The sequence below is a fragment of the Arachis hypogaea genome, chromosome 18 (assembly GCF_003086295.3).
Source record: "Arachis hypogaea cultivar Tifrunner chromosome 18, arahy.Tifrunner.gnm2.J5K5, whole genome shotgun sequence".
NCBI classification, from domain to species: domain Eukaryota; kingdom Viridiplantae; phylum Streptophyta; class Magnoliopsida; order Fabales; family Fabaceae; genus Arachis; species Arachis hypogaea.
The window spans coordinates 19,633,487-19,777,665 of NC_092053.1; the positions used below are offsets into that span (position 1 = coordinate 19,633,487).

The following is a 144,179-nucleotide window of genomic DNA, read 5'->3' on the forward strand; positions in this document are numbered from 1 at the left end:
TTGATCAATCTTTTTTTGGAATAGCATTTCTTGATTGAATATTCGCGTAAAATGTTAGTAGGTTAATTGATATTTCTCACATAATCCCTATACTAGGATGGTTAGAAACAGAATAATACCATTATAAATCTCCTGTACATGAGGAACACTACATGACACATCGAATTAGATAGATTGAGGTTGTTATGCAACCATTTCTCTTAATTTTGGCTTTTTCAAACCAATGTAAAACATACACTAGTAAAGACAAACTGAAAGAAAAAACACTAGGAATTAACCAGTGTCATAACAGTTCTGGGGATTTCATTAACAAAAAAAAACATAATTAACATCAACCAGAATACAAAACATAGAGTTTCAACCAAGTTCCACAATACATGTAGTCGGAGTAGATCTAAATGTCAATTATTTCTAGACAGGAAACATCCCTACAAAATACTTGAGTGTAGACCTTACTGTGATCGGGTGTGGCATTTCTGGGTATTGCCATGCTCTCCTCACCAATAGATTTCTAGTGCCATGTTTGATGTCATATTCTGTTAACACAAGCTCTCTGTACCTGTAATTGACGAGTAACTCTCTTTCCTTTGAATTGTTCACCAACAAAAGTAGGTTATTATCCACGAATAGTATTGGATTTTCTCTGATGCTTTGACTCGCAAACCTGCAGTATTGCTCTAATATTCTGTTTCCACCGGCATCTTCATTCAAGTGCCAAATTGCTACGACATAACCAAATTCATTGTGTGTATGAGCGAGGAGTGCAACTTTTTCCTTGTGGGTTAGTAAATTGTGAACGGTATATATTGCACCTACTGGAATAGACACCTCGCTAAATGATTCATCTTCAACACTGTAACATAAAACAGACTTGGGTGTAGCATAGCTATCTCCCGTACCAGTTATCCAATACGCATGACCATTATTAAAAACAGAGTTAGGGTCAATTTTTTCTACACCAGGGAGACAATCAACGTAGTGAAACCATGTAGAACGCCTTGAACAATATCTAGAGAAAAAAAACGTAGGCATCAGCTATGTCCCTTTTGCACATATGTATGATTGTGTATGCATCTGAGTTTGGTACATGACCGAAACCATATACTGGGAAATACGATCTACTGTGGTCCCTGTGGGGGTCGTAAATTTCTCTAGAGTATTGTGTTGTCGGATTCCATACCAAAAGTCTTGTGTCGTCTTGTTCACGGGAGAACTTGAAACATATGTTCCCGTTTGACACTCCCACAATACGAAACCACCCATGGATGCCAACTCCGAAAGGTTGCTGAACATGCACTTCTTCTCCAGAAGCAGCATTCACTATATATAGTGAATATGAACCCATTAACAGTAGTGAGTATCCAACATGAAACAAAACATGTTGATCTAACACTTTCTGCCTTCGCATGTGTTGTATGCATGTCTCTGGTTGGCGTAGCTGTCGGTGCCAGAATTTATTCAAGCACATACATCTCCCTACAGCTTTGGCACTACTTTGCAGGAAGATTTCTTGTAGCAGTTCATCCGGAATAATCGGCAAGGGAAGTTGGAATTTAGTCATTTTACTAGACGCGCGTTTCGTAGTCTTGGTTTTCGGTTGTGTTTATTTTGTAGTTTTTGTATGGTTGAAGTCTGTTGCTCTCTTTTAAGTAATGAACCTAAATTTCTCTAACTTATTAATTGTGTGAGATGTTGCATTCAACGAGAATTGATGTGGCAGAATATTGTATTTACCGGTGTTATCGTAACCAGTTTGAACTAGGTGTTGTGTACCATTAAATTTGTCTTGTCTACCAAAGTTTTTGCCTATCCTAGTAAATAAATTCCGTTGGAATTCCAACATACTCCAATAAGCTTATCTTTGATTTTTTGTTTATTTAGTTTGAAATTAGAAGCAGCCGCCAATTTTCCCTATGTGTCTTGCATGTGTATTTACCTTATCTTGCTAAGTTTTATTTTGCTAATATAGTCACTCATCTGTTTACTTGATTTCCAATATTGTTGGCCTTATCACACCATTACAACCCCTCATCCTAAAGAAAACCATGTTACTCCCAATTTAATCATTTCCGCAGATTCAGCATAAAGTATTTCCAATACCTAATTAGGATGTTACCAGTTACCACTGCCACACCCTCATCCATGTAGCCACAGGAAAACAACAGTCAAGTTTTCCACATGAAAAAGTATTTGTTATCAAATTTTCTTACAAATAATGACTGGAATAAAAAATTCTTCTGATGGTAGACTTGTGTGAGAGTTGATAAAAAATAAACCAATAGATGTATATACATTAACAAAATAACGATTTTCAACACGATAATTTACATTCAGAAAATCAAAGCTATTACACAGAATACTAATCGAAGATGTCCACAAAAGTAAACATGTACATATAGACATGGCTACCGAAATACTATTACAAAATATTAGTTCACCAATAAACCTTAAACAAATTAATTTGTCATGTTCTGTCCTACGATGATGGTGTTCTCTGGTTCACAGACGAGTCGGAAGAGTCAGATGGCGAATTTCTTCCATACCTCCTACTAGGTCCTGCGATTGCCCTCCTACTAGGTCCTGCCACTGCACCTCCCCCCTGTTGACGGCGGTTGAACCTGCAGTAATTTTGGAAAATTTATTATACAACAATGAATATAAAAAAGGCTGTAAATTTACTTTCCTAAGTAAACAAGTTATTGTTACCTTGACTCGTGAGAACGCGGTGGTGAACCTTGTTGCCTCCGATGCTGCCGGCGTAATAACCTTTCGGTCTCAAACGCAGCCACCTGTGCATCCTTGTTGAAGTGTACCTTGCATCTGTCCGCCAGCCACTGTTTGATTTGGTCCGGCAATACATTGGAGGCATATATCTCATCAACGGCTCTGGGCATTTCTTTCGAATGAGTATTGTCCCATGCAAGCATGTAGAAGATACCCCAACCTACGTAACTGAGTTCCAGAATAAGCCGTGAAGTTGGTCAATAGAGAGATCTTATCCTCCCTATGTCGGCTGCTTTGATCCAGTACTTATCATCGTCTCTGTTTGGGTTGATATGGAGACAATTGTCTTGTCTGTCTATGAAGTAGAGATCACTGGTTGTGAAGAACGAAAAGTTCCATACAATGTGCTGTGGAAACCTTACATCTTCCTATAGTCAGAGAAACAAAATTAGATGTTAAACAGATTTTGAAAAGAATTAGATAAAAAAACGTAAAAAGAAGTAGCGTCTGCGGCATCTGAAATAAACTTACATCTGTTGGGAATAGGTTTAAGACGAAAGTCTGGTCAGGGCATCTTCTTACGTTCCTTAAGGCATTGACGTAACTAGCCACCACGAACCAAAAAATGAAAAGTCAGCATTGTTAAAAATAAGAAAACATGGAAGGACAGAACCGAAAGTTGAGAAGTAATCAATGTTAAAAAGAACAAACCATGCAAAGACAGATGGTCATGTGTGTGAAAAAAAATTGAACAAAAAGCAGATAATAGTTATATGCTTACCGAAATTCTGGATCCATCTTTGTTTGCTAAGATTAGTGACTAGTTTATGAAGTTGATAGGCATGGTGAGTGAATTAGAAGAGGGTTTAAAATGTTGTTGTCAAATGATTTTTTTTAGGAAGTCAAGTTTTACTTTTAAAGAGGGTAAAACCAAACGTCACACCGGTTGGATATGAAGTTGAAGGGATATCTTGAAGCCATCCATTAGGATTCAAACCTCATCACTAATCAAACCTTTTCGAAAATCTAAACTGAATAATAAATACACATAATAAACTCTATTTGAATTGTATTACTCTTATTTTGGTAAAGGTAAATGTAGTTTAATAACCATTCATTGGTATACGTATCACTAAATGAATAAACATAACGAAGGTTACACAAAATAAAATAAAAAAAATATAATAAGTTTAATCTTGTGTTTATATTTAGGTAAATTATTGAAATCATGTTTACTTAATTGATTTACAAAATATAGGAAATCATCCAAACCTTTTTTTATTAACATAACAAAATGTGGTGTTCCATTCAAAAATTAACATAAAGTACTTCAAATAACATAATAATAATTTTTACGACCCAGTAGCTTTTTCTCAATCAGTAAGCGCAACACAAAACCTAAATCAAAAATTAACATAAAGTACTTCAAATAACATAATCAGAATAAGTTATTGCAAGCATTAAAGTATTAAAAGTCTATGCAATGGACACAACTATTTTAATGCCTTAGGTATAAATAACTCAGAGCATATTTCTTATCCCCTTAACCAATTGCTCTTCCTTTTTAGATATTTCGTTGTAGTATTTCTTTGCTGCCTCAAGGACTTCCTGGGATTTCAAATTGAACGGATTCATGACCAGATCAATAGCCAGCCGTAATCTAGTGCTTTCATTTACCTAAGCGAAAAAAAAAATTCAGACGCATAGGTTAGATTAAAATTTTGAGATAATATATGAAACCATGAAACCAATTTTATTTTATAATTACCTTAATATTGTAGTTACTCCTCCATTGGCACTCCCTCATCCAGATTGTCATCCAAACTCCACAATCATTCCTTGTATATTTAAAAAAAGTTTATTGAAGTCTATAACCAACTTAATTTCTAAGGGTACATTATCATAGCAGATGGAATGGTACTGTAAGAAATATTATCTTCCTTAACCAAGGCTGGCAAGAAAAGCAATGTATAGCACAATAACAACGTCAATAAATATGTTAGCGGTCTCTTTTAGTTGTGCAAAAGGAAAATTTTTTCATCACACGTTAGCAAATTCATTGATGTCTCTCAGTAATTCAGAATTCAACAAGCAATAAAAACTTATAAGGTTTCTTACGAGTCATCATTTTGCTCGCCAATCTCTGCAGGGTGTATTATAGGATATTCCGAAATTACTGGTCTGTGTGTTGTTTGGTTAGCATAGAAGGTCGAGTCATCAAGCATCTCCTCAATAAACAGTGCCTGTAATCAAAGTAAAATTTATTTCAAGTGTCAAGTCTGCTGCCTGTTCAAGCAATTTAGAATTTATTTCCGCCTATTAGAAATTTTGAAACACTACCATTAGCTTCGCACAACGACGATGCTTGGTTCTGCTTGAGATGCATGGTTTAGAATCCAGTAATATTAGGTGTCTTTTTTCAATGTCAATTACAAGCAGGTACCAGTGCATGTTATCCTCATTCATTGGAACAAAAATCTAACAAAAAAAATACACAAATAAGTTATATTGGAATAAGCATTCTTTACTTACATTATCATATATTACGATAATTAAATTAGAAACTTACCTTGCATAACGATTCAAACTCTCCTATGTATTCCTCAGCGTAATAGCGTTTCAAAGTCTTTGGGGAGTGAGTCCAATTAAGGGCAAATTGCTGAAATTTGATTTTTCGTGAACATGTATAAGATCAATGGAAACCAGGAGATGGAGAATCTCTTAATGGTTTTCACTCACCGAAAATGTAGTGGGTAAAAACCACAAGCAGGGAAAACCGATGTCCTTGCGTGCATCACACATGAGCATGCTTGATGTCAGGTTTATGATCTGCTTTATCGTTCGTTGTTTGACGGCCAATAAGAAAAAATATAAACATATATTCCCTTATTAAAATTATTTTATATGTTAGGAATTTTATTTATGAAATTAACGAATGCTAATGACTGAAAAATCCATACCTCGTCCACCAATGGTTTGTTTGGCAGTAGAGTATACATGACTCTCCTATTAGCGTGCCACAAGTTTGTCTGTGAGATTATCTCTGAATTCAATTCTTCATCCTCCAGATCTGAACCAAAGACGTAGGTTACGACTGAAACTTCGTCCTTGCACAGTGCCATATCAGCTGGAGGACGGAACAGAATAGGTGTCCACTGATAAAACGAAAACTAAGCCGTTAGTTATTAATAGTTAATTAGAACAACAAATCTTTAACACTTACTTAACATGATATAACCCACCGCAGGTATCTTTGCGGTTTCCTTCGCTAGTGGCAATTTTCTGTCAGCCGGGTTGAAGTAGCTAACATATACAGCCTTGTCTAAGCTACTCGTTATAACTGGTTCTGTAGCTGTCTTCTTTCCAGTACCATCATCGCTGAACAAACTTCGGCGAATAACATAATCATCTGGCGGTGTTTGTTCACACTTTGGAGACATTGAACAACACTTTGTAGCTATATGCAATATTGAATCTGCGGCTTGATGAATGCTGGACATGTTGGATCTAATCTTCTTGGAGGAATCCAGATTCCTCTCAAGAGTACCGGATGGCATGCTGAATCCGCTCATGATAACAGGCATTACTGTAGGGTTGAAGTTATCGGGCGGACCATTCCAAAGATTAATCGTTTGTGGCATAGTTCCAAACACAGGATAACACGTCTTGGTCTGGGAAGCAATCAGGTTTGAAAGTGTATTCATCATCGTCGACATTTGCGTTACCACTTCTTTTAGGGAACATTCTACGACTGTAGTTTTACCGAAGTCGTCGCCTATCTCTTTGCCGGCTCCACCGTTAAAATTTACATGTAGTCGCTGGTCATGCATGGTGCTTCCTCGGATACTATGAAAAACAAAACTAAAAAATATGAATACTTTATATTCGGAATCGGTTTAAAAATTCATTACTAGTTTGTCGAAATATAATTTAATTCTAACCTTGATGACAGTTCTATCACTTCCTTGTCGACAACTTTTCTTGAGATTTTTCTACTTTGTTCCATTTTGGCTTCGTCGTCTCCCTTTTCTATTTTTTGTGTTGAGCGTCGCTTCCCTCTGGCAGCCATTGGGTGTTTTAGTTGTTTAATTTTTTTATTAAAAAAAAACATGAAAAATACTGCAACATGTACAGTTAATGAGTTGCACTCCACTAGCAAGCACAATTTCTTAAAAGAATAACAAACATGGTAGGTTGTCCCTACTATTCAAAGGAGTTTTGACAGCTGATTGATATTTGGTTGTAGACCTCTAATATATAAGGCAGTTTATGTATCCAGTTTATATTCCTAAAGTTTTGCAAAAAAATAATTTACATAAAACTCTTTTTTCTGATTGGTAAAAGATAAGGCTCCAACCTTTTTTTTTATTTTTATTTTTGTTGAGTCGAAGTCTCCATCTTTTGGAACTACTTGAAGTTATTCAGCTCAATACATTAGTTTATTTACATTGATGTAGTCAAAGCTAATAAAAATTTTCTGGTAACCGTCTATTTTTTTCTTTAACCAATCGGTTACTGGAAGATTTGTTTTAATTTTCGTAATGAATGCTTGTCTCCATTAAGTTTAATCAATTACTTCTCATAAAGTAATATGCTCATATAACAGAATTGTGTTTGTTGTTATCTCTTATTATCACACACCCGGTCAAAGATTTAGTCCACAACAAAGTTTAATGCGACGGCTGAACACTCGAAAAGGTTAGTATGAAAATAATACACGTATTTGCTGATAGCTCGAGAAAAGGGAAATTTTTTTTCCATTTCCTATGAGTTATATTCCTTTTCATTAACTATGTGTATAACATTACCTGTCTCCCACACACTTCTTTGATTTTTCGTTTGTCATGGACACTCATCATCTAATTTATTGCCTAATGACTTTTTTGCTTTCCACCTTTAGGCCCGTTGCCTATTACTTATAGGAGACTGAACTTCCCATCCCTCATCGCAAAGCACTTCCTTCCCCGAAAGAAAATAACGAAACTTACAACTAACTATTAGTAATGTGTTTGGAAATTTTTTAGTATAATTGATAGTAGCATAACATTGATTCTACTCACTATAAAACTGGAACCATTAACTCGAAGACCTTATACCTAGTCACTAAACAGTACATATTGAACCGTACGCATTGAACCGGAAATCGACAAACCATAAACCATAGGCACGAACCCATTCAATCTAAAACATAGTAACTAGTCCGTGAACCCTAGCCCGTACGCATTGAACCGGAAACTGGCAAACCGTAAACCATAGGCACGAAACCATTCACTATAAGACCTAACGACCAAACCGTGAACCCTAAACCGTACATATTGAACCAGAAATCGCCAAACAATAAACCATTGGCACGAAATCATTCACTCTAAGACCTAGTCACTAAACCGTACACACTGAACCGTATGTATTAAACCGGAAACCGGCAAACCATAAACCAGATACACGAAACCATTCATTAAAAGACCTAGCGATCAAACCGTGAACCCTAAACCGTAAACATTGAACCGAAAACTGCCAAACCATAAACCATAGGCACAAAACCATTCACTATAAGACCTAACGACCAAACCGTGAACCCTAAACTGTACACATTGAATGGGAGACCGCAAAACAATAAACCATGGGCACGAAACCATTCACTTTAAGACTTAGTCACTAAACCGTACACATTGAACTGTACACATTGAACCGGAAACCGGCAAACCGTAAACCATATGCACGAAACCATTCACTATAAGACCTAACGACCAAACCGTGAACCCTAAACCTTACACATTGAACCGAAAACCGCCAAACCGTAAACCATAGGCACGAAACCATTCATTATAAGACCTAGTCACTAAATCCTACACATTGAAGCAGAAACCGCCAAACAATAAACCATGGCCACGAAACCATTCACTATAAGACCTAACGACCAAACTGTGAACCCTAAACCGTACACATTGAACCAGAAACCGCCAAACAATAAACCATTGGCACGAAACCATTCACTCTAAGACCTAGTCACTAAACTGTACACATTAAACCGTACGCATTGAACCGAAAACCGGCAAACCATAAACCATATACACGAAACCGTTCACTAAAAGACCTAGCGATCAAACCGTGAACCCTAAACCGTAAACATTGAACCGGAAACCGCCAAACCATAAACCATAGGCACAAAACCATTCACTATAAGACCTAACGACCAAACCGTGAACCCTAAACCGTACACATTGAATGGGAGACCGCCAAACAATAAACCATGGGCACGAAACCATTCACTCTAAGACTTAGTTACTAAACCGTACACATTGAACTGTACGCATTGAACCGAAAACCGGCAAATCGTAAACCATATGCACGAAACCATTCACTATAAGACATAACGACCAAACTGTGAACCCTAAACCTTACACATTGAACCGGAAACCGCCAAACCATAAACCATAGGCACGAAACCATTCATTATAAGACCTAGTCATTAAATCCTACACATTGAACCGTACAAATTGAAGCAGAAACTGCCAAATAATAAACCATGGCCACGAAACCATTCACTATAAGACCTAACGACAAAACCGTAAACCCTAAACCGTACACATTGAACCAGAAACCGCCAAACAATAAACCATTGGCACCAAACCATTCACTCTAAGACCTAGTCACTAAATCGTACACATTGAACCGTACACATTGAACCAGAAACCGGCAAACCATAAATCATATACATGAAACCGTTCACTAAAATACCTAGCAATCAAACCGTGAACCCTAAACCGTAAACGTTGAACTGGAAACCGCCAAACCATAAACCATAGGCACAAAACCATTCACTATAAGGCCTAACGACCAAACCGTGAATGCTAAACCGTACACATTGAATGGGAAACCGCCAAACAATAAACCATGGGCACGAAACTATTCACTCTAAGACTTAGTCACTAAACCGTACACATTGAACTGTACGTTTTGAACCGGAAACCGGCAAAACGTAAACCATATGCACGAAACCATAAACCATAGGCACGAATCTATTCAATCTAAAACATAGTAACTAGTCCGTGAACCCTAGCCCGTACGCATACCGGAAACCGGCAAACCGGAAACCATAGGCACGAAACCATTCACTATAAGACCTAACGACCAAACCGTGAACCCTAAACCGTGCACATTAAACCAGAAACCGCCAAACAATAAACTATTGGCACGAAACCATTCACTCTAAGACCTAGTCACTAAACCGTACATATTGAACCGTACGTATTGAACCGAAAATCGACAAACCATAAACCATATACATGAAACCATTCACTAAAAGACCTAGCGATCAAACTGTGAACCCTAAACCGTAAATATTGAACCGAAAACTGCCAAACCATAAACCATAGGCACAAAACCATTCACTATAAGACCTAACGACCAAACCGTGAACCCTAAACCGTACACATTGAATGGGAGACCGCCAAACAATAAACCATGGGCACGAAACCATTCACTCTAAGACTTAGTCACTAAACCGTACACATTGAACTGTACGTATTGAACCGGAAACCGGCAAACCGTAAACCATATGCACGAAACCATTCACTATAAGACCTAACGACCAAACCGTGAACCCTAAACCTTACACATTGAACCGGAAACCGCCAAACCGTAAACCATAGGCACGAAACCATTCATTATAAGACCTAGTCACTAAACCATACATATTGAACCGTACACATTGAAGCAGAAACCGCCAAACAATAAACAATGGCCACGAAACTGTTCACTATAAGACCTAACGACCAAACCGTAAACCCTAAACCGTACACATTGAACCAGAAACCGCCAAACAATAAACCATTGGCACGAAACCATTCACTCTAAGACCTAGTCACTAAACCGTACACATTGAACCGTACGCATTGAACCGGAAACCGACAAACCATAGACCATATACACGAAACCATTCACTAAAAGACCTAGCAATCAAACCGTTAACTCTAAACCGTACACATTGAACCCAAAACCGCCAAACCATAAACCATAGGCACGAAACCATTCACTATGACACCTAACGACCAAACCGTGAACCCTAAACATTACACATTGAACCGGAAACCGCCAATCCATAAACCATAGGCATGAAACCATTCACTATAAGACCTAGCGATCAAACCATGAACCCTAAACCTTATACATTGAACCGGAAATTGCCAAACCGTAAACCATAGGCATGAAACCATTCATTATAAGACCTAGTCACTAAACCGTACACATTGAACCGTACACATTGAACCGAAAATCGGCAAACCATAAACCATAGACACGAACCATTCACTAAAAGACCTAGCGACCAAACCGTGAACACTAAACTGTACACATTGAATGGGAAACCGCCAAACAATAAACCATAGGCACGAAACCATTCACTCTTAGACCTAGTCACTAAATCGTACACATTGAACCGTTCACATTGAACCCAAAACTGCCAAACCATAAACCATAAACCATTCACTATAAGACCTAACGAATAAACCATGAACCCTAATTGTTACACATTGAACCGTATAATTTGAACCGTACACAGTGAACCGTGAACCCTAAATTGAACACATCGATATCACTAAAACTCAGTTTTGGTTTAAAGTTGCTTAAGCTAAATAACTTGGTATGATTCATAAAATATGGGGAGGTTTACCCAATTTAATTTCAATTTCTCCTTATTAGATAAAGTTATCGCATGTTCTATTTCAAGAAGAAACTATAAACCGCACCTAGTGGTATCCATAATACCATATACCTGTATACCACGTAATTAAGGCCATTAAATAATATTCCAATTAACTAGGTGATGGTTAGTCTAGGACTACGAGCAAGAACATGGTGCAATAAAGTGGAGACCATGCTGCATGCGTACAAGAAGGAGGCAATGAGTTGGTGGTCTACGCATAAAAAACTACAACTACAAACTATATGCTTACAAATTCTACCCCATACAACATGGATACTAGAAGAAAGCCCTCAAGCATGGCAATCTAATGTTTAGAAATGTTTCATGGAATCGATCGAACTGCATTCAGGATGCTGACACAAGTCCTTCACCGTGAAGTTAAACAGTCCTTGATGGTCATGGCATTTCTACTGTCAATGGAGACCATGGGACTGAGTGGTATTGTGCAAACAGCCATAAAAAAGGAAGGCTGGTTTATGAACAGTCTTTCCAAGGAATGTGTCATCTGTTTGCAATGCCTACTATCTTCGGAGTTCTCAGGGGTTGTGGAGAAATCCAGAAAACTCGAAACCCTCAGACACATGCTGAAAACTGAGCTCACCTTATACCAGGTTCATAGGATGAGATCCGTCCTCCTAACGATAATTTTCGATACCCTCTCAAACATTTGCTCTAGAATTCTAGGCGACATAACAATGGATGCCGTGTGGTTGGAGTATCAGAGGAATCCTAAAAGACTATTGGGTTTCAACACACAGGACCAGTGCATATCAGTTGCACCAGAGGCATCGAGTAGACATAACAATGGCCGAGGATTGCATATGCAACAAGGAGGAAGGCAAACTGAGCAAGATAAGAGAAAGCAGAAGTACGTCTGCAAGGAGCTGGATGACGCGGAATGTCCAAAGACACTGACCGTATGCTTCGGTCGAGAGTCCATGCCCACTGCAGATGGCATTGCTGAGTTTTTCTGCAACTTGTTTGGTCATGTGGTTCAAAGGGTGACAGTCATGCCTCGGAGGGACAAAGACTCGGGTGATTTTGCTTTCATTCTTTTCAACGACGCATCTATCCCGCGCATTATCATAGGGGACAAAAATGTTGTTCATCATACCATACAAGGCATGAAAAGTTGGATCAGATGGTGGACATGAACACATTATCGCTGTGTGAATTAGTCTACAATAGACGATAAAGGTTAGTGTCATTTTTTCAAAATAATTTAGTTACACTAGAATCTTTACTTGTTAAGGGAGCTGATTTATACGTTATATGGTCATTTTTTATATCCAAGTTAAATTATCTTTCCATGTTACCGGATTTTGTTGATAAAATCTTGATCAATCTGGTTCCTTATTCGGCTGTGGTCATGAAGTTTAAATTGGAAATAACAAACCCTATGACCATTAATTAAGTTCATGTCGTTTGGAGTCCTTCACCATACACCTCCCAAACATAAGATATTATGATGTACTTGAACTTGTTGGGACTAACGTAGGAGACATACCAGGAATGTTTTTTGGAAATATATTAGTTGAATATCACATTTTTTAGTTGGACATTTTGAAATCGGACTGGTGTATGTGGCAGACACTTTGTGTATAAGTTTTTAGTTTTTTTCGTGGGCCCTAAAGCTGTTGTTAGAAAAAAAATCTTTCTAAAACATAAAGGATTATACACTATGTCCAAAAATTCCAATTGAAATTTAAGTGGGCCAGTGACAATGTACTTGTTTTGGAACTCTAGTACGTTTCGTTTTTTTTTAGCTTTTTAAAACCCAAAACCGGGAGAGTGCCCCAATTAACAAATAACAAAGTGAAGAAATCAAATAAACCCAACATTCTTGAGGGAATACAATATTGTGACAATGATTTTGTTATGGCCACAAAAAAATCTTAAACAAGAAGAATAGCTAAACCTCTAAAATTCTTTTTATGGCAAAACTGATTGTTTAACAGTTAACATGAAATTTTTTTTCTGTTAAATGCTTAACCTAATCAATTGTTTTCCCACATACTATTGTTATCATATATGATATGTGCAAACAGTATCATTTGCATTCAGTAGCATTGTATTTGCATTCAGTAGCAGTCACTGTTTGGTCGATACACTGCTTATAACCAAACGTAGTCTCAATAAAATAGAATGCAAGATATGCACCATAAATACAAACCATAGAATATCACAACTGGTCACCAAATGTCAAACACAGAACATCACATACAAAATAACACATTCGGAATAACATTTTGATTAATTACACTACACAGGAAATTTTAAAGGTCTGCATAAATCTGTTAAGTCGACCCCTGGTTGACGGACGAGTCAGGAGAGGTCTTGGGTCGCTGTCGCTTACTAGGACCTGCCTCAGCCCCCCACCATGTTGCCTCTTGTTTACACTGTAGTTGAGTTAAAAAAATTTAGGCATAAAACATGAAAACGTGAGAAATTAGACCAGAAAATAGTGGTCAGATGTTACTAACCCTGACTGCTGAGTATCGAAATATTGCTGTTGTTGGCTCCGGGGGTGATTCCTAAGGAACATCTCGGTGTGGTAGACTCTAAGTTGGGCTTCTTTGTTGAAGCAAGCACCGCACACCGAAGCTAAGCGTTGTATAATATGTTCAGGCAACACCTTCGATGCATACAGTTCATCAACGAAACACGGAGGTTCATCTTTCCGGTTAATGTCCCTGACGATCATGTAGAATACTCCCCAGCCAACATACCTAAGCTCCACACTCAGCAAAGAACATCGTCTATACATGCGTCGTATCCTCCCTAAATCAGCTCCCTTAATCCAAAACATGTCACTGTCTCTCTTGGGCGTGATGTGGAGGCAATTGTCTTGAGTGTCTATTAAATAAAGATCAGTGGTACTGTACCACTTGAATAGATTCACGATATTACGTGGAAATTCAACATCATCCTGTGGCGGAACAAGACAAAACCATGGCAAGTTAGTTTTCCAAATGTTTTTTAACAGAATCATAACAACGAAAGAAGGAAAAATTGTGGATATATGTACATCTGTTGCAAAGAGCCCGAAGACATAAAACTGGTTGTACGATTGTTGTATGTTCCTTAATGCATTAACATACCTAACCAACATGAAGAAACAACAACAAATAAAACATAGGGAACCGAAACCTAAAAGAAGGGAATAGCCAAATATTTTGTGACTCTTTATTTACTTATTCTCTTGCATGCAGTTATTTAAATATGCTCGATTTTATTCTTTACAGATACGGCTGCTATCAAAGGAGGTAGTAAAAATTGAAGAAGATGCTTACTGGAATCCAAGCTCCATTCTTGTTTAATTACTTCGAAGATGGCTGTGGTTGAAGGGAGGGAGATGCCAAGGAAGTGTTCAGACGAAGAATAGTTGATTAATGAGTGTAACTTTTTTTCTGTTCAGTTTTTTTGCTATGTTACTATGTTAGTTGAGAATTTATTAAACCTTTTAATGTAAAATTAATCCAAACGTCGAATCAGTGGTAGAGGGTACTTATTATTAGCCAACTCTATGTTATCCTAATTATTGGAAAACGTAAAATATCCTTTAATTGATTGATTATCAAAATATTTTGGAAATGTGTCGTTTATAAATGTGCAGAGATCCCCTTTAATTGAATCAGAAAATGTTTTCAAAATGGAATTGTTATCCATTACTAATACACGTTGTTGTTAAATACTATTAGGTATCAAGAAAGCAAGTAATCAAATGATTTCAACATTTTAACTTACCCAGTTACTTTTGCCTCAAACATGAAAGATTTTTTTAGTTTTATGTAGGTTAATAATTTTCATTGAAGAATTTAAATTTAAACACTAATAGTTATCAAAATAGGTAGTCACAGGCATTTAAAAAAAGAAAAAAGATACCCAGTAATCAAATTATTTAAAAAATTGAATTTAAATTTAAAAATTTTAAAACGTTTGTTTTGAGTTTCTACCAGTTATATTTTAATCTAGCATTAATTTTGCTAGTAACAAATGTTGAAGAATTTAATTTTCAAAGGAAATAGTAGTAGTTACGTATAAACCGATTTATTAAATTAATTATTTTATTTAAGTCATAAAATGTGTTCCAACAACTTTGCAAACATTAATTAGGTTAATAGCAAACAATTAATAATTTCATTTTCCTAGGATTTCTTTTTTTTTGGGAGGTAAATTAAATTTTATTTAGTTTTTCGTTGAAAACAGGAATCGATGGAGAGGGATTTACGGAGAGTTATTGGGATAGAACGGAATATTTATTGGAGATTATCGAAAAACGCAAGGTTTTAATAGCTAAATTAAAATTTCAATTTTTTTTAAACGCCGCGTTTTAATCCCTTATTTTTTACTTTATATTTTTTTTTCATTCACAAGCGTGTAACATAAGTATCTTTCAGTAATCATTATTCACTTTCCATCTTCCTTCACAAAACACTCCTCATAGTAACCCCAACCTAACACACAATTTGCTGCTGAAGGTATCGACTCCAACAGCTTCGTCTCGGAGAAAATGTCAAACAAGGTAAAACTCTATCCTAACTCTTCTCCTGATAGTGATCGGTTGTTAATCATCATCTGCATGTAGTGTCAATGTAATAAAAATGTAATCGTTGTAAAATCAAAATAAGACAGTTAACCTTTTTTAAATGAATGGGTGACTGATTTGGGTTTCTGATTTGTTCGTCTGAAAAGGATTTTATGCATTTAGATTTGATTAAGATTGTTCTGTTAAAGATTCAATAGATCACGACAGTAAACCATTTCAACAAAATATAGTTGCACTGTATGTGGAAAAATTGAACCACTTTGTTTCCAATTCCAAAAACATGCATGTGTGTTGATTTTAAATCAAAAGATTCAACTGTATGAGTTTTTTTAAATGAACTCTGATTTTGTTCCTTTTTGAACTTGATCACTGTGTGACACTTGCCATAGATGACGTCTTCGAAGGACAAGGGTAAGAGAGTGCAAGTGATGGATCACGGTACCACACAGAACTACAAGTTGAGGTTTCTGAAGCCAGTAATAAGCCCATCAATGTTCAAACTGGTAATTAACATCCCTTGACTACACACCTCTTAATTTTAAAGTTCTTGCAATGCTATTGATGTTTTGACAGAACTTGACCTATGTGTAACAGTCATTACCTATAACTCCCGATGAGCTACCAAACCGTACCCCCTACCTGGACCTGGTTGTGCCTGACGGAAGGAATAACCCCTGTCGGTGCTTCTGGACGCAACTCCAAAGTGGCAAAATTGCATTGACTCGTGGCTGGGAGGAGTTCTACCAGATGTACAAAATCAATCTGGACTCCATGCTATATTTCACACATAAAGGAAACTCCAATTTCCAAGTCCGGATTTTTGATTTTGGTGGCATTGAGAATTCATACCAACTCCGTGATCCTGAAGAACCACCATATGTAAGGACTGGTAATTATAAAATTGCAAAGTGTATCAACGTCCCTCCATCAGCCAGTGCTAGAGCGGTTGCCGCAAAGGTCAAAAGCAAGTGGCCTTTTTTTGTGATGGACCTAACTGCTCGCATGATGTCGTCGCGATTGTTGGTAAGCGTTAAGTTGTTGCAACATTTTGGTTGAAATATTATTTTACTGAAGAAAGCATTAAATTAGCTAATACTAACTGAAAATTCTTGTGTTATAATCAGCTGAACGTCCCTCATCTCAGTCACTTCACTGGTCAGAGGCACCCTATCATCCTCACACATGGCCACATACAGGTCGAAGCTACATATACAAGGTACAGTGGAAAAAGGGATGGTAGCTTCGGCGTTATTTCTGGAGGATGGGAGAACTTTGCTTCATTGTGCAACTTCAAGCCAGGTGGTGTGGGGGTCTTCGAGGTGATATCAAATGAGCCAGTGACGATCATCCAGGTTCGATGCAGATAGGATGCATAAGGATGAGTAACTGAAGGCGTAATCCCCTGTGTTTGACCTCTTTGTCCATATCATGCTAAGACTTTTCCCGTAGGTTTAGGAAGTATTATATGTTTCTTGCTTGTTGAACAATTATATTGACTTTTTTTGGGTGTTATTAAGTTGAAAACAAATTTCGGTATTAACTAAAACAGATTCGCATTCCCAAATATTATAGGTTTCTATTCGTTTTTTAATTGACTTTTCCATTTTAACTTGATTGGACAAAAATTAGTTTTCCAAGTACAAATGGCAGAGTTGCCTTATTTTTTTTTTTTGAAGTAATGCCAGAATAAATTGATTACTTTGTTGGCCTTTACAAAAAAAAAATCTGGCCCAATCGGTGAGGAAGACAAGAAAACCTCATATTTTTGTAAATGAAACTCTCTTAATATGTTGGGTATTAAATTGACCATTTAAAGGGGAATTTTTTTTTTTAAATTGGTTTTCTTGGACCTTAAAATGTTAAAGAAAAAAAAGTAAATCGAGAAAGATGAAAACACCGGTAATGTTTGAAGGAAGCCATATGTCACCAGTTAATTTTTTTTTTGAACTTGGTTTAATGAAAAATGTTTTTCTTTTTGGTACATGAACAGAATATTAAAAACTTAATTCAGCCCAATCAATGAGTAAAATAGCCCAATCGCAGTTTCTTTTAATGACTCAAGGATGGGTAATTTATTGTAGTTGGGCTTGGATCTCAGCTGGGTTCCAGGTCTAGCGTGGAGTGTGTACTTTTTTTTTTATTTCTTAAGGTCCTTAAGCAGATGTAATCAGAGGGTGATCCAGAATCATAAACAAAGTAGGTAACTGCATACTTTGATATCATCATACTATCACCTCAGCCATATCATGTTTGTGGTGGCTTCTACCTTTAAGGCGTTCAACCCTATATCTTCATCGTAAGAACTCCTTCGTTTTTCCTTCGATTAACATGTTTGACTTTGTACATTATAAGTTATAAGGATCTGTGTGTTTCTCATTTGCTTTTTTTTTTTAATCACCTTGAAATCAGATGGACAGGTGTTGAAACATTGGAAACTATACGGAGAAGGTTGTGTCCAATGCGAAAAGAAATTGATGAAGAACCTAATACCCAAAGACTACAGGATTCGTAGCAGTTTGGTGGATCTCTTTATTTTCGGGTATGTGAATATTTGATTTCTTTGCTTCAATGAATACGAAATTTTTGTATATGTTATTTTTGGCGTCGTTGTTTGTGCAACTAGGTTGATTTTTAAGTCATTTTTTAGGCCACCTAATTATATCCAGAAACACTAACGGATGAGGTACATGCGAACAATAGTGAAGATGATGGTCAATAACCTTTGCTGCTGCATGAAGGATGTATGAAGTCTCGATATACCCATACTGGAACACATGTAAGCTTAAGATCCAGCTATTATACAATGCTCGGACCCGTTTTCCTTCCGACCACTACAGATGAATCGGTACGTAATATTGTATTTAGCTTTGTCTATGCTGTTAGAAAATAAGCTATTAAAATTTTGTCTGACGCAAACCTAATAAAAGGGGATCTGTTTTATACTATGAAATTTGAATTCGTTGGAATTACCAAGCGGAAATGAAATAAACGCAAAGGAGAGTAAGAATGAAGAGGTTAGCGTTTGGTTAAATGAATGTTTGGTATAGAGTTCTCAAGTTACAGGGACTAAAGTCTGAGTATTTTTGTGGTATGTACGTGTTAAGGTCAATCCTAAGTTAAAATTCGTGTGTGATCCATTAATGTGACTCAGAGGTCGATTATTCCAGTTTGTCGAATTTCCGTCACAATCACTGCCGTGTTGGAAATGATTTTTCGATTCGCACGTTTGCAATCGTAACAAAAAATTTCTCAAACTACAATAATCGATCGCTGAGATACTAGATTGAATCACCATTGAATTGTAATTGGATTAACTTGTACTCTTAAAAACTACAAAATATCCATGCTTCAATCCTAGTATCTCATTAATTCTGTGCCAACCTTCATTTAACCAAACAATGATATCTTCTTTCATGCTCCATTTTCCTTTTATTTTATCTCCGGTTGGTAGTTCCAACGATATCAGATTTCATGGTTGTCTATGACCTGCGTTACAAAGCACGAACTAGCAACTGATTTTGTTTTACTAGTAGTTGCTTAATATTAATTAACGCAGAATATCATTTTGGAAATTATTCTAACACATTCTCAACTACATGCATGAGGGGTGATCCATAATCGTAAACGAAGTAGGCCACCGCATACTTTAATATCATCATCCTATCTCCTCAGCCCTATCATGTTCGTGGTGGTGAGTACCTTTCGGGCGTTCAAGTGCAAATCTTCATCGTAATAACTCATTCATCTCCCCTTGGATTAACATGTTTGACTTTGTACATTATAAGGTATTAGGATCTGTGTGTTTCTCGTTTGGTGTTTTTTTTAAATCAATTTGAAATTAGATTCAAATGTATGAAACATTGGAAACACCACGGAGTAGGTTGTGTCCACTGGGAAAGGAAATTGATGAAGAACCTAAAATCCAAAGGCTAAAGAGTAAGTAGCAGTTTTGTGGATCCTTTTTTTAGATTTATTGAATTAATTGATTTTTTTGATTCATCTATTGTGTATAGTTGTCGTGCTGAGTTTTCTTAATATCAGGTCATAATAGTCAACAATGTTACGGGTGCTAGATGACTACATTTTGGAAATATTCAAGCTCTCAATCCCAGGAAGCAAAACCCTGCCTATCAAAGTAAAGTCATGCTGTAGTCAAATAGCTGATAACATAGAAAGATTCGCTATTGTTCAACTTAAAGGAAATGTCCGCAGTGTTTCAAACATTTATTATTCCTAATGTTAAATTCTGTCAGTATGTAAGACTCTAACAACTTCAAAATGTTATTGAACCTAATAATCGAAACTATGATATGAGCGAATAAAAATGTGTTTGTGTTTACGAATTTTCTGCTTCATATATCTATATATATTTCAAACTGCTTTCATACACAGTGTGTCATTTCCCCTTAAATAAAATTTTCAATGAATATAGAAAATCCATAATAACAAAGTAGATTCACAACCTCAACGTTACAAAAGAGATTTAAAACCATCTATGAACAATTCAACCTTGGAGACTACAACCCATTCAATCTAATAATTTGGTTGGTAAATCAAATGCACTAAGAAAGGAAAAAAATCAATTAACACAGCTCTATTTTTTCAACTGTATTGCATAACCACAATGGTAGGAAGTCCTTACCCCAAATGCAACCACAATAAACTACAACTAAAATACAGCAATGTAAGCAAAACACATGCATATTATTCAACATTATTGTCATCATAATGGACTAAGTAGGGAAAAAAAATCAATTTACACAACTCTAATTGATCAACTGAATTGGATAATCATAATGGTAGCAACTCGTTACCCAAAAGTCAACCACAATTTACTGCAACGAGAATACAACAATGTAAGCAAATCACATACATATTATTGAACATAATTATCACCCTAATGGACATATTCATAGTTAACGTAAATAACTACAACTTAAAACTCCTCAATACCAAGCAGTGACAAATACATTGCGGTCAGTAAATCAGGATAGATCATGCTTTTAGAACCAATTATACTTGCATTGCACTAAATTCAGAAGACTAATTCCTTCAAATGGTCAAAGTGTCCTATGCATCGACGCGAACAATGCCATGTACGATCCTTGTTTGTTGCCACAAGGCAGTGACGATGGTAACGGATCTCGGACATCGATCTGCACATGTCGTGTGTCACATTTATCATCAATGACATCATTAACGCATTCATAGTTCGTGAATGAATGTCTCTTGTCCTGCTGTGACTCCTTCACATGCTGATAACATCATAATCCCCAATCAGAAACTATAATCATGCATAAAACCATAATAGTCATTCATCGCAAAGTGGTTAAGAGGAGTTTTACACATCACACCTGTGTTAACGAGTAGAGATTTTTATTGAAAACACCATTCGTGGACGCGATGTCAATGGATTCACTGCTTTCATGGAGGCTCCGCTGTTTTATAAATTTTTTTTTAGACAAGAAGAACGAGATCTTCATTAATTTACCCAGTTTATGACACGGAAATTAGATGTTTATATTCAAAAAAATTACCTCAACAAAAGTGTTGTCTTTACCCTTTCGGTTCCTCATACCAGTCGCCGTAAGCTTCCTTGTTCCACCCTTTTTAAAAGGCTGCGCAAACAGAGGAACATTCACATAGTTTAATGGTTTTTAAAGGGACACACACCGAACAAGATTTTCACAGCAGGAGCCTATTTAGAATAAACAAATCGTACCTTGGTATTAGGTCCTGAGTGGTGTTCGAACTTAATTGAGAACGACCTCGAAGAATTAGCAAACCTTTCTGGACTAAAACCTGAGTCCTTGGCTGATGCATTGTCGTATGATCGATCGCGAGGGTTACCTTCCACACTATGCTGCATCAGATCTGGACAGCGCTTGTAGTAATGACTGTACTTGTGGCAATTAGAGCATGCTCTCTTCTTCCTCCAAGAAGACCTCTTGGAAGGGGCTCCTTTGCTTTTGACAACAAAGGGATTGTTGATGCCTTCCACGTTAACATTAGGAGTTGACTTGCCTTGTTTGCGTGACTGTAGGCGGATAACTAAATTGACAAGTTCAGACTGGACTTCATCAAAGTCTGCAAGATCCTTGCAAGCAATATCACACAGCTTGTTGCAATTCGATGCCAATGCTCCAACTCGAAACTTTAAGACCCTTTCGATGTCATCATTCACAGGCATTTCTGTACTAATAAATTCGTTCTTTGCATTCTTTGTCCACCTTTTGTATATCATCGAATCTGGAAACTCAAGTATGTTTTCGAACTTCATGGCACAGAAGATATGACTACAGGGAATACCACGTGATTCAAACAGCTTGCACGAGCACGAGAACAGATTCTTACCTCTATCGACTTCCACCCGTCGATCTTTGGCCGGGTCTCCGAGAGCAGTCACACTGAACTCTACCTTGTCCAAGGTTGTGCTTAGTACCGTTATATTCAAAGCCCCTGCCCTCTGAATCTCATAACGAATTTCCTTGAAAATGTTTCGCGTGAAATAACATGATGCAGATCTTTCATATACCTCCAACGAGGTAATCATCACTGGCTCTGAGCACTGAGACTTAAAGTCAGCTATTAATTCGTTGTTTCTATACTCCTTTAAGGCCCTATCCAGGTTATGCATGAAGTCAATGAGGGTGTTCTTGCGATTAACATAAAATCTGATGAGAGAATTTATACCTTCACACTGTGATGTCGTCCTTATGTAACCGAAAAACTTATCCCGAAGGAAACAATGGGACTACATCTCACGAGTTTCGTACGTCTTTTCCATCCAGGTACTGCCAACAAGGTTGTGCTTATCCAAAATGGCTGCCCATCTTCGATCAAAGTCTCTCTGGTCGTTGTTGTCGTATATAAGACCCTTAAAATCGCGCAGGAAATTAGGATTCTTTATATTTTCACATGCATTTCTCTGTAGATGCCATCCGCATAACCGATGGGTCGCATCAGGCAGAACATTCTTGATTGCATCTCGCATGGCAAGGTCTCCGTCAGTTATTACTGCTTTTGGACTTTTCCCACCCATAGCTTCAACAAAAGTTTCCAACAACCACTTATACGTCTCTGTGGTTTCGTCGGATAGTAGGCCGGAGCCGAAGATAACAGTCTGCCCGTGATGATTGCATCCAGAGAAAATGACCAAAGGCTTGTTGTATTTATTCTTCTTGTAGGTTGAATCAAAGGCAACAATATCTCCAAAGCAGTGATAGTCGATAATTGACTGCCCATCTGCCCAAAAAATATGCTCCAGCCTTTCGTCACTAGTGAACGTATACTTTCCAAAGAACAGCGGATCGTTGTTTGACTTGCCAATCAAATAGTTTATTGCCGCATTGGCATCCCCGTTTTTAACTTTTGCCCGACGATAGCGATCGATGTGGTTGTACAAATCTTTTCGTGTGAAGCCAGCATGACGATATCCACCCTTCTGGAATGCAATATACCCCATAATATGGCAGCTCTTGACACCAAAATTATGAAGATTTTCCACTTGGACTCTATCAGTGACAGTTAGACGACAATTGGCCGGTATCAGATGCGCAAATTGGGGTGGCGTCAAATCGTGGTTGTGAGATTCCACAAAACATGATACCTTCCATCTACCGTAGCCGTAGTCAAGCTTTACCCTAAGTCGAGCTGGACACTTGGTTCGCGTTAGTGACCTTGCCTCCCTTGATCTATCATCCATATCAAGATACCTCATATTTCTCCAGCCCTCTTTGTTGCAAACAAGTTGCCTGCTAATGATTCTACCTTGATTATCCCTAACCACGTCGTCCTTCCTCATTACAAATCCATGCCAACAAGAATAAGCGTTATAAAATTGGCAAGCCTCATCCTCCGTCCTAAACTCCAGGTTCCAAATATCCTCCACCATTAAATCCGCTATTCTTTTTACACCACAAACTTCTTCACTCTTGCTAGTGGAATCCAGCGAATCCACATCGTCGTCATCAGCATCATCTTCTGCATTCGGTTGATAATCAAAATCATCACCTAAATCATTATCAGAATCATTCTTAACATCATCCTCCTTTATGGACATAATTTAACCCCTGCCATAATTTTACCCAAAAATGTCAATAAACAGAGCCAATGACAGCAACTACGGGAAGCTAAACTAAGCTGCATGTAAAATTAAATGAACCAAAACCAATTAAACTAACCCAATTATTTTTGACCCCATTATTAGGTTTTAATTTGAATTCCCCAAAGCTAGCCACAGCATAAAACTGGATAATGTAACTTAATTTCCAAATTCAAGGATAGCAACCCAACACCCTAAACAGAGAACCGTTTAAAAGGCATAGACTATCATCCAAATTAAACTAACCTGGATTAAGAAAAAAACTTAATCGGACATACCTTGATGACAACCAGAGGTTGAGCTTCAACGGATAAAAAATGCACTGTCGGAGTCGGAGGGAGGTGACCTTTACCTAATCCGACGCACCTAATTCGAAGGCAGCCGAAAAATGAATGTTGGTAAACCAGCTTCCAGCAGCCACAGCTTCGGATTTAGCAGAAGTTCTGCTACAAATTTCTTTACCGGAGCCACATCAGTTTAGCGTTCGCCCTCTCCTCAGTTGACGTCGACGCCAATCCGACGAAAGCAGAGTACCAGTTCCGGAACCTGTTACTCGAAGGAGATCATTCTTGCTAAATGGACGCTGGGTATAGAACGAAGGCGAAAAAATCAAACAGGGTTGGGTAGTGGGTTCTAGGATAACAAATTTCAGGGTTGGGTAGTGGGTATAGAACGAAGGCGAAAAGACCAGTGGGCAGTGGGTTCTATGCGTTTTCGAGGAAGTGAAACATGAATTAAAGGCTTGTGAGACATGCATGTTGAATTTCAGAAAGTGATGGAGGGTATTTTATAAAATGAAAAACAAGTCAGAGATTATAAATTATAATTATAAATGTTCCCCAATACACTATATAGTATATGTATACAATAATTAATGTAGTATTTGTTATAGTATATGTTCATTAAAGGCTTTTACTATTATCAATGAATGCAATAATGAAAGGTTGAAAATTTTTTTGATCAATGGCTGAGATGATGACACATGTGCAAGGGTAACTTACCCACAAAATTGCCATGGGTTTGGAAGAAATCACCTACTGAGAAACATATTTTCATATGGAATGGAATAATATCGGAGGAATTCTAACTGGCCAATATTTTTTTAGTTTTGTCTTATATTTAAATTAATATTAATTTTTTGGATTTTTTATAATATTTTTTAAATTGATAGGTCAATGACTAAATTATCACAAAATTTTATTTAAGAATTAATTATTGACTATTAAATTATTACAATATTATATACACAAAGTGAGATTTAAATCTCGACTCTTAATATGAATCATCTAGAATTTCTCTTTCAATAAATATTTTTTTCTATTTTAATGAAAAATCTTTCTAAAGTTTACTTGGTTGAAACTTAAAGTTAGTCGTTTATGTCTTGGTGAAAACAAAGAAAAAATATTATTGAGAAATAATAGAGCATTTTTAATAGAGTATTTTTAAAGTATCATTTTTGATATTTTAAAAAAATGAATTGATTTATAATTAAAATATACATTAAAATTGATTGATAAAATAAAATCAGCATTATCTTAGAAATATCAGATATAATATTACTTTAATAAAAAACTAATAAAATTTTACTGCTCACATAATTATATTGATAAAATAATTAAAAATAATATAAAATTTTAACTAAATTAAGACTAAAGTATTAGAGGAATAAATTTTATTTTTAATTTTAAATTATTATTTATAACATATGCTTTTACAAATGTTTATATCATCTTATAAGACTTAAAATAAAACTGAAATTAGATGTAGCATTAGCGATGTTCTAATAAATAATAATATAGAATAGATAGAATATATACAAGATCTCAGTTTCGGAGTTGAGAGTAATAAATGATACACTAACTTGATAAGAGAACTTCTTAAGATTTAAATATCCAATCTTGTGGATAAAGTTCGCCGATGACGTAGTACATTCTTGCAAGACTAACTTTAAGTAAAATAAAAGTTACGCAAAAAAGGTCAAGCTCAAATACCTTAAATTGAAAATAGTACAACATTTCAACGCATACGTGGTTGATATATTATTGACACTGTCAAGAAGAATATAAACGATTGATGGAAGCCTTTAGCCTTCTCCTGTTATGCTTCTCTCTGCTGAATTTAATACAATTTTGTGCTCCAAGAGACACAATTAACACACTGCAATCTATCAGTGATGGTGAGACATTAGTTTCAGCAGATGAAACCTTTGCATTGAGATTCTTCAGCCCTGGAACTTCCAAGAACCGTTATGTTGGAATTTGGTTTAACAAAGATCCAACAAAGGCAATAGTATGGGTTGCAAACAGAAAAACACCCCTCACTGACTCCTCAGGGGTTTTGAAGGTCAACACCACCGGAATTCTAGTCCTTCTTGATAGTAATAATAGTCTTATCTGGTCATCCAACACGACAGGATCGGCACGAAGTCCGGTTGCAAAGCTTTTGAATTCTGGGAATTTTGTTGTGCAGGATGACAGCAATAGCGACACGGAAGATTTTGTGTGGCAAAGTTTTGCCTATCCAGGCGACACAATCTTGCCTGGACAGAAGTTGGGAAGAAACTTAGCTACAGGACTAAATCGGAGGGCAACATCATGGAAAAGCTCTGATGATCCTTCTCCAGGTAGCTTTAGCTATCAAGTCGAGATTGATGGATATCCGCAATTAGTATTAAGAGATGGCACAACAAAAAGATTTCGTTTTGGATCATGGAATGGTATTCAGTTTAGTGGGGGACCACAGTTGAAAAATGACTCTGTATTTAGATTTAGCATAATTTCTGATGAGGAAGAAACATACAGTGTATTTTGGCTTGTTGATAGTTCAGTGCATCAAAGGGTTCAGATAACATCGGACGGATTCTGCCAGCGGGCGAGTTGGAGTGCTGGAAATACAGGTTGGACCAGAATTTCGCACTTACCGGTGGATTACTGTGATTACTATGGAAACTGTGGAGCATATGCTAGTTGTGATACAACCAGGTTTCCCATGTGTAATTGCTTGGATGGATTTGTGCAGAATACAACTGATTCATCAAGTGGTTGTGTTAGGAGAACTTCATTGAGTTGCAATCATTCAGATGGGTTTGTGAAGTTTTCGGGGCTAAAGTTACCAGACACTGAAGGGACACGGTTTAATAGAAGCATGAGACTTGAGGATTGTAGGATCTTGTGCTGGAACGATTGCTCCTGTATGGCTTATGCAGCTTTGGATGTCAGCAAAGGGCCAAATGGTTGTTTACTTTGGTTTGGTAATCTGATAGATATGAAAGTGATGAATGCATCTGTTGAAGATATTTATATAAAGATGGCAGGGAAAGAAGTAGGTACTATACTTCGGAATTTTTCTTCCCTTTTGCATTTTTTCCCCTTAAATATTTGTTTCATACTTTTTTATTCTCACTATTTCCTCTGTTTTTTAAATTTTCTATTTTTTTTTTTAAATGAACATTTTGCAGAAGCAATTGAACAAAATAGATCAACGAAGTCCAAGAAACGGAAGCAAAAGATTATCATTGCCGTAAGCTGTGTGTTATCTTTTGGAATTTTGATCCTATGCTTGGCCTTCATAATCTATGGATGGAAGAAGTATCACAAAGGTAATTAAGCAATCTTAATTATGTGATTCTTGGATTCTTATATAAATTATCCAAACTGTTAGTTACAGATTAGGATAAGTTTAACCTATGATCAAGACATATGTTCTTTGTCCAAGAAGCTTAACTTTGGTTTGTCACATGACAAAATTATCTTGTCCCCATGGTTTCGTTATATCTCTCATTTGAAATGTGGTTAATCTGTAATAACTAATAAGCATCATCCACCCTATATAAAAATCTCAACAGAGAACTAACTAACTAGTAATGTTAATCAGTAATGGTGGTCTTGTACTTGTTGACAATGGTAGAAAAGTAATGTTGGTAGTTCTATTTACATCTATCATTTTTTTTTTTTAAATTATTGGGAAATAGCAGAAGTTATAATAGCATGGAAAAATGAGCTTATTAGACATTTTTGGTTCTTTTTCTTTAACTCATTACATGCTACTTTGTAGGAAAGATAAAAGAAGAAACAGAATCAGGTGCAATAAATAGTCACCATGATGAGGATGATCTGGAACTGCCCTTATTTGATATGTGCACAGTTACTTCTGCAACAAGTAATTTTTCAAGTGACAATATACTAGGGACAGGTGGTTTTGGATCAGTTTATAAGGTAATCAAATGGAAAAAAAAAAGTATGATCCCTTAGTCTAGAATGCATAATATTCTTGATCAAGTTTGTTCTTGTCAATATGTAGCAGATCTCACCTTTGTATGGTAAAACAAAGGAAAAAAAAATCTTACAACTAGATTACTCAATACTTCAATAACTCTGCTGAAATGATAAAATTGAAGCAAATATATGTCAAGTTAAATATGTATATTTTGTAGCTTACAATGGTTGCAATTTCTAGGGTATCTTGGAAAATGGACGGGAAATAGCTGTCAAGAGACTTTCACAAAATTCAAGCCAAGGACTCCAAGAGTTCAAAAATGAAGTTATGCATATTGCCAAACTTCAGCACAGAAATTTAGTGAAGCTATTAGGGTATTGCATTCAAGCAGGGGAGAGAATATTGATTTATGAATTTATGCGCAACAAAAGCTTGGACTTCTTTATATTTGGTTTGATTCCCTTGAACCATGCTCTTCCTTTTATTTAACAAAGATTACATATGGTTCAGAACCTCATCAGAAAATTAGTCCAACTCATTTTGTTTTAAACAGATTGTGAGAAGGGAAAGCTTCTAGACTGGCCAAAGCGTTTTCTTATTATTAATGGAATTGTTAGGGGTCTTCTCTATCTTCATCAAGATTCAAGACATAGAATAGTTCATAGAGATCTTAAGGCTGGAAATATTTTGTTAGATGACGAATTGAATCCTAGAATTTCAGACTTTGGACTAGCAAGAAGCTTTGTAGGAAATGAAAACCAAGCAAATACAAGGCACATTGTTGGAACTTAGTAAGTGTCTAATTACATGACATGTAGAGAGGAATATAAAATGAAAGTAATAGCTTTTTCTTGATTCAAATTTTTTTTGTTAATCTTTTGCACAGCGGCTATCTGTCACCGGAGTACATAGTTGATGGGATATACTCAACAAAATCTGATGTCTACAGCTTCGGAGTACTGGTGTTAGAGATAGTTAGCGGGAAGAGAAATAGAGGATTCATCCATATTGATCACAATTTTAATCTTCTTGGGCATGTAAGAATAAGTGTTTTGTTTGTCCTCCATATTCATTTATAGTTTCCAACCAAATAGCATCATCCTAATTTATGTACTTATTGCAATATATACAAATGCAGGCATGGACGCTTTTCGTAGAAGGCAAGTGCTTACAAATAGTTGATCCATCTATCAAAGACTCAATTGATTTTCCAGAAGTCCTAAGATCAATTCATGTTGGTCTGCTATGCGTGCAACGAAATTCAGAAGATCGGCCAAGCATGTCGTGTGTGCTTACGATGCTGAGTAGTGAATGGGCATTGCCTCATCCAAAGAAGCGAGGGTTCTTTGTTGAGAGAGATGTGGTTGGTAACCATTCTTCATCAAGCAACAATAAACTATCTGTTAATAATCTGACAGTTACTCAAGTCTCTCCCCGATAGATTTTGATTCAAAATTGATAAGCTCATAGATTATCACAATGATAAGCCAATTCAATATACAATAGTAAATAAATATATAGAAGTGTTTAGTCCTTTTATATGATGCATTGATTTCGTTATCATCTATTTATTTTTCATTATCTTGGCGTTATATATTTACATAGTTTTATGGTACTAAAAATATTATAAAATCTAAGTAAACTCGTATATCTTGATTTTTAGTTTTTTCTTGCGCGAATTTAAATTTGGTTAAAATTGAAAAGAAAGATATACTTTATGAGCAATGCTAGGGGACCAACAACTTTTGTGATTGGTAGTCATCAAATAGCCATCAATAATGATTTAATGGTGTGAGATTGGTGTGAAATTTCATCTAATGACTCACCTTTCTTTGATAGTTACATGCTGGTCAAAATTCAATAAAATTGCTGCCCCTAGACTTTTCCATACTTTATTTCATAATAAATTGACATCTACAATAAAATGTTAATATCACAAAATTATAAGCAATCTTCATTACCAATATATAAAATGACTTTGGTATCAATTTTTATATGATATAAATATATGCTTTTAAAAAGTTTACATTAAATCTCAATAATAAAATTTTTACAAAATTTATAAATGTGAAGTAATTTTTTTTTAAATTAGTTTGTAAGTGTTCATACCCTGACCCAATGATAAGGCCCAGGTCCAAACGAAAGGCCCAATCCAAAGGATTAAGCCTCGCTCTATACCGACCTTCACCCCACAAAGTCGGTTCCTACCACAACTTGCTCTAAAGAAGTCGGGACGAAGATTAGTTGGCAGATAAACACCCATTCAAATGAGTAACTGCCCCTAAAATCTCTCTACCCACTTCCTGGAGCCATATCTCAACCTCCCTAAGATAAAGGGACGATTATTCCCCATGAATAATGGAACTACACCAACGGTGGTTATGGGTTCACCACTATAAATACCCTGACACTCCTCAGGTATCTCTAAGCCCAATACTCTCTAGACCTGTCTTGCTCCCTTTGCTGACTTTGGCATCGGAGTGTCTTTGCAGGTACCACCCCCATTCTCTCATACCGAAGTCGGACGAGGGCCTTGGAGCATCAATCCGCTTGGATACTCCATCATTCCAACGATTGGGCCAGCCAAACTAATCCAACCCAATAATCTCCGGTTACCCACCGTAACATTGGCGCCGTTGCCGGGGACCCGAGAGATCAACCAGTAAAGGCGGACATGTCACAGGAAGACGGTCATGTGGCATCAGATTCCGAACAAGAGAATCTGGATACCGGAAACCACGACGCAGACCTGACCCTTCACCAGGAAACCAACGACCAACACAGGGAAGGAACCTCCGGATTTAAAAATCCGAAGACAAATTCCTCGGAGGGGCATGAGTTAGAAAAGGATGGACCACCCCACGCAACTGAACTAATGGGGCTAGTCCATGTCCACCAAAGTCGCTTGGAACAGCTGGAACAGGAACGGGAGCGACAAAGGGAGATAGAAAAGCACCTAAGAGAGGAGATGGATCGACGAAAAGAGTTAGAGAAAAAACTCTTAAAATTAGAATCCTCCCTCAGAGGTCGGAACTCCCGTGAAGATCGAGAAGAGTCGCCCCCGGGAGGGGAGGACCCTTTCAGTGAGGACATAATGAGGGCAAAAGTTCCAAAAAACTTTAAAAGCCCCGATATGGACCTCTATGACGGAACCACCGATCCAAAGCATCATCTAAGCAACTTTAAAAGTCGGATGTATCTGGCTGATGCTTCTGATGCAACACGCTGCAAAGCTTTCCCGACCACCTTATCGAAAGCAGCGATGAAATGGTTCGATAGTCTCCCTCCAAGGTCGGTCACCAGCTTCGAGGACCTCTCGAGGAAGTTTCTGATGAGGTTCTCCATTCAGAAAGATAAAGTAAAGCATGCACCAAGTCTCCTGGGAATAAAGCAGGAGGTCGGAGAACCTCTACGAGATTATATGGAAAGGTTCAACAAAGCATGCCTAGAGATTCAAGACCTGCCCACCGAGGCAGTCATTATGGGGCTAGTAAATGGACTTAGGGAAGGTTCCTTCTCACAGTCCATATCAAAAAGGCACCCCACCTCCCTGAGTGATGTACAAGAAAGAGCTGAAAAGTACATCAACATGGAGGAAAACGCCAGGCTGAGAGAGTCGAGCTGGCGACTTGGGCACCTTCCCTCAATAAAAGAGAGAGAAAGGGAGCCCAAGAAGAAAGAAGACATCGATCCTGACAGGCCCAGGAAATATCACTCTTATACTCCTCTAAAGGTTTCTATAGTGGACGTATACAGAGAAATTTGCAATACTGAAAGGCTGCCACCTCCCAGGCCCATTAAAAATAAAAAAGGGGGAGTCACAGCGACTACTGTGAGTACCATAAAATATATGGTCACTCGACAAATGACTGTTACGACCTTAAAAATGTGATAGAAAAGCTGGCCAAAGAAGGCCGACTTGACAGATATCTCATAGAAAGGTCGGACAATCATGGGAAGAGAAAGCGAGACGATGCAGATAGAAGAGACCCACCACCGCAGACTCCGGAGAGACATATACATATGATCTCAGGCGGATTCGCAGGAGGGGGACTCACCAAGTCCGCTCGCAAAAGACACCTCAAGCGAGTATACCAGGTCAGAAATGAATCATCCGACCTCCCCACTATCTCATTTACAAAAGAGGATGGGCAAGGAGTAATCCCTGGACACGACGATCCAGTGGTAATAACTATGATCCTAGCTAATGCCCATCTCCACAGAACCCTAGTAGATCAAGGAAGCTCGGCGGATATCCTTTTCAAACCTGCATTTGACAAACTGGGGTTGGATGAAAAGGAATTAAGAGCCTACCTCGACACCTTGTACGGGCTAGGCGATACGCCAATAAAACCACTAGGATTTATACCCCTCCACACTACCTTTGGAAAGGGGGAAAAATCCAAAACTCTGAGTATAGACTTTATAGTCATCGACGTAGGGTCAGCATACAATGCCCTAATCGGCAGAACCTCCCTGAATCGACTCGGGGCGGTGGTGTCTACCCCCCATCTTTGCATGAAATTTCCGACACCTGCGGGAATAGCAACAGTGCGGGGAGACCAGAAGTTGGCAAGAAAGTGTTACAATGAAAGCCTGAACCTGAGGGGTAAAGGCAAAGAGGTTCACACCATAGAGCTCGGTGGTGCAAGGGCCAAAGAAAAACTACGACCACAGCCAGGAGGAAAAACTGAAGAAATACAGGTCGGCGAAGAGGAAAGGAAGAATACCAGCATAGGAGCCAACCTAGGGGAGACCCTGAAGCAAGGGTTGACTAAGCTCCTAAGAGACAATTCCGACCTCTTCGCCTGGAAGGCTTCCGACATGCCCGGGATAGACCCCGAGCTCATGTCCCACAAGCTCTCGATACATCCGGGATCCCGACCTGTACAACAGAAAAGGCGCAAGCTCGGCCCCGAACGAGCCCTAGTGGTGGAAGAGCAAGTTCAGGCACTCCTAGAAGCCAGCTTCATTAGAGAAGTTAAATATCCAACATGGCTAGCAAATGTAGTTCTAGTCAAGAAGCAAAATGGCAATTGGAGGATGTGTGTTGACTACACCGACTTAAATAAAGCATGTCCCAAAGACCCTTATCCACTCCCGAGTATTGATACCCTAGTAGACTCTACCTCGGGATATCAATACTTGTCGTTCATGGATGCCTACTCGAGATATAACCAAATCCCGATGTATGAGCCAGACCAGGAGAAAACATCATTCATCACGCCCAGAGCTAATTTTTGCTACGTGGTCATGCCATTTGGATTAAAAAATGCAGGGGCCACATACCAAAGGCTGATGAATAAGGTGTTCGCCCCTCACCTTGGGAGCTTAATGGAAGTCTACGTCAACGACATGCTAGTAAAAACCAAGGAAGGAGTCGACCTCTTATCAGACCTCTCGCAAGTCTTCGACACCATAAGGCTACACGGGATGAGGCTAAATCCCGCAAAATGTGCCTTCGCAGTAGAGGCTGGAAAATTCCTAGGTTTTATGCTAACACAGAGAGGGATTGAAGCAAATCCCGATAAGTGTAAAGCTATCTTGAAAATGAAGAGCCCGACTTGCTTAAGAGAGGTTCAGCAATTGAACGGCCGACTTGCAGCCCTCTCCAGGTTCTTGGCAGGATCAGCACTCAAATCCCTTCCACTGTTTTCTTTATTAAGAAAGGGATGCCAGTTCAAATGGACTCCGGAATACGAAGAAGCATTCCAAGAGTTCAAAAGGTTCTTGAGTCAACCGCCAATCCTAACCCGATCTTTAGTCGGGGAAGATCTCGTCCTTTATTTGTCCGTAGCAGACAAAGCTGTCGCATCAACCCTGATAAGGGAGGATAAGGTCGGACAGCATCTAGTCTACTTCATCAGCAAAGTTCTACAAGGCCCCGAGCTAAGGTACCACAAACTAGAGAAGTTTTCCTACTCCTTAGTAATAGCCTCACGAAGGCTACGACCTTACTTTCAAGCACATACAATAAGAGTCCGAACGAACCAACCATGAAGCAAATCCTCCAAAAGATGGATGTTATGGGGAGAATGGTTCAATGGGCAATAGAGCTCTCCGAGTTCGATTTGAAGTATGAAACTCGGACAGCAATCAAAGCCCAATGCCTCACCGACTTCATAGCTGAGTACGCAGGAGACCAAGAGGAAAAGCCAACTACATGGGAACTCTATGTAGATGGATCCTCAAATAAAACAGGAAGCGGTGCAGGCATAATACTGGCAGATGAAAGGGGAACTTAAATAGAGGTATCCCTCAAATTCGAATTCCCAGCTTCAAATAACCAGGCAGAATATGAAGCCCTGATTGCAGGATTGAAGCTGGCAGAAGAGGTCGGTGCAACAAAAGTGATGATATACAGTGACTCTCAGGTGGTGACCTCCCAGATAAATGGAGAGTATCAGGCCAAAGACCCAAACATGAAGAGATGCCTGGAAAAAACTCTGGAATACCTCAGACGCTTTGCCGAAACCGAAGTTAAGCATATAACTCGGGATCTCAATAGCAGAGCAGACACCCTCTCCAAATTAGCAAGTACTAAGCCAGGAGGGAATAATAGAAGCCTGATCTAGGAAACTCTCCAAGAGCCCTCTGTAGTAAAAGCAGAGAGCAAACAAGATATCCTCGAGGTATCCGGGCTAAATCTCGGATGGATGAATCCTCTGGTCGAATACCTAAAATTCGACATCCTCCCCAAAGAGGAAAAAGAGGCCAAGAAAATCCGGAGGGAAGCACAATATTACGCTCTGGTGAAAAATATCCTTTATAAAAGAGGAATATCAACGCCATTGTTGAAGTGCGTACCGACCTCAAGGACCACTAAAGTGCTAGAGGAGGTCCACAATGGGATCTGCAGAAACCATCTCGAAGCCAGGTTGCTAGCCAGAAAAGTAATCCGAGCTGAATTCTACTGGCCGACCTTGCAGAAAGATGCCACAGAATTTGTAAAAAATGCTAACCTTGCCAAATGCATGCAAATTTCCACATAGCCCCCCTCCCCCCCCCCCCGAGGAGCTCATTAGTATAACTTCTCCCTGGCCCTTCGCAAAATGGGGAATGGATTTGTTAAGTCCTTTTCCCCAGGCGCCAGGGCAAGTCAAATACTTAATTGTGAGAATAGACTACTTCACAAAGTGGATAGAAGCAGAACCATTGGCCACCATCACCGCCCAGAGAAGTCGGAGGTTCCTCTACAAAAATATCATCATAAGGTATGGGATACCTCACTCCATTACCACGGATAATGGAACCCACTTCACCAATTCTACCTTCAGAAGCCTAGTGGCCAGTATGAAAATCAAACACCAGTTCACCTCGGTGGAACACCCACAAGCAAATGGACAAGCCGAGGCAGCCAACAAAGTCATAATGGCGGGGCTAAAGAAAAGACTACAAGATGCAAAAGCAGCCTGGACAGAGGAGCTCCCCCAAGTGTTGTGAGCTTATCGGACGACACCCCAATCTGCAACTGGAGAAACACCCTTCCGACTCGTCTATGGGATAGAAGCTATGATACCAGTGGAAGTTAGTGAGCAAAGCCCAGGAGTGATTCTCCATGATGAAATCGGAAACATACAGGGGCACAAAGAGGAGCTCGAGTTGCTCCCCGAAGTCCGAGAACAAGCCCAGATAAGAGAAGCAGCGCTGAAGCAAAGGATGGCTACCAGATATAACAAGAAAGTCATTCGAAGAAGTTTCGCACTAAGCGATCTGGTCTTAATCAGAAACGACATAGGAGTCAACAAATCGGGGGAAGGAAAACTTGCTGCCAATTGGAAAGGACCCTATAAAGTTAGCGAGGTCTTAGGAAAAAGTTATTATAAGGTGACCGACCTAAGCGGCGCCGAGTTACCAAGATCGTGGCATGCTTGTAATATGAAAAGGTACTATAGTTAAAAGCGAACTCTACTCCCTGATGTACTCTTTTCCCAACTTCACGATTTTTTCCCAAACATTAAAGGGTTTTTTTCTGAAGAAGGGTTTTTAATGAGGCATCATAGTAGAGGCTAAGGGGGAAAAGATTATTAAAAACCCTTAGTAGCAGTAAAGTACCTTCCCAAATTAATAAAGATCTTTTACAATATCTCTTATAAATTTCTTCTCGTTTATTTTTTCCAACGAAATGCGCCGACTTAAGCTCGACAAAACGTGAAAATCCCATGAACCGACCTAGATGGTCGTCAGGATAAAACGACGAGGTACAAGTCGGTGTAAAGAGGTTATAAAAGTTGATCGTGAGAAACTCGGAGACATTCCGACTCATAAGTCGGAATGAAAAAACCAAGTAGAAAAGAAAGCGCATCGCAAAAATAACCTAAGTCATAAAACTCAATAAAACAAAGTTGAGTATAAGGAATAACAAAAAAGAGATCGAAAAACCTAGGAAAAAGCTTAAAGGCTATCCCAAAGTCCTTAAAGCGGAAAGACTTAGAAAGACAAACAAGAAAAAGGTTTTTGGAAAAGATTAAAGGGACTTTGAAAAATCACAATCAGAAAGCATGCACACAAAAAGGTAGCTGAAACCCTTATACCAAAAAGGGTATTTTCGTTAAATAAAACCCTTATCCAAAAAAGGGCAATTATAAATATTTTTGTTTACGGCCATAAAAGGCCAAGGCAAATGTCAATATACCACCACCACAAATATAAAGAGTTTAAAAAAGAGGGAACCCACAGGCCGGGCCCCCATATAGCCAACAAATTTTTAAAGAGCATCACCACCAGGACCGAAGGGAGTAGTCGGATCACCACCAGAGTCGAGAAGAGGAGTCGGAGCGCCATCAGAACCAGGGAGAGAAGTGTCCATAGGAGTCGGAGAAGAAGCGCCGTAAGGTCTTGAGGAACTCGGAACATCCTTTTGACGAGGAGGGGACTCAATGATTCTCTGCCCTCGAGTCTTCAAATCTGACTCAGTGACGACCTCGGGAGCTGGAGGATAAACTATGGTACCATCAATAACGACCTTGTCAGGATCCAAAGGAAAGAGATCCAGGTCGGGAGCAAGAACTCCGACCTGCTCCTTAAAAATCCTCCAGGCCTCCTCGGCCCCCTCAGCAATAGAATCCTCCAACTCGGCATAGGCAGTCCGAGAGTTCAACAAGTCCCTCCTTACAGCCACAAGGTCCTCAAATAAACTCTGATAACTCTCCTGCGCCTTCTTTCTCAAGCCCTCCTCCATGTTACATAGGGCTTGTAACTTGCTCTCCTTCTCTCGGAGGCCATCGCTCTCCTCCTTCAATTTGGCAACCTCCTTCTTCAACTCCTTCTCATGTTCCTGATATATGAGAAGCCTTCCCTCAAACTCTTCAACCTTAGAGGTTGAACCCAGAGAGCTAAGAGGAGTCTTCTAAAAAATATCAAGGAACTTGGCACAAATCCCCGCCGCCCTGATGCTCTCCTCAGCTAGAATAGTGAGGTGGTTCCGAATAGAAACATCATCCATACCTATTAGGGGTGTTCGCGGTGCGGTTTGGTTCGGTTTTTGAAGGAAAAGCCATCCGATCCGATCGTTTAATTAAGCTGCGGTTCGGTTTGGTTCGGTTTTTTTTTCAAGGTCATCCGAACCAAACCAAACCAATTAAAATCGGTTTGGTTTGGTTCGGTTTTTTCATTCAAAAAAAATTCTACCATACTATTATGCAAAGTCATAACATTGAAATTGACAAACCAAAATACACAATAGCTAACAAAGTCTTGATCTAATGAAATATAACGACAACAGAATTCAAATACGACAATTAAAGAAGTTTAATAGTTCAACAGTAAACACAACTGAAAATAAAAATAAATTGTCATTAGCAAAGTTATGGTGTCTTCTCCAACAAAATAGCTAAACTTCATAATGCAAACCAACCTGAAATTAAAAAAAAAATAGTTACATAATAAGAACAACAACAATAATAATTATAACAATAATAATAATAATATAAGGAAAACAATTCCTACCATAACAACTTAACAAGATGTACTTTAATCAGACTCAACACCAGAATCTTCTTCATTGGGATCACGAGTGGGTGCAACTTCTACAAAATATATAAAACAAGAAAAATCATAACAATTAATATATATTAATAAAAACTAGATTAAAATAAAGAAAATTATAAGTAGAAACTTAACCATACCTAATTCCAACTTCTCCAATTCCTCGATGAGTTCCTCGAGGACAAGTTTTGGAGAGTTTCGGAGCCAATTTTGGGTACAAATTAACGCTTCAGCTGTCATCGGTGTTAGAAAACTCCTATAATTATTCAACACCCTTCCTCCAGTACTAAATGCCGATTCTGAAGCAACTGTGGAAACTGGCATGGCTAAGATGTCTCTTGCAATCTGCCCAAGGATTGGAAATTTAGTGGAATTCACTTTCCACCAATTTAGAATGTCGAATTGCACGCCACTCTTCTCTAATGCCTCCATAAGATATAACTCCACCTCATTCTTGTTAGCACTCTCATTGAATTGCATTTCCTTCTCAAATTCCATAGCAAAAGAAGTTTCATGTGCCTCAAGCTCTTGTGTGCTAATTTCAGGAGGATCTTGTCGAGTAGACCTTTGATAGTTACCACTAAACAGCCTGTAGCTATCAAACACCCTGAAAAGCGTCTCCTTCACCTTTGAAGTTAAGAATTCAGCATCTTCTTTTTCATACAACTTTTCAAAACTCCACTTAATCAATTGAAGCTTATACCTAGGATCAAGAACAACTGCAATGAAAATCATCATGTTTGTATTCTTTATATTTCCCCAATACTTATCATACTTGGACTTCATTTTCTCAGCCATGCTTGAAAGTACCGTATCCAAGCTTCCCATCCAATGCTTAAGTGTAGACAATATTTTACAAAAGTCATTAAAGTGTTGAGAAGATGTCACAAACGTTGAACCAGAAACTTTGTTAGTAACCTCGTAAAATATTTTTAAAAACTTCACAAAATGCCTTGCATTCTCCCAATCCTCAGACCTAGGAATCCCACCAGCCATCATAGCATACTCAGAATCTCTCTCCCCCAAACGTTTAAATGCCTTTTGAAACTTCAAAGCACTTTCAAGCATTAAAAAGGTAGAGTTCCACCTAGTAGGAACATCTAAATGGACAGTGCCTTTTTCCAGAATTCTAGCTTCCTTAATCATACTTTTAAACCTCTCAGTACGACCAGGTGATGCACGCACATGCCGAACTGCATTTCTAATCTTTAAAATTGACTCATGCATTTCTCTCAACCCATCATTCACAACAAGATTTAAAATATGAGCACAACATCTAACATGTAAAAACTCTCCCCTTAATGGATGTGAGTTCCAATCCTCCATTCTATTTTTCAAGTAAGAAAGTGCAACATCATTTGAACTAGCATTATCAACAGTGATAGAAAAAACCCGGGATATCCCCCAGCTCAACAAACATCTCTCAATCTTCCTACCAATTGTTTCCCCCTTGTGATTCTTGATAGCACAAAAATTCAAGATTCTTTTTTGCAATTTCCAATTAGCATCAATGTAATGAGCAGTAAGGCAAAGATAGTTCAAGTTTTGCACAGATGACCAACAATTAGTTGTCAAACAAACATTTTGATTTGGTTGAGAGAAAACAGACTTCAACTTAACTTTTTCATTCAAATAAAGCTTCCAACAATCCCTAGCAACTGTGAGCCTTCCAGGAATTGGAAACTTGGGTTGCAAACAGCTCGTATAATAACGAAAACCCTCCCCCTTAACATGCGAAAAAGGCAATTCATCCACAATAATCATTCTAGCAAGCGCTTGTCTACAACGATCAACATCAAATGACACGACAGAAAGTGAACTACCTATCCCTTTCCTATCATCTTTTACCACATCTTGAAAACAAAGAATCTTTTGGGTAGGATCTAATGCCTCCTTCGAAAATTTTTTGCATTGCGACAACAAGTGATTTTTCATGTTACTAGTGCCATTTTTATGTGTATCACATGCATAACTAGCCCCACACCAATTACATTTAGCTCTAGGATACTGTGGATTACTAGTTTCATCTTTAGTAAAGTGATCCCATGTCCAAGACCTAGGTCTACAAGGTTTTCTCTTACCTTCATCGGTCTCAGTTTCAGCAGAGTCATCAACGGGAGCTTCTTCAACAGCCCGCCTTTTCCCTCGGCCTCTACTAGCAAGCTTCCTTGTGTTTCGATGAGGAGCTGGCACAGGAGGCAATGCAGTCGGAGATCTGATGCTTGTTGATTCATTCAGAATAGGAACGGGAGGCAATCCAGTGTCGCCTATATTCTCACTTGAACTGACGTCAAACTACATAAACAAATACAATAAATCAAGGATAGAAACCAGCAATAAACAAAATAATAAACAAAACCAGCAGTAAAAAACCAATAAACAAGCAATAAGCTATCAATAAACCAGCAATAAACAAAACAATAAATCAAGTACATAAACCAGCAATAAATAAAACTGAACAAAACCTGATAATCTAAACAAGCAATAAACAAAACCAGCAATAAAAAACCAATAAACAAGCAATAAACAAGCAATAAGCTATCAATAAACAAGCAATAAACAAGCAATAACCAGCAATAAACAAAACAAGACTAAACAAGCAATACTGAACAAAATCTGATAATCTCCTTGGACTTAGTGATGCATAATAAATTCCCAGAATAAACACCAAAACCAATACTGAGGAAAGTTTGGATCTTACAACATAGAAAAAATAAATGCTAATTAAAAAAAAAAATCTTTGACCTCCTATCATATCATAAAATTCACATATGCAGGTAACACCTTGGAACCATAAAAACACTAGATGAAATTTTCAGTGCTCGTGAAAAACTAAGCTATGTTGGCAGTGTAGCTTTCATTAGTTGCAGTGAAGGAGCAATGCAACTGCATAAGCATGGAGGATTGGAGATTGAGACTAACTCTCAAGAGTTTTCAATGGCATTGTGTTGAACTCAATTAGAGAGAAAGGAAACACGAAACGTAGTGTTTGTTAGCAAATTCTGAAACAGCAATAGCAATGGTGGTGGGAAGTGTTTTTTTGTTTTTTTTTTTCGGTAGGAATTTTCCGATGAGATCCCGGTGAGAAGTTTAAATCAATAAACTGAACAAAACCTAATAATCTAAAAATTAAATCATGGACAGTAACCAGCAACTGAAGTTTAAATCAATAAACAAACAATAAACTGAACAAAACCCTAAACCAGTAAATCAGCAAGCAAAACATTTGGGGGACAGAAACCAGCAAGCAGGCAGCAGCAACTGAAGTTTAAATCAATAACCAACAAAACATCAGTAAAGTTTACCTGAATAGATGGCTCCATATGCACTTGAATCGGTGGTTGGGTGGGAGACTAGGAGGGGCTGTCTCACAGTCTCAGTGTCTTGATCGTGGGTGACCCTACAGAACCCAGAAACACTGCTAGGTGGAGGCGGCGAGGTCGGAGGTGGCGAGATCGGTGCTGTCCTGATCGTGGGTGACCCTACAGAACCCAGAAACGCTGCTAGGTGGAGGCGGCGAGGTCGGAGGTGGCGACTGGCAAGGTCGGAGGTGGCGAGATCGGTGCTGTCTACTAGGGGTCCCCTGTGGCTTTTGGTTCAATGGGTGACTAGGTGGCTCAGGCTGGCTCCGTGGCTGGGTCTGGGTGAGTGGGTGTGCTACCCAGAGGGCGAGATGTGGTGGCTCAGGCGGCTAGCTCCGATTTGGGATTTGGGGGTTAGGGATTTGGGGATTTTGGGGAGGAACTGCGCAGCAAGGTAACGTGTTTGGGGGGGTGGGGGTCTGGGGGGTGGGCTAGCCGGCTAGGTAGTTTTTAATTTTTAGGGTTTTGGAAAGAATCGGTTCGGTTCGGTTCGGTTAGGGTTTTAGTGGTAAGAACCGAAAACTGAACCGAACCGCAAAAAAATAGCAAAACATTGTTTTTTTCGGTTTGTTCGGTTTTTGGTTAATTCAATTTTCGGTTTCTTCGGTTCGGTTCCGCGGTTTAGTTCGGTCCGGATCGGTTTTAAACACCCCTAATACCTATACGGGTATGGAGATAGATGAACTTTCGGATAAATGCAGGAGCATCCACCTTAGCCTCACCTTCAAAAGAAGAGCCAGACTCTAAAGCCTTGCACTTCTTCTTCTCTGGCTCAGGAGAAGGTCAGGGAGGAGGGGACGGCTGAGAAGAAGCCGAAGCAGGGATAACAATGGGTTGAGAAGGAGTCCCCAAATTTCGGGAAGAAGGGGGAGGAAGAGGAAGAGGAAGAGGAGAGCTAGTTACCCTGACACCACCGGTTCTGGCGCGAGACCTCGCCTTGGCCTCCTGGACTCTCTGATAAGACTCATTAGAATTCTCCCTCGCCATCTCTGTAAAAGAAAACAAATTAGTAAAACAAGTCGGTAAACTTCAAGTCGGTAGAAACAAGTCGGAAACAAAGTAGATAAAAGCTACCTAGTTGTGTCTGGACAAAAGACGACGACCCCTGGAGAAATTTTTTGGTATCCAGATATGGGGCCCTTCCCCATACTTCTCGGAAGAACCCTACAATGGCTACCTCCACCTCATCCAGATCCTCCAAACCATATTTCTCACAGGGGGAAGCCTCTAACCAGTACAAGGGAAAGCGATGGGAAGAATTCTCATCCAAGAAAAAGGGGTGGTGACCCTCTACGCCTTGAACTTTGAAAAAATAATTTTTGAAGTCATGAAAGGATTCATCAAAAAGGGTGAAAACTCTCCGACCTTGTATAGCTCGGAAAGACACCCATTGTTGCTTATTATTTTGCCCACTGAAGGGCTTGGCCATGTGGAAGAGATAGAAGATAATTCTCAAAGAGGTCAGAAAGTCTAAAGCATGGCTGATAAACTGGTAAATTTTCAGAAAACCCCAGGAATTGGGGTGAAGTTGGGTAGGTGCAACACGACAGTGACGTAAAACAGCAATTTCGAAATCAGAAAATGGAAGGAAAACACCCAAACGGGTAATCATGCTCTCATACATAAAGAAGAAATGAGGGGCCGTCTCAGTAGCCCTCCCGAAGCAAACCCGGTCTTCCAGACCCAGGGTAAGCAGTTCATACTTTGGCTCATCCTCATCAGAGGTGCAGAGCCGGTGACGAGTGCGAAGGTCAGTAATAAAATCAGTGTCAACCAGAGGTTCCTCTCCTAAGACTGTGACATCGACCCACTGAGCAAGAATTTCTACGGAAGACATTTTCTTTTCTTAAAAAGGTGAGTGAAACCTACAAAGGAAAAAGAAAAGAAAATTAAAAACATGGTCTCTAAGGGGAATACGGAATCAGAGCCTACGAATCAACTTCTCTCTATCTAAAGAATAAAGACATGCAAACAGAAGCATTTCATAAAAGAGAAGAGGAAAAAAAAAAGACTAACCTTTGCCTGGAAACAAGGTAGAGGAAGATGCAAGCCTTCAAACAAAGAACGCCCCACGTACAGAAGAGAAGAAAATTTGAAAAACACAGAAACGAAACAACGAAAGAGAGGGAAGGCATTTATAGGCACGTTAGGGGCATAATGGTAAAAACGGAAAGCGGTCATTAATGGGCGCACCGTTACCAAGGTAATTAAAACCTACGCAAACCCCTAACGGACGCGACGTTTGATTAGACGTAACTGTGAAAACCAAAAGTCACGAAAGACATGTCGGTCCCGAACAATCACGTCGGTTCCCTCCCAAATTGGCTACGACCCCGAGTAGAATACTCGAACCCACATCTTAAAAGAATTTGGGCTCGAGCAGGGGCACTGTTCATACCCTGGCTCAATGATAAGGCCCAGGTCCAAACGAAAGGCCCAATCCAAAGGATTAAGCCTCGCTTTATACTGACCTTCACCCCACGAAGTCGGTTCCTACCACGACTTGCTCTAAAGAAGTCGGGACAAAGATTAGTTGGCAGATAAACACCCATTCAAATGAGTAACTGCCCCTAAAATCTCTCTACCCACTTCCTGGAGTCATATCTCAACCTCCCTAAGATAAAGGGACGGTTATTCCCCGTGAATAACGGAACTACACCAACGGTGGTTATGGGTTCACCACTATAAATACCCTGACACTCCTCAGGTATCTCTAAGCCCAATACTCTCTAGACCTGTCTTGCTCCCTTTGCTGACTTTGGCATCGGAGTGTCTTTGCAGGTACCACCCCCCATTCTCTCATACCGAAGTCGGACGAGGGCCTTGGAACATCAATCCGCTTGGATACTCCATCATTCCAACGATTGAGCCAGCCAAACTAATCCAACCCAATAATCTCCGGTTACCCACCGTAACAGTAAGGTAAATTAGACCCACTCAATTCTAATATGATATTAGAGTTTAACTTATCTAATGTAATTGGGACACCTACTTATTAATAATTACTTACAAATTTCGTGCTCCAAATGTGTTTCTCTAATAGACAAGTGCTGAAGTGGACTAGAAGAGATTATATGTAGATTGTTTTTATTTCTCTTTGTAATAATTGAAAACAGATTTAGAAGAATTGCATTCATGAAGACTATATATATTTCAACACAAGTTTCTTGATCATCTTATTTTCGGAACCCACATTTGCTTTGAGCACGTGAGAGCTGGTTGACCGTTTGTTGCAGTAACTGTTTGAAAGAAGCAATATTCATAGTAGTATACTAAGTTAACTTGTGCAGTAGTAAGTTTATACAAATAACAATATATATAATTAATAACTACATAAAAAATTTTAAAATATAATTAATTGGATGTCTAAAATTATCCTAACTATATAATTAATTATAACATGGGTTATCAAATTTGAATAATTTTACCTGTCTAACCTCCAATATGCTGTCTGTGACATCATTGATTGAGCATGTTCTGTTATTACTTGGAGAAGAACTTTCATCAATCATTTTTCTCTTTCTGCGAAGAACCCAGGCATTTTAGGTGGAGGTAGTGTGGATTCACTACTCAACATTTGAACAACAGATGACATGGTTGGCCTGTCATCTGGACTTTTTTGCACACAAAGCAGTCCCACATGAATTGATCTTAGCATTGAAGATAAATTTGATGTATCTCTTATTGGAGCATAAATTATTTCGTACCCTTTGTCTTCCATAAATAGTTTCCATGCCTGCATATATATTTTGCAAAGCTTGTGGTTAAGATTAGAAGCATATATAACAGAAGTGATTACTAGAATTCAGTTACACACTTACATGTCCTAGAAGATTAAATTTATGATCTTGATGAGTGAATCCTCTATTTCTACTCCCACTCACTATTTCTAACACCAATACACCAAAAGTGAATACATCGGATTTCGTTGAGTAAACTCCATCAATTATGTACTCGGGTGATAAATATCCGCTGCGCATACCCAACCAAAGGAAAAAGGAAAAGAAAGAAAAAGGGTTAAAAAACAAAAAACCTATAGTCAAGTCATCATACATACCCATATTAATAATCAGCAAAAAAGCATAAGAAACTTACTAAGTTCCAACAACATGCCGAGTGTTTGCTTTAGTTTCATTCGCTCCAAAACGCTAGTCCAAAGTCTGAAATCTTTGTATTCATTTCACCGTCTAACAAAACATTGGCAGCTTTGAGATCTCTATGAACTATTCTATGTCTTGAATCTTGATGAAGATAAAGAAGACCTCGAGCAATCCCATTGATAATGTCAAAGCGCCTTGTCCAATCTAGTAACATGCTCTTCTTTTCATCTGTTCAAAAGGTAGTCAATGATATATCTTTCTTGTGGTAAGACTGTAAACTTAAGTTGAGAAGCAATTCTTTAGTGTATGGATTAACACGTCATCTCAAATTTAATAAGAAATCACTAGTGGAAAATCTGTTTGCATATAATTTCTGTAGATAAAATATATTAATAACTAACAAGTGTTGAAAAGAAAATTAATATATTGTGGTCTATTGATTTTTGTATATTTTCAAAAAAAAAAAAATTCACATTCACCAAGTTAGAGTACAGTTGCAACTGAATTGAAAGATCATAAAGGTTTTCTGAAATCAAACCAAATATGAAGTAATCCAAGCTTTTGTTAAGCATAAATTCATAGATTAGCAATCTTTCTTCTGCATAAACGCAACATCCTAGGAGTTTCACTAAATTTCTGTGCTGAAGTTTGGCAATATGCATAACTTCATTTTTGAACTCTTGGATTCCTTGGCTTGAATTCTGTAAGAGTCTCTTAACTGCTATTTCTTTTCCATCCTTTAATACACCTGAAAGTTGTAACAACACAGACCATGTAACGTTTTCATAATGTAATAATTTATATTTTAATTTCCTTTTTTGGGCATAATTTTCCAGTCCCAAAAATACCCCTAATATAACCCCATAGGCAAAAGATTATGATTCTCTTTAGCTTTGTAAAACAAAAGGAAAATGGTTCCATTACCTTATATACCGAACCAAAGCCACCTTTTCCCAAAATATTATCAGTTGAAAAATTATTTGTTCCAGAAGAAATTGTGGACATATCAAACAAAGGCAATTGTAGATCTTCCTCTTGTTGGTCACTTATTACACCTGCATAATTAGCATCATGTGATATGTAAATACAATACATGCTCTGTTTTCTCACATTACCTAAATAATGTGTGTTACCTAACTACCTTTTCTTCGTATCTTCCATCTAAAGATGATGAAGGCCAAGCATATGATTAAAACACTAAAAGATAACGCACAAACTACGATGATCGTCTTTTTCTTTCGGATGTTCGATTTGTGTGATTTATTTTTCTGAATAGCTTCTATAAAAAGAAAAAATGCACCCGTTAAACGAAAATAAACAGTTAATTAATAAATAGAAAAAATTTGATAACAAGAATAATTAAAAAATTAGAAGATACTTATATATATACCTAGTTCTGTAGCAGCCATCCTTATGTAAATATCTTGAAGAGAATATGGAGTCAGAGCTTTAATATCATTTAAATTACCAAACCACATCAAACAACCACTTGCGCCTTCACTTATATCCAAAGCTGCATAAGCCATACATGAAAAATTCTTCAAGCACAACATCTTACAATCTTCAATGCTGATATTTCTACTATACCATGATCTTTCTGTATCTGGCAATTTCAGCCCTGAATACTTCAAAAACCCATCTCCATTACAATCCAATGAAGTTCTCCTTACACAACCATCTGATAAACCTTGCTCCTCCTTATAATTTATCTTGCACAAATCCATCTAAACAGCTACACATTGGATAGTTGTTAACATTACAACTAGAATAAGCTCCACATGTTTCATAGTAGTCACAATCATCAGCCGGTAACCTCGCCAAGTTGGTCCAACTCGATGTGTCCGGATTCCACTGGCTTCTCTGGTTGATTCCTTCCGGCGTTAGAACCACTTTATGAGGGTTTGAATTATTGATAAGTTCATACATAAAATATATCTCTTCCTCGTTCGAAACATATTTATATCTAAAGATTGGGTTTCCTTTCAATTGTGGCGTTCCACTGATTTGAACTCCATTCCATGATCCGGCACGAAATCTTTTGTTTGCACCTTCTTTAATGAATACTTGAGGATATCCCTTGATATTGATTTGTAAAGTATATCTACCTGGAAACGGATCATCCGAGCTGCTCCATGAGGTTAGATATTGATTCTGTCCTGTTTTCAGGTTTATTCCTAACTTCTGTCCAGGCAAGATTGTGTCGCATGGATAATCAAAACTTTGCCAAACGAAATCTGTTTTGCTAGCACCATTATTGCTTCTTTCTTGCACAACAAGATTTCCTGAATTCAAAAGCTTTGCTACTGGATTCAGGACGGATCTTTTTGCGTTAGAGGACCAAATAAGACTATTATTATGATCAAGAAGGACTAGAATTCCGGTGTTGTTGAGCTTGAGAACCCCTGAGGAATCAGTGAGGGGTTTTTCTCTATTTGCAACCCAAACTACTGTCTTGGATGGATCTTTGTTAAACCAGATTCCGACGTAACGGTTCTTGGAAGTTCCAGGGGTGAAGAATCCCAATGCATAGATTTCATCAGCTGAAACTATTGTCTCACCATCACTGATAGATTGCAGTGAATCAATAGTGTCCTTTGCAGTGGAAGCCACCATCATCAGAAAGAAGCATAGTAGAATCATTATTGTAAAGCCTTGCATTTGCAGTGAGAATCTGAGTCTCTCTATAAGCAGAAAAAGCAGAAAATGTGTTAATATAAAGTTTCATCAAATTGCCTTGTCTGTCAAAGTTGAAAGTTGCTTCCTGATTCACCTTTTCTGGTCAATTGTTCACTTCACATGGCCTGATTAGGTTTATTGTTAGTCAATAATATAAGACTAAATACTTGTGAGTTAGTTGCTCTGTATTTTATTTAGGTTTATTTATTCTATAGTTCTTTATAATTTTATCAAATTTTTAATTAGGTTTTTATATTCTTTGTAGAAAATGCTATTTGTCTACCAAAATTAGTTACTAAAATCAGTCACCAATATATTTATGTATAAATACATGTGTGGTTAATTTTATTTTCAATGTATATTTGTATTCCAACATGTATTTTATATTGGTGGCTGACTTTGGTGGCTGATTTTAGTGTACACGTAGCATAACCCATCTTTTGTATTTTCAATTGAGTCTCTATACTATATCAGATTTTGTAACTAAGTTTCTATGGTAACAAAAATGTTAGAATTAACGGAATATTCTGTTAAACTATATAGAATATTCAACCAAGTGTTAGACATATTCGTTTTATTTGACAGAATGTTCTGTTAATTCCAATATTTTTATCGCGACAGAGACTTAGTTACAAAATCTAATATGGTATAGAAACTCAATCGAAAAGAAAAAAGTACAAGGACTTAATTAAAAATTTAATGAAACAATAGAAACTAACAAAATAATTAAACCTTTTAGATATTGAAAAAATTTAAAAAACCAACAGCCTCTCTAACTAATATTTTAACAAATCAACTAACTTTATAACAAAATACAACAACAAAAAATAATATCCAAAAGAAAAACTCTAGAAAATCAACTATAGATAAGTTAACTTAATTAATTTTTCTTTGTTTTTAATTTTAAAATTTCAAAAAATAAGGGTAGTGAAGAATTGTTTTATTTTTTTTATGTAACTAACATGTTTTTCAACTAATTAGCTATTAGCTATTGGTTATACCCAAGTTAATTCCCTAGCAGAATTCTATCCAAAATCATTGAAAATTAATATCCATAAAGTTGGCTTCAAACATTTTTCATCTACTTATTTAACTTCTCATCTTATTTATCTTATTTATCTTTATTCATTAACCTATTCTTCTTCTCCCGTCTCCTCCAACTTTTTTTACATCTTCTTTTCTTTTTCTCATCCCCTTCTTATGCATCATGATCCATTCGTCCTCTTCTTATTTATCATCATCATTATCATCACCACCTCCTCCTTTTCTTCTTCTTTTTTCTTCTCATTCTCTATTTTATATTTGATTTCTTCTACTCCTTTTTCTTTTTCCTCCTTCGTTATTATCAATTTTGTCATCATCATAGTCATTTTCCTCTTCTTCTCTTATATATATGCAAAATTTATGTGCTAAATATAAAAAATTTTATGTTATATCAATAAGTTTATGAGTTATATATGTGTAAAATTTTTGCAAAAATTTATGTACTATATCAATAAATTTATGTGACATGTGCAAAAAATTTTTAAATGAGAATTTTTTTTTATAATAAATTGTTGTCAAACCATCCAAGTACTAGCATTTCATTTTGGTTTCGTACAATTTTTAGTTTTAAAAGTAACTTATTAAAATTTAATTTTAAAGATAATTTTTAAAATTTGTAATATCTATGTTTGATAAATCAAATTAAAAATAATTTTTAATAAATGAAGTAAAAAAAAATCATGTTTAGTAAATATAATTTTTAAAATTCTAAAAAATCATAATAAACATAAAGTAATTTTTAATCTATCCTCTCATAAATAAAAAGTTAATTACTCTCTATAATATATCTGTTCGTCTGCTCAGACGAACGATGATTCAGGTCAGATTGTTGCTGGGGCAAGGACTTGATAGGGTTAGGACCTAAGCGCGAGTTGGTGGTGGAGTCGGGTTCTGACGTCGGATGGACGGCGGGTGGATCACCTGTAAGGACTCAGACACTCAAATTAGAGTCCGTATGAAAAGGCGGCTAATTAGAGTTAGAATAGTGACGTACTTCTGGAGAGGGTTAGGTCCCTCCCATTTTATGGCTCGTACTTGGGTGGACCTCTTGTGGCTAGGCCACCTTCCTGAAAGCTTTGCTAGCTGTCCAGGTTCCACGTAGGTGAGGAGATGACGTGCGGGTAGGGGTGGAAACAGGCCAGGCCAAGCCAGACTTTGCTCTTAACAGGCCTGGCCTATCATACAGTTAATTGGCCTGAGCCTGGCCTGCAGCCTATTATAGGCTTTTTATAAAGTACTAGGCCTGGCCTATTATTCAGCCTGGCTTGGCCTGAAACCTGTTAAAAGGCCTGATAATTTTTTTTTACAAAAATAAAAATATTATTTAAAAAAATTATTTTTTAATAAAAATATTTATATGTAATATGTCATATATTTAATATTTATAAAAGATTTTAAACTTTTAACGTATTTAAAATATACAAAAATATTTATAATAAAATATAATAAATTTAAAATATCTCATAATTTTGTTAATAATAGATAATTATTTATATATTTAATTATATTTTAACTGGTCCAAGCAGGCCTGACAGGCCAGTAAGGGTAATTAGTAAGGATGGACCTGGCCTATTAACGTATTAAGGCTTTTAAAAGAGTCTGGGCCTGTGCTTATTTTATAACAGGCCAGGCCAGACTAGACCAAACACAGGTCAGTCTGCAGGCTCCTAGCAGGCCGCTTGGCCTTTTTCCACCCCTACGTGCGGGTCACTTCTTGACTCGGGTTGGTTGACCCATTGAGTCGGCTATTCATGTTTGGAACCGGATCGCTGGTAGGCTGGGTCGGAACAATATCTAATTATTATTGGAGCAATTAAATTGAGTTAGAAAATCTAAATGATTTAACTATGGTAAAACTATTTTTAAAAAATTTTAAGAATTTTCAAAAAACTTTTTGTTCGGTTTTTCAAACCACTAAAATTTTAAATCCGCTCAAGCAAAAAAAATGAAAACAAAGAATACAAAAATAAAAGAAAGACGCGATATGATCATGTCAAAAGAAAATTATGTCAGTTGAAGATTGTTACGGACTCGCATGGTCCAGACCCAAAAACCCGGCGGGTCGGGAACCCCGCCTCCGGCCCAGACCCGAATAACCACAATAGGGAAACTCGACGGGTCGGTCTCCCGCGTCCGACCCGAAGTCCAAGCGACTTGCCACCACGGCTTAAGTCCACACCCAGCAAACCGGTCGAGTCGGTACCCTCGGGGCACCACCCGAACCCTCGACCCGATAACTGGAACGACCTGCACCTCCCACGCGAACTGAAACAACTCATAGAAGCTCCCTGGCCAGTGGGCTAGGTCATTTATAGGCCCGTCCAGCAACAGTATATAAGGGGAGAGGTCAGCGCTCCCTCTAAGGTACGTCACATCTTACCTAATTTGGTCATCCCTTCGTACGGACACTAACTTGACCGTCGGAATGTCCTTGCAGGTGGCCACCCCCCTCGTCCTCCTCTCCTCCGGCGCCATCAACTCACTAAGCACACCTCAAATGCCCGCTTCAGATCAACCCCGGGGTTTCCCCCTCCAACCCTCTCATCATCACCCGATCCCCCGAGCACCCGAGATCCCACGGTAACGAATATTGGCGCCGTCTGTGGGGATCCTGGAGCAGACATGGAGCGGCTTCCCACGTCGGAGGAGCTTCGCGAAGGAGTAGGGGCCCACCTGAGTAGGGCGAGCTCGACGGCTCGTGCCGCCGAACACCCCCGGTCCTCCGTCCAGCCTAACCAACAGATCTACACCAAAACCCCCGAAAGGCGTCCCTTCGGGGGGACGGGAGCCGATAGCGCCAGAATCATGCAGGAACTCAGACACAGAGTACAAAACCTTGAACGGGAGCTGGCAGTAAGGAGCCGATCCTACGGAGACGTCAGCCACTCCCGCGGCGATGCCAGCCGATCTCGCACCCGCTCCCCGTCCCGAAGACATCTAAGCCGAGAAAGGAGCCCAACAAAGCACGATGAGACGCATGCTCAGGCGACCTCTCGACCTCACCAGGACAGGTCTGAGAGCCACGGGGAGTCCCAAAGAGGGAAGGCCAAGAGACAGAGGGAACCCATCATCATGGGAGCCACCCCTTTCCACCCCTCGATCCTCAAGGTCCGTCTTCCAAAAAATTTCGACAAGCCAACAGACATGAGGTACAACAGGACCAAGGATCCCCAGGAGCACCTCACAGCTTTCGAAGCAAGAATGAATCTGGAAGGAGTAGGCGATGCGGTCAGGTGTCGAGCATTCCCTGTGATGCTGGCCGGCCCAGCGATCCGGTGGTTCAACGCACTCCCACAGAAGTCCATCACGGCCTTCGCGGACATCTCCCAAAGCTTTCTAGCTCGGTTCACGACACGCATAGCCAAGGCAAAGCACCCAATTAACCTATTAGGGATTACCCAGAAACCCGGAGAGCCGACCAGGAAATTCCTGGACAGGTTCAACGACGAATGCTTAGAGATCGACGGCCTTACGGACTTAGTCGCCAGTCTTTGCTTAACAAACGGCCTGCAAAACGAGGACTTCAGGAAGCACCTCACAACTAAGCCCGTATGGACCATGCAGAAAATTCAAAGGGTGTCCAAGGAATACATAAATGATGAGGAAGTTAGTCAGGTTGTAGCAGCCAACAAACGGCAGCTCGCTAACCCCCCAGCTCGGTAGGCATCCCAGGTCGACAGATACAAAGAAGCTCCCATGGACGGCATCCTACCCAAGCAACCTAAGCAACCCCTATGGGTAGGAAGATTCACCAACTACACGCCACTCACGGCGCCCATAGTGGAAGTCTACCAGCAAATTGTGGACAAGGGAATCCTATCCAGACCCAAACCTTTGAAAGAAAAAATGAGAGGTAACAAAAGCCTCTACTGCGATTATCACAAGGGCTTTGGTCACAAGACGCAAGACTGTTTTGACCTCAAAGATACTCTAGAGCAGGCGATCCGGGAAGGAAAATTGAGTGAGTTCTCCCAACTTATCCGAGAACTAATGAGACGGGAATGGGAGCGCTCAGAAGAAGATCATAGCCGAACCGTCAAGGCTAGACAAGAGCCCACAGGGAACACCGACAACCCCCCAACTTTTGTGGTTAACGTTGTGATTGGATGCGACACCCCCCCCAAATCCAAGTCGGCAGTAAAAAAGGACACCCGGATCCTTTCAATATCAACAGGAAACCCCGCCGCCTCAAAAGGAAGACCCCCCCATGATATCATTCGGCCCAGAAGATTAGTGGTTTCACGATATCTCCGAAACCCCCCCCATGGTGATCACGGCAATGGTCAGGACCGGGTTGGTCAAGCGAATACTCGTCGGTACTGGAGCTGACTCCAACATCCTATTCAGGAATGTGTTTGACGCCATGGGACTCAGGGAGTCCGACCTCAAGAGCCATCAACACGGGGTCATGGGGTTAGGCGACAACTATATAAAACCCGACGGGACGATCTCTCTCCCAATCTGCCTTGGAGCTGGTGACGCTAGGAGGTCGGTTATGGCAGACTTCGTAGTCCTCAGAGACTCCACGGCCTACAACATCATTCTAAGAAGAAAGACCATCAACGAATTTTCAGCTATGATATGTACTAAATTCCTAACGATGAAGTTCGTGACGGACAAAGGAGCTGTTGGGTCCATTAGGGGAGACTTGGAAGCGGCGGTCACCTACGACAATGCCAGTCTCTCCCTAAGGAAAGAGTCTAAAAAGGCAGATGGCGTGTTTTTGGCAGACCTAGATGTAAGGATAGAAGACAAGCTGAGACCAGAACTAGAGGGGGACATGGAGAAGTTCCAGATAGGGAAGTCGGCAGAACAGTTCACCTTCGTAAACAAAAATCTGCCCCATGAACTCAAAGGCCTCCTCATGGAGGTCGTAAGGGAAAACGGCGACCTCTTCGCATGGACGCTGTCAGACATGTCGGGCTTGGATCCCGAGGTCATGTCCCACCGACTAGCTATCAAACCAGACGCAAAGTCAGTAGCACAGCGACGAAGGAAAATGTCCCAAGAAAGGGCCAATGAGGTTGCCAAACAAACAGCCGGGCTACTCGAAGCCGAATTCATCAAAGAGCTCGAATACTCGACGTGGCTATCCAACGTCGTCCTAGTCAAAAAAGCTAGTGGAAGATGGAGAATGTGTGTCGACTATTCCGACCTAAACAAAGCATGTCCTAAAGACTCTTTCCCCCTCCCCAACATTGACACCTTGGTGGACTCAGCGGCAGGGTATCGTTTCCTCAGCTTCATGAACGGGTACTCCGGCTATAACCAGATCTCGATGCACTGGCCTGATGAGGAGGAGACGGCGTTCATAAAACCAGGAGGCACTTATTGTTACAAGGTAATGCCATTTGGATTAAAGAACGCGGGGGCCACCTACCAAAGACTAATGAGAAAAGTCTTCCATGATCTCATCGGTAAGACAGTGGAGGTTTATGTCGACGACATCTTGGTGAAAACAGCAGAGCCAAGCAGCCTTATAGACGACCTCCAAGTTGTCTTCGAAGCACTAAGGAAATTCAAAATGAGGCTCAATCCACTCAAGTGTGCGTTTGCTATGGAGGCCGGAAAGTTCCTAGGATTTATGATAACACAACGGGGGGTAGAAGCTAACCCAGACAAGTGCGAAGCCGTCCTCAAAATGGCAAGGCCAGGGTGTGTCAAAGATGTGCAACGACTCACTGGGAAGCTTACGGCTCTATCCCGGTTTCTCGGAGCCTCGGCGGAAAAGGCCCTCCCATTCTTCAACCTAATGAAGAAAGGAATCACCTTCGAGTGGACCCGAGCATGCGAAGAGGTGTTCAGCAATTTCAAAAAGATACTTTCAGAACCACCCGTGCTCAGCAAACCCAGAGAGGGAGAACCTCTATACCTATACCTACCAGTGACCGCGTAGGCCATGGCAGCGGTTCTTGTCCGAGAAGAAGATAAGACTTAGCGCCCAATATACTTCATCAGCAAAGTACTCCAAGGGGGGCGGAGTTGAAGTACACCAAGCTGGAAAAGCTGGCTTATGCCCTGCTAACCTCCTCAAGAAAGCTCAAACAATACTTCCAAGGGCATGTGATCATCCTAAGAACCGACCAGGCCATTCGGCAAGTTCTCTAGAAATCCGACCTCGCAGGGAGAATGATGGCATGGGCAGTAGAGCTGTCCCAATATGACTTGCAATACGATCCCAGGCAAGCAATCAAAGCCCAAGCAATGGCCGATTTCCTGGTAGAAGTCACAGGAGAGGCACCTGACATGCCGAACACACGGTGGAAGCTCCACGTGGATGGAGCATCCAACCAAATGTTCAGAGGGGCCGGAATCATCCTTGAGAACTCGGCAGGGGTAGCCTACGAGCAGTCGATCAAGTTCGATTTCCCCGTCTCCAACAACCAGGCAGAATACGAAGTGCTGATAGAAGGGCTAATCCTAGCTAAAGAAGTCGGAGCATCCAGGATAGAAGTTAGTAGTGACTCCCAGATCGTCACATCCCAGATAAACGGCAGCTATCAGGCCAGGGACACACTACTACAAAAATACCTAGAAAAGGTAAAAGAGTTATGCAAAAGCTTCAAGGAAGTCATAATCCAGCATGTCCCTAGCGAAAGGAACGCCCAAGCCGACCTCCCCTCCAAGCTAGCGAGCACCAAGCCTGGGACAGGAAACAGGTCTCTAATCCAGGGATTGGCAATTGAACCAGCAATCATCTTATATGCAGCCCAGACCCCTAGCCTCCCTCATGGATAGACCCTATCTTCCGATACCTAGAACACGGCGAAATACCCCAAGACGAGAAGGAAGCACAAACCACCAAAAGGGAAGCCCCCCAAATATGTGATCATACAAGGGCAGTTGTACAAGCGAGGGCTCCACCAACCCTTGCTCAAATGCCTACGCCCCGACCAGACGAACTACGTCCTAAGCGAAGTCCATGAGGGGTGTTGTGGTCACCATATTGGAGGAAGGTCGCTGGCAAGGAAGATCATCCGAGCAGGGTATTACTGGCCCACAATAATGTCGGATGCTCAGGAGTTCGTCAGAAAATGCAAGAAATACCAAGAAAACGCCAACTTCTACAAAGCTCCACCTGAGGAACTTAGTTTAATGATGGGACCCCGACCTTTCGCCCAATGGGGAGTCGACCTCTTGGGGCCATTCCCACCCGGGCCAGGACAAGTAAAATACTTAATAGTAGCTATAGACTACTACACCAAATGGGTAGAGGTAGAATCACTAGCCAGCATATCCTCAGCAAACTGTCAAAAATTCATGTGGAGGCAAGTGATCACCAGGTTCGGAATCCCAGAGTCTGTCATATCAGATAATGGGACACAATTCACTGACAAGAAATTCAAAGAATTCCTCTCAGGACTAGGGGTCAGGCAAAGGTTCTCTTTAGTCAAGCACCCTCAAAGCAACAGACAGGTAGAAGCAGCCAACAAAGTCATTCTAAAAGGGCTAAAGAAGCGACTCGAAAGGAAGAAGAGCTCATGGGCAGATGAGCTAGCCTCGGTCTTATGGTCTTACGAAACCTCTCCTCAGTCATCTACCGGCGAAACCCCCTTCCGACTCATATACGGGGTCGACGCGGTCATCCCAGTCGAAATAGGGGAGCCGAGTCCAAGATTACTCCTTGGGGGAGAAAATGAGGCAATCGAGAAAGACCTAGTTGATGAAACAAGACAGATGGCACACCTAACAGAGACAGCAATCAAGCAAAGGATAGCCCTAAGATACAACGGCAAAGTGCTAAGGAGAAACCTCGGAGAAGGCGACCTGGTCTTACGACGTAACGACATAGGGCCGCCAACCCCAGGAGAAAGCAAGTTGGCCGCAAATTGGGAAGGACCTTACAGAGTCAGAGAAGTCCTCGGGAAGGGTGCATATAAGCTAGAAAAGCTAGATGGAAGCGAGGTGCCAAGGACATTGAACATGGCGAACCTAAAAAGATTTTACTCATAAGAATAAGCGACCTGACGGGCTAACGACCCCTCCACATCCACTTTAGCTTTTTTTCCATTTCCCTTTGTTTTCATTTTCTTTAACTATGTATCACATTACCCCTTTACTTCAAGTTCTACATATGCATATATAACAAACTTTGTCTTTTGCAAGATTTTTGCCAAATACAACGGAGCAACAAAAACCACGAGTGGTCGACCTAACAGAAACCCAGAACTGATCACCTCGGGAGCCAAAGGGACCGAAAGGTAAAAAAGCAACAAGCGATTAAAACGGTAAGTACCATAAAAGCGGTAAACCAAAAGGCCATGACGACTCGGGTAAGCAAAATCAATAAAATAAGCAAAAGCCACGATGGCTCGAGCAAGCGAATAATTATCATAAAGTGACTTAATTAAAAAGAAGTATCAAAATATTCATTACAACTGAAGGCGCCTTAAAAGGCCCAAAAGCAAAAAACAAAATTACAAGAACAGAGACAAAGAGTATAAAAGCTGAAAAAAAAAAAAGAAGAACCAATCTCAAGACTTGAGGATGTCAACAATCTTCCCGTCCTCAACAGTCTTGAGAGCGCCTACTTTGGAAAGGTCGAGGTCGGGAGCCAGCACAGCAACCTGAAGCTTAATCCCCTCCTCAGTCAGCTTCACGGCCTCCCGGGCCCCCTTAGCGATCTCCTTGTTTTTCTTCTTCAAGGCTGCTGCTTCCTGACGGGCAGCCGACGCCGAGCTCTCCGCCAGTTTCAGCTTTTCCTCTAAGTCTTGGATCTTCTTCTCAGCAGCAGCAACCTCACCACGGGAAGTATTCAAATCTTTCATCAAGGCGATGTCCCGCTCTACCAACCTATTGATTTCCTTGGCATCTTCCCTAGCCTTCTCCTCCTACTCACCCAACTTCACCTTCAGGGACTCCTCCCGGGACCTCGAGTCCGTCAGATCCTTCTGGGAGCTCCGAAGTTTTCCCTCCATGGCATGAATGTTTCCCAAGACAGGTTCCACCTTCTTGGCAATAGCAGCAGCCCAGAGAAGACTACGGTAGATCCACCTCGCCTGACCAGCAAGGTCGGCATCCCGGAAGAACTCCTCAGTTCTAGGAACCAGCTGGGACTCGATAAAACCCCCAGCATCAAAATTCTTTTCCATAACATAGAGGGTCTTTCCCGAGTCCCGCTTCCTCTTTTTCGGGTTGCCGACAACTTACAGGTCGTCATCCCCAGACTCCGCATCCTCCTCAAGAGGAACCTCCTCCTCCACATTTGGGTTCCCTTGGGCGTCCTCAGAAGGAACCACTGCTCTCCCCGACTTCTCCCTAGCCTTGACTAGCTGTAGGAGTCGCCGAAGAGTCCTCATCACCTTTGTCACCATCTCGAATGAGATTCATCAAATCAGCCAAAGTGGTTTTCCCGCCAGCCATGGAAACTACACACAAGAAGCAAAGTGTGAGCAATAGGAAAGTGAAACACTAAAGCAAAAAGCACAAGAAAAACAAACTCACCAACATACGACCGACCGGACTCCCGATCCCCCATAACCATACGAGAGTTAAGATTTTTCTCGCCAAAAATGGCCAACAAGATGTCGGCGATGTTACACTCTTCCGGGATCAACCAATCATAAGAGATTTTTATTAAATAATCAGAGCTCGCCCCAAAACTCCAATAAGTCAGGATCCGCCTTTCCCCATCGGCGGTAAGCCAGAAGGGTTGATGGCCCTCAACTGGTCTGACTTTGAAAAAAGTATGCTTAAACCCATGGAAAGAATTCTCAAAGAGACCAAAGATCCTCCGAACTTGTTGGGCCCTAAGGTAGCGTTTGGTGGAGAGACAAAGACGGAAAGACTGAGACTAAGAGACAGAGACTAAGAGACAGGGATTAAAATAAATCTCAGTATTCTGTTTGGTGCAAAATAGGAGACAGGAATTGAAACAAGAATAAAACTCTAATTTAATTTGCACAAAGGGTAAAATTGGAATTAATTAATTGAAATGAAAGTATTTTAGGTATAAAATGTTATTAAAGTTTCAGTCTCCATCTCTAAAAATTTCAGTCGCCTGTGTCCCTACTTTTTGGAGTTACTGAAATACTAAAATTTTAGAGACAGAGACAGAAATTTTAGTATCAGTCTCTGAATTAACAAACACGATACTGAGTCTTAGTCTCTCAGTCTCTGTCTCAGTACCTCAAAACAAACGCTACCTAAAAGACATATACCCCTTATTTGTTTTCCCCTTCTGAGAAGGATTGGTGAGAAGGAAGAGGTAGAGAAAAACATTCACCGACACTGGGATCTCCAGGTATTCGTAGACCATTTCGAAGCAGCGAATAGCGGCCCAGCTGTTCGGGTGCAGCTGCAACAGAGCAACATCAACCGATTTAACAAGCCCATGACAAAGGGAGAGAAGGGAAGGCGAACTCCCAAGGTTATGAATATGGGTTTATAAACCCACAACCAATCAACAACTCGAGGGGAGGCCAGGTTCTTTTGACAAATACGTTCCCGATCAACAGGAACGTAAACCTGGTACAATGCCTCCTCGGGTCCTCCTCCACACAAGAGCCCGGCCTGGCGAAGATCTTGGAGGCTCTCACGGGTGACCTTAGAAGGGGCGTCCCTCACATCGAAAGTTACCCAGGCGTAGTGGTCGACAAAGTTGGCTAGCGACCGCTGAGCCGTGTTCGGGAGCACAGGGCGGTCAGCCATACCTACAGAGGGGGCACCACTTAGTTAGAACAGGAGGTCGGAAACCCTAAAAGCAGTGAAAACAAACTACAACTCCCCAAACCACCCCCTAGGTACCCTTACACTAACCCAAAACTCAAGCAAAACCTAAGAAAATTCCAGTGGCGCTCCCTCTAAAAGAAAAAACAGCAAAAGCAAGCAAAAAACCCAGGCATGCATAGGAAAAAATGTGCAAAACACACAAAAACCAAAAGGAAGAAGCAATCAAAACCATAAACAACATACCAGGAAAATGCAGAAGCTGAGGAAGGAATCTGAAAATGCGAATAGAATCGAAGCAGCAGCGAAAGAAGAGAGTAGAAGTAGCAGCAGTTCAGGGAGATAAAAGAGAGAAAAAGGAAGAATGGGGAAATAAGGGGGTTGTAGAAATAAAAAAAGGGGGGGGGGCAAAGAGTGTAACCGTCGAGGAAGCGCCAAAAGGCAGGAGCATAATCGCCAATTCACGCGAATTTCAAATCAAGAAATGATGGGCATTTAATGCCCTGCACAGAAGCCAAGGAGACAGCGCCAAGGCAGAGACGAGATGGCCGCGCGTGGGGAACACGAACGGTACCAGCGAGCTCCCGAGAAGGGGAGTACACCCCGACTCGGCGAGTAAGTCAAACGCGCCCAGCCACGAGTTTCAAACCTCGAGACTAGCGCGTTGGGGGCACTGTTACGGACTCGCATGGTCCAGGCCCAAGAACCCGGCGGGTCGGGAACCCTGCCTCCGGCCCAGACCCGAATCACCACAATAGAGAAACCCGACGGGTCGGTCTCCCACGTCCGACCCGAAGTCCAAGCGACGTGCCACCATGGCTTAAGTCAACACCCAGCAAACCGGTCGGGTCGGTACCCTCAGGGCACCACCCGAACCCCCGACCCGGTAACTGGAACGACCTACACCTCCCACGCGGACTGGGACAGCTCATAGAAGCTCCCTGGCTAATGGGCTAGGTCATTTATGGGCCCGTCTAACAACAGTATATAAGGGGAGAGGTCAGCGCTCTCCCAAGGTACGTCACATCTTACCTAATTTGGCCATCCCTTCGTACGGCTATTATCTTGACCGTCAGAGTGTCCTTGCAGGTGGCCACCCCCTCGTCCTCCTCTCCTCCGGTGCTATCAACTCACTGAGCACACCTCAAACGCCTGCTTCAGATCAACCCCGGGGTTTCCCCCTCCAACCCTCTCATCATCACCCGATCCACCGAGCACCCAAGATCCCACGGTAACAAACAAAAATTAAATATTTTAGTTCAAGCATCAAATCTCTGTTATATAGTTCTACAAAGAATTAATTTTTTTTATCTTTCTTCTTTAATAATTAATTTATGGATATCCAAATTAAAAAAGTTGAACATAGTCATTAATTTCCAACATTTCATATAAAGTCACGACAAGGAGAGATCAATTTTTTTTTTTTTGGATATTTTTTTTAACTGTTACTTTTCTTTTGGGCAATAACAAATTTAGGAATGGAGTAGTTTGAAAAAATGACAAAAAAAAATTACAAAATACAATTATTTTTAAAACTCTTGTAATTTATAAAAATAGTTTAGCAATGTAATTAACTTATTTGTTATTTTAAATTAAAGTTGAAGAAATAGTTAATAACTTAATATTAACTACAATGACTCAATTTAATTCTCTAATAACAATTAACCATGTTATAGAGAGTAACTAATTTTTTATTTATAAAAAAATTGGCTAAAAATTGCTTAAATATAAATATAAAAGTAAATTTAGATATTTATTAATGCAGGAAGTTATATCAAATATTTTATTTTTGATAAATATAAATAAATAGTAATACTAGAACTTGGAGAGAGGGTTAAATCAAGTTAATTTCAAAAACTAAATTCTTTATGCTGTTTTTGCGGAAATTGAAATTGTAGGAGAATTTTTATTGTTTGTCATTAAAATCAGAACAAAAATAACAGTGAAGAAGAGAATCACACAAGCACATATATCTTAGTTCATTTTTCATGTGCAATAAAATTTACATTTAGTCTCTATCTATAATTATAGTGGACTTTCAACTATAATTAAACTGATTACATGCACATACAAATATCAATAAATTATAACATAATCTATTTATTTTATCCATATAAAAAATAATATCAAAATTATTCTATATTAAATAATGACATATAAATTTTTTAGAATTTTACCATATCAGTATATTAGTATAGATGTAATTCTATTATGAAACCAAATATATTTTTTCTTTCAACCTCAATGTCAATTCTTGTAACGGTTTTCATAATAATTACCCACATAATCCTTGCAATTAAAATCTCTTTTTAATAATGTTAAAGGTGCTCTTTATTCATATTTTATAAATATTCTTATAATAATTAATAAGATATTTTTATGTAAAGTATTACATGTATTGTCGTGTTGCATCTTAAATTGTAAATTAAAGTATAATCTTCAATCTTTTTTAGAGATACATGAAATAAGTTGATTATTCATTTATTTTACAATCACATTTTTTAAAATAATTTATGGGAGATGGTCTACTAGAATATTTCAAAAAATAAAAACTGATAAAAGGCTTATAGCCTTATACTATAGTTAAAAGACATCAAACTACTTTTATATAGTTTGTTTTACAGAGAAAAAAAAAATTACTATTAATTCTTAATTTTAGACTATCACAATCAATATTATGTCTAATAATTTAATACTTTTTTGCATGCACTTTAATAATATTATAAAACACGCAAATAACTATAATAATGTTAGATAAATTTATAATTTGTATTCGATCTTTATAACATTTATTTTTGAATTGATTTAAGATAAGGTAGTTATTCAATGTTATTTTATTTTATTTAAATATTTATATTTTAATTCTATTCAATAAAAAATACCATTTATTTGTACTTATCAAAATAGTTGATAATAAAGATATAAAAGGTTTTAATTTTTGAAAGAGTTAAGTATGATTTTGTCATTTTAGTCCTTAAAGTAGAGACTAAAAATTTTTTTCGTCCCCAACCTTTTTTGCATTTAAATTCGTCCCTAAGATTTAACTTAATTTTAAAATTGTCATTCGGACGAAAATACTCTTCCCCCTTCTTCTCCAAAATTAACCAGAAGCAGAAGCTAAAGCTGAACCAGAAGTTGAAGTTGAAACAGAAGCAACAACAATAAAACAACAATAACCAGAAGCAGAAGAACAATAACAATGAATAATAGAATTAGAAGAACAACAACAATAATAGATAATGGAATCAGAAGAAGAACAACAACAAAAGATCTAGAAGCAGAAGCAACCAAAAGCATCAACAAATTCACAAATAAAAAAAATTCAACAATATAATTAAGAGAATAAACAGAAGAGTTGGAACCTTAGGAAACACAACGGCGTGGACGCGAAGCACAGCGGCGAATGAGCGGCGACCGGCGAATGAGCGGCGACCGGCGAGGAGCAGCGACGACCGGCAACTGAACGAGGAGGAGGAGCAGAAACAGTGAGCGGCGCGCGACGTCCACCCTCGCGGTGAGACGATCCAGCGGCGAGGATTGAACGACGAGGAGAAGGGGCCGCGGTGAGGACTGAACGACGAGGAGCAGCTGCGGTGGCCCTTCCCCTTTTCTTCCCCACCTTCCCTTCCCCCTCTTCTTCTCTGAACCAAACCCCCCTTCCCCCCGCGTGATTCCCTTCCCTCTTTCCCCCTTAACTCATTTTCTATTTTTTTTTCTTTTTTTTAGTTAGGAGTATTTTTGGAATAAAAATTAAAAATTTGGTAAAAAAGACGATTTTAAAACTACGTTAAACCTTAGGGACAATTTTGTAAATAAAAAATGGTTGAGGACGAAAAAAATTTTCAGCCCCTACTTTAGAGACTAAAATCGTACTTAACCCTTTTTGAAACATAAATTAGTAAAGATAACTTTATATAAATAACTACCTTGCATAAAATCTCCAAATGTTTATGACCCATATTTTCATATAATTAAAGTTTCATAATTTCAAGAAATATACATTTTAAAAAATTATTTATAATTTATATTCATATTTATGTATTTAAAATTATTTTTATAATATTTATTAATCACTTTTATTATTTATTTGAATCAGTGCAATGCGTGAGTTTCATTCTAGTTTATCTAATATCAACTATTAACTTTCTAATCCAAGTCCAATAATTATCCAGTGTTATCTCAACTTGGTAAAGGAGAATCCAACTTATTAACAACCATCAGGTACTATCCAATCCAATTTGGCAACGGACCCAACTGGTTCGATGACCACCAAATACTATCTCAACTTGGCAAAAAAAAAAAACCCAAGTGATTCAATCAAACTAAATACATAGAAAATCAATTTGACTTTTTCAATCTATCTCTTTTACTTTTTTTTTCACTTATGACTTTTTTATTTTTCACCTCACCATGATTTGTCTTTTTTTCATTTACAGAAAAATAGATATCAAAAAATCCATAGCAATAAAATCTTAAATGTAGCACAAAAATAAAGAAAAATATTTATGAAGCAAGTGTATGAGATGATACTTTGAAATGTTGTAAGTACAGCTATATAGTGTGAGGCTTGCTCTCCAAATTTGTTTCACTGCCTTTGCATTTTTTCTAATTCTGCCCGTTACTCTCTCTCTTTCTTGCTAGCTTTTCTTTTTCATTTTTCATTTAATAATCTGCACCATTAATTTAAACTTTGCCTCCAAGTTTCATTCTTAGCCATTCATTTGAATCGGAAAAAGAAAGTTCATTTTTTTTCTTCCTTTCCAAATAGATGTAGTAGAGATATAGTAGTCTTAATGAACTTTTTGATTGCACAAAAATGATAACATAGCTTTTACATTTGCATTTGATCTAATGTAAATCTTTTTTGTTTTTCACTGTATCTTTTAATTTGACAAACTAAAAACTAATATGCTGCAATACTGAACTATATTTAAGAATTTATCGCTGATCAATAAATTAATGCATGCACAAGACAATTCAATACAAACTTTGATTTGTTTTAGGTTTCATTGTTTAATTTTTTCTTCTTTTTTCTTTTGTTCATCATTTCATGTGGACTGAAATTTTAATTTAAGAATTGTGAATTATTTGTTGAAACTATACATTATTGTGTGCATTTTGGTTTTGAACTTGCAACACTAACACATATATTAAACCACACTTAGGTTATTAATTGAATATAATATTTATCATCATATTAATATATATCAAAATCAATTATAACTCAGAACAAATTAACTTAAAAAAACTCCTTAAATATTTTTAAAGCGTCTTTAATTTTTTAAAACTATAAGCAAAAATGTATTTTTTTTCTATTATAAAATAAAATAAATTATTTTCCAAAAAAAATTATCTCAACTTTAATTTTTGAGATACAAATTTTTTTTGGCATTTCAAGCAAGTTCGCCGTATCCTTGGCGAACTTCGTTACTTCACTAAGATTAGTTGCACCTTCGACAAACTCTAAGTTAATTATAGAGTTCGCCGAGGGATGCATCGAACATTAGTGAAGTAACGAGGATCGCCAGGAATATGGCGAACTTTTTTAAAATTTCAAAAAAAAATTTGTATCTCAAAAATTAAAGTTAAGATAATTTTTTTCGAAAAATAAATTTTTTTTTTATTTTCTGATAAAAAAAATCCAAGCAAGAATATATGACTTTTATTTAAAAAAAAAAAAAGTGGTGCTTGTACTATTGAACAAGAGCACTTTTTCCAAAAGAATTCACCAAATCAAAAATACTATGTCAATATTGATCAATATTTCACAATACATGAATGAAATAAAGAATTATGGAAAAGTGTCCTTGAACTTTGGTATCTCAGATGAAAAATCCAGTAAGAAAAAGCTTGCAGTCATCATTGTTGATAGTTGGTACCATTTATTTTGTTCATCATGAGCATGCTACTTGGAATGGCATTATGTATATGGAGACACAAACTTGAGGAGCCAGGTTAATACATGATATTTAACATTTGACTGCTTCTACTAAAAACAATATTGTAGCTCTCTTAGAATTGCTATTTGCTAACCATTCTTATTTCGCAAGAAATATTTTGGTGGAAGCAACATGCTCGCAAAGGGGGAATATTTTATTAGTATTTAAAGTTTTTGAAAAAAATAATTTTTACGATATAATATTAAAATTTGTATAACAAAAAAAAATTTAATTCAATCTTTGATATTTATATTTTTTTAAAGAAAAAGTATAGGTAGACAATAAAAATTTTAGACAATATGAACAATGGATATATCAGATTATCAATTCACTAAGTATACGAATGATTATCTTAATATTAATATTTAGGTGAATAATTTAGGAGTATAGCATGTTTTTACTTTATTAGACCAATTTTAAAATTTATTATTTATAAAAGTTATTGTCTACCTAACATGCTTAAAAAAGCCATATACATAACACTTTTTGTTTCATGAAATAAGAAAGTTAAGTTAAAAAAAAGAGACAGAATGGAACCAACCATGAATGCTCGTTTGTCAACTCTTTAGTTGCACAATCAATATTGCTCTGGAAAATTTTATTCATTCATCATTATGCAGCCGCCTGGCCAATTGTTGCTGAATGTCTCTTTCTGTTTTTCCTATTTGATCTGCCACTTCATGGAATTGCTAAATTTCTTCAGATACTCATGTCTTATCTACGTGATTACGTTAAACTAAAACTGCAGCTACATTCATCTTATGGTTAAATACTCTGTTAGAAATTGAGATGGGCATCGTGAGAGTTGACTTTTGTGATTATATGATAATTTTTTTTTATATTTTAGAGCATCTCTAATATTTATTTTAGTTTAATTTTATTTTAAGTCTCATAAAATATTACATAAATATTTATAAAATTATATATTATAAAAATTGATTAGATTTGTCATTTTAATGTTTGATCTCATTTCAATTTAACTAACATTTGTGGACAATGTTACAATATTTATTAATGAATTTAATGAATATAAAAGTGGTTGTATTTCACTGTTTTTTTTTTTAATATGGTGCAACTAAGTATTCATCATAGTTCATTTTTTATTCGGCCATTATCTATTGTAATAATTATTTTTAGATATTATGTTTCAAATCTTCTCCCGTATATTTAGAATTTAAAATTATATCTCTTTAAAATTTGAATATTTAAATTTAAATTTAAATATAACAAAACAAAAATAACAAACGAAAATTAAACACTAAGGTCCGGTTTGGGTAACTAACTTAATTAAGCTCTTTTTGATAAAATAACTTAAACAATAAATGACTCTGTTAAAAGTAACTTATAAATAAGTTATTCTGTGTTTGGATTTTTAACTCTAAAAGTGCTTATTTTAAAGAAATGTAATGAAAATTAGAAGTATTATAAGAGAAGTCATTTTTTTTAACTTCTCTATAAGCTCCAAAATAGCTTCTTAAAAAGTTGCAATTTGATTTTGAAAATTGCACCCGACATTAATACTACTACTTATAAGGTGCTGTCTGTGGTAACTAGTTAGGATTGGTGACTAGTGTGGCTATCCTAAGTTAGCCTGTAATCAAGCGACACGTGGTGGGTTGAATAAAAATGTTGACTGCACGAATCCAAACTTAAGGACCATTGACTAAGCCTGTAATCAAGCGACACATGGTGGGTTGAATAAAAATGTTGACTGCACGAGTCCAAACTTAGGGACCAGTGACTATGCTAATGACACGGTAATTATGAGCGGTTTCACTCTTTTTTTTATGTGAAATTTGGCCCAAACAGATACCACAAAAAACCAACCATCATAAAAAACAAGCCCAATAATATTATGAACAAAAACCAAATTTCTAAACTCAAACACTAGCACACACTCATCTTTAACCTCTCCAAGCCAAGACTTAAAAAAAAAACAGTTCAACTAGTTATCTAAAAAAAATGATCTTTAATTCATCTTTTGATTATAATATTAAAAAAAGATTAAAATAAATTCATCCAAATAAATTTAGTATTTTTTTAAATTGAATACACATTTAAAATATAAACTAAAATTGAAGTTTTAAATTTTAAAATTTCTGTTTTAGTTTTAATATTTTTAATTAATAATAAATTACAATTTAAATACAAATCATAAAATCAAATTAACTAAAGTTTGAAATTTTAATTTTAAAATTAATAAAGACTTTAAAATAAAAAAATACTAGTGCTCAAATAAATAATAAAAATTTCAACTAATACTATGATAAAATATGTTAGATATATTTTTATTGAATAAGATATAAAAAACTTAACTTAATTATTCATTTTAATAATTTAAAAAATATTAATATTCAAATAAGTAACGAAAAAATCTAACTAATAATAAAAAAAGAAATATTATATGCATTTTTATCTAAAATATATAAAAAATAATTTTATTTTTAACTTTTAAATTTAAATTTTAGATTTATGATTTTGGATGTGTTTTAAAAATATTTTATATATAACTTTTTTTTTGGTGATTATATATAACTTAATAATTTTAGATGTGTTATAATTTAAAAATTTTTTTATTAACATACATTTTAATAATTTAAAAAACGTTAATGTTCAAATAAGTAATAAAAAAATCTAACTAATAATAAAAAATAAGAAATATTAGATGCGTTTTTATCAAATAGGATATAAAAAAATTAATTTTATTTTTAACGTTTAAATTTAAATTTTTGATTTATGATTTTGGGTGTGTTTCAAAAATATTTTGTATATAACTTAATAATTTTAGATGTGTTATAATTGAAAAAAAAATTTATAAACATACATTTTAATAATTTTAAAAACGTTAATGTTAAAATATATAAGTAGTGAAAAAATCCAACTAATAATATAAAAAATAAGAATGATTAGATGTACTTTTATCAAATAAGATATAAAAAAATTATTTTTATTTTTAAAGTTTATATTTAAATTTTAGATTTATGATTTTGGATGTGTTTCAAAAATATTTTGTATGTAACTTAATAATTTTATATGTGTTATAATTAAAAAAATTATAAATATAAATTTTATTAATTTTAAAAGCATTAACGTTCAAATATATAAATGATGAAAAATTCCAACTAATAATAAAAAAATAAAAAATATTAGATGAATTTTTATCGAATAAGGTATTAAAAAAATAAAAAAACGTATAGAGAGAATAAAAAAATAATAAAATATCTACTTTATGAAATGAATAAAAAATTAAAAAAAATTAATATTTAAAATTTAAATTAATTTTAATTACTAATATATTTATCTATAGAATAAAAATATATTTTAATTAAAATTTAATTAAATAATATTATTTAAATTAAAAATTAATTAAAAACTAAAAATTAAAAAACAACAAACATTTTTCAAAAGAAAATAAAAAAGAAAAAAAAGCCACAACTTAAAACCACCTGCAACTCCAACATCCTAATAACTGGGATGCTACCAGACATTGCAAAACTCCATAGCCATAAACCAAGAACATAGGACATCAACTAACGCTCTTCGTATACCATCCAATCTAACCTACTACAACTTCTTCCTCCTTACGCAGAGAATGATCATCACATCATCGGGGTTCCACAGCAACTACTTTCAACTGCAAAACCGTCATTTCACTCGAACTGTAAAATGACAAAAATAATTATAAGAAAATAAGAAGGTTAGTGATGTACTCTCAGGCCATTGAAATTTAAAGTAATGGAAGAAGAATTAGAAAAAAGTGAAAAGAGAGAATAATTAATTAAAAGAACCACCACAGAGTACTGAGTACCAATTACAATATATATAGCAAAAGGGAAAATAAATTACTAACTAATAGTGCTATAATTATGTCTAACAAACTAACCAACTTTGACAGCTATACAAAAAACAAACTCTATTATGTTACATCCCCCGCAAGCTGGTATTACGTGGTTTGTGCAAATCAAGTAATCCCAGCTTGGAAAGCAAATGAGAGAATGGTCCTGGAGGAAGGGATTTAGTGAATAGATCAGCCGGTTGTTCACTGGAGACAACGTGCCTAAGATTAGAAACCCCTTCTTTGAACTTGTTTCGAGCCACATGACAATCAACCTCAACATGCTTGGTTCTTTCATGAAAGACAGGATTTGAAGCAATATAGATAGCAGATTTATTATCACAGAAGATATCAACCGGAAGAGGAGGAAGAATGTTGAATTCCTTTAGTAGTTTGAGTAACCAAACGAGTTCACAAGTGCCATTAGCAAGGGCGCGATATTCTGCTTCTGAGGACGACCTTGAAACTGTAGCCTGCTTCTTACTCTTCCAAGAAATAAGAGTTTGGTCAAGGAAGAAACAATAACCACTGATGGATTTTTGGGTGTCTTTACAAGCCCCCCAATCAGAATCAGTGTAACCAGATAGTGTGAAAGAATTGTTGACAGAGAAAAATAAGCCAGTTGCTGGTGATTGTTTTAGATACCGGATGATCCTATAGGCAGCCTTCAAGTGGGTATCAGTTGGTGAATCCATGAACTGAGATAGGCATCCAACAGAGTAGCTGAGATCTGGTCTTGTGTTAGTAAGGTACAGAAGTCTGCCCACCAATCTACGATAGATGGTTGCATCAGGAAGAGGGGAGCCTGAAGCCTTAGACAGAGAAGTAGTGTACTCCATAGGAGTAGATGCTGGTTTTGCACCAAGCAAACCGCAGTCTGTGATCAAATCGCATACTTTCTTTGATACAGTGCAATACCAGCATTGCTTCGTGCTACCTCCATCCCAATAAAGAACTTAAGAAGGCCAAGGTCTTTAATTTTGAACTTATCATCCAAAAACATGTTGACAGCTTGAATTTCACTCAAATCATCTCCAGCTAACACAAGATCATCAACATAAACAAGAATAGCTGTGAAAGTTGTACCTGTGGATTTGGTAAAAAGCGAGTGATCATTTTCAGATGGAGTAAACCCCAGATCAGCAAGTGCAGCAGACAACTTGATGTTCCATTGGCGACTAGCTTGTTTCAAACCGTACAAAGATTTTGTCAACTTGCAGAGTAAGTTTGGATTGGAACACTGTAACCCCTTTGGAAGTTTCATATAAACGTCCTCATGTAGGTCTCCATGGAGAAAAGCTGTATTCACATCAAGTTGATGAAGATGCCAATTCTTTGCTGCTGCAACGGTAAGAAGAACACGCACAATGCTCTTTTTCACAACGGGACTAAAGGTGTCAATGTAATCGACTCCAGGAATTTGAGTGAAACCTTGGGCAACAAGACGTGCCTTATGCCTCTCGATAGTGCCATCTGGGTGGAATTTTGTGCGAAAAATCCACTTACAACCAACTGCATTCTTTCCAGGAGGAAGAGAAGTGATGATCCAGGTTTTGTTTTGCTCAAGAGCAGTGAGTTCTGCCTCAATTGCCTTCCTCCAACAATCATGCATAACAGCCTCAGAATAGTGTTTGGGGTCCGAGTTATTTATGAGAGCAAAAGTGAAGGCCTGGTGCTTGGGAGTAAACAATGAATATGACAAATGGTGAGAAAGGGGATACTTACATGTTGAAGGTAATTGGGCCGCATTGATTGGATCTCTATGTGATGAAATATGGAAACAATGAAAATCTCTAAGATAAGAGGGTGTTTTTCTTTCTCGTTCAGACCTTCTCAAAACTGGTGCAGCAGATTGTGACTCAATATGAATGGATGAATGTTCCAATGGTGCCAATGCAGATGCTGAGTCTAAGGTGGCGGGTGATGCAGAATCTGTTATATCATGAAGAGATGCCATAGGTGATGTAGAAGTGGCAGATAAATCAGGTGTAGTGTGTATGGTGTGAGGTGCAATTATGCCATGAGTATGCTCATATGAAGAAGTATGTGCAGAGTTATTATAAAAGAATGCACAAGGGTCAAAATTGGATGATTCAATTGAAGGCTGATCTATAGAAAAATCAGTGCTTGGTATTTGTTTGAATGGGAAATAGTGTTCATAAAATTCAGTGTTTCTTGATATAAAAATTTCTTTGGATTTTAAATCAAACAAAATGGACCCTTTTGTTCCTGATTGATAACCAAGAAAAACACATTTTCTAGCTCTAGGATCTAATTTTCTTCTATTAGTACTCAAAGTGGTAGCAAAAACAAGACAACCAAACACCTTGAGATGAGTCAAATCTGGTTTATTCTTGAAAAGTGCCTCATAAGGCGTTTGATGATTCAAGAAGGTGCTTGGTAGTCTATTTATTAAATGTACTGAATGTTGCATAGCATAGTGCCAAAAACATTTTGGCACATTAGAATGAAACAAAAGTGCTCTTGCAATATTCAGTATATGTTGATGCTTCCTCTCAACAATTCCATTTTGTTGAGGAGTTTCAACACAAGATGTTTGATGTAATATTCCTTTTGAGTTATAGAAGGAGTTCATTTTAAATTCCATCCCATTATCTGTTCTAATTTGTTTCACAACTTTATGAAATTGAGTTTGCACCATTTGAACAAAATTTTCTACTAACACTCTAATTTCGGATTTTAGTTTCATGCAATAAATCCAAGTAAACCTCGTTTTATCTTCCACAATTGTAAGAAAATATTTATGGCCAGCAGTAGATAAAAGTGAGAGTGGTCCCCAAATATCTATATGTAACAAATCAAAAATATATTCTGATTGTGTATTACTAATGGGAAAAGACAATTTCTTTTGTCTAGCCAAGTGGCAAGAATCACAAACATGAGATGATGAAATGCATTCAATAAATGAAAATGTATTTTTCATGATTGACATTCTTTTGGATGGTAAATGACCTAGTCTAGCATGCCATAGAGTTCCTAAATCTTGCTGCACTGTGACATTTACAGAATGTGTGTTAACTTCTGGTGTAGTTAGTTTCCAAGGTTGAGCATCCATCACATAAAGATCATCAATGACTTTAGCTTGCCCAATCATCTTCAATGATGGGAGTACCTGTATCTCACAAAAAGAATCAGTAAATTTTAATTCACAATGTAATGACTTTGTGAGTTTAGACACTGAAATCAAATTATATTTAAAGTGAGGTATGAATAAAACATTGGTAAGAATCAAATGTTTAGAGAGTTGCACAGTGCCACAAATGTTTGTTGTAGTGGTAGAACCATCAGGTAGATTTACCAAAACTGGTCTCATATAATGAAAAGTTTTGAAAGACTCTTGAATATAGGATGCATGATCAGTAGCTCCACTGTCAAGTATCCAAGAAGTTTTAGTAAAATTTGATGATACACTCAAGCAATGCCTACCTTTTGGTTGAGTAAGGGTGGCGGAAGAAGTAATGTGGTTTACACTATTTGAAGTTGGCATGCGTGGTTGTTGAAGGAGTGCTAGTAAGGTTTCCTTCTGATCTGGAGTCAACACAAGTACTGTATCATCGCTCTTTTTATCCTGGTTAGAATCAGCAATCTCAGCACTAGAATTCTCAACTATCTCGTCAGTGCTAAGTTGATTGGCTACTCGCTGCTTTTGGTGAGTAGGAAAGCCATTTTTCTTATAGCATGTCTCTGCTAAATGACCAATTCGATTACAGTAGCTACAAAACTTTGAAGTGTAGCCTCGACTATAAGATTTTTGATTTCCTCCTCTGCCTGAATTTCATCCACGGCCTCTGCCTCTTCCAGAAAATGAACCGCCTCCAGTTGAGGTTTGCACCTCTAAAGAGTTAGTCACTATGTTGCTATTTGACGGGTCACAATTCAATTCTTGCTCTTGTTGGGTTAACATAGATAGTACTGTGTTGATTTCAGGTAACGGCTTCATTAGCATGATTTGTGATTTAACATTTGAATATTGCTCATTCAATCCTTTTAAGAATTTGACAACATATTCCTCAGAAGCATAGTCTCGAACAATTCGTAATCCACATGAACATCCATTAACACAAGCAACACAACTAGGAATAGCACGTAAATTTTCTAATTCTTCCCAAATAGCTTTCAACATAGCAAAGTAAGAGGTAACAGTAAGATCACCTTGTTTGAGTGCATAAAATTCTTCTTTTAACGCACCAACTCGAAAGACATCTCCCTGTGAGTAACGACGTTTTAAATCATTCCACAAGTCTGGAGCTGAGCTAATCCACATCACGCTCTTAGCGATTTCAGGGCTGAGAGAGAGGTTGATCCAGGAGAGGAGAAAATTGTTACACCTATCCCATGCTTCAAAATTAGGATCACCTTCACCTGGTTTTAGAATGGATCCATCGAGGAATTTCACCTTGTTCTTCGATCTGAGTGCTCTCCACATATCGTGCGACCACTGATAATAATTTTGAGGTGTCAATTTAAGCGGAATTAGAGCCAAACCATGACTTTCTCCTGGATGAAGAAAATAAGGGCTAATCGGATCAGAAATTGCAGAAGAAGAACTAGATCTGCCAAGATGTGCCTAGAACTGAGAGAATTGACGCATGAAAGCGGTGAAATTCTCAAAATCCACAGCGGAATTTGATGAAGGGCTTGCATTCGGATTAGCTAAATTATCTGCCATTGTTGGATCTTCTCGCTCTGATACCATGTAAAATGATACCAAGCTTAAAATTCAAGTGAATTACAAAAATAATTATAAGAAAATAAGAAGGTTGGTGATGTACTCTCAGGTCATTGAAATTTAAAGTAATGGAAGAAGAATTAGAAAGAAGTGAAAAGAGAGAATAATTAATTAAAAGAACCACCACAGAGTACTGAGTACCAATTACAATATATATAGCAAAAGGAAAAATAAATTACTAACTAATAGTGCTATAATTATGTCTAACAAACTAACCAACTTGACAGCTATACAAAAAACAAACTCTATTATGTTACACGAACGCTAATTATGTATTGTTCTTCTTCCTCCACTACATACAGATTGAATCTCCGGAGGTTAACTTGGGATCTAGTTATTATCGGCAGGCAGGACAACCACCCATTTTCGGGAGTAGATCCTCTCTAATGAAAAAAATAATTGGAAGGTGTCAAATTGTGATTTTTTATTTTTTATTATTCTTTTTTATATTTATTTTTGATCCCACTTATAAAGTTAATGATGAGAGATTACACTTCACTTTTTCAAAATGTTAAAAAAATTAGAAAGAATCCATTTCTCCCCAAAAATTAATTCATCCTACTAACAATCATACCCCTAATACATCATGATTTTTCCACAAAATCCCTGCGGGAAAGGAAACACAAGTTACCACGTTTACTATGTTAGTCAAACATTAATGATACACTCTCACAATCCAGATGTCATTATCCTATTGCGTAGTCAACACGTAGCCATTTGTAGTATAGCCACTCTCACAATCCAGGTGTCATCATCCTATTGCGTGGTCAACACGTAGCCATTTGTAGTATAGCCACCAGAGACGCAACCTACTTATAAACATGTTTTAATGTTTAAAAGACTAACAAAGGGAAATCAAATCTTTCCTTGTATTAAAGTTCTACAAGTTGGCAAAGGATTCCTTAATCTCATAATAAAAAATATTTTTTAAGTTTTTCAATAATTACTAAATAGTCTGTTTTTAATTTTAATTATAATTTAATTTCATATATTTTATTTAATTATAAAAATTATTTTTTATTTTATAAATTATTATTTTATCATTCATCTATTATGTTTATTAATAATAAAAAATAAAAATAATAACAAATTAGATCTTCCATTGATCGTAATAATTTTTTAGCAATTTAATCGTTTAAAAGTTTATCTTTAATCCATTACATCCGTCGAAAATTTTGAAATCGTGTTTCTTAGAAAATCAATCGATTGGATTAACAAAACAATCGTTGAATTTCAAGTTTCCATAACTCAATCGATTGGACTTTAGGTTACCACAAAACAATCGATTGAATATTGCAAGGCAGTATGGTTTTCGCAAAAATCAATCGATTGGTCATATTACCCAATCGATTGAACGATGACTAGAATGTTGATTTTTTATAATTCAATCGATTGTTTATATTACCCAATCGATTGAAGGCCGCTATTAAAATGATATATGAAGGTTTAATTGTAAACCCCGGTTAAATTAGTAGATAATTAGTCAATAAATTAATTTTTAATAAGGAATATTAGAAACACGAATATTATATCAAATTAGGATAGAGCTCATCGAACGAGAATTTTGACACTAATTTCGAAGAAATCGATCCAAGATTGGACCGAACGGGCCGAACTGGTTGAACCGGGCCCAAACCGGGCTGTGGGCCCAATTAGTCCAACAATTAAAAAGAGCCACGGGCTCTTGTTTCTCTTCATTTCCCTCAACGACGCTCCTCCCAGGGAAGAGAAGAAGAGAGATTCGTTTACGGTGAATTCTATTTCCCGTAACTTTCCCGTTTGAGCTCCAATCGCCGCACCGTTTGCGGCCACGCGTTCACCGCGTTGAGCTCTACATTTCTACCGGAACAATTTCATAGGTAACTTGCTATTTCACTTCAGCCTTTTATTTCCCCAATTTTCGAGTTTGTTAAATTTCTTTGATTTTTGATGTTTTAGGATCCAATTAGCTTGAGAGAAACGTTCACTCTTGCTTATGTGAAGCTTGGGTAAGGTGAGGGTACGATAATTCTATTTTATTTTCATTGAATTTGAGCTTTGAGTATTAAATTGGATGTATATGTGTTATGAATGTGTATTAGGTTGTGAATAAATAATTAGAGTTTGAAATTGTGAATACTGGAACTTGGAGGAAGTGGATTAGTTGAGTTTTGAGGGGCTGTCTTGGTTTTGAATAAATAGCTTTGGTCGTTACCTGAAAATTGGCTAAGGTATGGTTTAGGTTTCTTGCATTTAATATATAATATTCTGTGAAAACTTAGGCTAGATGACCATTGGATAAGTTGGAATGCAGGTGTATGTTTAATGTTTAGTAATTTGTCGATGAATATATTTGGTTAAAGTTTATTGGATAATTAGTTTTTAATTTTGGATGGTGAATGTTGTTATGTTAATTTGGAGAGAATTATGGTTGAATGTTATTGTTGATGAACATGGTTAGTTTGGTGCTTGTTGATTAACTAATGATTTGGTGAATTATTGATTTGAGGTATAACTATTGTGGAGGTTGTTGTGATAATGAGGTATTTTGTGTTAAAAGCCTAGGATTTATGAACTATGATTCTTAGTTGAATTTTGGGTTGTTGGATTTGAATATTGTATGAGTATAATTGTTTATCTGAGGTAGATTTATTGTGGTGACTGTTATGATGATGAGGAAGGGTATGTTGAATTGAAAAGAAAGCAGGTTTGGACCTGAAAAGGGTGGCAAAGTCCGAGTTTTAGAGGAGATGCTGCCGAAATTTTATAAAAAATTAGAGATTTTATTTAGATGATTATTTAAAAGAGATTTAGATTTAAAGGTTATATGGTTTGATTTTGAGTTATTAAGAAAGTGAGTATGTTTTAAGTTTGAAGTTTGATTCTTAGAAAAGAATGAATTATGTTTTGAATTGAAACTATTGATGGATGGAATGGGAGGTGATATAATGAAGGATAAGGATTGAATATGTTTAATGTATGATGATGAATGAGATGCAATTGAGAATGATGTGGATGTTGATGAATTATAATTGAATTATTTATATGGCTTATGAATTTGAATAATCTGAGATACGAGATTCCCTGGATTAAGTGCCGTGGCTTGCCACCACGTGTACCAGGTTGAAAACTCGATACTCTGTTGACCCTACGACGTAAGTGTGATCGGGCACTATATAAATTCCCGGGAATGTTACCCCCATTGAGCAATATTGATTATTTGAGAAAAATCTATGCATAGACTCTTGGGGATGCACGTCGGGGGACAGTCTAAGGACAATTCAGACTTGTCGGGTTGGCTGGATAACCGACAGATGAGCCTCATCAGCCATAGGACAGGCATGCATCATATGCATATTACTTGAATTACTTGCTTGTGCTCTAATTGGGTGTGCCTATTTGTATTTGCCATGCTAAATGTGTATTTGTTACCTGCAGTAGTTGTAACCTTCTTGTGTTTGCCTTTATCTGTTTATTTGTCTGTGAAAATGCATGATGGAATTGGAGGTATGGAGGAATGGCAGTATAGGACTTAGATTTAAGGTTAAGTTAAGTTAGGATTAAATATTTTTAGGAAACCACCTTTTATGGCTTCTGTTTAATACTTTAAGCTCTACAATCTGAGTGTCGGCATTCTAGGATTGCCTCTGGCATTCCCAGGACCTTATATATTATGTGTGTGGCACCTTTACCATACTGAGAACCTCCGGTTCTCATTCCATACTATGTTGTTGATTTTCAGATGCAGGTCGGGAGCCATCTCGTTAGTCGTTTGGACTCTTAAAGCGGAGGGGTTACTGGATAGTGTTGTTGTATAGTTTTGCTGTACAATGATGTATATATATGTACTTAGCTTTCTCTCCGCATAACTTGTCCTTTTTGATCCTCTTAGAGGTTTATGGAGAGGCAGGATTGTGTGTATGTACTTTTGGGTTTTGGATATGTATGTATATATGTGTAAATATTCTCCGGCCAGTCTTGACTTCGCAGGCTGAGTTAGGAGCTTGTTATTTTGTATCTTTGGCACTCTATTCCTACTACTTCTGTTATCTTATGTTTGACAGTTACGGTTTTCTTAGCATGCAAGTTAACTCGTTCCTTGAGCGTTGCGCTTTTATCTCGCGATTTTTTATTTCCCCTATTCTTCAAGGCTCCTAGCATATTATAACTCTTCTGCTATTATATGTACTCATTTTATTTTAGAGGTCGTAATACCACATCACCTCTGTTTTACGACTTAAGCGTAAAGCTTTGTGTGGTAGGGTGTTACATTAATCGATTGGTATGATAATACAATCGATTGAATTTTGTCCGTGACTAATGGTATATTCCAATTCAATCGATTGGTATGATCATTCAATCGATTGAAATGTGACGTAAATAAATTTTTTTCTACATTTAATCGATTTGTAGGATAATCCAATCGATTGAATTTTGAATCGCGCCGTTCTCAATTTTCATATCGTTTTTATAAATTTTGAATCGCGCTGTGACTAATGGTTTATAAATCGATTAAGTTATGGAAAATCTGAAATTCAATCGATAGTTTTGTTAATCCAATCAATTGATTTTTTAAGAAACACGATTTCAAAATTCTCGACGGATGTAATGGATCAAAGATAAACTTTTAATCGATTGAAATTGCCAAAAAATTATTACGATCAATGAAAAATCTAATTCGTTATTGTTTTTGTTTTTTATTATTAATAAACATAATGAATGAATAATAAAATAATAATTTATAAAATAAAAAATAATTTTTATAATTAAATAAATATATAGGGTTAATTTATAATTAAAATTAGAAACGAACTTTTTAATCATTATTGAAAAACTTAAAATACATATTTTGTTATGATACCATTTAATAGTCCAAAACATTTTAGAACCATCGAATCCGGTTCCTACAAGTTGTACATCACAAAAATAATGCAAAACAAGAAAGATCTATGGTTTTGGTCCATTCTATTCTCATTTATATTAAGAAACTCTACTTCACTGGACAATATAACTCCTGTTCAATCCATCACTGATGGAGAGACATTAATTTCGAGTGGAGGAACCTTTGAACTTGGCTTCTACAGCCCTGGAAATTCAAAGGGCCGATACTTGGGAATCTGGTACCATAACATATCCCCTCAGGTAGTGGTCTGGGTGGCTAATAGAGAAAAACCGCTCAACAACACCTCCGGAGTTCTAAAACTCACCGGCGAAGGACTTGTTGTCCTTATTAATGGCAGCACCAACAGCAGCGTTGTATGGTCCTCCAACATGTCAAGCAAAGCAGGAGAAAAACGGAATCCGATTGCACAGCTCTTGGAATCTGGAAATCTTGTTGTCAAAGATGGTGACCACTTTCTGTGGCAGAGCTTTGATTATCCTTGTGATACATTCGTGCCCGGAATGAAGGTGGGATGGGATCTTGGGACAAGTCTAGAGAGGACTCTATCATCTTCAAAAAGTACAGATGATCCCGGCCGCGGAGACTACACAGTTAGAATAGACCTTCGAGGCGATCCGCAAATAGTTCTAATGCATGGAAATGCCACAACAATTAGAGTAGGGCCATGGAATGGGCTAATTTTTTCTGGAGCTACACTTTATTTGCGCTATAACCAATTCTCATCTCAATTTGTTTTCAATGAAAAAGAGGTGTTTGCTAGGTTCAGACCAGAAAATACATCCAAATATATTAGAGGTGTAGTGTACCCTTGGGGAGGTGTTCAGGTTTTGCATTGGTCAATACAAACCAGAGGCTGGGAGACCCTTATTTCTATACCAGAAGCCGAATGTGACAAGTATGCTATTTGTGGTGCAAATTCTATTTGCAGTACTACTCCTACTCCTGTCTGTTCATGCCTTGAAGGATTTGCACCAAAATATCCTGGAAAATGGAAGGAATCTGATTGGTCTGATGGTTGTGTTAGGATCACTCCTTTAAGTTGCAGCAGAGATGGATTCAAGAAGGTCACCGGCATAGTGTTGCCGGACACGTCTGCTTCTTGGTATAACAGGACCATGAACCTGCTGGAATGCAAGGAATTCTGTCTGAAAAATTGTTCTTATACGGCATATTCCGATTTGGATATCCGTGATGGAGGAAGCGGTTGCTTGATCTGGTTTCATGATCTTGTTGACAATAGACAAGGGTCACATGACTTCTATATTCGAATAGGTACGCTTTTCTTTGATAGATAGCCTTGTGTGTTTGTGTTTCATTAGAATTTTCGAGAACATGTTTTAATTATGTGATGTACTATTGTGAATTAACAGGGGTGACCCAAAATTGTTTGTACCGTATTGGAAGATGATGAGTGACAAGTGCAGCGTGGTGATTGAAGGGTGGAAGTTCATGAGCCATGAGAGTGACGCCAGCAATGTGTGCCAATACATGTTACCGGAACTGGGAGACGCCATTAAAAGGATACACAGTTTGGTTCATAACGCTGCCATTCAAGATAAGCACATCATCGTGGGAACCGGTTCCACCCAGCTTTTCCATGCTGCATGGTTTGCCCTCTCCTCTTCGGATTCCGTTCGCCCCATTAACATCGTTAGTGCTGCTCCCTTCTATTCGGTGAGCTCTTGTTCACTAATAATCTCTTGTACCCCAAAACGCTTCTCCATCAACTTAGTTTTATGGTTAATGAATATGCAGCTTTACCTCTGAATTCATTTTTGGGTACTTTTCATATTTTTGTGTGCACTTCTTTTCAACTTCAACCCCGTTCATAGAGTATAAACCAAAACCAAATAGGCATGACTCATAACCAAAAAATATCAACATTCAACACCATCCCTGAATCATAGTTACAAGTACTCTTATTCAAGCACTTCAGAGTAGTACCAAATTTCATTTGAAGCATTTGGCTACTGTTATGAGAAATGTCATTCATTGTAAGTTGAATTGGCCAATTATCAATATCATCTTTGAGCTTAATGTTGAGATCCTGCAGAATAAAATTTTAATCAAATTCTAACGCGGATGGACCTGAGTAGCCGTGAGTTCATTGTTGCTTAATGTAGAATGGTCACCAACCACATCTCTCTCAATAAAGAACCCTGGCTTCTTTGGCTGAGGTAGTTCCCATTCACTACTCAGCATCATAAGCACATATGACATGCTTGGTCGATCTTCTGGATTTCGTTGCACACATAGCAAACCGACATGAATTGTTCTTATGACTTCTGTCAAATTAATTGAGTCTCTGATCGATGCATCAACTATTTCTAAGCACTTGTCTTCGGCTAGAAGTGTCCATGCCTGTATATATATCCAGGTATTTAGATATTGTGATAACAACAATTAGATATTGTCTAATGAGACTAATTTGACTAGATAGATGATGCTACTTGATTAGAAATATAAATAAATATTAGGAGCAAATGAAAAATTAATTCTTACATCTGCAAGAAGATTAAAGTAGTCGTCAATATCGATGAATCCTTTATTTCGCTTCCCACTAACGATTTCTAATATTAGTACACCAAAGCTATAGACATCAGATTTCGTTGAGTACAGCCCACCAACTATGTACTCTGGTGATAGATAGCCACTGCACAAAACATCAACATACAATTTCAAATCAAGAAAAAATGATCTTATTCATTCTTATCAACATGTCATATAATTGCTTACTTAGCCACTTACTAAGTTCCAACAATATGTCTTGTATTTGCTTCGCTTTCATTTCCTACAAAGCTTCTTGCTGTTCCAAAGTCCGAGATTTTAGGATTCAATTCATCATCTAACAAAACATTCCCAGCCTTGAGATCTCTATGAACTATTCTATGTCTTGAATCTTGATGAAGATAAAGAAGACCTCTGGCAATCCCATTGATGATACAAAAACGCTTTGGCCAATCTAGTAGCTTTCCCTTCTCACAGTCTATTTTAAAGAAAATGAGTTGGACTAATATTCTAATGAGGTTTTAAGAGTTGCATAATCATTCTTAAATGAAAAGAAGAGTATGGTTCAGCAGGAATCAAACCAAATATGAAGAAGTCCAAGCTTTTGTTGCTCATAAATTCATAAATCAACAATCTTTCCCCAGCTTGAATGCAGCACCCTAGTAGCCTTACTAAATTCCTGTGCTGAAGTTTGGAAACATGCATAACTTCATTTTTGAACTCTTCGAATCCTTGGCTTGAATTCTTCGAAAGCCTCTTGACAGCTATTTCCTGTCCATCTTCCAAGATACCCTGGGAGTTATAACCATTTGTAAGTTGCAAAATATTCGTCTTTAACATGACATAAATGTAACCATTTCAGAAGAGTTATAACCATTCTAGGATATATAATTTTTGGGGAAAATTTTTTCTGGAAGCTCAACAGAGAAATGATGATAAATTTAGAACCTGACAATCAGCTAATTGTTCAATGTATCCTTTCTCTAACTTTTCCAATGCATAAAGCATATTCATGTTTTAAGGGTGCCATTAGCATAAGAAAGAAAAAGGATCTTCTTGGGGCTATCAGGAAATCTTTATATACATAAATAAAGATGAGACTATATATTTCAAACGGTGGCATGCAAACAATAGAGGTTTTATAGGCTCTCAAGTTATATATTCCCATTCTTTTTTAAATGGTTCTTCCAATACTTTACTTCGCTTCATCCCATAGGTTACTGGCTGCATGACTTTTTTTCATCAAATTTGTGTTTCTAATAATTATTTTTGTAGCATACAAAAGTAAGATTCATAGCATTATTTAGACAAGGAAAGTCAATAAGTGAATCTTGTAAAAAACAAAAAGCAAAATTTATCAAGAATATGATGCATTCTAGACAGGGATGACAACGTTTTTCCATTTGATTACCTTATAAACTGGTCCAAAACCACCTCTCCCTAATAAGTTGTCAGCTGAAAAATTGTTTGTTGCAGAAGTAACCGTATTTATATCAAATAAGGGCAATTCTAGATCTTCCTCATCGTGCTGACAATCATCTGATTCTCTTTCTTCTTTTATCTTTCCTGCATAGTAGCATGAAATGTATAAACAAGCTCAGTGTTCCATGCTCCTATAAATTTTGCTCTATATAAATTTTAAAACTAAAAAATAGATATATGAAGTATAACTACCAATTTAACTCTTTCTGTTATAGACTTTTGTTGATCTGCCTTGAAGGCCTTTGAAATTACTCAATAATCAAGAATCAAACAATGAGAATTAGTTAACTACCTTTCTTACGCATCTCCCATCTATAAATAATGATGGTCAAGCATAAGATCAAAATTCCAGAAGACAACACCCAGATTATGGCAGTGGTAATCTTTTGCTTCTTTTTCTTGAACTTCGGCAATCTTTTTCGCACAATTGCTTCTAAGTAATGTTCGGTTTAAAAAAATAATAATAAGAAAAAAAAAATAAAGGACAAGGTTAGAAATGACAGAAGATGAAATGTTTATGAAAGAGCAACATGTAAAAAAAGAAGAAAAGCTTCAGACCGGATGAGATAGTTTAGTACCTACATCTTTCCCTGCCATCTTTACATAAATATCTTCAGATGCAGTCATCACTTTCATATCCATCAGCTTTCCAAACCAAAGTAAACAACCATTTGAATTTGGCCCTTTACTGACATCCAAAGCTGCATAAGCCGTACAAGAGCAGTTTTTCAAGCACAAAATCCTACAATCCTCAAAACTCATACTTGTATTAAACCAAGTTCCTTTTGTGTCTGGTAATTTTAGCCCTGAAAACTTCACAAACCCATCTGAGTTATTGCAACTTAATGAGGTTCTCCTAACACAACCACTTGATGAGTCAATAGTATTCTGCACAAATCCATCTAAGCATCCACACATTGGAAAATGGTTTGTATCACAACTAGCATATGCTCCACATTTTCCATAATAATCACAGTCATCCACCGGTATGTGCGAAACTGTGGTCCAACCTGTATTTCCACCACTCCAACTTCTCCGCTGGCTGAATCCATCCATTGCTATCTGCAGCCTCTGATGAACTGAACTATCAACACTCCAATATACAATATACACCTCTTCCTCATTAGAAATCATGCTAAATCTGAATACAGACTCATTTTTCAATTGAGGTGCCCCACTAAATTGAATACCATTCCATGATCCAAAACGAAATCTTTTTGTTGTGCCTTCTCTTAATACTAATTGCGGATATCCATCAATATCGAATTGATAGCTAAAGCTACCTGGAGAAGGATCATCAGAGCTTTTCCATGATGTTGTCCTCCGATTTAGTCCTGTAGCTAAGTTTCTTCCCAACTTCTGTCCAGGCAAGATTGTGTCGCCTGGATAGTCAAAACTTTGCCACACAAAATCTTCCGTGCCGCTATTGCTGTCATCCTGCACAACAAAATTCCCAGAATTCAAAAGCTTTGCAACCGGATTTCGTGCCGATCGCGTCGTGTTGGATGACCAAATAAGACTATTATTACTATCAAGAAGGACTAAAATTCCGATGTTGTTGACCTTCAAAACCCCTGACGAGTCAGTGAGGGGTTTTTCTCTGTTTGCAACCCATACTATTGCCTTTGTTGGATCTTTGTTATACCAAATTCCGACATAACGGTTCTTGGAAGTTCCGGGGCTGAAGAATCCCAACGCAAAGGTTTCATCTGCTGAAACTAATATCTCACCATCACTTATAGATTCCAGTGTGTTGATTGTGTCTCTTGCAATAGAGACAGCCATAAGCAGAGAGAAGCAAAATAAGAGAAAGCTAAATGCTTCCATTGAATTCTTTATATGCTCTTCTTACCGGTGCCAATAATACCTGTGAAAGCAGAAATAGTAACATTTGCGAACACTCTACTTTGAATTTCATACATACGTGATACGTCTAACTTTGGGTTGTCATATAGAATTTAATTTTAACACAAGTATCATCCAGAGGTAGGAATTTAACTTGATGACAGTACAAATTTTTTATTCTTATTGGTCATCAAAATTAGACTCTGTAAAGATATATATATATAATTAAGTCTCTCACAAAAAGTCTAGAATGCAGTGCGTTCAGATTACGACAAGTACCCAACAACCAACAAGAAGAAAACAAACTTGTGACTGGTGTCTAAAAAATGGTGTCTATTTACTAAAAAAGTTAAAAAATTAATATTTAATTTAAAAATATAAAAATAAATTATTTTTAGAAAATTAAAACTTATCACAAAAGGTAAGTTAGGCAAAAATTAGGCAATAATTGAAAAATAATCTATCTATTTATATTATAGGGTAAAGTATTAAATTGATCCTTTACGTTTGGGTGTAATCCTGTTTTGGTCCTTAAGGTTTAAAGTGTCCTGTTTGAAACAAAAAAAAGTTTCATTGAACTTCAATTTAGTCCTACCGTGAGGTCAAAATTAAATAATCAACAGAATATCCTACATGACAGCAATACAAAAATAAGGTCGATAATCTGAAAAACAAATACAAGTTCCAAAGGCACAAAATCAACTGTGGATATATCAATATATTTATTTATCATTTTCTTAGTTCTATAGAAAATATTTCATTTAAATTGTAAGAAGAATAATAAATAAATGTATTGATGCATCCAACGGTTGATTTTGTGCCTTTGGAGTTTGTACTTGTTCTCCAAATTATTGATCTTGTCATGTAAGACATTTCGTTAATTATTTAACTTTGACCTCACAGTGGGACTACATTAAAGCTAAATAAAATTTTTTTAGATTCAAATAGGACACTTTAAACCTTAAGAACTAAAACAGGATTATGCTCAAACATAAGGAATTAATTTAGTACTTTACCCTATATTATATCAAAAACTAATAACAATATTGTTATATAATGAGAAGTTAGACAACTTAATATTTTATTATTCTATAATTTTGCCCATCAATATTATTATTAGGATAAAATACATACATAAATTAAAAACATACTAATATTATACGAAAGGCTCAAAACAAATAATTTTACATGTATATCATTATTCATATATCTATATAAATCAAATTCGAATTCGAATTAGTTCTTCTAGTATTAAATCGAATTAAACAAATTCGAATTAAGAGTGTTTCATATATTTATAATCGAATTCATTGAATTCGAATTAGTTATTATAGTGCTAATTCGATTTACTAAACACTAAATATATATAAATCGAATATAGTTGATTCGATTTACTACCAGATTATTGACATTTACTATTTTTAAGTTAAGATAAATGTCAATAAGGAACTATTCTATTTAAATTCAAATAAAATATAAAAAAAATCAAAACGGATAATAATAGAAATTCAACTTTTGTGTTTTAGTTCAAATTCCAGAAAATCTACATTTTTATAAATTTATGAATTTAAAACGGATCAATAAATAATTTCTAAAAATTTATTAAAAATTATCATTTGACTCATTAGCATCTAAAAAATCATTACCGGGACTTTGAATGTTAAAAAAGTTAATATAAAGTATAGCCCTTCAAGATGGTATATGAGTTAAAACTTGAATTTTTTCAGAGTCAGAAGTAACAGATAGTTGTACATTATAAAATAACTAATTATTTATACAATATGTAATTTGAAAAATAATTAAAATACTATATCAATTAAATTATCATTTAATTTATGAAATTAAGTATAAAACTTATCCTTTGATGACGTTATGCTTTGAAAAATACAAGTTTGAGTTAGAAGTATGTTACCAAAGCAATCCCTTCTATACTTAATTTCAAAAACTAAATGATAATTTTATTGATATAATATATCTATAAATCATTACAATTGCATTTATTTTTCTCACTTATTATAATTACTAATTCTCACTAATCGCTATAACTATACATAATATATTCTCTCTCATTCACTCATTCTCAAATCATTTTCACTGAATTCATTCTCTTATTCTTATACTCAATTCTATTCATATTTACTATATAAATCAACATCCACTTTACACTTTTTTTTTAAATCTTTTTTTTGTGAGAACACATAGTATGTTAGGCATAGCTGGTGCATTCGGTAGCTCCCTATTCAGTGCAATGCACGGTTCCTTGGTAACTTCTCGTTTGATTAGGAAAACTACAGAAAATGAATCTGCTAATGAAGATTACAGATTTGGTCAAGAGGAAGAAATCTATAATATTGTGGCTGCTCATGGTTATTTTAGACGATTGATCTTCCAATATGCTAGTTTCAACAATTCTCGTTCTTTATATTTCTTCCTAGCTGCTTGGCCTATAGTAGGTATCTGGTTTACTGCGTTAGGTATGAGTACTATGGCTTTCAATTTAAATAGTTTCAATTTCAACTAATCTGTAGTTAATAGTCAAGGTTGTGTAATTAACACCTGGACTGATATTATTAACCGAGCTAATCTTGATGCACTTGCTATTGCTAATACTAGTACATCAGAGAGTTCTGAATTAGTTAGTTTAAATAGTCCTAGATTGTGAAACAAGGGAGTATCCCAAACCTACACCGAGGTATTGACGGTGATTCTCAAATATCGCAAAATCAAACGGGATACGATAAGATAGAATGAAATAGAGACAAACAATAGACATGGAAAATGGGTTACCTACTTTTAACGGTCAGCAATTTCTGATCTCTAGTAGACCTCTCAGTAGGATTCGAACCTAAATGCAGTTCTGACCATCTGTCAGAGAAAAAAGAATGTCCAGATAGGCATTTAGGGAATCGCTCCGATTCTATCTCTGTTCGTTCTGTTTGAAGAAAGGAAGGATTCAAACAAAGAATCGATCTTTCTTTTAGTTGTTGAATCTCTCTTTGATTGGTCAATGTGTGATATTCCAAATCCTCATTCCTAATTAATATGTTTGCTCGCGGCAATTGTAGCCTCTCGGAAGAATTGATGACTGCATCAAAGATGCACTTGCTATTGCTAATACTAGTACATCGAAAAATTCTGAATTGGTTAGTTTAAATAGCTCCGAACTGTGGAATAAGGGAGTATTCCAAATCTACACCGAGGTATTGATGACAATTCTCAAATATCGCAGAATCGAACGGGATACGATGAGATAGAATGTAATAGAGACAAACAAAAGATAGGGGGAACAGGTTACCTACTTTTAATGGTCAAAGTGAAACCAACCCTTTTATTTCGAATTCAAGAATTCGGAATGAACCAAACCTCCCTAACTAGGGCATATCATTTTATGTAATAGTGGAGAATTATGGGACAAAAAATAAATCCGCTTGGTTTCCAACTTAGTACAACTCAAAGTCATGATAGCAAATAAAGTCATTACAACACCCATTAAAGGAGTAGTTCCCCACTCCAGAGTTATTTTACCATATTCTGAATTCAACGGTTTCAATAGTCCCTACAGTAGTTTGTCTTGGACCAGATCTAGAACTCTCTCAACGGTTTGTGTAGCCATAAATCCTATTTTTTATTCATTGAGATCTATTGATTTTGTATACCATTTTACAGTAAATATAGAATTTTATCCTATAGATTCATTGTGGTCTTTATCATGTCTCTTAGAGACATTATTCAGATAGCTAGAATTTTTATTATAACTATCAAAAAAATCTTTCTGGTTCACTTAGAAAAGAAAGATAATTAGAAATCTCCAAAAATTGATTTTCAATATCAAAATATATGGAATAACGATTCTTTTGGCTATTGTTATTGAAGAATGACCGGGTTTTGCCCATTCCTCAAAAGAAATTTTTATGGGAGGATCTACCATTCTGGCAATATTTCCAAAGGAGTTGCAAATGGATCCAAGGGTTCCCCAATTATTGATGATTCTAAAACTACTAAACCTACGTTATAGGCAATAGTACCTAGAATAACTACAGGAAAAATATATAAAAGATTGTTTGGCCTCATTGGTAAGTGCTACAAAATCTCGTATATTGGAACCCATAGTTATGGTTATGCACCCGAGTCCATTAATATGAAATATTCTCTTTTCCAAGTGAAATTCCCTAGTATATGAAAGGGTGAAAAAGTGCTTTTGTTGTTGTGGAATTATTCTCCACCTACAACTCATTTACACATACAAATCCATACAAGTCATTTACATTCACGTGCCCTGCATGTTCTTCTTTTTTTCCTTCTTCTTTTTCTCCTTCTTTTTTCGTTATATTTTTCTTTTGTTATCATCATCACCAACACTAGCACCTCCTCCTCCTCCTTCTTTTCTCGTTGGACTTTTTTCTCCTTCTTCCTTTTCCTCCTTCTCCTCCATCATCTTCATCATCATGATCATCATCCTTATAGCATCGCCATCTTCTTCTTATACGTATCATCATTATCATTATTGTCATTATTGTTATCGTTATCGTAGAAATTTGCCATATTGATGACGTCGCCTGATCCAAAATTTTTGTCATAGAATTTGTGGTTTGATTCTACTTAATATTTTCGTTAGTAGTTTATGATTAGGTGAATAATGTTGTTTTTGTTTGTGAAAATTATTGTTCATCGTCGATGGTTTAAATTTAATATAATGTAAAGAGTTCTGCATTAAAGAAAACATTTTTCTGTATTTGCAGCAAATTTGAGTGTAACACGAAGATATTTAAGTATATTGTTTAAGAATTTTAGTGTATGTGTACTGATAAGTTTTGATAATTCAAATTTCAAAACTCTTCCTCTCCCTCCTTCTCATCTTTTGCTGCTTCTTCTTCTTCTTCTTCTTCTTCTTCTTCTTCTTCTTCTTTTTCATCATCACCATCATTATCTTCTTTTTTTTTCTTATTCATCTTTTTCTTTTTGTTTTACCTTTTCAAGTTTCTTCTTGTTTTACTCTTTTAATAAAAATAAAAACAAAAAAATCAAAGAAGAAGAAGAAACACATAATCCTACAAATTTTCTTGGAAGAGGATGAATTTACATTCATTCAACTAAAAAAAAGAAAGAAATAAAGAAAAAAAATGCAGCATTAGAGGAAATATTTTTCTGTATTTGCAGCAAATTTGGGTGTAACACGAAGATATTTAAGTGTATTGTTTAAGAATTTTCGGTTTATATGTGCTGACAAGTTCTGCATAATTCAAAACTCTTGCTCTCTCTCCTCCTCATATTCTGTTGTTTCTTCTTCTTTTATTTCATCATCATCACCATCTTCTTCTTTTTTTCTTATTCATCTTTTCCTTTTTGTTTTACCATCTCAAGTTTCTTCCTGTTTTACTCTCTTAACAAAAATAAAAATAAAAATAAATTAAACAAAGAAAAAGAAGAAATACATAATGTTATAAAATTACTTGAAAGAGGATGAACTTACATTCATTCAACTAAAAGAAAGAAAGAAAGAAATAAAGAAAAAAATAAGAAGAAAAAAAATGCAACATTAGAGGAAATATTTTTCTATATTTTGCAGCAAATTTTGGTGTAACACAAAGATATTTAAGTGTATTGTTTAAGAATTTTGGTGTATGTATACTAATTCAAAACTCTTCCTCTTCCTCCTCCTCCTCATCTTTTGCTGCTGCTTCTTCTCTTTTTCATCATCATCACCATCTTCTTCTTTTTTTCTTATTCATCTTTTCCTTTTTGTTTTACCTTATCAAGTTTTTTCTTGTTTTACTCTCTTAACAAGAATAAAAACAAAAAAATCAAACAAAGAAGAAGAAGAAACACATAATGCTGCAAAATTACTTGGAAGATGATGAACTTACACTCATTCAACTAAAAGAAAGAAAGAAATAAAGAAAAAAAAGAAGAAAAAAATGCAGCATTAGAGGAAACATTTTTCTGTATTTGCAGTAAATTTGGGTGTAACACGAAGATATTTAAGTGTATTGTTTAAGAATTTTTGGTGTATGTGTACTGTTCTGCATAATTCAAAAGTCTTCCTTTTCCTCCTCCTCATCTTTTGCTGCTTCTTATTCATCTTTTTCTTCTTGTTTTACCTTCTATAAAAAAATACATAGTATTGCAAAATCAAAAGAACGAGGGGGAGAAAAAAAGTGCAGCAAGAATAACAGCAATAAAAAGAATGACGAAGAGGATGAAACACGCGAAGAAGAAGAAGGAACGCGAAAAGAAAGGAGGAAGAACGCAAAGAAGAAGGAGAAGAAAGAAGAGGAGGAGGAGGAAGAGCGCGAGATACAAATATTGGAGGAAGAGTGTTGTGATTTCGCGCGCGTTATGAAAGTAGGTTTTATTCGGTTAGGGTTAATTAACTTGTATAAACTTCTATGCCAAAAAGAGTTGTATGTGTAGCAGGTCTCAGATTTAATTCGGTCTTTATCTTAAAAAAAATCCACTTAGATTCTCAATCTTTTTATTTTGAGACAATATAATTTATCTGTTAAAAAATCTGTTAAATAGTAGCAGTAATTATTTTTATGAAATTTTATTTATATTTTTTAGGATTTTAAATCCCACAAAGTTCTTTTTAACAATATGATCAATTATGATTACTAATATTGTAATACCCAAAAAAAAGAAGAAGAAGTGCATAGTCACGTGGGAGGCACATGCCCCACTTAAAACCCTTCCTCTTCTTATTCTCTCGAGCTTTTCCCCTTATCCCTCACTCTCTCTTTTATTTTCATTTTCTTCGTACAAATCAAAACCAAACCCTTTCTTTTTCTTCATCTTCTCTTTCATTCCATCTTCTTCATTTTAAAATCTTCATCCAACCACAACACACTAGATTTTATTTTACCCTTTTATTTTATCTCTATTTTAATATATCATCTATATCCAAAGCAAATTTTTATTTTTCACAACCCCAAATTAAGAAGTTCATACTAATGAGTAAAAGAAGCATTCAACTTTTGAGTTTCTATTATTATTGAGGTTTCAAGGTAATTCTTTGACTTAATAATTAGCCATATCCCCAATTTTTGTCATCCCTATATTCATGGGTATGTATAAATCCGAATTAGGGTTATTAGGATTAGGAAATTTGGGGCTTTTATCAAAGTGAGTAAAATTATGTTAATTGACTACATTAGTAGCTTACAAATATCATTATTGTCATATTTCTAGAGTTGTAGAGTGATTGGACATCATGTGGTAGCTCGGTGGTGCGCTCAAAGTTGCTTTCGGTTCCTTGGAATCAAGTTGTGAGTGGATATTATGTCTATAATTGTTTTTAAGTGTATTATTATCGATATGCAAATTGGATCATTATTTTTGGAGTTTGAAAATATTCGATTATTGTGATTTTTGAATTTTTGAAATAAATATTGATTTGTGAAACTTATAATTTTATAAAAATACACACGAGACGATATTTATATATTTTGTAAAGCATATATGTTTTCTTATTTGACTCTATTGAATTTTAATTAAATTTTAGTATGCATTCTTATATATGTTTGATTTACTATGAAAATTTAATAATATGTTATAATTATTAGAGATTTTATATAAATGATTTAGTTTGGATTGGTTTGGGAGACTCTGACTAGAAAACCGTAGTTAACGGCAGTTATGATGCTAACTTAGATGCATCTAACTTAGACCTCAGCTAGCAGGGGCGTTGTTAGCCCAACGTGTAGGCCACACGTTGGATCTGTTATACCGTACAGGCACACTAGAGGAAAGGGCTACCCTTAGAGGTGGAGCCACCTTAGGTGTGTACTATTTGATTTGATTTGACTACTGGAATGAGAACTCCCATTTCAGTTCATCCGCTTAACTACTCATCTATTTGTTTGCATAATTAATTAATATGAATTTCTCATCTCTGAAAAGAAATATAATTTTTAAGATAAACTTTGTATTGTCTCGTGTGGGTTATAGATGTAATATTTGCTCACTGAGTTGCAAAACTCACCCTATTATATTCCCATATTTTTCAGATACAGGAGTCATTCCAAGTTCCATTCCACCTGCCCCTCAGTAGATCTTAGTCATTTCGGTGAGCTCTTCTTCTTTCCAAGGGCTAAGTAATTATGTAATGGAACCTTTGCTCAAAATTTAGATTATGTCAATGCTCCATATGCAACAAACAGGATCCTCATGTGGATTATGTTATTTTGAATATCGAACTGTTTAGATAGTAATTATAATTTGGTTATGTAAGACTTATGGATTTAACTATATACTCTAGTTATCAACTTAATATATATAACGCGTATTTTGGAATTGATTGGTTGTGGATATGATTGGAATATGTTGTTGTTGTTATCTCTGAAAATGGATGTTTATTATTGATATAGGAAGATAATTTATATATGGGTAAGGTCCTAGAAACAAAGGAGATTCTGTTCGTGTTTCTGAAAATTAGGTTGTTTGGCTTGCTGAGGGACTTGTCATGGCTTGGTTTGGGTCATGACAAATACCACCATCTTCTTCATCTCATCATTATCACTTTTATTTTTATTATTTTTATTGTATAAGTATACTTTATTATCATCGTTATCTTGATTATCGTCATCATCAATACCAATATTATCAACATTAATGAATGTTGTAGAAGGCTTAGAGAAGGGGGGTTGAATCTTTGACCTTCTTTTGAGTTACTAAACAGACCCTTTTAAAAACAAACTTGCAGTCTGAATCTGTTTGAACTTTGCAGCAGAAAATTTATGAGACAATTTCATTTTGTCTCATGAATATCAGAAAATAGGACAAAGCAGGGAAGAGAAAGGCTAACACCATCATGTATCCTGATTCGGTTGCCTTGTGCTATGCAACCTACGTCTAGTCTCCACCACAACAGTGGTGGAATTTCCACTATAGTTAAAGTATTACATACACCAATTCCACAGGATTGACACAATCCTTTCTCACTCAAGTTCTAACCTAACTTGACATTGGCTATGCTAATACCTAACTCTTCACTCTTAGTGCTCACCCAACTAAGAAAGGGGTACCTCACTGGTACTAGATACAAGACACAAACTTACTTAAAGAAATCTGAAATAACTCTAGGCTTTTCTCTCAAGTGTATCACTCAGCCTCTTCCACTCATTGGCTTTTACTTGAGTTCTCTCAATATGCCTTTTCACTCAAGAAATTACAGAAAGATAAATATTGAAAAGTAAATTACAATCTGTAAAACATGAAGGAGATTGATGCTTCAACAGTTTCTTTGCTATGTGATAAACCAGATTTGCTAGCCTTTGATTAAGTTCTTCATTCTGGCGGAATGCTCCTTTGACTAGGAAACACTATCCAGTTAGATGAACTTCTTCAAAGTCTTTTTCTCAGAACATACACCTCAAGAACACTAGTTATCTCTCCTTGATTCTGAATGATAAAAAGTCTTCTTTTATCTCCTTGCATGTTGCTGGGTTGCTCTCCCTAGGTCAACCCTTGAGCAGTGTGCTTCACCAACCCACCATCTCACTTTTTTCCATTAATCCTTGGAATGGAAACTTTTGCTTTGACCTACTCTTGTTGACTGAAAGCCATAGGAAAGCAAACAGAAAAGGTCTTTCAATGGTAAACCCAGATCTTAGCTATTGAAATACAACTTGGTCCCCAAGTCATACTTATGACCGTAGATGCACAGCAGTAAAGAACAGACTTCGTCTTTCCTATGTATCCCAATATGGAGTGACAGAGAGTTGAAGAGGAAGAGAAAAAAATGAGATGCATGTAGAAGGAAATGAAAATCACCTTTAGCTTCTGACTTCTTCTTGATACAGATTGATGTGGGTGATTAGACTTCAATTTTTTGCTTAACCTTCTCTTTCTTGCTTCTTTAGTGAATAGCTTAGTGAAGAAGCTCTCCCTCACTTCTGTGATTTCTGACCAAGATGAAAAGTGAACGTTGCTTTTGTTAAAAGCAAATGAGAGGGATAAGCTTGGAGTGATGGATACGGGCTTGGATCGAGTTTGATTTGCTTGGCCCGTCTGAATCTTTGCTTTGTTTTTCTTTGGGCTTCTATTTATTTGTAGCCCACCAGCCTTGTTTTAATTTCATCCAATTTGGGCTGCAGCTGAATATTGAATTTTCGGCCTGCATCACTTCAACCAAAATAATCAAACTAATTAGTTAATTTGCCCAATAAATTAATGTTTGTCATCACTAATTAATTTTGTTAATTTCTTAACTCAACAATCTCTCCCTTGATGACAAACATAATTAAACATTAATCAAAAGGAATTGAATTTTTGTAAAATTAGGAAACTTTCCTTTGAATGATGTTGCTTACTTTTGTGTTACTCCCCCTTTCTTTTTCAAGAGTAGCTCCCCCTGGATTCATGCTCTTTCTTTTTGTTCCTGTTTACATTATACTTATAGAAAGCACAAAAAAGGAGCTGTAAATAAAGCAACTTGACTAAGGGATACTACATAACTAGCAATATAGATTCAGTCCAGTATTGAACATGTCATGTCAGCAACAAAGCATAGTAATAAGTTTAACCAAGGCATGATAAAACAACAAAGCTTGTTTAGGTAAGGTTAGATTAGCCTAATCACAGCCTTATCAAGCCTTCACAGCAGCAAGTATCAGATTTATTTCACACCAAAAAACTGACCACATTAGCTGCAATCACAATGCACAATGAAATTCAATAGCGGCAGTTAATGTTCCTCCAAAAATTTCACTACTCATGCTATTACTCCCCCCTTTTGTCATCAAGGGCGGACAATAAGCAAGATCAATAAAAAAATAGAAAAACTCCTGCAAGAAGGTGTTAGAACACAATTTAAAATATCAAATAAATTAAAATAAGTGCAGCAGTAGTTGGGATATTATAGTCATCCAAGACAACAAAAAAAACTAGTTCAAGAGTAACAAAAGAAACAGTTTTTATGAGACAAAAAGAGAGCAGACTGCAGCAGTTTTCACGAGACAAATCTTAGCATCTGAACCACTTCCCTTTGAATCAGCTTCCTCATCAGCATCAGTGGCAGGATCTTCATTTTTTTGAAGGTTATCAATGAACGTCATGAACACAGCCACTCTATCCCTTGATTTTCGGAGAAAATTCTCATGCTTGCTTGCTAGCTTCCTTTGTTCTTTACTCATGGCAATCAAGTGATTGGATTGGGAGACAAACTCCTGGACTAAATCTTTGACAATAATCACCAGAGCAGATTTTTGGCCAGTGGAGATGGAAGTACCCTCGGTGGATGGAGGAAGAGATTCCTTAGAAATAAAGTCAACAACTTCATCATCTAAGACCACCGTCTTAGATTGGGTAGGTTCTTTTTGCTGTTTTACTGAACCACCCCCTTTTAGATATGAATGTCTGTTTTCATAATCCTCATTGGACAAGTCAACACCAAAATGCTTAAAAACACAAGTTAGAAACATACCATAAGGAAGGGCTTTGTCTTTCTCACTTCTAACAGAGTCAAACATGTATCTAACCATCAAATAGGCAAAAGAAATTTCTGTTTTAGTGAGCTGGGCATACAAAACAAGAGTGTCAGTATAAGAAACCCTTTAATATGAACCACTTTGAGGAAGTATGATGTGGTTGACAATGCGGTGCAACTGAGCACGCTCATATCCTAGAGCTTTGTGAGTGGGTGTAATACCATCAATCAAGGAAACATGTTCACAAATATGAGCCAAAGCATCATAAAAAGAAATACCAACTCCTTCATCCCACTTAACAGAAGTATAAGCACAAGGCCCAACATCAGTATACTTCAAAGAATCATTAATTGTTTCATCATTTAAAACAATGTCTCTGCCCTTAACATAAGAATGAACACTGCCTTCATGGTATGTCATGTTAGCATAAAACTCTTTGACCAAAAGAGGGTAAACAGGCTTTTTGATGGAAAAGAGATGATGCCAGTCCAGAAATTCTAAATTTTCAACAAAAGGAAAACCTTTCTTTTTCAAAGCTGGCAAAGCAGCAAGAAAAGAGGGGCACATGGTACGGTACTTAATAACTCCTTCATAAAAGTCATTATTCATGGCAGACTTGAATCTATAAGGGTTATAGTTCGAGTGGAAAGTCAAGAAATGAGATTTGTGATCAAACGGGCCAATGTCAGGTTCTCTAACAAATTTAAGAGGGATTCGAGTTTTACCTCTCTGAGAATGCAAGGGAACAGACCTTGTCTTAGGTTGTGTGCGCTCAGAAGTAGGTTCAGGCGCTGCTCGTCGTTTCCCTTTCGAGAGCTCACCTTCGACGACCCAGGTTTGGATGGTGGTTCCTTCGGAGGTGGCGTCAGCTTGGCTGAAGGAGGGAACCTTGAAGGGTTCTTAGTGCGAGCCATAGGATCAATCCTAGGAGGTAAGGTAGGAGGAGAAGGAGATGGAGTGAAGGTTCAGTCCTGAGAGCGAGTTGAGGGTTTTGGTCTTGCTGGAAGCTTGTGAATCTTTTCATGCTGTGGCCTTTTTGAAATAACTTTCTTCCTCATTTGGTTGGTTTCTGAATTTTGAAGGAAGAAAAGTAGTAAAGGTAGTGGGGAGAAACCGAAGGGTTAGAGGAGTTATGGAGGGAGAAGAAAGAGTGTTGATAATCGTACCCAAAAGAAAGTTTCTCAAACCATGCAACTGCATCACCTTCAGATTTGACTTGAAGGAACTTGACATTACAAAAAGAAAGATTTGATTTTATTTTAAAATTAAAAAGGAAATCAATTTTAAAAATTGAAACTTTTTGGACATAATGACAAAAAGAAATAAACTAAAGCAAACAGGCCAACAAAAAACAAAACAAGACAAAAATATATCATTCATATTGGGCCCAGAGATGGTTGGATTTAAGGAAACACATTGGACCACTCCAGATCTGATTTTGAGGTTGGCCCAGATAAATCTGCACGTGCAACAAACTCAGAACACGCTGATTGAAGGGAACGTTCTTCACTTGCCCAGAATTGTCTGATACCTGTTTATGAGACAAAAACTCCAACAAACACATCAGCAACTTTCAAACAAAGAATCATAGCTTAAAATTCCTAGACTAGTCCTAAGCATGCAGAATCAGTCCTCATCAGCTAGTGTTTTAGTGAAAATATCTACCAATTGCTCTTCTGATTTAACAAATTGAATGCTAATATCCCCTTTTTGAACATGTTCTCTTATTGAGTGAAATTTCACTTCAATATGTTTAGTCCTAGAGTGCAAAACTGGATTTTTAGAAATATTAATGGCACTCATATTATCACACAGCAAGAAAATATTTTCAGCATTTAACTTGTAATCAGCAAGCTGTGTTTTTAACCACATAAGCTGAGAATAACAAGAAGAAGCAGCTATATACTTAGCCTCTGCAGTGGATAAAGCCACTTTTGGCTGCTTCTTACTTGACCAAACATTCAAGGACCTTCCAAGGAAGCAACATAAGCCTGAAGTGCTCCTTCTATCAACTCTATCACCGGCAAAATCTGCATCACAATAACCAACTACAGAAAAATCATGAATCTTAGGATACCAAAGACCAAAATTGGATGTGCCATGAACATATCTAATGATCCTCTTAACTGCAGAAAGATGAGACTTTTTTGGTTTAGATTGGAATCTTGAACACATTCTGACACTTTGCACAATATCAGGTCTAGAGAAAGTTAAGTACATAAGAGAGCCAATCATTCCTCTATACCTAGTCTCATCAACATCTTTCTCAGTTTTTCCCTTATCTAATTTTGAGTTAAGGTGCATGGGGTTCCCATGGGTTTGGCATTTTTCATACCAAATTTCTTAACTAGTTCCTTGGCATATTTTTCTTGATGAATGAAAATACCATTTTTAGTTTGTTTAATTTGCAGCCCAAGAAAAAAATTAAGTTCACCCATCATACTCATGTCAAATTCACTTGTCATGAGTTTCCCAAATTCAGAAAAAGGGATTCATTGGCTGATCCAAAAATAATGTCATCAACATATATTTGGACTAGAATGAAAAAATCATTAGAATTCTTGATAAATAGAGTTGTGTCTGTAGTGCCTCTTTGAAAACCATTTTTCAAAAGAAAAGAACCAAGTCTCTCATACCAAGCTCTAGGAGCTTGTCTCAAACCATAGAGAGCTTTTGATAATTTGAAAACATGGTTAGAAAGCTCTTTATTTTCAAAACCAGGTGGATGCTCCACATACACTTCTCTATTTATCACACCATTTAAAAATACACATTTCACATCCATTTGTAAAATTTAAAACCACAAAAAGCAGCATAAGCTAAAAGAAGTCTTATGGCTTCCATTCGGGCAACAGGGGCAAAGGATTCATCAAAGTCTATTCCCTCTTCTTGGTCATATCCTTGTGCCACTAGCCTTGCTTTGTTTCTTACAATGCTACCATCCTCTCCTAGCTTGTTCCGAAATATCAACTTGGTGCCGGTCACTTTCTTTCCATTCGGTCTTGGAACCAATGTCCACACTTGGTTCTTCTCAAATTCAAGAAGCTCATCTTCCATTGCTTCTGCCCAAGAAGGGTCACTAAGGGCTTCCTTAACATTTTGAGGCTTCATTTGTGAGAGAAGGGCAATGTTTGTTCCTTCATTTTCCTTTCTAGTTGAAGACCGAGTTTTCACCCCATGAGAGACGTCCCCAATGACAAATTTCTCAGGATAATTCTTCAAGAATTTCCATTCACGAGGTCTGGTGGACTTGGAGGTAGATTTAGTTACCAAGGGATTCTGGATACTGCTGGTTTTAGGGTCTCCTTCAGATTCATGAGACAAAATAGAATTGTCTCTTAAATTTTTAGCAGCTGCAGTTTCTGGTTCAGCTTGTTCAGAATTTTCATTTTCATGATTTTGTGCAGTTTCATCGTCCTTTTGAGCTTGATTCCCTGCATCACAATCTTCCAAAATACTTTGCACCAAGTTAGTATCACAAAATGTAACATGTATGGACTCCTCAATAATCTTAGCATCTTGATGATAAACTCTAAATGCTTTACTAGTTGTGGAATATCCTACAAACAAGCACTCATACGCCTTTGGATCAAATTTACCCAAATTATCCTTGTTATTAAGAACAAAATATTTGCATCCAAAGCTGTGCAAGTAGTCCAAGTTTGGTGGGTAACCTTTCCAAAGTTCATAAGGAGTTTTCTTAAAAAATTTTCTTATGATAGTTCTATTCAAAATGTGGCAAGCTGTGTTAATCGCTTCAGCCCAAAGGAATTTTGGAACATTGCTCTCACAAAGCATAGCTCTTGTCATTTCTTGTATGCTTCTATTTCTTCTTTCCACAACACCATTTTTTTGTGGTGTCCTTGGACAAGAGAAGTTGTGAGATATTCCAAATTCCTCACAAAAGGATTCAAATAAATTGTTTTCAAATTCAGTTCCATGATCACTTCTTATAGAAGAGATCTTTAACTTCTTTTCATTTTGAATTTTCTTGCAAAAGATTTCAAAGGCCGAAAAAGCTTCATTTTTGTGTGAAAGAAATAAAATCCAACCAAACCTAGAATAGTCATCCACTATCACTAAACCATAATGTTTACCACCTAGGCTTTGAGTTCTTGTTGGACCAAATAAATCAATGTGTAGCAACTCAAGTGGCCTTTTAGTAGAGATGTCTTCCTTTGGTTTAAATGAACTTTTTGTTTGTTTTCCCATTTGGCAAGCATCACAAGTGATGTCTTTGTCAAACCTTGTCAAAGGAAGACCTCTTACTAACCCTTTCTTTACAAGTTTGTTTATTTGAAACATACTTGCATGGCCCAATCTCTTGTGCCATAGCCACTTTTCAGATTCTTTAGAATGTAAACAAGCTACATTTTGATCCTTTAGTTCATCAAGGGTAAGTCCATACACATTATTACAATGCTTGGCAACAAAAAGCACTTCATTAGTCTTTTCATTTACAACACAGCATTCAAGTCTTTTGAAAGTCACTAAATATCCTAAATCACACAGCTGATTCAAAAGATTGTGATTCAATCCACATACAAAAAATACATCATCAATGAAGGTAGAGTGTTCATTACCTACCTTTCTAACAGCAATTATTTTACCTTTACCATCATCTCCAAAGGTCACAAAACCTCCATCATACTTGTTTAGTTTGATGAAGTAAGTTGACCTTCCAGTCATATGCCTTGAGCATCCACTATCCAAGTACCACATATCCTTTTTGTTCTTAGATGCTAGGCAAATCTGCATGAGAAACTTCAAGTAACCTTAGGTATCCAAATTAATTTGGATCCTTTGAAGTTAATCCATCTTGGTTGCCCAAGTGCATTGAAATCACACACAACATTGTAAATTTGGTTTCCTACAATTCTTTTTTCAATGAAACATTGTGAATGTGAATGACCAAATTTTTTACAATTAAAACAATGATTTTCTGATGCATGTTGCTGAAATTGAGATGAGCTACCATGCTAGAAATGATTAAAGGGCTGAAATTTTCTTGTTTTTGGAAGAGGTGTATTTCTTTTGACAAACTGATTTTTGTTATAATTATTCTTCTTTGTAAAAGCATTTTCATCAAAACTTTTGAAAACTTTTGGACTTTTTGAATATGAGGGTTTGTTGTAAAATGGTGGTTTCTTGAAGGCAGCCTCATTTTTCAAAATGTACCCCAGACCTGATCTATTTAAAGTAGGTTCGGTTCTTGGTGAGGGCTCATTTTCACTTGTGTAAACTTTATCAAATTTCTCCTCAAGTGTTGGAACATATCCAATACCAGATTTGTTGGATGTGGATTTAGTATTTGATGAAGAAGCCACAAATTTCATAGAGGAATCATTAAAAATTGCACTTTCCTTGGTTATATAACCTAAACCAGATTTTTCAAACAATGGTCTTTGGCTTGCAAGTAATTTGTCCAAGTTACTAGAACTTTGAGCAAATTTTGCTAAGTCACTATTCAGCCTTTTGATCATATCATTTAATCTTTCATTTTCAGCAATTAACTATTGAGAAGGATCCACAATGTGCTTTCTTTTTAATTTTTTAAGTTCAGATTTTAGAAATCTGTTTTCTTCAATAATGTCAAAAGCACATTCAGTTTCCTTCACTTTTTCTTTTAAAAAATCATTTTCAGCTTTTAACACATCTTTTTCAAATCTGCATTTATTGTACTTATCTAACAGTTTTGAGGTGTTTAGAGTAAGATCATCAATAATATCATGTAAATAATCTATGGACAAGTCATAGTAATTTACCTCATCAAGATTATTATTTCCAGCCATGAAGTAGTCTTTATCTTCACCTTCAGAATCTTCACCTTCAGAATCTGCTTCCTCATTGGAGTCGTTCTCAAGATCCTCCCAAGCTACCATGAGCACTCTCCTCTTTTCTCTCTTTCCTTTGTCCTCCTTTTTGAGTTTTGGACAGTTTAGCTTGAAATGTCCAGCCTCATTGCAATGATGACACGTCACCTTGCTCAAGTCCATTTTGTATTCCTTTGAGCTTGAACCCTTGTACTTGCCCTTGTTCTTCATCATCCTTCTAAATCTCCTAACAAAAAACATAGGCTCATCATCTGAAATACCATCACTAGACTCACTCTCTTTTGATTCTATTTTTGACTTGAGGGCTATTCCCTTTTTCTTTGAGTCCGGGTTTGTGTGTGTGGTTTCATAGGCAAGGAGTTTTCCTCTCAGCTTATCATATGTTATAGGGCTTAGATTATTGCTCTCGACTAGGATAGTGGCAGTGGTTTCCCATTATTTTGTGAGGCTTCTAAGGAGTTTTCTCACTAGGGTTTGTTCTGAGTAGTTTGTACCCATAGCATCAAGGTTGTTGATTATGATTGAGAATCTTTCGAAAACTTCATCAATGCTTTCTTCATCCTTCATATTAAACATCTCGTACTCTTTTCGCAGCATATCAATCCTTGTTTCTTTGACTTGTTTAGTGCCTTCGTGTGTAACCTGGAGTTTTTCCCAGATTTCTTTGGCTGTCTTGTATCTAGACACCTTTCGGTACTCTTCAAAGCTGATAGCACAGTGAAGAAGGTTGATGGCTTTAGCATTCAGCTCCATCTTCTTCTTATCATCTTCATTCCATTCAGTTTCTTCTTTTGGAGTCACCACTCCATCAGCACTTGTTTTTGTTGGGGTCTTGGGACCACTCACAACAATCTTCCATATGTTGTAGTTAATGGATTGGATGAAGATTCTCATCCTCTCTTTCCAGTAGGCATAGTTCTTCCCCTTGAAGAAATGAGGCCGGTTGTTTGACTGGCCTTTAGTGAGGGTGTAGGCAACTGTGGTTGTGCCCAAGTTGTTCGCCATTGGATCTTTGCTCCAAGCGGTGAAGCTTGATTCTTGAGACCTTAGTTCCTAATACCAATTGAAGGTTGTAGAAGGTTTAGAGAAGGGGGTTGAATCTATGACCTTCTTTTGAGTTACTGAACAGACCCTTTTAAAAACAAACTTGCAGTATGAATCTGTTTGAACTTTGCAGTAGAAAATTTATGAGAAAATTTTATTTTGTCTCATGAATATCAGAAAAAAGGACAGAGCAGGGAAGAAAAAAGCTAACACCATCATGTATCCTGGTTCGGTTGCCTTGTGCTATGCAACATACGTCCAGTCTCCACCACAACAGTGGTAGAATTTCCACTATAGTTAAAGTATTACATACACCAATTCCACAGGATTGACACAATCCTTTCACACTCAAGTTCTAATCTAACTTGACATTGGCTATGCTAATACCTAACTTTTCACTCTTAGTGCTCACCCAACTAAGAAAGGTGTAACACCCTATTACACAGAGTTTTATGCTTAAGTCGTAGAGCAGAGGTAATGTGGTGTTACGGACCTCTAGACAGCAAAATGAATACATGATAGAGAATAAGATAATATACTAGGAGCCTTGAAACAAAACGGGTAAGCAAAAATTGCAAAATAAAAAGCGCAACGCTCAAAGGAAAGGATTACTTGCGTGCTAAGAAACCTAATAGGAACATGATAAAACAATAAATGAAAGGATAAAGAAAAGCCAAGGAACAGCATAACTGGCCCCTGACTCAGCCTGCGAAGCTAAGGCTGGCCGAAGGATACATATATACATATAAACATACATAAGTGTCCCCAAAATATACCAAAATACCAAAGTAAACTCCTATCTCTCCCTCATCCTCTAAGAGGAGCAGCGTACATAAGTTACTTGGAGAGTAAGCTACACATATATATACATATATACAAATAGAAACCAAAATACACCCAATGACTACTTCGCTTTCCAGGATTCAGACGCCTAGCGAGGAGCCTCTCGACCTGCATCTGAAAAACAACAATACAATATGGAATGAGAACCGGAGGTTCTCGGCATAGTAAAAGTGTCACGCGTATAATAAATAAGGTCCTGAGAATGCCACAGGCAATCCTAGAACTCCGTTATTCAGTTATCCAACTTAAGTACTAACCAGAAGCCATAAATAGAGGTAGGTGTTCTAATTCTACCTAACTTACTCAAGTTCCAACTTAACCCAACACCAGATCATTTTCTCTGTTTCCTCCATCCTTCCATCATTCAGAATGCAACAGAAACAAGCAACCAAACAAGTTCACGCACAAGTAGTGAGCAAATAGTACAAGTAGCAAGTATAACAGATAGCAGGTGATATTTATCAATTAGGCATACACAGGAATTGCATAGCAAATAATACAAACAAATGCAGATGATGCATGCCTGTCCTATGGCTGATGGGGCCCATCTGTCGGTTATCCAGCCAACCCGACAAGTCCGAAAACCTTGGACTGTTCCTCATTGCGCATCCCCAAGAGTCTATGCATAGAGTTCACATTCATATTTCATAAAATCACTCAATGGGGCTATCCATACCCAGGAATTTATACGTGCCCGGTCACCCTTACGACGTAGGGTCAACAGAGTATCGAGATTCAACCTGGAACACGTGGTGACGAGCCATGGCTCTTACCCAGGGAACTCGTATCTCAGATAGCATTATTCACAAGCCATTTCATAGTCATAATCATTATTTAATCATTCATCAAGTCATGGCATATTAACTCCTTTTATTAACAACCTCCCTTTCACATTTTTCATCGTCATTCCCTTATAATTCATCTTGATTACCCTTTCCGGGTCCTGACCAAACTATTTATCAAACTCTTCTCAACATTCTTAATATCGAATAATCTTAAAATCAACCCAATTCTAACATTAAATCAATCACATCACACGAAGATTAAACTTTAACTTCTCGAACCCATGACTATCACTAAGACATCCTCGACACTCTATTTTTTTTTCTGTTTTTAATATAACAAATGAACTCGGAATTGTGCAAACTTTATGTCCAGGTGTTCATCTTGAAATAAGCTTTCTAACAAACTAAATATCATAATTTTCTGATTTTTTTAGCCTCAGGAATAAAGGAAAAACCGTGACTGCTCTGCAGTGCATAAAACCAGAAAAACAGTAGCAGTATGTAATATTCAAAATTCAATATAAAATCCAAGTTAAATCCAATGACTTTGAAAATTAATGTAGTTAAACTTTACTCATCTAGGTTTCTTTCTCAATTGGTTCTGAGTCAATACCAATTTTAATGAAGAAGTTACATTACCTGGAAGTTAAGTAAAAATGAGTCAAAATCTGTTTTTGAAACCAACAAGCTTAGTACCTTTCAATTTGAATAACTTTTATTACAGAACTCCAATTAAGCTAAATTTTGATTTGGAAACTCCTAGCTCATCCAGAAACAAGTGTGTCCTGGTTGCAACCCAATTTCTATTTAATTTTAAGAGTTACAAGCATTGAGAGTTGATGCATAGCTTGCTGAAATCTGTTTCTTTTCAGCTTTGACCACCAATATTCAAAAATTCACAACTCCTAATCCTCAATTCTTAAAATTCTAAAGTTTTAAAGTAATAAAGCAACTTAATCATATTTTATAACAAAATTTGTTTCACTCCAAAACTCAACTCGTAGAAGTCGCAGCAAGACAAACAAGTTGCTGTCCTGTTTGACCTTTTCTGCTGCAGGACAGATTTAACAACCTAACTTTAAAAATTTGCCATAAATTGTATATTTAACAAAAAGATCCCAAATTTTCCAGTTTAGTTCCTTATATTCCCAAGTTTAGCCCAAACTTGGTCTCATACAATTCCGATCATTACATAATTAGTTACAGCATATGCAATACCACTACAACACAACTCTACATCCTTATTAACAAACACCAATCCTAATCCATCATAAATAAATATAAGAGCACACCATTAATAACTTCCACAACTCATAATTCCAATATATAAATCCACCAACAAATCTATTCCAACAACATTACAAGGCTAATCATTAAATACAACAAACAATTCAACTTATCCTATGGTTCCTCTAACCTAAGTTTTCACAATACCGTAAATATTAAACGTGCGAAACTTAAACCATACCTTGGCCGATCACTTAATTCACCCAAGGCAGCCTCTCAACACAAAATCACAGCCCCTCCAAGCTCAATCAAACAGCCCCAAAGCAAGCCTTGTCACCAACAAAGCTCCAAGTAATCCAAATTCAAGTCCAATGCATAAACACCCTCTTAAACTACACCTAATACACATATATATGTTCCAATTCAATTTTCTATTACCAAAAACAAGATTGAGCTAGGGTTAGGGTGTTCTTACCATACCCATATGCTCAATAGTTTGAGCCCACAAGTTCCGGAAGCTAACTTGAACCTAGAACATAGAAATTGGACAAGATTCACCATAGGTTTCCAAGTTTACCAAAGAAAGAGGGATAGGGATTCTGAACTTAATAGGAGGTTTACCAGTGAAATTGTTCAGATAGAAAGGTAGAGCTCAACGCGCTAAGCGCGTGGCCGCGAACGGTGCAACGATCGGAGCCCGGACGGAGGAGTTATGGTAGTGAGAAGGAAAGGTGAGGGCTAGGGTTCTTCTTCCCTCTCCCTTGCTGTTTGTGTCGTGACTTTAGTGAAATGGAGGGATAGGTTTGAGCCCCGGTTCAACCGGTTCGGCTCTTCCGGTCCGATTTTGGGCCAAATTTTTGAAATTGGTATCAAAATTCTCGTTTCGATGAGCTCTATCCTATTTTGATATTAGTTTTGCATTTTTAGCTTTCCTAATTAAAATTCAATTTATTAACTAATAATTTACCGATTTTAGCGGGTTTTACATCCTACCCACCTAATTAGGAATTTTGTTCTCAAAATTCAGACGGAGTTACCTGAAAAGAGGTGTGGGTAGTCCTTTCGCATCTCTGATTCAAGCTCCCAGGTGTGTTCTTCAATACCTGCCCGACTCCAAGCTACTTTCACCAAAGAAACTTCCTTTCCGCGGAGACGTTTGGTGCTGGTATCATCAATCCTAACCGGAGTTACTGGAAGCGTCAGGTCTTCTCTCACTTGGACTGATTCCGGCTCTAGGACATGACTAGGATCAAAAGTGTATTTACGAAGCTGCAACACGTGGAACATGTCATGCAGGTTCGAAAGATGTGGTGGTAACGCGATCCTATACGCCACTGGTCCAATCCTCTCTTAGGATTTCGAATGGCCCAATGTAACGGGGATTTAACTTCTTGGTTTTGATGGACCTCCCTATTCCAGTGGTCGGAGTAACCTTCAAGAAGACGTGTTCTCCTTCCTCGAATTCTAAGGGCTTCCGTCTTCGGTCAGCATAGCTCTTCTGACGGCTTTGAGCTTCAAGCATTTGACTCCGAATTCTCTTTATTTGCTCAGTGGTTTCACTTACCATTTCCGGTCCTATCAAGCTCTTTTCTCCTGCTTCGTACCAACATAATGGAGACTGGCATTTTCTTCCATACAAAGCCTCATATGGAGCCATTCCAATACTTGCATGATAGCTATTGTTATAAGCAAATTCTACCAGAGGCATATATCGATCCCAGCTCGTCGGTTGATCCAAAACACAAGCTCTTAACATGTCTTCCAAGGTTTGGATTGTTCTTTCTGATTGGCCATCCGTTTGGGGATGATAGGCAGTGCTTAGGCTCAATTGAGTGCCAAAAGCTCGCTGAAATGCACCCCAGAACCGTGATGTAAAGCGAGGTTCTCTATCCGATACACTGGTGGAAGGTACGCCATGTAACCTCACAATCTCCTTTATATATAAGTGCGCCAACTCCTCCATAGAACAACTTATCCGAATAGGCAGAAAATGAGCTGATTTGGTCAGTCGGTCTATAACCACCCAAATAGCATCACAACCGGTCCGAGTCCTTGGTAAGCCCAATACAAAATCCATAGCAATGCTCTCCCATTTCCACTGTGGAATCTCCAAAGGTTGAAGGGTTCCTGCTGACTTTTGGTGTTCAATCTTAACTTTCTGACAAGTTAGGCATTTAGAAACATGTAACGCCACATTATTTTTCATTCCTGGCCACCAGAACATCGTCTTTAAGTCTTGGTACATCTTAGTGCTTCCAGGATGAATGGAGAACCCGCTCTTATGAGCTTCCTCCAATATGTTCTGTCGCAAATCCTCGACATCTGGCACAGTTATCCGGCCCTTGAACCTCCACAACCCATCTCTATCTTCTGACACTCTCCATTGCTTGCCTTTCTCAATCGTCGGCAAAATCTTATACAATTCTTGGTCGTTCTGATAAGCCTTTATCAATTCATCCTTGAAGTCGCTTGAGATCTGTAACTGGCTTAGGCATAAAGTCCCAAACTCCTCTCTGATTCCCAGTTTCAATCCTTAGAAGGCTCTCAACAACTCTTCCTCTCTTAGCATCATCCAAGCAGCACATAGGGATTTCCTACTCAAGGCATCCGCCACTACATTCGTCTTTCCCGGATGATAGTTTAGCTCGAAGTCATAATCCTTCAGGAGTTCCATCCACCTCCTCTGACGCATATTCAATTCTTTTTGCTCAAATAGGTACTTTAGACTCTTATGGCCAGAGAAGACTTGAAATTTCACTCCATAAAGATAATGCCTCCAAATCTTCAAGACAAAGACAATGGCCGCAAGTTCCAAATCATGAGTTGGATAGTTTCTTTCATGAGGTCTTAACTGATGTGAGGCATAAGCTACAACCTTATGATGCTGCATCAACACGCATCCTAAACCTTTCAGGGACGCATCACAGTACACCTCGAATGGTTCTCTTGGCTCAGGCAACACTAATACAGGGGTGGTAGTCAATCTCTGCTTTAAGGCAAGGAAACTCTCCTCGCACTCGGGAGTCCACACAAAAGGAACATCCTTCCTGGTCAACTTAGTCAAGGGTAAAGAGAGCTGTGAAAACCCTTTAATGAACCTCCGATAATAACCCGCCAAGCCTAAGAAACTCCTGATTTCCGTCACTGAAGTTGGCCGCTCCCAATTCATCACCGCCTCAACCTTAGCAGGATCCACTGCTATTCCTTGCTTACTCACCACATGACCAAGAAATTTCACCTCAGACTTCCAGAACTCACACTTGGATAGCTTGGCATACAACTTTCTATCCTTCAAAATTTGTAGCACTGTTTGCAAGTGTTCTGCATGCTCATCCTCGGTCTTAGAATAGATAAGAATGTCGTCAATAAACACAACAACAAACTTATCCAGATATGGATGGAAAATTTTGTTCATGTAATCCATGAATATCGCCGGTCCGAAGGACATCACGGTATATTCATAGTGGCCATAGCGCGTTCTGAAGGCAGTCTTTGGGATATCCTCATCTCTAACCCTTATCTGGTGGTATCCGGATCGTAGATCAATCTTGGAGAACACGCCGGCTCCCTGTAATTGGTCCATCAGGTCATCAATCCTTGGCAACGGATATTTATTCTTCACTGTAACCTTATTCAGCTGCCTATAGTCAACACATAAGCGCACGGTTCCATCTTTCTTCTTCACCAGTAATACTGGCACACCCCACGGAGATACACTTGGTCGGATAAAATTCTTACCCAACAAATCCTCTAGTTGAGACTTTAATTTGGCCATTTCCAGAGGTGACATCCTGTAAGGAGCACTCGAGATTGGTCCGGCCCCAAGTACTAAATCAATAGCAAACTCAACTTCCCATTTCGGTGGAAATTCATCAATATCATCAGGGAACACCTCCGGAAACTAACACACAACTGGGATTTGTTCCAAGTCTTGATCATCACCCGAAACACCTGCAGCTAGCAACAATATCCCCTGACATTCAGCCCCAGAACAGTTCACCATCATGGAATTCAAGTAGTAGTTATTCACTACAACCGGCCCTTCAGTGTCTTCAGGCATGAAATACACTGTTTTCGCCGAGCAATCTAATAGAACACGGTTCTTGGATAACCAGTTCAATCCCAGAATGAGATCAAGACCAGTCATCGGCAAACAAATTAAGTTATGCACGAAATCAAGCCCTTGTACTCGAAAAGGAACTTGGGGGCACCCTAACCTAGTCACCATAGCCTCATGGGGTAGCATTGTTTACCTTTAAATCATACCCCAGTACTACTATTTTCAGTCCTAGCTCATCAGCCTTCTCAAATGCAATAAAAGTATGTGAAGCTCCAGAATCAAACAAAGCATTCAAAGTTTTACCCACCATCTCACATTACCTCGGATCAATGCCTCTGACCCCTTGGCGCCTATAGAGGAAGTAGTGTATACCCTTCCTGGTTGCTGCACCCTGCCTGTCTCATATCTCTTCTTCTCTGGGCAACTACTAGCCAAGTGTCCCGGCTGCCCACAGGAGTAACAGACTCCAGTCCCAAACCTACATGGTCCTGAATGATACTTTCCACATCTGTGGCAACTCATATCTTGCTGTGGCTGCTTACCCTGTCTCCTTCCCTGATTAGCATTGGTATTAGGCCTCCTGGAGTTGCCTTGCCCCTGATTATTCTGAGGGACAAAGCTACCACGCTTGAACTGTCTGCCTCTGGGTGCAAAATTTCTCCCTGTGGTCCTCTGGAATGGCATTCTCAGACCCCCTTTTTCTGCTGCAGCCCTTCTAACACAATCCTCCACCACCCTGCTCCTATTTACCAACTCAGAAAACACCCGAATCTGCATAGGCGCCACAAAGCTCTGAATGTCACTCCTAAGGACTCCTTCATACTTTATGCATTTCCACTCAACAAAGTCCTCAGGAGCTCCTTGACAGATGCGTGAGAAGCGGCACAATTCTTCAAATTTACTGGTGTACTCAGTGATAGTCATCTGTCCTTGTTTAAGCTGAAACAGTTCAAGTTCTCTGGCATTTCTAACTAAAGTGGGGAAATATTTTTTATAGAATTCATCTCGGAACAACTCCCAAGAGATCACAATTCCTCAGGCTACAGAATGCGCCTCATGCCCTGCCACCAGTGCTGAGCTTCACCATGCAACTGGTAGGTCCCAAACTCAACCCACTGCTCATCCGGAACCTATTGAGCCTGTAATGCTCGCTCAATGGCCTGTATCCAATTATCAGCATCGGTCGGATTCGAGGTCCCTCTGAAAGTTGGAGGGTGAACCTTCAGGAAGGAATGCAGTGACATTGGACCATTCTCGTCATTGTTACCATTGTTTCCATTATTTATTTGGTTTTCCAGGGCTTCAGCTGTTGCTTGCATTGCTGCTGCCATATTGCCTAATGCAGCCATGAAGTCTATCGGATTAGGAGTGTTTCCTGATGCCTCAGGCATGGAATCGCCTATTTGGCCTCTACCTCGCCTGCGTCTGCGTCCGCGAGTAGACATCTGGTCCCTATACACACCAAACAAGTGATATCAAGTTGATCAGTCTCAATATCGCAAGTTCAGTGCTTTAAGTCCCAAATGCATGCTCATGAACGTTTATGCCACATATATCAGTTAGATATCCTAATAGCACATAAACACATACACAGAGAATGCACAAAAGCACAATCAGTCCGTCCTCAGGCTCTATAGGAATAAACTGCTCTGATACAATAATGTAACACCCTATTACACAGAGTTTTACGCTTAAGTCGTAGAACAGAGGTAATGTGGTGTTACGGACCTCTAGACAGCAAAATGAATACATGATAGAGAATAAGATAATATACTAGGAGCCTTGAAACAAAACGGGTAAGTAAAAATCGCAAAATAAAAAGCGCAACGCTCAAAGGAAAGGATTACTTGTGTGCTAAGAAACCTAAAAGGAACATGATAAAACAATAAACAAAAGGATAAAGAAAAGCCAAGGAACAGCATAACTAGCCCCTGACTCAACCTGCGAAGCTAAGGCTGGCCGGAGGATACATATATACATATAAACATACATAAGTGTCCCCAAAATATACAAAAATACCAAAGTAAACTCCTATCTCTCCCTCAACCTCTAAGAGGAGCAGCGTACATAAGTTACTTGGAGAGTAAGCTACACATATATATACATATATACAAATAGAAATCAAAATACATCCAAGGACTACTTCGCTTTCCAGGATTCAGACGCCTAGCGAGGAGCCTCTCAACCTGCATCTGAAAAATAACAATATAATATGGAATGAGAACCGGAGGTTCTCAGCATGGTAAAAGTGCCACGCGTATAATAAATAAGGTCCTGAGAATGCCATAGGCAATCTTAGAACTCCGTTATTCAGTTATCCAACTTAAGTACTAACCAGAAGCCATAAATAGAGGTATGTGTTCTAATTCTACCTAACTTACTCAAGTTCCAACTTAACCCAACACCAGACCATTTCCTCCGTTTCCTCCATCCTTCCATCATTCAGAATGCAACAGAAAAAAGCAACCAAACAAGTTCACGCACAAGTAGTGAGAAGATAGTACAAGTAGCAAGTATAACAGATAGCAGGTGATATTTATCAATTAGGCATACCCAGGAATTGCATAGCAAACAATACAAACAAATGCAGATGATGCATGCCTTTCCTATGGCTGATGGGGCACATCTGTCGGTTATCCAGCCAACCCGACAAGTCCGAAAACCTTGGACTGTCCCTCGTCGCGCATCCCCAAGAGTCTATACATAGAGTTCACATTCATATTTCATAAAATCACTCAATGGGGGCTATCCATACCCGGAAATTTATACGTGCCTGGTCACCCTTACGACGTAGGGTCAACATAGTATTGAGATTCAACCTGGAACACATGGTGGCGAGCCACGGCTCTTACCCAGGGAACTCGTATCTCAGATAGCATTATTCATAAGCCATTTCATAGTCATAATTATTATTTAATCATTCATCAAGCCATGGCATATTAACTCCTTTTATTAACAACCTCCCTTTCACATTTTTCATCGTCATTCCCTTATAATTCATCTTGATTACCCTTTCCGGGTCCTGACCAAACTATTTATCAAACTCTTCACAACTTTCTTAATATCGAATAATCTTAAAATCAACCCAACTCTAACATTAAATCAATCACATCACACAAAGATTAAACTTTAACTTCTCGAACCCATGACTATCACTAAGACATCCTCGACACTCTATTTTCTTTTCTGTTTTTAATATAACAAATGAACTCAGAATTGTGCAAACTTTATGTCCAGGCATTCATCTTGAAATAAGCTTTCTAACAAACCAAAGATCATAATTTTCTGATTTCTTTAGCCTCAGAAATAAAGGAAAAACCGTGACTGCTCTGCAGTGCATAAAACCAGAAAAACAGCAGCAGCATGTAATATTCAAAATTCAATATAAAATCCAAGTTAAATCCAATGACTTTGAAAATTAATGTAGTTAAACTTTACTCATCCAGGTTTCTTTCTCAATTGGTTCTGAGTCAATACCTTTTTTAATGAAGAAGTTACATTACCTGGAAGTTAAGTAAAAATGAGTCAAAATCTGTTTTTGAAACCAACAAGCTTAGTACCTTTCAATTTGAATAACTTTTATTACAAAACTCCAATTAAGCTAAATTTTTATTTGGAAACTCCTAGCTCATCCAGAAACAAGTGTTTCTTGGTTGCAACCCAATTTTTATTTAATTCTAAGAGTTACAAGTATTGGAAGTTGATGCATAGCTTGCTGAAATTTGTTTCTTTTCAGCTTTGACCACCAATATTCAAAAATTCACAACTCCCAATCCTCAACTCTTAAAATTTTGAAGTTTTAGAGAAATAAATCAAGTTAATTAAATTTTATAACAAAATTGGTTTCACTCCAAAACTCAACTCGTAGAAGTCACAGCAAGACAAACAAGTTGCTGCCCTGTTTGACCTTTTCTGCTGCAGGACAGATTTAACAACCTAACTTTAAAAATTTGCCATAAATTGTATATTTAACAAAAAGATCCCAAATTTTTCAGTTTAGTTCCTTATATTCCCAAGTTTAGCTCAAACTTAGTCTCATACAATTCCGATCATTACATAATTAGTTACAGCATATGCAATACCAGCACAACACAACTCTACATCCTTATTAACAAACACCAATCCTAATCCATCATAAATAAATATAAGAGCACACCATTAATAACTTCCACAACTCATAATTCCAATATATAAATCCACCAACAAATCTATTCCAACAACATTACAAGCCTAATCATTAAATACAACAAACAATTCAACTTATCCTATGGTTCCTCTAACCTAAGTTTTCACAACACCGTAAATATTAAACGTGTGAAACTTAAACTATACCTTGACCGATCACTTAATTCACCCAAGGCAGCCTCTCAACACAAAATCACAGCCCCTCCAAGCTCAATCAAATAGCCCCAAAGCAAGCCTTGTCACCAACAAAGCTCCAAGTAATCCAAATTCAAGTCCAATGCATAAACACCCTCTTAAACTACACCTAATACACATATATATGTTCCAATTCAGTTTTTTATTACCAAAAACAAGATTGAGCTAGGGTTAGGGTGTTCTTACCATACCCATATGCTCAATAGCTTGAGCCCACAAGTTCCGGAAGCTAACTTGAACCTAGAACATAGAAATTGGACAAGATTCACCATAGGTTTCCAAGTTTACCAAAGAAAGAGGGATAGGGATTCTGAACTTAATAGGAGGCTTACCAGTGAAATTGTTCAGATAGAAAGGTAGAGCTCGACGCGCTGAGCGTGTGGCCGCGAACGGTGCGGCGATCGGAGCCCGGATGGAGGAGCTATGGTAGTGAGAAGGAAAGGTGAGGGCTAGGGTTCTTCTTCCCTCTCCCTTGCTGTTTGTATCGTGACTTTAGTCAAATGGAGAAGATGAAGCTGCTGCTTCATTTATGCTATGGGTCCGGTTGGACCCACGGGTCCGGTTTAGGTCCTGGTTCAACCGGTTCGGTCCTTCCGGTCCGATTTTGGGCCAAATTTTTGAAATTGGTATCAAAATTCTCGTTTCGACGAGCTCTATCCTATTTTGATATTAGTTTTACATTTTTAGCTTTCCTAATTAAAATTCAATTTATTAACTAATAATTTACCGATTTTAGCGGAGTTTACAAAAGGGGTACCTCACTGGTACTAGATACAAGACACAAACTTACCTAAAGAAATCTGAAATAACTCTAGGCTTTTCTCTCATGTGTATCACTCAGCCTCTTTCCACTCATTGGCTTTTACTTGAGCACTCTCAATATGCCTTTTCACTCAAGAAATTACACAAAGATACACATTGAAAAGTAAATTATAATCTGTAAAACATGAAGGAGATGCTTCTTTGCTATGTGATAAACTAGATTTGCTGGCCTTTGATTCAGTTCTTCATTCTGGCGGAATGCTCCTTTGACTAGGAAATACTATCCAGTTAGATGAACTTTTTCAAAGTCTTTTTCTCAGAACATACACCTCAAGAACACTGGTTATCTCTCCTTGATTCTGAATGATGAAAAATCTTCTTTTATCTCCTTGCATATTACTGGGTTGCTCACCCTAGGTCAACCCTTGAGCAGTGTACTTCACCAACCCACTATCTCACTTTTTCCGATTAATCCTTGGAATGGAAACTTTTGCTCTGACCTACTCTTGTTGACCGAAAGGCATAGGAAAGCAAACAGAAAAAGTCTTTTAATGGTAAACCCAGATCTTAGCCATTGAAATACAACTTGGTCCCCAAGTCACACTTATGACCGTAGATGCACAGCAGTAAAGAACAGACTTCATCTTTCCCATGTATCCCAATATGGAGTGGCAGAGAGTTGAAGATGAAGAGAAAAAAATGAGATGCATGTAGAAGGAAATGAAAATCACCTTTAGCTTCTGACTTCTTCTTGATACAGATTGATGTGGGTGATTAGACTTCAACCTTTTGCTTAACCTTCTCTTTCTTGCTTCTTTAGTGAATAGCTTAGTGAAGAAGCTCTCTCTCACTTCTATGATTTCTAACCAAGATGAAAAGTGAATGTTGCTTTTGGTAAAAGCAAATGAGAGGGATCATCTTTGAGTGATAGATACGGGCTTGGATCGGGTTTGATTTGCTTGGCCCGTCTGAATTTTTGCTTTGTTTTTCTTTGGGCTTCTATTTATTCGTAGCCCACAAGCCTTATTTTAATTTCATCCAATTTGGGCTGCAGCCGAATATTGAATTTTTGGCCTGCATCACTTCAACTAAAATAATCAAACTAATTAGTTAATTTGCCCAATAAATTAATGTTTGTCATCATTAATTTGTTAATTTCTTAACTCAACAATATCCTCCTTGATGACAAACATAATTAAACATTAATCAAAAGGAATTGAATTTTTGTAAAATTAGGAAACTTCCCTTTGAATGATGTTGCTTGCTTTTGTGTTGCTCCCCCTTTCTTTTTCAAGAGTAGCTCCCCCTGGATTCATGCTCTTTCTTTTTGTTCTTGTTTACATTATACTTATAGAGAGCACAAAAAAGGAGCTGTACATAAAGCAACTTGACTAAGGGATACTACATAACTAGCAACACAGATTCAGCCCAGTATTGAACATGTCATGTCAGCAACAAAGCATAGTAATAAGTTTAACCAAGGCATGATAAAACAACAAAGCTTGTTTGGGTAAGGTTAGATTAGCCTAATCACAGCCTTATCAAGCCTTCACAACAGCAAGTATCAGATTTATTTCACACCAAAAAAATTGACCACATCAGCTGCAATCACAATGCACAATGAAATTCAGTAGCGGCAGTTAATGTTCCTCCAAAAATTTCACTACTTATGCTATTACTCCTCCTTTTGTCATCAAGGGCGGACAATAAGTAAGATCAATAAAAAAATAGCACATTAAATCCTGCAAAAAGGTGTTAGAACACAATTCAAAATATCAAATAAATTAAAATAAGTGCAGCAGTAGTTAGGATATTACAGTCATCCAAGACAACAAAAAAAAAACTAGTTCAAGAGTAACAAAAGAAACAATTTTTATGAGACAAAAAGAGAGCAGACAATGGCAGTTTTCATGAGACAAATCTAGGTATCTAAACCATTTCCCTCTGAATCAGCTTCCTCATCAGCATCAGTGGCAGGATCTTCATCTTTTTGAAGGTTATCAATGAACATCATGAACACAGCCACTCTATCCCTTGATTTCTGGAGGAAATTCTCATGCTTGCTTGCTAGTTTCCTTTGTTCCTTACTCATGGCAATCAAGTGATTGGGAGACAAACTATTGGATTACATCTTTATCAAGATTCAGCAAAACAGATTTTTGGCCAGTGGAGATGGAAGTACCCTTGGTGGATGGAGGAGGAGATTCCTCAGGAATAAAGTCATCATCTTCATCATCTAAGACCACCCTCTCAGATCGAGTAGGTCCTTTTTGCTGTTTCACTGAACCACCCCTTTTTAGATATGAATGTCTATTTTCATAATCCTCATTGGACAAGTCAACACCAAAATGCTTAAAAACACAAGTTAGAAACATGCCATAAGGAAGGGCTTTGTCTTTCTCACTTCTAACAAAGTCAAACATGTATCTAACCATCAAATAGGCAAAAGAAATTTCTGTTTTAGTGAGCAGGGGATACAAAACAAGAGTGTCAGTATAAGAAACCCTTTGATTTGAACCACTTTGAGGAAGTATGATGTGGTTGACAATGCGGTGCAACTGAGCACGCTCATATCCTAGGGCTTTGTGAGTGGGTGTAATGCCATCAATCAAGGAAACATGTTCACAAATATGAGCCAAAGTATCATCAAAAGAAATACCAACTCCTTCATCCCACTTAACAGAAGTATAAGCACGAGGCCCAACATTAGTATACTTCAAAGAATCACTGATTGTTGAAATTCTGTGATCTCTGAGGTTACTCTCTCCACCCAAAATTTGGGTGATTTCTCCACCTCTAATTATAGATCTTAGAGTATGGATCATTATTTGGTTTTCTAGGAGCATTCCCCATGTAATTGACCTGTTCAGTAGAAGATTGAGTATAATCATAATTTTCACCTTGCATAGAGTTACCAGTCATGTCATAAGGGGCCTCTTGAGGTGCATTCTGAGTGTTGACAGCTGAAACCTGCATCCCACTCAATTGTTGAGTAATTAGATTCATCTGCTTAGACAAAATTTTGTTCTGAGCAAGAAGAGCATCAAAAGCTTCTACTTCCATAACACCTTTCTTCTGAGGGGTCACAGAGTTCACAGGATTTCTATTAGATGAGTATAAATATCAGTTGCTAGCAACCAACTCAATAAGCTCAGTAGTCTCCTCTGATGTCTTCTTCATGTGCAATGAACTACCTGCAGAATTATCCAAACACATCTTGGACATTTCACATAAGCCCTCATAAAAGATATCCAATTGAGTCTATTTAGAAAACATGTCCGGAGGATATTTCCTGGTCAGTAGCTTGAATCTCTCCCAGACTTCATAAAGGGTCTTACCATCCTTCTGTTTGAAGGTCTAAACCTCCACCCTCAGCTTAGTTAGCTTTTGTGGTGGGAAAAATTTAGTCAAAAATATAGTGACCACCTTATCCCAAGTATCCAGACTCTCCTTGGGTTGAAAATCCAACCACAGCTTTGCTCTATCCCTCACAGCAAATGGGAAGAGCATGAGTTTGTATACCTCATAAGTCACTCCATTGATCTTCGCAGTATCACAAATCTGCAGAAAATTAGAAATAAATTGATTTGGGTCTTCCTGAGGAAGTCCATGATACTGACAATTTTGTTGCACAAGAGTGACTAGCTGAGGCTTCAGTTCAAAATTATTTGCAGCTATAGGAGGCACCACAATGCTTTTTCTATAAATATCTGCATTAGGAGCTGGGTATGAGTGATGAATCTATATTTTACGATATATTTTGGTTTGATTTGAGTGGATTTCATCACATAAACCCACATTTATTCACCTAAATAACATGCTTTTGAGATTTCTTCCTAAATTGTGCTTGAAAGTGAAAACATGCTCTTTTGTGCTTAATTTGGTCAATTTTAATTCACTTTAATCCCATTTGGTGCCTTGATATATTTGTTAAGTGATTTCAGGTTTCCAAGGCAAGTATGGGTTGAAGAAGTGAAGGAAAGAGCATGCAAAAAGGGAGAAACCAAGAAGAAATGGAGTTTGGAAGTTTCAGCACGCGTGCGTGGGCACAAGTGCTCGTGCGTATACGTGGATGGACTTTGTCATAGGAAAAAAATAGAAAAAAATGAAATGAAAGAAAAAAATTTATAGTAATAAGATGGGACAAAAGTTATCCTAAAGAAAAAGAAAGAAAGAAAAAAAAATGATGATGACATGAATGAAAAATGATGAATAAGAAATGCGTATGTGTTTTGAATAGAAACTAAGGCATGAATGTGTGTGAAAAGAAGTAATAGGTGGCTAGAATGCATTTTTATGGGTTGATTAATATAGGTTGAGTTGGATATTTGAGCTAATCAAAGATTCAATCTTTTAGTCCACTTAGCCATATACTCATCCTACCTTTACCCCAACCCCATTACAACCTTATAAAGACCTCATGATACTTGCATTCATACATCACATATTTGTTGATTGTTAGATGAAAAGCAAATCCTTGAAAGCATGATTAGAGGAGACTTGAGTGAATTGACCCTAAACACCGAGCGTTGAGAGTGTATACACACCTAGTGAGGGTTCAATTACACAATTCTATGTCTCCACCTTTCTTATCATGCATTCTTGCAAGTTGCTTCTTTTTGATGGATGAATCAATTCTTTAGATTTTGATTGCATTGAATTGCTTAGCCCTACATGTCTATATACTTGCTTGGGAATTTGATTGTTTGTTTTCACCAATTCAATAGGATACTATAGTATATATAGGTATATATAGTATATACATACTTGCATGCATGTAGGTAGTTGCATTAATAATTACCCCTTCATTCATCTCCTTTGGTTGGTTTAGCATGAGGACATGTGATGAGCGGATAATTTATACGCTTTTTGACATTGTTTTTAGTAGGATCTAGTTACTTTTAGGGATGTTTTTAATAGATTTTGTGTTAAATTCACATTTCTGGACTTTACTATGAGTTTGTGTGTTTTTCTGTGATTTCAGGTATTTTCTGGCTAAAATTGAGGGACTTGAGCAGAAATCAGATTCAGAGGTTGAAAAAGGACTGCTGATGCAGTTGGATTCTGACCTCCCTGCACTCAAAGTGGATTTTCTGGAGCTACAGAACTCGAAATGGCGCGCTTCCAATTGCGTTGGAAAGTAGACATCCAGGGCTTTCCGGAAATATATAATAGTCCATACTTTAGCCAAGAATTGACAACGTAAACTGGCGTTCAACGCCAGCCTTCTGCCCAAATCTGGCGTCCAGCGCCAGAAAAGGATCCAAAACCAGAGTTGAACGCCCAAACTGGCACAGAAACTGGCGTTCAACTCCACAAATGACCTCTGCACGTGCTACACTTAAGCTCAGCCCAAACACACACCAAGTGAGCCCCGGAAGTGGATTTATGCATCAATTACTTACTCATGTAAACCCTAGTGACTAGTTTATTATAAATAGGACCTTTTACTATTGTATTAGGTATCTTTTGATCAGTTGTATGCTATCTTAGATCACAATAGGGGGCTGGCCATCTCGGCCATGCCTGGACCTTCACTTATGTATTTTCATACGGTAGAGTTTCTACACTCCATAGATTAAGGTGTGGAGCTCTGCTGTTCCTCAAAGATTAATGCAAAGTACTACTGTTTTCTATTCAATGCTTCTTATTTCTCTTCTAAGATATCCATTCGCACCCAAGAACATGATGAAGGTGATGATTATGTGTGACGCTCATCATCCTTCTCCCTTATGAACGCGTGCCTGACAAACACTTCTGTTCTACATGAATTAAGCCAGAATGAGTATCTCTTAGATCTCCTAACCAGAATCTTCATGGCGTAAGCTAGAATGATGGCGGCATTCAAGAGAATCCGGAAAGTCTAAACCTTGTCTGTGGTATTCCGAGTAGGATTCAATGATTGAATGACTGTGACGAGCTCCTAACTCGCGATTGCAGGGCGTTAGTGACAGACGCAAAAGGATAGTAAATCCTATTCCAGCATGATCAAGAACCGACAGATGAATAGCCGTGCCGTGACAGGGTGCGTGAGCATATTATTCACTGAGAGGATAAGATGAAGCCATTGACAAGGGTGATGCCTCCTGACGATTAGCCATGCCGTGACAGGGCATTGGATCATTTTCCCGTGAGATGACCGAAAGTAGCCATTGACAGTGGTGATGTATCACATAAAGCTAGCCATGGAAAGGAGTAAGACTGATTGGATGAAGATAGCAGGAAAGCAGAGGTTCAGAGGAACGAAAAACGTCTCCATTCGCTTATCTGAAATTCCTGCCAATGAATCTACATAAGTATCTCTATCCCTTTCATTGTTTATTTTAATCTAATCAAGTATCATGTTTAAATCCGCCTGACTGAGATTTGCAAGGTGACCATAGCTTGCTTCATACCAACAATCTCCGTGGGATTCGACCCTTACTCACGTAAGGTATTACTTGGACGACCCAGTGCACTTGCTGGTTAGTGGTACGAGTTGTGAAAAGTGTGATTCACAATTTCGTGCACCAACATGCTATTGTTTAAGTGTGGGGAAATTGATGAATCCATATTTTATGATATATTTTGGTTTGATTTGAGTGGATTCCATCTCATAAACCCACATTAATTCACCTAAATAGCATGCTTTTGAGATTTGTTCATAAATTGTGCTTGAAAGTGAAAACATGCTCTTTTGTGCTTAATTTGGTCAATTTTAATTCACTTTAATTCCATTTGGTGCCTTGATAAGTGATTTCAGGTTTCCAAGGCAAGTATGGGTTGAAGTGAAGGAAAGAGCATGCATGAGGAGCGGATAATTTGTACGCTTTTTGACATTGTTTTTAGTATGTTTTTAGTAGGATCTAGTTACTTTTAGGGATGTTTTCACTAGTTTTTATATTAAACACACATTTCTGGACTTTACTATGAGTTTGTGTGTTTTTCTGTGATTTCAGGTATTTTCTGGCTAAAATTGAGGGACTTGAGCAGAAATCAGATTCAGAGGTTGAAAAAGGACTGCTGATGCTGTTGGATTCTGACCTCCCTGCACTCAAAGTGGATTTTCTGGAGATGCAGAACTCGAAATGGCGCGCTTCCAATTGCGTTAGAAAGTAGACATCCAGGGCTTTCCAGCAATATATAATAGTCCATACTTTAGCCAAGAATTGACAACGTAAACTGGCGTTCAACGCCAGCCTTCTGCCCAAATCTGGCGTCCAGCGCCAGAAAAGGATCCAAAACCAGAGTTGAACGCCCAAACTGGCACAGAAACTGGCGTTCAACTCCACAAATGACCTCTGCACGTGCTACACTTAAGCTCAGCCCAAACACACACCAAGTGAGCCCCGGAAGTGGATTTATGCATCAATTACTTACTCATGTAAACCCTAGTGACTAGTTTATTATAAATAGGACCTTTTACTATTGTATTAGGTATCTTTTGATCAGTTGTATGCTATCTTAGATCACAATAGGGGGCTGGCCATCTCGGCCATGCCTGGACCTTCACTTATGTATTTTCATACGGTAGAGTTTCTACACTCCATAGATTAAGGTGTGGAGCTCTGCTGTTCCTCAAAGATTAATGCAAAGTACTACTGTTTTCTATTCAATCCTTCTTATTTCTCTTCTAAGATATCCATTCGCACCCAAGAACATGATGAAGGTGATGATTATGTGTGACGCTCATCATCCTTCTCCCTTATGAACGCGTGCCTGACAAACACTTCTGTTCTACATGAATTAAGCCAGAATGAGTATCTCTTAGATCTCCTAACCAGAATCTTCGTGGCGTAAGCTAGAATGATGGCGGCATTCAAGAGAATCTGGAAAGTCTAAACCTTGTCTGTGGTATTCCGAGTAGGATTCAATGATTGAATGACTGTGACGAGCTCCTAACTCGCGATTGCAGGGCGTTAGTGACAGACGCAAAAGGATAGTAAATCCTATTCCAGCATGATCGAGAACCGACAGATGAATAGCCGTGCTGTGACAGGGTGCGTGAGCATATTATTCACTGAGAGGATAAGATGAAGCCATTGACAAGGGTGATGCCTCCAGACGATTAGCCGTGCCGTGACAGGGCATTGGATCATTTTCCCGTGAGATGACCGAAAGTAGCCATTGACAGTGGTGATGTATCACATAAAGCTAGCCATGGAAAGGAGTAAGACTGATTGGATGAAGATAGCAGGAAAGCAGATGTTCAGAGGAACGAAAAGCGTCTCCATTCGCTTATCTGAAATTCCTGCCAATGAATCTACATAAGTATCTCTATCCCTTTCATTGTTTATTTTAATCTAATCAAGTATCATGTTTAAATCCGCCTGACTGAGATTTGCAAGGTGACCATAGCTTGCTTCATACCAACAATCTCCGTGGGATTCGACCCTTACTCACGTAAGGTATTACTTGGACGACCCAGTGCACTTGCTGGTTAGTGGTACGAGTTGTGAAAAGTGTGATTCACAATTTCGTGCACCAACATGCTATTGTTTAAGTGTGGGGAAATTGATGAATCCATATTTTATGATATATTTTGGTTTGATTTGAGTGGATTCCATCTCATAAACCCACATTAATTCACCTAAATAGCATGCTTTTGAGATTTGTTCATAAATTGTGCTTGAAAGTGAAAACATGCTCTTTTGTGCTTAATTTGGTCAATTTTAATTCACTTTAATTCCATTTGGTGCCTTGATAAGTGATTTCAGGTTTTCAAGGCAAGTATGGGTTGAAGTGAAGGAAAGAGCATGCATGAGGAGCGGATAATTTGTACGCTTTTTGACATTGTTTTTAGTATGTTTTTAGTAGGATCTAGTTACTTTTAGGGATGTTTTCACTAGTTTTTATATTAAACTCACATTTCTGGACTTTACTATGAGTTTGTGTATTTTTCTGTGATTTCAGGTATTTTCTGGCTAAAATTGAGGGACTTGAGCAGAAATCAGATTCAGAGGTTGAAAAAGGACTGCTGATGCTGTTGGATTCTGACCTCCCTGCACTCAAAGTGGATTTTCTGGAGCTACAGAACTCGAAATGGCGCGCTTCCAATTGCGTTGGAAAGTAGACATCCAGGGCTTTCCAGCAATATATAATAGTCCATACTTTGGCCAAGAATTGACAACGTAAACTGGCGTTCAACGCCAGCCTTCTGCCCAAATCTGGCGTCCAGCGCCAGAAAAGGATCCAAAACCAGAGTTGAACGCCCAAACTGGCACAGAAACTGGCGTTCAACTCCACAAATGACCTCTGCACGTGCTACACTTAAGTTCAGCCCAAACACACACCAAGTGAGCCCCGGAAGTGGATTTATGCATCAATTACTTACTCATGTAAACCCTAGTGACTAGTTTATTATAAATAGGACCTTTTACTATTGTATTAGGTATCTTTTGATCAGTTGTATGCTATCTTAGATCACAATAGGGGGCTGGCCATCTCGGCCATGCCTGGACCTTCACTTATGTATTTTCATACGGTAGAGTTTCTACACTCCATAGATTAAGGTGTGGAGCTCTGCTGTTCCTCAAAGATTAATGCAAAGTACTACTGTTTTCTATTCAATCCTTCTTATTTCTCTTCTAAGATATCCATTCGCACCCAAGAACATGATGAAGGTGATGATTATGTGTGACGCTCATCATCCTTCTCCCTTATGAACGCGTGCCTGACAAACACTTCTGTTCTACATGAATTAAGCCAGAATGAGTATCTCTTAGATCTCCTAACCAGAATCTTCGTGGCGTAAGCTAGAATGATGGCGGCATTCAAGAGAATCCGGAAAGTCTAAACCTTGTCTGTGGTATTCCGAGTAGGATTCAATGATTGAATGACTGTGACGAGCTCCTAACTCGCGATTGCAGGGCGTTAGTGACAGACGCAAAAGGATAGTAAATCCTATTCCAGCATGATCGAGAACCGACAGATGAATAGCCGTGCCGTGACAGGGTGCGTGAGCATATTATTCACTGAGAGGATAAGATGAAGCCATTGACAAGGGTGATGCCTCCAGACGATTAGCCGTGCCGTGACAGGGCATTGGATCATTTTCCCGTGAGATGACCGAAACTAGCCATTGACAGTGGTGATGTATCACATAAAGCTAGCCATGGAAAGGAGTAAGACTGATTGGATGAAGATAGCAGGAAAGCAGAGGTTCAGAGGAACGAAAAGCGTCTCCATTCGCTTATCTGAAATTCCTGCCAATGAATCTACATAAGTATCTCTATCCCTTTCATTGTTTATTTTAATCTAATCAAGTATCATGTTTAAATCCGCCTGACTGAGATTTTCAAGGTGACCATAGCTTGTTTCATACCAACAATCTCCGTGGGATTCGACCCTTACTCACGTAAGGTATTACTTGGACGACCCAGTGCACTTGCTGGTTAGTGGTACGAGTTGTGAAAAGTGTGATTCACAATTTCGTGCACCAACATGCTATTGTTTAAGGTGGGGAAATTGATGAATCCATATTTTATGATATATTTTGGTTTGATTTGAGTGGATTCCATCTCATAAACCCACATTAATTCACCTAAATAGCATGCTTTTGAGATTTGTTCATAAATTGTGCTTGAAAGTGAAAACATGCTCTTTTGTGCTTAATTTGGTCAATTTTAATTCACTTTAATTCCATTTGGTGCCTTGATAAGTGATTTCAGGTTTTCAAGGCAAGTATGGGTTGAAGTGAAGGAAAGAGCATGCATGAGGAGCGGATAATTTGTACGCTTTTTGACATTGTTTTTAGTATGTTTTTAGTAGGATCTAGTTACTTTTAGGGATGTTTTCACTAGTTTTTATATTAAACTCACATTTCTGGACTTTACTATGAGTTTGTGTGTTTTTCTGTGATTTCAGGTATTTTCTGGCTAAAATTGAGGGACTTGAGCAGAAATCAGATTCAGAGGTTGAAAAAGGACTGCTGATGCTGTTGGATTCTGACCTCCCTGCACTCAAGGTGGATTTTCTGGAGCTACAGAACTCGAAATGGCGCGCTTCCAATTGCGTTGGAAAGTAGACATCCAGGGCTTTCCAGCAATATATAATAGTCCATACTTTGGCCAAGAATTGACAACGTAAACTGGCGTTCAACGCCAGCCTTCTGCCCAAATCTGGCGTCCAGCGCCAGAAAAGGATCCAAAACCAGAGTTGAACGCCCAAACTGGCACAGAAACTGGCGTTCAACTCCACAAATGACCTCTGCACGTGCTACACTTAAGTTCAGCCCAAACACACACCAAGTGAGCCCCGGAAGTGGATTTATGCATCAATTACTTACTCATGTAAACCCTAGTGACTAGTTTATTATAAATAGGACCTTTTACTATTGTATTAGGTATCTTTTGATCAGTTGTATGCTATCTTAGATCACAATAGGGGGCTGGCCATCTCGGCCATGCCTGGACCTTCACTTATGTATTTTCATACGGTAGAGTTTCTACACTCCATAGATTAAGGTGTGGAGCTCTGCTGTTCCTCAAAGATTAATGCAAAGTACTACTGTTTTCTATTCAATCCTTCTTATTTCTCTTATAAGATATCCATTCGCACCCAAGAACATGATGAAGGTGATGATTATGTGTGACGCTCATCATCCTTCTCCCTTATGAACGCGTGCCTGACAAACACTTCTGTTCTACATGAATTAAGCCAGAATGAGTATCTCTTAGATCTCCTAACCAGAATCTTCGTGGCGTAAGCTAGAATGATGGCGGCATTCAAGAGAATCCGGAAAGTCTAAACCTTGTCTGTGGTATTCCGAGTAGGATTCAATGATTGAATGACTGTGACGAGCTCCTAACTCGCGATTGCAGGGCGTTAGTGACAGACGCAAAAGGATAGTAAATCCTATTCCAGCATGATCGAGAACCGACAGATGAATAGCCGTGCCGTGACAGGGTGCGTGAGCATATTATTCACTGAGAGGATAAGATGAAGCCATTGACAAGGGTGATGCCTCCAGACGATTAGCCGTGCCGTGACAGGGCATTGGATCATTTTCCCGTGAGATGACCGAAACTAGCCATTGACAGTGGTGATGTATCACATAAAGCTAGCCATGGAAAGGAGTAAGACTGATTGGATGAAGATAGCAGGAAAGCAGAGGTTCAGAGGAACGAAAAGCGTCTCCATTCGCTTATCTGAAATTCCTGCCAATGAATCTACATAAGTATCTCTATCCCTTTCATTGTTTATTTTAATCTAATCAAGTATCATGTTTAAATCCGCCTGACTGAGATTTGCAAGGTGACCATAGCTTGCTTCATACCAACAATCTCCGTGGGATTCGACCCTTACTCACGTAAGGTATTACTTGGACGACCCAGTGCACTTGCTGGTTAGTGGTACGAGTTGTGAAAAGTGTGATTCACAATTTCGTGCACCAACATGCTATTGTTTAAGTGTGGGGAAATTGATGAATCCATATTTTATGATATATTTTGGTTTGATTTGAGTGGATTCCATCTCATAAACCCACATTAATTCACCTAAATAGCATGCTTTTGAGATTTGTTCATAAATTGTGCTTGAAAGTGAAAACATGCTCTTTTGTGCTTAATTTGGTCAATTTTAATTCACTTTAATTCCATTTGGTGCCTTGATAAGTGATTTCAGGTTTTCAAGGCAAGTATGGGTTGAAGTGAAGGAAAGAGCATGCATGAGGAGCGGATAATTTGTACGCTTTTTGACATTGTTTTTAGTATGTTTTTAGTAGGATCTAGTTACTTTTAGGGATGTTTTCACTAGTTTTTATATTAAACTCACATTTCTGGACTTTACTATGAGTTTGTGTGTTTTTCTGTGATTTCAGGTATTTTCTGGCTAAAATTGAGGGACTTGAGCAGAAATCAGATTCAGAGGTTGAAAAAGGACTGCTGATGCTGTTGGATTCTGACCTCCCTGCACTCAAAGTGGATTTTCTGGAGCTACAGAACTCGAAATGGCGCGCTTCCAATTGCGTTGGAAAGTAGACATCCAGGGCTTTCCGGCAATATATAATAGTCCATACTTTGGCCAATAATTGACAACGTAAACTGGCGTTCAACGCCAGCCTTCTGCCCAAATCTGGCGTCCAGCGCCAGAAAAGGATCCAAAACCAGAGTTGAACGCCCAAACTGGCACAGAAACTGGCGTTCAACTCCACAAATGACCTCTGCACGTGCTACACTTAAGTTCAGCCCAAACACACACCAAGTGAGCCCCGGAAGTGGATTTATGCATCAATTACTTACTCATGTAAACCCTAGTGACTAGTTTATTATAAATAGGACCTTTTACTATTGTATTAGGTATCTTTTGATCAGTTGTATGCTATCTTAGATCACAATAGGGGGCTGGCCATCTCGGCCATGCCTGGACCTTCACTTATGTATTTTCATACGGTAGAGTTTCTACACTCCATAGATTAAGGTGTGGAGCTCTGCTGTTCCTCAAAGATTAATGCAAAGTACTACTGTTTTCTATTCAATCCTTCTTATTTCTCTTCTAAGATATCCATTCGCACCCAAGAACATGAAGGTGATGATTATGTGTGACGCTCATCATCCTTCTCCCTTATGAACGCGTGCCTGACAAACACTTCTGTTCTACATGAATTAAGCCAGAATGAGTATCTCTTAGATCTCCTAACCAGAATCTTCGTGGCGTAAGCTAGAATGATGGCGGCATTCAAGAGAATCCGGAAAGTCTAAACCTTGTCTGTGGTATTCCGAGTAGGATTCAATGATTGAATGACTGTGACGAGCTCCTAACTCGCGATTGCAGGGCGTTAGTGACAGACGCAAAAGGATAGTAAATCCTATTCCAGCATGATCGAGAACCGACAGATGAATAGCCGTGCCGTGACAGGGTGCGTGAGCATATTATTCACTGAGAGGATAAGATGAAGCCATTGACAAGGGTGATGCCTCCAGACGATTAGCCGTGCCGTGACAGGGCATTGGATCATTTTCCCGTGAGATGACCGAAACTAGCCATTGACAGTGGTGATGTATCACATAAAGCTAGCCATGGAAAGGAGTAAGACTGATTGGATGAAGATAGCAGGAAAGCAGAGGTTCAGAGGAACGAAAAGCGTCTCCATTCGCTTATCTGAAATTCCTGCCAATGAATCTACATAAGTATCTCTATCCCTTTCATTGTTTATTTTAATCTAATCAAGTATCATGTTTAAATCCGCCTGACTGAGATTTGCAAGGTGACCATAGCTTGCTTCATACCAACAATCTCCGTGGGATTCGACCCTTACTCACGTAAGGTATTACTTGGACGACCCAGTGCACTTGCTGGTTAGTGGTACGAGTTGTGAAAAGTGTGATTCACAATTTCGTGCACCAACATGCTATTGTTTAAGTGTGGGGAAATTGATGAATCCATATTTTATGATATATTTTGGTTTGATTTGAGTGGATTCCATCTCATAAACCCACATTAATTCACCTAAATAGCATGCTTTTGAGATTTGTTCATAAATTGTGCTTGAAAGTGAAAACATGCTCTTTTGTGCTTAATTTGGTCAATTTTAATTCACTTTAATTCCATTTGGTGCCTTGATAAGTGATTTCAGGTTTTCAAGGCAAGTATGGGTTGAAGTGAAGGAAAGAGCATGCATGAGGAGCGGATAATTTGTACGCTTTTTGACATTGTTTTTAGTATGTTTTTAGTAGGATCTAGTTACTTTTAGGGATGTTTTCACTAGTTTTTATATTAAACTCACATTTCTGGACTTTACTATGAGTTTGTGTGTTTTTCTGTGATTTCAGGTATTTTCTGGCTAAAATTGAGGGACTTGAGCAGAAATCAGATTCAGAGGTTGAAAAAGGACTGCTGATGCTGTTGGATTCTGACCTCCCTGCACTCAAAGTGGATTTTCTGGAGCTACAGAACTCGAAATGGCGCGCTTCCAATTGCGTTGGAAAGTAGACATCCAGGGCTTTCCGCAATATATAATAGTCCATACTTTGGCCAATAATTGACAACGTAAACTGGCGTTCAACGCCAGCCTTCTGCCCAAATCTGGCGTCCAGCGCCAGAAAAGGATCCAAAACCAGAGTTGAACGCCCAAACTGGCACAGAAACTGGCGTTCAACTCCACAAATGACCTCTGCACGTGCTACACTTAAGTTCAGCCCAAACACACACCAAGTGAGCCCCGGAAGTGGATTTATGCATCAATTACTTACTCATGTAAACCCTAGTGACTAGTTTATTATAAATAGGACCTTTTACTATTGTATTAGGTATCTTTTGATCAGTTGTATGCTATCTTAGATCACAATAGGGGGCTGGCCATCTCGGCCATGCCTGGACCTTCACTTATGTATTTTCATACGGTAGAGTTTCTACACTCCATAGATTAAGGTGTGGAGCTCTGCTGTTCCTCAAAGATTAATGCAAAGTACTACTGTTTTCTATTCAATCCTTCTTATTTCTCTTCTAAGATATCCATTCGCACCCAAGAACATGAAGGTGATGATTATGTGTGACGCTCATCATCCTTCTCCCTTATGAACGCGTGCCTGACAAACACTTCTGTTCTACATGAATTAAGCCAGAATGAGTATCTCTTAGATCTCCTAACCAGAATCTTCGTGGCGTAAGCTAGAATGATGGCGGCATTCAAGAGAATCCGGAAAGTCTAAACCTTGTCTGTGGTATTCCGAGTAGGATTCAATGATTGAATGACTGTGACGAGCTCCTAACTCGCGATTGCAGGGCGTTAGTGACAGACGCAAAAGGATAGTAAATCCTATTCCAGCATGATCGAGAACCGACAGATGAATAGCCGTGCCGTGACAGGGTGCGTGAGCATATTATTCACTGAGAGGATAAGATGAAGCCATTGACAAGGGTGATGCCTCCAGACGATTAGCCGTGCCGTGACAGGGCATTGGATCATTTTCCCGTGAGATGACCGAAACTAGCCATTGACAGTGGTGATGTATCACATAAAGCTAGCCATGGAAAGGAGTAAGACTGATTGGATGAAGATAGCAGGAAAGCAGAGGTTCAGAGGAACGAAAAGCGTCTCCATTCGCTTATCTGAAATTCCTGCCAATGAATCTACATAAGTATCTCTATCCCTTTCATTGTTTATTTTAATCTAATCAAGTATCATGTTTAAATCCGCCTGACTGAGATTTGCAAGGTGACCATAGCTTGCTTCATACCAACAATCTCCGTGGGATTCGACCCTTACTCACGTAAGGTATTACTTGGACGACCCAGTGCACTTGCTGGTTAGTGGTACGAGTTGTGAAAAGTGTGATTCACAATTTCGTGCACCAACATGCTATTGTTTAAGTGTGGGGAAATTGATGAATCCATATTTTATGATATATTTTGGTTTGATTTGAGTGGATTCCATCTCATAAACCCACATTAATTCACCTAAATAGCATGCTTTTGAGATTTGTTCATAAATTGTGCTTGAAAGTGAAAACATGCTCTTTTGTGCTTAATTTGGTCAATTTTAATTCACTTTAATTCCATTTGGTGCCTTGATAAGTGATTTCAGGTTTCCAAGGCAAGTATGGGTTGAAGTGAAGGAAAGAGCATGCATGAGGAGCGGATAATTTGTACGCTTTTTGACATTGTTTTTAGTATGTTTTTAGTAGGATCTAGTTACTTTTAGGGATGTTTTCACTAGTTTTTATATTAAACTCACATTTCTGGACTTTACTATGAGTTTGTGTGTTTTTCTGTGATTTCAGGTATTTTCTGGCTAAAATTGAGGGACTTGAGCAGAAATCAGATTCAGAGGTTGAAAAAGGACTGCTGATGCTGTTGGATTCTGACCTCCCTGCACTCAAAGTGGATTTTCTGGAGCTACAGAACTCGAAATGGCGCGCTTCCAATTGCGTTGGAAAGTAGACATCCAGGGCTTTCAGCAATATATAATAGTCCATACTTTGGCCAATAATTGACAACGTAAACTGGCGTTCAACGCCAGCCTTCTGCCCAAATCTGGCGTCCAGCGCCAGAAAAGGATCCAAAACCAGAGTTGAACGCCCAAACTGGCACAGAAACTGGCGTTCAACTCCACAAATGACCTCTGCACGTGCTACACTTAAGTTCAGCCCAAACACACACCAAGTGAGCCCCGGAAGTGGATTTATGCATCAATTACTTACTCATGTAAACCCTAGTGACTAGTTTATTATAAATAGGACCTTTTACTATTGTATTAGGTATCTTTTGATCAGTTGTATGCTATCTTAGATCACAATAGGGGGCTGGCCATCTCGGCCATGCCTGGACCTTCACTTATGTATTTTCATACGGTAGAGTTTCTACACTCCATAGATTAAGGTGTGGAGCTCTGCTGTTCCTCAAAGATTAATGCAAAGTACTACTGTTTTCTATTCAATCCTTCTTATTTCTCTTCTAAGATATCCATTCGCACCCAAGAACATGATGAAGGTGATGATTATGTGTGACGCTCATCATCCTTCTCCCTTATGAACGCGTGCCTGACAAACACTTCTGTTCTACATGAATTAAGCCAGAATGAGTATCTCTTAGATCTCCTAACCAGAATCTTCGTGGCGTAAGCTAGAATGATGGCGGCATTCAAGAGAATCCGGAAAGTCTAAACCTTTTCTGTGGTATTCCGAGTAGGATTCAATGATTGAATGACTGTGACGAGCTCCTAACTCGCGATTGCAGGGCGTTAGTGACAGACGCAAAAGGATAGTAAATCCTATTCCAGCATGATCGAGAACCGACAGATGAATAGCCGTCCGTGACAGGGTGCGTGAGCATATTATTCACTGAGAGGATAAGATGAAGCCATTGACAAGGGTGATGCCTCCAGACGATTAGCCGTGCCGTGACAGGGCATTGGATCATTTTCCCGTGAGATGACCAAATAGCCATTGACAGTGGTGATGTATCACATAAAGCTAGCCATGGAAAGGAGTAAGACTGATTGGATGAAGATAGCAGGAAAGCAGAGGTTCAGAGGAACGAAAAGCGTCTCCATTCGCTTATCTGAAATTCCTGCCAATGAATCTACATAAGTATCTCTATCCCTTTCATTGTTTATTTTAATCTAATCAAGTATCATGTTTAAATCCGCCTGACTGAGATTTGCAAGGTGACCATAGCTTGCTTCATACCAACAATCTCCGTGGGATTCGACCCTTACTCACGTAAGGTATTACTTGGACGACCCAGTGCACTTGCTGGTTAGTGGTACGAGTTGTGAAAAGTGTGATTCACAATTTCGTGCACCAACATGCTATTGTTTAAGTGTGGGGAAATTGATGAATCCATATTTTATGATATATTTTGGTTTGATTTGAGTGGATTCCATCTCATAAACCCACATTAATTCACCTAAATAGCATGCTTTTGAGATTTGTTCATAAATTGTGCTTGAAAGTGAAAACATGCTCTTTTGTGCTTAATTTGGTCAATTTTAATTCACTTTAATTCCATTTGGTGCCTTGATAAGTGATTTCAGGTTTCCAAGGCAAGTATGGGTTGAAGTGAAGGAAAGAGCATGCATGAGGAGCGGATAATTTGTACGCTTTTTGACATTGTTTTTAGTATGTTTTTAGTAGGATCTAGTTACTTTTAGGGATGTTTTCACTAGTTTTTATATTAAATTCACATTTCTGGACTTTACTATGAGTTTGTGTGTTTTTCTGTGATTTCAGGTATTTTCTGGCTAAAATTGAGGGACTTGAGCAGAAATCAGATTCAGAGGTTGAAAAAGGACTGCTGATGCTGTTGGATTCTGACCTCCCTGCACTCAAAGTGGATTTTCTGGAGCTACAGAACTCGAAATGGCGCGCTTCCAATTGCGTTGGAAAGTAGACATCCAGGGCTTTCCAGCAATATATAATAGTCCATACTTTGGCCAAGAATTGACAACGTAAACTGGCGTTCAACGCCAGCCTTCTGCCCAAATCTGGCGTCCAGCGCCAGAAAAGGATCCAAAACCAGAGTTGAACGCCCAAACTGGCACAGAAACTGGCGTTCAACTCCACAAATGACCTCTGCACGTGCTACACTTAAGTTCAGCCCAAACACACACCAAGTGAGCCCCGGAAGTGGATTTATGCATCAATTACTTACTCATGTAAACCCTAGTGACTAGTTTATTATAAATAGGACCTTTTACTATTGTATTAGGTATCTTTTGATCAGTTGTATGCTATCTTAGATCACAATAGGGGGCTGGCCATCTCGGCCATGCCTGGACCTTCACTTATGTATTTTCATACGGTAGAGTTTCTACACTCCATAGATTAAGGTGTGGAGCTCTGCTGTTCCTCAAAGATTAATGCAAAGTACTACTGTTTTCTATTCAATCCTTCTTATTTCTCTTCTAAGATATCCATTCGCACCCAAGAACATGATGAAGGTGATGATTATGTGTGACGCTCATCATCCTTCTCCCTTATGAACGCGTGCCTGACAAACACTTCTGTTCTACATGAATTAAGCCAGAATGAGTATCTCTTAGATCTCCTAACCAGAATCTTCGTGGCGTAAGCTAGAATGATGGCGGCATTCAAGAGAATCGGAAAGTCTAAACCTTTCTGTGGTATTCCGAGTAGGATTCAATGATTGAATGACTGTGACGAGCTCCTAACTCGCGATTGCAGGGCGTTAGTGACAGACGAAAGGATAGTAAATCCTATTCCAGCATGATCGAGAACCGACAGATGAATAGCCGTCCGTGACAGGGTGCGTGAGCATATTATTCACTGAGAGGATAAGATGAAGCCATTGACAAGGGTGATGCCTCCAGACGATTAGCCGTGCCGTGACAGGGCATTGGATCATTTTCCCGTGAGATGACCGAAAGTAGCCATTGACAGTGGTGATGTATCACATAAAGCTAGCCATGGAAAGGAGTAAGACTGATTGGATGAAGATAGCAGGAAAGCAGAGGTTCAGAGGAACGAAAAGCATCTCCATTCGCTTATCTGAAATTCCTGCCAATGAATCTACATAAGTATCTCTATCCCTTTCATTGTTTATTTTAATCTAATCAAGTATCATGTTTAAATCCGCCTGACTGAGATTTGCAAGGTGACCATAGCTTGCTTCATACCAACAATCTCCGTGGGATTCGACCCTTACTCACGTAAGGTATTACTTGGACGACCCAGTGCACTTGCTGGTTAGTGGTACGAGTTGTGAAAAGTGTGATTCACAATTTCGTGCACCATGTTTTTGGCGCCGTTGCCGGGGATTGTTTGAGTTTTCGGCAAGCTTTTGGTCCAGTAACATCAGTGCCAGATTCCCTTTTGATCCGGCAACAGCACCAAGTTTTTGGCGCCGTTGCCGGGGATTGTTTGAGTTTGGACAACTGACGGTTCATCTTGTTGCTCAGATTAGGTAATTTTCTTTTTTTGTTTTCGTTTCAAAAATTTTTTTCAAAAATATTTCTAAAATTTTCTCATCTGTTTTTGAAAAAATAATATAAAAATGTTTTCAAAAATTTTATTCAAAATTTTTAAGAATGAATTCTAGTGTTTCATGAAGCATGTGAAGCCTGGCTGGCTGTAAAGCCATGTCTATTCCTTTGGGAATGAGTATGTCAGGCATGTCATATCTAAATTACATGCTGAAGCTTGGCTGGCCATTGGCCATGTCTAGTATTTTGGACCGGAGCTTTCATTGAAAGCTTGGCTGGCTAATGAGCCATGTCTAATTCCTGGACTGAAGCTTTAGACTAAGAATGCAAGATTCCTGGAATTCATATTAAAAATTTTGGAATCCTTATTTTTTCTTTTTCATATAATTTTCGAAAAAAATCCAAAAAAAAAAATAGAAAATCATAAAAATCAAAAATATTTTTGTGTTTCTTGTTTGAGTCTTGAGTCATATCATAAGTTTGGTGTCACTTGCATAGGCATCTTGCATTTTTTCGAAAATATCATGCATTCATAGTGTTCTTCATGATCTTCAAGTTGTTCTTGATAAGTCTTCTTGTTTGATCTTGATGATTTTTTGTTTTGTTTCTTTTCATCTTTATCATATGCATTCTTGAATTCTTAGTGTCTAAGCATTAAAGAATTCTAAGTTTGGTGTCTTGCATGTTTTCTTTGCATTAAAAAATTTTTTTCAAAAATATGTTCTTGATGTTCATCATGACATTCATAGTGTTCTTGGTGTTCATCTTGACATTCATAGCATTCTTGCATGCATTCATTGTTTTGATCTAAAAATTTCATGCATTGCATCATTTTTCTTGTTTTTCTCTCTAATCATAAAAATTCAAAAATTAAAAAAAAATATATCTTTCCCTTTTTCTCTCATCAAATTCGAAAATTGAGTTGACTTTTTCAAAAATTTTTAAAAATCAAAGTTGTTCCTTATGAGTCAAATCAAATTTTCAATTTGAAAATCTTATCTTTTTCAAAATCTTTTTCAAAAATCAAATCTTTTTCAAAATTCTTAGTTATTTTCGAAAATTAAAAAAATATTTTTCAAAAATCTTTTTCTTATTTTTATATCAAATTTTCGAAAATAATATAATCAATTAATGTTTTGATTAAAAAATTTGAAGTTTGTTACTTGCTTGTTAAGAAAGATTCAAACTTTAAGTTCTAGAATCATATCTTGTGATTTCTTGTGAATCAAGTCATTAATTGAGAATTTAAAAATCAAATCTTTTTCAAAACTAATTTCTATCATATCTTTTCAAAAATATCTTCTCATCTTATCTTTTTCAAAAAAGTGATTGCAAAATATCTTTTCCAACTTCCTAACTTCTTATCTTTTCAAAATTTGTTTCAACTAACTAACTAACTTTTTGTTTGTTTCTTACCTTTTTCAAAACTACCTAACTAACTCTCTCTCTCTAATTTTCGAAAATATCTTCCTTCTTTTTCAAAAATTTCTTTTTAATTAACTAATTATTTTATTTTTTATTTGAATTTTCGAAAAACTACTAACCTTATTCAAAAAACTATTTTCGAAAATCACTAACTCTTTTTCAAAAATTATTTCCGAAAATCCTCTCCCTCTCTCATCTTATTCTATTTATTTATTCATCTACTAATATCTCTTCCTCACATCACTCACCAAATTCGAACCCCCTCTTCTATCTGTGTTCGAATTTTTTCTTCTTTTCTTCTTCTACTAACAATAAGGAACCTCTTTACTGTGACATAGAGGATTCCTCTTCTTTTCTTGTTCTCTTCTCTTTCTTATGAGCAGGAACAAGGAAAAAGGCATTCTTGTTGAAGCTGATCCAGAACCTGAAAGGACTTTGAAGAGGAAACTAAGAGAAGCTAAATTACAACAATTCAGAGACAACCTTATTGAAAATTTCAAACAAGTAAAGGAGATGGCAGCCGAACCCAACAACAATAATGCAAGGAGAATGCTTGGTGACTTTACTGCACCTAATTCCAATTTACATGGAAGAAGCATCTCCATTCTTGCCATTGGAGCAAACAATTTTGAGCAGAAACCTCAGCTAGTTTCTCTGATGCAGCAGAACTGCAAGTTTCATGGACTTCCATCTGAAGATCCTTTTCAGTTCTTAACTGAATTCTTGCAGATCTGTGATACTGTTAAGACTAATGGAGTAGATCCTGAAGTCTACAGGCTTATGCTTTTCTCTTTTGCTGTAAGAGACAGAGCTAGAATATGGTTGGACTCTCAACCCAAAGACAGCCTGAACTCTTGGGATAAGCTGGTCACGGCTTTCTTAGCCAAGTTCTTTCCCCCTCAAAAGCTGAGCAAGCTTAGAGCTGATGTTCAAACCTTCAGACAAAAAGAAGGTGAATCCCTCTATGAAGCTTGGGAAAGATACAAACAACTGACCAAAAAGTGTCCTTCTGACATGCGTTCAGAATGGACCATCCTGGATATATTCTATGATGGTTTATCTGAGCTATCAAAGATGTCATTGGATACTTCTGCAGGTGGATCCATTCACCTAAAGAAAACGCCTGCAGAAGCTCAAGAACTCATTGACATGGTTGCTAATAACCAGTTTATGTACACTTCTGAGAGGAATCCTGTGAGTAATGGGACGCCTATGAAGAAGGGAGTTCTTGAAATTGATACTCTGAATGCCATATTGGCTCAGAACAAAATATTGACTCAGCAAGTCAATATGATTTCTCAGAGTCTGAATGGAATGCAAGCTGCATCCAACAGTACTCAAGAGGCTTCTTATGAAGAAGAAGCTTATGATCCTGAGAACCCTGCAATAGCAGAGGTAAATTACATGGGTGAACCATACGGAAACACCTATAATCCATCATGGAGAAATCATCCAAATCTCTCATGGAAGGATCAAAGGCCTCAACAAGGCTTTAATAATGGTGGAAGAAACAGGTTTAACAATAATAAACCTTTTCCATCATCCACTCAGCAACAGACAGAGAACTCTGAACAAAACACCTCTAATTTAGCAAACTTAGTCTCTGATCTATCCAAGGCCACTGTAAGTTTCATGAATGAAACAAGGTCTTCTATTAGAAATTTGGAAGCACAAGTGGGCCAGCTGAGTAAAAGGATCACTGAAATCCCTCCTAGTACTCTCCCAAGCAATACAGAAGAGAATCCAAAAGGAGAGTGCAAGGCCATTGACATAAGCACCATGGCCGAACCTGTAAGGAAAGGAGAGGACGTGAATCCCAAGGAGGAAGACCTCCTGGGAAGTCCAGTGATCAATAAGGAGCTTCCCTCTGAGGAACCAAAAGACTCTGAGGCTCATCTAGAGACCATAGAGATTCCATTGAACCTCCTTATGCCCTTCATGAGCTCTGATGAGTATTCCTCTTCTAAAGAGAATGAGGATGTTACTGAAGAGCAAGCTGCCAAGTTCCTTGGTGCAATCATGAAGCTAAATGCCAAATTATTTGGTATTGAAACTTGGGAAGATGAACCTCCCTTGTTCACCAATGAACTAAGTGATCTGGATCAACTGACATTGCCTCAGAAGAGACAGGACCCTGGAAAGTTCATAATACCTTGTACCATAGGCACCATGATATTTAAGGCTCTGTGTGACCTTGGTTCAGGAATAAACCTCATGCCCCTCTCTGTAATAGAGAAACTGGGAATCTATGGGGTGCAAGCTGCTAAAATCTCATTAGAGATGGCAGACAATTCAAGAAAACAGGCTTATGGACAAGTAGAGGACGTGTTAGTAAAGGTTGAAGGCCGTTACATCCCTGCAGATTTCATAGTCCTGGATACCGGAAAGGAAGAGGATGAATCCATCATCCTAGGAAGACCTTTCTTAGCCACAGCAAGAGCTGTGATTGATGTGGACAGAGGAGAATTGATCCTTCAAATAAATGAGGAAAACCTTGTGTTTGCAACTCAAGGATCTCTCTCTACATCCATGGAGAGGAAGCATAAAAAGCTTCTCTCAAAGCAGAGTCAATCAAACCCCAACATCCAAACTCTAAGTTTGGTGTTGGGAGGTCACAACAAAGCTCTGCACATCTGTGAGGCTCCATGAGAGCCCACTGTCAAGCTATTGACATTAAAGAAGCGCTTGTTGGGAGGCAACCCAATGTATATTTATCTAATTTTCATTGTTTTTCATGTTTTATTAGGTTCATGATCATGTGGAGTCACAAAATAAATATAAAAACTGAAAACGGAATCAAAAACCACAGAAGAAAAATCACACCCTGGAGGAAGACCTTACTGGCGTTTAAACGCCAGTAAGAAGCATGTTTTGGGCGTTCAACGCCAGAACAGAGCATGGTTCTGGCGCTGAACGCCAGAAATGCGCAGCATCTGGGCGTTTGAACGCCAGAAATGCACCCTGGAGGAGAGCTGGCGCTGAACGCCCAGAACAAGCATGGTTCTGGCGTTCAACGCCAGAAATAGGCTACAAATGGGCGTTCAACGCCCAGAACAAGCACCAATTCGGCGCTGAACGCCCAGAGTTGTGTGCAAGGGCATTTTGCATGCCTAATTTGGTGCAAGGTTGTAAATCCTTGAACACCTCAGGATCTGTGGACCCCACAGGATCACCTCAGGATCTGTGGACCCCACAGGATCCCCACCTACTTCCACTCACTTCTTCCCACCCCTCTTTCACACAATCCCATAAACACTCTTCCCCATAAACCTACCTCATAAACTCCACCTACCTTCAAAATTCAAAATCAATTTCTTAGTATGTTTTTAGTAGGATCTAGTTACTTTTAGGGATGTTTTCACTAGTTTTTATGTTAAATTCACATTTCTGGACTTTACTATGAGTTTGTGTATTTTTCTATGATTTCAGGTATTTTCTGGCTGAAATTGAGGGACTTGAGCAAAAATCAGATTCAGAGGTTGAAGAAGGACTGCTGATGTTGCTGGATTCTGACCTCCCTGTACTCAAAGTTGATTTTCTGAAGCTACATAACTCAAAATGGTGCGCTTCGAATTGCGTTGGAAAGTAGACATCCAGGGCTTTCCAGCAATGTATAATAGTCCATACTTTGGCTGAGTTTAGATGACGTAAATGGGCGTTGAACACCAGTTCTACGCTGCTATCTGGAGTTAAACGCCAAAAACAAGTCACAAACCAAAGTTGAACACCAGAAATATGTTACAACCTGGCGTTCAACTCCAGAAAGAGCCTCTGCACGTGTAACATTCAAGCTCAGCCCAAGCACACACCAAGTGGGTCCCGGAAGTGGATTTATGCATCAATTACTTACTTCTGTAAACCCTAGTAGCTAGTTTATTATAAATAGAACTTTTTACTATTGTATTAGACATCCTGGATTGTATTTTTGATTCGGTGATCACGTTTGAGGGCTGGCCTCTCGGCCATGCCTGAACCTTTCACTTATGTATTTTTAACGCTAGAGTTTCTACACTCCATAGATTAAGGTGTGGAGCTCTGCTGTTCCTCAAAGATTAATGCAAAGTACTACTGTCTTTCTATTCAATTCAACTTATTCCACTTCTAAGATATCCATTCGCACCCAAGAACATGATGAATGTGATGATTATGTGACGCTTATCATCATTCTCCCTTACGAACGCGTGCCTGACAAACACTTCCGTTCTACATGCAAACAAGCTAGAATGAATATCTCTTGGATCTCTTAATCAGGATCTTCGTGGTATAAGTTAGAACCCATGGATGGCCATTCCTGAGGTCTGGAAAGTCTAAACCTTGTCTGTGGTATTCCGAGTAGGATCTGGGAAGGGATGGCTGTGACGTACTTCAAACTCGCGAGTGCTGGGCGTAGTGACAGACGCAAAAGGATAGTAAATCCTATTCCAGTATGATCGAGAACCTCAAATGATTAGCCGTGCCGTGACAGAGCATTTGGACCATTTTCACAAGAGGAGGGGATTGTAGCCACTGACAACGGTGATGCCCTTGCATAAAGCTTGCCATGGAAAGGAGTAAGACTGATTGGATGAAGACAGTGGGAAAGCGGAGGTTCAGAGGAATGAATGCATCTCCATACGCTTATCTGAAATTCTCACCAATGATTTACATAAGTATTTCTATCCTTCTTTTATTAATTATTTTCGAAAACTCCATAATCAATTATTATCCGCCTGACTGAGATTTACAAGGTGACCATAGCTTGCTTCATACCAACAATCTCCGTGGGATCGACCCTTACTCACGTAAGGTTTATTACTTGGACGACCTAGTGCACTTGCTGGTTAGTTGTATCGAAGTTGTGACAAATTATGAATTGAGATTAGAGCACCAAGTTTTTGGAGCCATTACAAGAGATCACAATTTCGTGCACCAAGTTTTTGGCGCCGTTGCCGTGGATTGTTCGAGTTTGGACAACTGACGGTTCATCTTGTTGCTCAGATTGGGTAACTTTCTTTTCGTTTTCTTTTCAAAAAAATCTTTCAAAAATTTCTCCTTTATTTTCGAAAAAAAATAATAATAATAAAAATGTTTTCAAAAATATATTTTTCTTCAGAATTTTTGAGAATGAATTCTAGTGTTTCATAAAGCATGTTGAAGCCTGGTTGGCTGTAAAGCCACGACTGTAGGGCATGTTAGGCGTGTCATGTCTGAGTTACATACTAAAGCTTGGCTGGCTATTAAGCCATGCCTGTCCCTTTGATTGGAGCTTTAGGCTAAAGAGCATAAGATTCCTGGAATTCATATTAAAAATTTTGGAATCCTTATTTTTCTTTTTCAAAATGATTTTCGAAAAAAATTAAAAGAAAATACAAAAAATTCATAAAATCATAAAAATCAAAAATATTTTTTTTGTGTTTCTTGTTTGAGTCATGTGTCATGTTATAAGTTTGGTGTCAATTGCATGTTCATCTTGCATTTTTCGAAAAAATTCATGCATTCATAGTGTTCTTCATGATCTTCAAGTTGTTCTTGGTAAGTCTTCTTGTTTGATCTTTGCATTTGCATGTTTTGTGTCTTTTCTTGTTTTTCATATGCATTCATGAATTCTTTATGTCTAAGCATTAAAGAATTCTAAGTTTGGTGTCTTGCATGTTTTCTTTGCATTAAAAAAAAAGTTTTCAAAAATATGTTCTTGATGTTCATCATGATCTTCATAGTGTTCTTAGTGTTCATCTTGACATTCATAGCATTTTTGCATGCATCACATGTTTTGATCTAAAATTCTCATGCATTGCATCATGTTCATGTTTTTCTCTCTCATCATGAAAATTTTAAAAATCAAAAAAAATATCTTCCCCTTTTTCTCTCATAAAATTCGAAAATTTGAGTTGACTTTTTCAAAAGTTTTTAAAAATCTAGTTGTTTTTATGAGTCAAATCAAATTTTCAATTTAAAAATCCTATCTTTTTCAAAACCTTTTTCAAAAATCAAATCTTTTTTCAATTTTTTTTGTTATTTTCGAAAATTTCAAAAATATTTTTCAAAAATCTTTTTCTTAATTTTACATCATATTTTCAAAAATAACATCATCAATTAATGTTTTGATTCAAAAATTTCAAGTTTGTTACTTACTTGTTAAGAAAGATTCAAACTTTAAGTTCTGGAATCATATCTTGTGATTTCTTGTGAATCAAGTCATTAATTGAGATTTTAAAAAAAATTAAATCTTTTTCAAAAACTAATTTCTATCATATCTTTTCAAAAATATCTTCTTATTTTACCTTTTTCAAAAATTTGATTTCAAAATATCTTTTCTAACTTCCTAACTTCTTATCTTTTCAAAATTTGTTTCAACTAACTAACTAACTTTTTGTTTGTTTCTTAACTTTTTCAAAACTACCTAACTAACTCTCTCTCTCTCTAATTTTCGAAAATATCTTCCCCTTTTTCAAAAATTTCTTTTTAATTAACTAATTATTTTTATTTTTATTTTTGATTTCAAAAATTTTCGAAAAAAAAAATACTAAACATTTTTCAAAAACTATTTTCAAAAATCACTAACTCTTTTTCAAAATAATTTTCGAAAATTTTCCCTCCCCCATCTTATTCTATTTATTTATTCATCTACTAACATCTCTCCCTCACATCATCACCAAATTCGAACCCCCTCTTCTATCTGTG

General features: G+C 37.6%; 10 protein-coding genes, 3 long non-coding RNA genes and 1 pseudogene across 14 annotated transcripts; 6 read left to right on the forward strand and 8 right to left on the reverse strand.

Annotated features, from left to right (window-relative positions):
• The first annotated feature begins 11,745 nt into the window (after positions 1 to 11,745).
• LOC112769712 (uncharacterized) lies at positions 11,746 to 12,582 on the forward strand. Its single transcript, XM_025814193.1, has one exon. It carries the CDS (start codon positions 11,746 to 11,748, stop codon positions 12,580 to 12,582), a length of 837 nt encoding a protein of 278 aa, XP_025669978.1.
• A 3,784-nt stretch (positions 12,583 to 16,366) lies between these two features.
• LOC140181282 (uncharacterized) lies at positions 16,367 to 17,344 on the forward strand. The gene is made up of 3 exons (XM_072224817.1): positions 16,367 to 16,480; positions 16,572 to 17,000; positions 17,102 to 17,344. The coding sequence occupies exons 1-3, from the start codon at positions 16,367 to 16,369 to the stop codon at positions 17,342 to 17,344; spliced, it is 786 nt and encodes a 261-aa protein (XP_072080918.1).
• Positions 17,345 to 22,731: 5,387 nt separating this feature from the next.
• On the reverse strand, positions 22,732 to 24,039 carry LOC112769715 (protein FAR1-RELATED SEQUENCE 5-like). Its single transcript, XM_025814195.1, has one exon. It carries the CDS (start codon positions 24,037 to 24,039, stop codon positions 22,732 to 22,734), a length of 1,308 nt encoding a protein of 435 aa, XP_025669980.1.
• Positions 24,040 to 25,948: 1,909 nt separating this feature from the next.
• LOC112772980 (G-type lectin S-receptor-like serine/threonine-protein kinase At4g27290) lies at positions 25,949 to 29,840 on the forward strand. Its single transcript, XM_025818013.3, has 7 exons — positions 25,949 to 27,406; positions 27,539 to 27,679; positions 28,135 to 28,295; positions 28,537 to 28,747; positions 28,850 to 29,087; positions 29,183 to 29,333; positions 29,435 to 29,840. The coding sequence occupies exons 1-7, from the start codon at positions 26,155 to 26,157 to the stop codon at positions 29,735 to 29,737; spliced, it is 2,457 nt and encodes an 818-aa protein (XP_025673798.1). The 5' UTR covers positions 25,949 to 26,154; the 3' UTR covers positions 29,738 to 29,840.
• An 8,095-nt stretch (positions 29,841 to 37,935) lies between these two features.
• LOC112769716 (zinc finger BED domain-containing protein RICESLEEPER 2-like) lies at positions 37,936 to 46,083 on the reverse strand. Of its 2 annotated transcripts, XM_072225745.1 has the most exons (6): positions 45,741 to 46,083; positions 45,467 to 45,617; positions 45,074 to 45,381; positions 38,424 to 40,578; positions 38,245 to 38,324; positions 37,936 to 38,152 (listed from the first exon to the last, which is right to left on the reverse strand). In XM_072225745.1, exons 3-5 carry the CDS (start codon positions 45,155 to 45,157, stop codon positions 38,269 to 38,271), a joined length of 2,295 nt encoding a protein of 764 aa, XP_072081846.1. In that variant the 5' UTR covers positions 45,158 to 45,381; positions 45,467 to 45,617; positions 45,741 to 46,083; the 3' UTR covers positions 37,936 to 38,152; positions 38,245 to 38,268. The 2 variants fall into 2 exon arrangements, with proteins under 2 accessions (XP_072081846.1, XP_072081847.1); XM_072225746.1 differs by lacking the exons at positions 45,074 to 45,381; positions 45,467 to 45,617; positions 45,741 to 46,083 and adding an exon at positions 41,589 to 45,008.
• A 1,360-nt stretch (positions 46,084 to 47,443) lies between these two features.
• Positions 47,444 to 48,385, reverse strand: LOC112769717 (G-type lectin S-receptor-like serine/threonine-protein kinase At4g27290). Its single transcript, XM_072224818.1, has one exon. The coding sequence runs from the start codon at positions 48,383 to 48,385 to the stop codon at positions 47,444 to 47,446; it is 942 nt and encodes a 313-aa protein (XP_072080919.1).
• Positions 48,386 to 69,676: 21,291 nt separating this feature from the next.
• On the reverse strand, positions 69,677 to 74,354 carry LOC140181283 (uncharacterized). The gene is made up of 6 exons (XM_072224819.1): positions 73,739 to 74,354; positions 73,146 to 73,612; positions 72,881 to 73,040; positions 70,826 to 72,016; positions 69,998 to 70,784; positions 69,677 to 69,731 (listed from the first exon to the last, which is right to left on the reverse strand). The coding sequence occupies exons 1-6, from the start codon at positions 74,352 to 74,354 to the stop codon at positions 69,677 to 69,679; spliced, it is 3,276 nt and encodes a 1,091-aa protein (XP_072080920.1).
• Positions 74,355 to 76,350: 1,996 nt separating this feature from the next.
• LOC112772085 (uncharacterized) lies at positions 76,351 to 78,676 on the forward strand. Its single transcript, XR_003187356.3, has 3 exons — positions 76,351 to 76,516; positions 76,596 to 76,650; positions 78,379 to 78,676. It is a non-coding gene; the product is annotated as an uncharacterized lncRNA (long non-coding RNA).
• A 754-nt stretch (positions 78,677 to 79,430) lies between these two features.
• LOC112772084 (G-type lectin S-receptor-like serine/threonine-protein kinase At4g27290) lies at positions 79,431 to 81,307 on the forward strand. The gene is made up of 2 exons (XM_025816966.3): positions 79,431 to 80,811; positions 80,910 to 81,307. Exons 1-2 carry the CDS (start codon positions 79,491 to 79,493, stop codon positions 80,945 to 80,947), a joined length of 1,359 nt encoding a protein of 452 aa, XP_025672751.2. The 5' UTR covers positions 79,431 to 79,490; the 3' UTR covers positions 80,948 to 81,307.
• Positions 81,308 to 81,375: 68 nt separating this feature from the next.
• Positions 81,376 to 85,566, reverse strand: LOC112772083 (G-type lectin S-receptor-like serine/threonine-protein kinase At4g27290). Its single transcript, XM_025816965.3, has 7 exons — positions 84,108 to 85,566; positions 83,822 to 83,962; positions 83,459 to 83,613; positions 82,629 to 82,839; positions 82,288 to 82,525; positions 82,042 to 82,192; positions 81,376 to 81,900 (listed from the first exon to the last, which is right to left on the reverse strand). Exons 1-7 carry the CDS (start codon positions 85,354 to 85,356, stop codon positions 81,613 to 81,615), a joined length of 2,433 nt encoding a protein of 810 aa, XP_025672750.1. The 5' UTR covers positions 85,357 to 85,566; the 3' UTR covers positions 81,376 to 81,612.
• Positions 85,567 to 87,577: 2,011 nt separating this feature from the next.
• On the forward strand, positions 87,578 to 89,934 carry LOC112769718 (photosystem II protein D1-like). Its single transcript, XM_025814198.1, has 5 exons — positions 87,578 to 87,848; positions 87,903 to 88,009; positions 88,440 to 88,517; positions 88,604 to 88,664; positions 89,906 to 89,934. The coding sequence occupies exons 1-5, from the start codon at positions 87,578 to 87,580 to the stop codon at positions 89,932 to 89,934; spliced, it is 546 nt and encodes a 181-aa protein (XP_025669983.1).
• Positions 89,935 to 104,425: 14,491 nt separating this feature from the next.
• Positions 104,426 to 107,060, reverse strand: LOC140181585 (uncharacterized). The gene is made up of 3 exons (XR_011876463.1): positions 107,006 to 107,060; positions 106,772 to 106,928; positions 104,426 to 104,632 (listed from the first exon to the last, which is right to left on the reverse strand). It is a non-coding gene; the product is annotated as an uncharacterized lncRNA (long non-coding RNA).
• Positions 107,061 to 107,553: 493 nt separating this feature from the next.
• On the reverse strand, positions 107,554 to 108,052 carry LOC140181284 (uncharacterized; annotated as a pseudogene).
• Positions 108,053 to 112,551: 4,499 nt separating this feature from the next.
• On the reverse strand, positions 112,552 to 115,468 carry LOC140181577 (uncharacterized). The gene is made up of 4 exons (XR_011876445.1): positions 115,303 to 115,468; positions 115,157 to 115,210; positions 114,923 to 115,079; positions 112,552 to 112,782 (listed from the first exon to the last, which is right to left on the reverse strand). It is a non-coding gene; the product is annotated as an uncharacterized lncRNA (long non-coding RNA).
• Between the last annotated feature and the right edge of the window lie 28,711 nt (positions 115,469 to 144,179).

Bases quoted from the DNA above. Each gene is read 5' to 3' on its own strand.
- LOC112769712 (XM_025814193.1), top strand. From the start codon at position 11,746: ATGTTTCATGGAATCGATCGAACTGCATTCAGGATGCTGACACAAGTC.
- LOC140181282 (XM_072224817.1), top strand. From the start codon at position 16,367: ATGACGTCTTCGAAGGACAAGGGTAAGAGAGTGCAAGTGATGGATCAC. The intron at 16,481-16,571 runs GTAATTAACATC...TATGTGTAACAG, and splicing joins GCCCATCAATGTTCAAACTG to TCATTACCTATAACTCCCGA. The intron at 17,001-17,101 runs GTAAGCGTTAAG...TGTTATAATCAG, and splicing joins TGATGTCGTCGCGATTGTTG to CTGAACGTCCCTCATCTCAG.
- LOC112769715 (XM_025814195.1), bottom strand. From the start codon at position 24,039: ATGTCCATAAAGGAGGATGATGTTAAGAATGATTCTGATAATGATTTA.
- LOC112772980 (XM_025818013.3), top strand. From the start codon at position 26,155: ATGGAAGCCTTTAGCCTTCTCCTGTTATGCTTCTCTCTGCTGAATTTA. The intron at 28,296-28,536 runs GTAATCAAATGG...TGCAATTTCTAG, and splicing joins GTTTTGGATCAGTTTATAAG to GGTATCTTGGAAAATGGACG. The intron at 29,334-29,434 runs GTAAGAATAAGT...ATACAAATGCAG, and splicing joins ATTTTAATCTTCTTGGGCAT to GCATGGACGCTTTTCGTAGA.
- LOC112769716 (XM_072225745.1), bottom strand. From the start codon at position 45,157: ATGATTGATGAAAGTTCTTCTCCAAGTAATAACAGAACATGCTCAATC. The intron at 40,579-45,073 runs GTAAAATTATTC...TTGTTTATGTAG, and splicing joins GCATATTGGAGGTTAGACAG to TTTGACGTCAGTTCAAGTGA. The intron at 38,325-38,423 runs GTATGGTTAAGT...TATATTTTGTAG, and splicing joins ATTGGAGAAGTTGGAATTAG to AAGTTGCACCCACTCGTGAT.
- LOC112769717 (XM_072224818.1), bottom strand. From the start codon at position 48,385: ATGATTCTACTATGCTTCTTTCTGATGATGGTGGCTTCCACTGCAAAG.
- LOC140181283 (XM_072224819.1), bottom strand. From the start codon at position 74,354: ATGTGGAGAGCACTCAGATCGAAGAACAAGGTGAAATTCCTCGATGGA. The intron at 73,041-73,145 runs GTTTTATTCATA...TGTGAGATACAG, and splicing joins AACATTTGATTCTTACCAAT to GTACTCCCATCATTGAAGAT. The intron at 72,017-72,880 runs GTCATTTACCAT...ATTTTTCTATAG, and splicing joins TCTATGGCATGCTAGACTAG to ATCAGCCTTCAATTGAATCA.
- LOC112772084 (XM_025816966.3), top strand. From the start codon at position 79,491: ATGATACCATTTAATAGTCCAAAACATTTTAGAACCATCGAATCCGGT. The intron at 80,812-80,909 runs GTACGCTTTTCT...GTGAATTAACAG, and splicing joins TGACTTCTATATTCGAATAG to GGGTGACCCAAAATTGTTTG.
- LOC112772083 (XM_025816965.3), bottom strand. From the start codon at position 85,356: ATGGAAGCATTTAGCTTTCTCTTATTTTGCTTCTCTCTGCTTATGGCT. The intron at 83,963-84,107 runs GTACTAAACTAT...AACATTACTTAG, and splicing joins GATGGCAGGGAAAGATGTAG to AAGCAATTGTGCGAAAAAGA. The intron at 83,614-83,821 runs GTAGTTAACTAA...GCTACTATGCAG, and splicing joins ATGGGAGATGCGTAAGAAAG to GAAAGATAAAAGAAGAAAGA.
- LOC112769718 (XM_025814198.1), top strand. From the start codon at position 87,578: ATGTTAGGCATAGCTGGTGCATTCGGTAGCTCCCTATTCAGTGCAATG. The intron at 87,849-87,902 runs GTATGAGTACTA...ACTAATCTGTAG, and splicing joins TATCTGGTTTACTGCGTTAG to TTAATAGTCAAGGTTGTGTA. The intron at 88,518-88,603 runs GTTAGTTTAAAT...CAAATATCGCAG, and splicing joins CATCGAAAAATTCTGAATTG to AATCGAACGGGATACGATGA.